This window comes from Amaranthus tricolor, chromosome 2 (assembly GCF_026212465.1).
Source record: "Amaranthus tricolor cultivar Red isolate AtriRed21 chromosome 2, ASM2621246v1, whole genome shotgun sequence".
NCBI lineage: Eukaryota > Viridiplantae > Streptophyta > Magnoliopsida > Caryophyllales > Amaranthaceae > Amaranthus > Amaranthus tricolor.
In genome coordinates, this window is record NC_080048.1 from 35,900,466 (window position 1) to 36,044,644 (window position 144,179).

General features: G+C 29.8%; 9 protein-coding genes, 1 long non-coding RNA gene and 2 other non-coding genes across 13 annotated transcripts; 6 read left to right on the forward strand and 6 right to left on the reverse strand.

Moving 5' to 3' along the window:
* Positions 1–28,162: 28,162 nt before the first annotated feature.
* Positions 28,163–30,676, reverse strand: LOC130806212 (protein MAIN-LIKE 1-like). The gene is made up of 3 exons (XM_057671208.1): positions 29,144–30,676; positions 28,644–29,066; positions 28,163–28,563 (listed from the first exon to the last, which is right to left on the reverse strand). The coding sequence occupies exons 1-2, from the start codon at positions 30,491–30,493 to the stop codon at positions 28,695–28,697; spliced, it is 1,722 nt and encodes a 573-aa protein (XP_057527191.1). The 5' UTR covers positions 30,494–30,676; the 3' UTR covers positions 28,163–28,563; positions 28,644–28,694.
* Positions 30,677–32,499: 1,823 nt separating this feature from the next.
* Positions 32,500–37,957, forward strand: LOC130806245 (auxin-responsive protein IAA2-like). 2 transcript variants are annotated; one of them, XM_057671252.1, is made up of 7 exons: positions 32,500–33,054; positions 33,236–33,281; positions 33,448–33,932; positions 35,203–35,477; positions 36,249–36,396; positions 37,519–37,583; positions 37,679–37,957. In XM_057671252.1, exons 3-7 carry the CDS (start codon positions 33,472–33,474, stop codon positions 37,702–37,704), a joined length of 975 nt encoding a protein of 324 aa, XP_057527235.1. In that variant the 5' UTR covers positions 32,500–33,054; positions 33,236–33,281; positions 33,448–33,471; the 3' UTR covers positions 37,705–37,957. The 2 variants fall into 2 exon arrangements, with proteins under 2 accessions (XP_057527235.1, XP_057527236.1); XM_057671253.1 differs by having other exon boundaries at positions 32,515–32,781.
* Positions 37,958–45,304: 7,347 nt separating this feature from the next.
* Positions 45,305–50,685, forward strand: LOC130806246 (probable 2-oxoglutarate-dependent dioxygenase AOP1). Its single transcript, XM_057671254.1, has 4 exons — positions 45,305–45,406; positions 47,269–47,684; positions 49,243–49,564; positions 50,261–50,685. Exons 2-4 carry the CDS (start codon positions 47,311–47,313, stop codon positions 50,501–50,503), a joined length of 939 nt encoding a protein of 312 aa, XP_057527237.1. The 5' UTR covers positions 45,305–45,406; positions 47,269–47,310; the 3' UTR covers positions 50,504–50,685.
* Positions 50,686–65,725: 15,040 nt separating this feature from the next.
* Positions 65,726–71,305, forward strand: LOC130805964 (protein IQ-domain 26-like). The gene is made up of 3 exons (XM_057670827.1): positions 65,726–66,595; positions 70,227–70,433; positions 70,526–71,305. Exons 1-3 carry the CDS (start codon positions 66,194–66,196, stop codon positions 71,111–71,113), a joined length of 1,197 nt encoding a protein of 398 aa, XP_057526810.1. The 5' UTR covers positions 65,726–66,193; the 3' UTR covers positions 71,114–71,305.
* A 2,763-nt stretch (positions 71,306–74,068) lies between these two features.
* On the reverse strand, positions 74,069–77,889 carry LOC130806597 (uncharacterized). The gene is made up of 3 exons (XR_009040333.1): positions 77,038–77,889; positions 74,758–75,675; positions 74,069–74,675 (listed from the first exon to the last, which is right to left on the reverse strand). It is a non-coding gene; the product is annotated as an uncharacterized LOC130806597 (long non-coding RNA).
* A 2,682-nt stretch (positions 77,890–80,571) lies between these two features.
* On the reverse strand, positions 80,572–82,723 carry LOC130806599 (protein OXIDATIVE STRESS 3-like). Its single transcript, XM_057671736.1, has 2 exons — positions 82,249–82,723; positions 80,572–80,910 (listed from the first exon to the last, which is right to left on the reverse strand). The coding sequence occupies exons 1-2, from the start codon at positions 82,512–82,514 to the stop codon at positions 80,622–80,624; spliced, it is 555 nt and encodes a 184-aa protein (XP_057527719.1). The 5' UTR covers positions 82,515–82,723; the 3' UTR covers positions 80,572–80,621.
* Positions 82,724–90,233: 7,510 nt separating this feature from the next.
* LOC130807105 (small nucleolar RNA Z103) lies at positions 90,234–90,327 on the reverse strand. The gene has a single exon (XR_009040477.1). It is a non-coding gene; the product is annotated as a small nucleolar RNA Z103 (small nucleolar RNA).
* A 130-nt stretch (positions 90,328–90,457) lies between these two features.
* Positions 90,458–90,601, reverse strand: LOC130807136 (small nucleolar RNA snoR135). The gene has a single exon (XR_009040506.1). It is a non-coding gene; the product is annotated as a small nucleolar RNA snoR135 (small nucleolar RNA).
* A 6,256-nt stretch (positions 90,602–96,857) lies between these two features.
* LOC130805958 (uncharacterized) lies at positions 96,858–98,821 on the forward strand. Its single transcript, XM_057670820.1, has one exon. It carries the CDS (start codon positions 96,993–96,995, stop codon positions 97,566–97,568), a length of 576 nt encoding a protein of 191 aa, XP_057526803.1. The 5' UTR covers positions 96,858–96,992; the 3' UTR covers positions 97,569–98,821.
* A 2,755-nt stretch (positions 98,822–101,576) lies between these two features.
* Positions 101,577–105,542, forward strand: LOC130805768 (uncharacterized). Its single transcript, XM_057670554.1, has 3 exons — positions 101,577–102,023; positions 103,834–104,070; positions 105,459–105,542. Exons 1-3 carry the CDS (start codon positions 101,577–101,579, stop codon positions 105,540–105,542), a joined length of 768 nt encoding a protein of 255 aa, XP_057526537.1.
* A 993-nt stretch (positions 105,543–106,535) lies between these two features.
* Positions 106,536–119,897, reverse strand: LOC130805841 (homeobox-leucine zipper protein ATHB-15-like). Its single transcript, XM_057670632.1, has 18 exons — positions 118,790–119,897; positions 118,083–118,242; positions 117,174–117,274; positions 116,961–117,051; positions 116,700–116,795; positions 116,506–116,619; positions 116,324–116,407; positions 116,057–116,212; positions 115,885–115,959; positions 115,636–115,742; positions 115,367–115,559; positions 113,350–113,535; positions 113,152–113,232; positions 111,204–111,338; positions 110,769–111,091; positions 109,032–109,137; positions 108,657–108,806; positions 106,536–107,519 (listed from the first exon to the last, which is right to left on the reverse strand). The coding sequence occupies exons 1-18, from the start codon at positions 118,996–118,998 to the stop codon at positions 107,373–107,375; spliced, it is 2,514 nt and encodes an 837-aa protein (XP_057526615.1). The 5' UTR covers positions 118,999–119,897; the 3' UTR covers positions 106,536–107,372.
* An 18,069-nt stretch (positions 119,898–137,966) lies between these two features.
* Positions 137,967–140,117, forward strand: LOC130806868 (GATA transcription factor 12-like). Its single transcript, XM_057672095.1, has 2 exons — positions 137,967–138,307; positions 138,905–140,117. The coding sequence occupies exons 1-2, from the start codon at positions 138,104–138,106 to the stop codon at positions 139,586–139,588; spliced, it is 888 nt and encodes a 295-aa protein (XP_057528078.1). The 5' UTR covers positions 137,967–138,103; the 3' UTR covers positions 139,589–140,117.
* The last annotated feature ends 4,062 nt before the right edge of the window (positions 140,118–144,179 follow it).

The window sequence follows — 144,179 nt, forward strand, 5'->3', positions numbered from 1 at the left end:
CATAAGAGCCATTAACTTCATCATTCCCACCCTTCGGAATGGCTATGTCTGCAAATGTTGTTCCTTGTGTTCTATGTTCCTGATTCTTCAATAATATGTTCACATTGTTTCTTCTGCATTCAAAATTCCTAGACACAACAACATCTGGATAACCTGCTTCTGCATCCACATATCCACACCTTCTGTTTTCCTCCCAACAGTTCATATTGTTCTGCTCCTTGAATATGTAATCACTGCACTCCATCAGCTTACTTAATGGCTCATGTATCATATCAGTCTGTAAAATGTCGAGAGCATTCAGGCCATCTGATTTTTTCCTGGTAATCTCAATATCTTCCACCCCAAAGCTATTCTTCAGCAATCTGTTCATCTTCGTATTCAAAAGCCCATCGTCAACCCGCTGATTGTTTAACTTTTCAGTGAGCAAACCAGACTGAAGGGCATCAGTTTCTACACCATCCGTAATTGTTATTTCAGCATCCGCGGACCCTGACGCTCTGTTTTGTTCCCCAAAAGGCATACAATTTTGCTCATCATTCACAACAATCCAGCGAAATGCTCAAAGGAACATTCATCCTATGAGTCTGTGAAATTTTGAGACCATCCAGCCCATCAGATTTTCTTTTGTCAATCTCAGAACCAACAGCCCCAGAGACCAAATTCATTTGCCCAGGCAGATCATCAAGATTACGGACCTGTTCATTGAGCATACCAGCCATAGGGGGTTGAAGGACATTTATGCTATGAGGTTTGCTTATGTTGTGGTCACTCCCAGTGATCTCCACAGCTTCAGCCTCTCCAGCCTCAGACTCACAAGAGTTTTTCTTCTTTTCTAGATTAACTTCAGGTGTCACACAATCCCTAATGTCTAGATCAGCCTCCACAGGCCCAGGCGTTATGTTTAGCTCCCCCCCCAAGCATACAGTTCTGCTCTTCATTCATATAACCACTGCAATTTAACATATCATTCAACGATTCATATATTCTATCAGACTGTGAGACTTTGAGATCATCCAGCCCATCAGGTTTCCTACTGTCTCTCTTAAAAACCTCAAAACCAGAACCATATCTCAATCTGTTATTCCCAAGAGGATCATCAGATACTAAGACCTGCAGAGAGCCATCAACTACATCCAAGGAATGACTCATCCTGTTTTGCACACTGAATCTCTGGGTTTTTTTTACAACAGCAAGGATCTTCCTTCACCCATACATCACAACTTCCATTTTCAAAGAGGATCCTAATACGGCCATCTATCTTGTTCTGGGCTTTTGTCCTAATAAGCATACGGGCGAAGGTGAGGCTATACAGGTTATTAACTCTGTTTTCAATGTACAAAATTGGTCCCCATTTTTCCCCAATCTTCCTAACATTGTCTGTTGACCAGCATTTAGGGTGAATGCCATAGCAATCAATCCAGACTAACCTATCATCAAACACTTCCCCTTCGAACCACATTCTAATGTCATCAAACACATCCCACAAATAACTTTCCTCAGACACAGCAATTGATGCCTCAATCTTGCAATCAAACACAATCAAGATTTTTGTAGGGGACAGATAATACATACCTTTGATGTTCTTCGCAAAGGCAGCAACTTTCTGTTCTGCCACAGAGATGTTTATGACGTCCGTATTCTCAGCTATGATAGCTTGATCCAGCCACTTCACAATCTCCTTGTTTTCAGCAGCTTCAATTGTAAAAAAGACAGGGATGGTCTTCTCCACATTCACATTTGAAGACAACTTCTGCTTGCCCATAACAACTTCAGCATACTTCCTCTAATCTCTGAAAGAAGGTTTTGTGATTTTTCTGAAAGCAGCAACCTTTCCTTCATTAGGAGAGATCACTTCTTTGAAAGGTCCTCCTCCCTTGTTGAATTTTGCCCAAGATACACTCAGCTTCATACCTTTGAAATCAAAACCATTTAGATTAAGGATTGCGTTCCTGGCATCCTAGCGAGAGAAGAATTTGACGAATCCGAATGCTTCCCTTCGAAATTTTCTTGCTTTTCTTGATATAAATACATCACTTACCCTCCCTTCCATTTCAAAGATCTTTTTAAGGGCGTTGTTTATAGTATCGAGAGGAATGTAATCCACAAACAGAGAGAATGACCGCTTTTCAGCATCAATGGATTGGTGGGGCTCCCGTGGTCCGCACCCCTACTGGGGGTGGGATTCTCCACGATTACCACCAGCACAATCAAATTGATGCCTGAGGGGATTCGAATTGCTCGGAGGAACGGCATTGAGTGAAGTGGCTCTTGGTCTTCGAAGGTTCTATATATATATATATATATATATATATATATATATATATATATATATATATATATATATGTATATATATATATATATGTATATATATATATATATATGTATATATATATATATATATATATATATATATATATATATATATATATATGTATATATGTATATATATATATATATATATATATATATATATATGTATATATATATATATATATATATATATATATATATACATATATATATATATATATATATGTATATATATATATATATATATATATATATATATATATATATATATATATATATATATATACACACATATATATATATACACACATATATATATATATATATACATATATATATATATATATACATATATATATATATACATATATATATATATATACATATATATATATATATATATATATATATATATATATATATATATATATATATATATATATATATATACTCCACAATAAAAAATTCAATGGAAAATATTATTTAAATAATATTTGTTGTCTCAAACCCTGCTTCTAAGCGGGCCATTGGGTATGATGATAATGATGAATAATATTTATTGTCTTTCATCCCTCTCAAAATATTGATTATTTATAATATCTATGGTGATATACTAGCTATGGCAATGAAGATTATCGTTGTAAAAGAAGCAACAAAATGCTACCAATATGGAGGTATATTTTGTGTTGATACTCGCCAGTTATTCTTAGGAATTAGATCTGATTTCTTTCACTTTTTTACTTGAAGTTATCTAATTTCTTTCACTTTAGTATAAAGATATTGAATAAAGTTTAGTAAAACCGTTATACTTCTATTAATTTGAATAGGTATGTAATACATACTAATATAATAAAGATATGATTTTTTCACACATACATTTGATGCATAGGTTTAGACAATAAAATTTGTAACTATTTAAAATTTCATTTATAATCTTTTTTTAAGATATTATTTCATTTACTTATTTTAAAAGATATTTTCTATTAAATTCAAACATTAGAAAAAATTGTAAAGATAAGTTTTATTTAGTTAAATAGACTGAATATAATTTTAGCAAAGATAAGATCACAATACACAAGACAACTAAGTGATTCTCAAATTGAGCAATCACTAATTTGACATTAACATCCTTCTCGTCTTCAAGGATTAGTCGACCAACATAAAAGCCAAAGAGATGAACACAAATTGAAACCACAAGTGATATATCTTGTCAATTATTTTATAATATTCTTGATGGATAATGATTCGAGTGATAATAATATAGAAGATTCCATTAAAAGTAATTATTAATAAGAATAAATAATGATAATTATCGCTTGAAATCATAAATAAAGGTCGATAAGTTCAATAAAAAGAGAACATAGTTATACTGCGGAAAATAAATATGTTAGTCAAATGAAATTAATTTTTATTTAGAAATATCTTAAACTAAAAAGATTTATAATAAAAAAATTAATTTTTTTAATAGAAAAAACAAATAAAAAGAGATAAGTCGGAGGAGTAATAAAAACAAAACATGAACAATGAAAATCCTATTGAAAAGAGGAGCCACATTTTTGGCTTAGTGGAGGGGTCTCTTGAATGGCAAACAATCATTACAACTCTTGAAACAAATATTTTTAGCAATGTCCAATTGTGGAATTCCAATTGTACAACCTCCATTCTATACTTGATATACAAGTATTTTTTTTTATTGTTTATTATTCAATTTTATTTTATATATTACATTTTAATATATAAGAAAAAATATGGTAAAATAAAATTTTATTTGAATTGTGTAATCGCGTATTTTCATAATATTAAGTTTTTTTTATAATTATAATCAATAATTATGCATAACTCAATATATAAATGATTAAAATTAACTCATTGTATAAATGATTAAATTACGCATGGAATTGCATAACAAAGTAAAATGTAGAAGTATAATGAAACAAGAAAGTATCTTACTTAAAGTAAGATTAAAATGTACTTCTTTGTCTCTTATAATTTTGCATGGTTTACGATGGGGTTCTTTTTAGAGACATGTGAAATTCGGTAATAGTATAATAGACGAAGAGAAAGATCAAATTGTGTGCTTGATATTACAAGATAATTGATATGAATGAAATTAGTAGATAATGATATGAATAATAATTTTAAATAAAAAAATGAATTTTTTATCCTAAGAGTTATGTATAATGTAATTAAAATAAAACTAACTAATGTAATCTATAAATGTTTAATTATTGGGATTCCATAAATTGAACATCTTATATTATTTTATATTATTTCATTTTCGAATTTGTGTATGTTGTTGACTATGAGATATGTTGTTCAATAAAAAAATTTATAAATACATTTTATTATCTAACTCCATTTAAATCCTGTTTTGAAGCAAAATAATAGATTGATGGCATGAAAGTAGATAATACTAAGCTACTTGCCACTTTCTTTTCAATGTCTAGATGAATTGAACATGAGTTTATAAAAGATGACCAAAAATATGCTCCTAAAGAGTCCATCAAATCCATTATATCTTACCAACAAACCCACTCCATGCGGATCAATCTTCTAAAATTATTGAAGGTAACACTTTCTTGGAGTTTATCTACAATTTTCATCTTTAACTAAATATGCTATTAGAAATTTTATTGATATTAAATGAGGTGAATTAATATGAATATTATTTTGGAAAAAATAGATGAATATGAATGTAAAAGTTTTATTTGCTATGGCATAACCAACCCATACCCATTTAATCGCCCTTAACCACCGTAAGTGCTTGGTTGTATCTTGAAAACGATGCTAAATTAGAGTTCGAACAATGTGTTTCAAACTCCAATATTGCCAAGATCGAATGTATGGAATTTAGTGACAAACAAATTACGCTATCAATGATATCGATGTTTGTAGGAGAAAGTAAAGCAATAAAACGACACAAAAAATTTAACGAAGCTCACCCAACTTAGGCTACATCCTCCGGTGTGTAGTATCTCTTATATTATCAAAGGAGTTCAAAGAACTCTTATATTATCAAAGGAGTTCAAAGAACTCTCAAATATGGAGAATTACAATAGAGAAGAGATATAGGCTAGTGTTTGGCTTGGGGTGTATTTTGTGGATGTCAATACAATGTGAATGAGAGCTCTCTATTTATAGGAGAGATCACACTAAGTAACATTAAGTACATTAAAGCTATGAATAAATGATAATGAAACATCCCCAAGAACTTGAAGAGTCAAAACAGCATCCTAGGAGCATCAGAGACATCGCTCGACCAAAGCAGAGGCTCGCTCGGTCGAGCGGCCTGGTCGAGCTGGCTACAGGAAGTTTCTGGTTGCATTCTGTCTGCTCGCTCGACCCATTCTGAAGCTCGCCCGGTCGAGCGACACTTCAGAGGGCTTCCGACAATATTGCTCGACTTACATAGTAGAGCATCTTAAACCTTTGAACTTCTTCATTAGGTCCCATAACTCCCATGAATAACTCATACTTCATTACCTCATTAATCCATACTTTAATCATCATCATAAACCACAATCATCAAGACTCATTTTAATACACCCATTCATGACATACTTATGGGATTCCATCCCAAGAGTCACCACATGAATGCACACACCAAATGTGCACTCAAGTCACACTATTCATAACATATTTCTATATGCAAAATGTATTAATCTTTATAAATAAATCATTGTGAAAATTCTAAAAATTCAAACGATTTATATTGGTATGACATTTATTCAAGTAAATATTATCAAACTTTTTTCTATATGAAAATTTTAAAACGATTTGCCTAAGTATTGTTGAAAAAGAAAAGAAATACTTAATTTGGAATTCACCAAAATTTATTTCTCAAATTCGTGTTCATTTAGAAAAATAAATAAATATCTATTTGATTGTGGTTTGAAAGTTCCAAACCTTTTAAATCTCTCTAAAACAAAATTAGACCAAAATTAAATTAGAATTCAATAAGTAATTTAATTATACAGTGCAAAAATATACCATCCCTATGGGCTATGGCTAGTGCTAGAGGAGGCTATCTGATGACTATTCAAATATTTGCTGATTTGGCAATTAATCCTTATATGTTGCCGACTTGCCGTATTGCCCGTATACTATTCGATTCCTGATTTCGCAATATAGTCGAGAATTTGTTTCACAAACCTGTATCTCCATTAATTTGAAGCTAATTTTTATTTGGAATTATTCTACTTATTTTTGCACTATTTTCTATTCTTTACAATTTTCTTGTAATTCCACTCACAATTTTATTTTATTTTTTAAGTTTTTTTTCTTAATTAATAATCTTATTTGATAAAGATAAAAAAAGACTCTTGGTCATAATTAGAGTTGTGTAATGGAACGGGGCTTGCTAAGAGCATGTGTCATAACTATTTATAATGGGTTAAGCTCATTAATCTTTTCAAAGGGTTGAGTTATTATTATGTTGACCAGTAAGGAAAAATACCATGTTGGATTGGACATTTAACATGTTGATCTTTATGATTTTTTCTGTCAATATGTATGTCTTTGTCTTAAAATATTGACTTATAATATATCTTGAACACAAATTAGGAGTGAAATGTGAATAGCTTCTAAAAAGCAAATAATATATTAATTCTAAATTGGAAAGATTTAATTTTGGAGGTAAAATTAAAAAAATATTAGTTTTTGTGATAAAATAAGGTAAATATCTGAATATATATCTTGATCTTGAGAAACATTTCCATTGATTAAAATTTGCTAAATTTATCAATGACTAAACCCAACTTATGTACTGCATCTCACTAATACGATAACCTAGTCCCTAAACAAAGTAACTAAATAGAAGCATCAATAAATACAATTAACTCCTAAACAATGGCAATTAAGCCCCTAATCAATCTTATACACGAAGAATTGTTTCATGTTAATAAATTATTTGGACTTGGAGGCTGCATGCTAGAGAAGGTAGCTAGCTTTTTTTGGACATTTTGACTAATTAAGAACATTAGGACTAAGGATGTAGTATCTAATTAAGAGCTCTCTAGGAGGAGTCATAATCATATTAAAAAGTAAAAAGATTTCTAATCAAAGTTATTAGATCATCATTCAAGAACATATAAATATGAATACAAGGAGATGCTTCCTCAGTAATTTCAAATTTGTACAATATGACTCAAAAAACTCTTACATATTTGATTTATATGGTGTAAATAATTTACAAGAACGCAAAGAGTAGCCTATTACTTCTTCTGTTTTGAAATACTTGTTACATTATGATTATTAGCACTATTTATTGCTCAAACAGTCAAACTTAGTTTATATATTGCGGCTAATGAGTAAGAAAAATAGAGTCAAGTGAGATTTTTTTTGAATTGTCTAATAACATACTTTCATAATATTAACTTTTTATAACTTTTAGATGTACATAGTTCAATATATAAATGGTTAAAATAACATATTGGATTTCGTAAAAAGTCAAATATAGCTAGTATAATAAAACGAAGAAAGTATTAATTAGTTCAAAAAGAAAAGAAAGTTTTTTTTTATTACAAGGTAGATTGAGGGATGAAAAAAGAATAGAAGAGCATCAAATTGGAGACAAAAAAAAAAAAAGAAAAGTGTTTACTTCAACCGAAACAATATCCAATTTCAATAGGAAAAGAAAGTTTGTCTCCTTATATTTAGTTGAATGGTTGGTAAGATTAATGTGAATTAATATATTATAATGAAGATGCTCAAAAGGTCTTTGTTACCATAATCTTTACTCCACTTGGTCGATCACAGACAACCCATGCTTCTAATTATGGCACATTCGCACTCATGCACTTTCTTGACCATTATCTTTAAGCTCGTTTATTTAGTGAAGATAATTACATAATAAAGACTAGTTTATTATTTACTTTGTTCCTAAATGGATTTATTGAGTGGTTTCATTTAATCATTTTGCACCGCATCATGGTCACTTCCGTCGCTAGATCGTCAAAATAACAACGATTTAGCATGATTTTTAGGTTATCGTTATTTCACCCTTTTTTTTCGTTGTTATTTCGTCACTACTTACTAGTTTGTTGTTAATTTGTGGCTAGAAAAACTAGATGACTTGGCGAAAACTTAGATTATCGTCATTTCGATCTTTATATTTGCTTAGAATTTTTTATTGCGTCGTCTTTATTTATTGACAATCTGGCCTGTTGAACACCTATATTTCTAATCAAATTAGATTGATATTGAGCATCACAACATCACATGTAAATAGATCTCAAAATTTGTTGATTTGAAGTCATACCTAATTAAAAATGTACGTTTCTCATTTGATGGTGACAAAAGCTTATTTTCCTCGGACAAAATATGTGTTTAGTGCGTTTATGATACAATATACTTCACAATATATTTCTATATAAGAACCAATGGATAAGGTAGATAGTAGTCAGTAGAAAAAAAAACTAATATATATAATTTGTATTATATTTCTTACATTCATTAAAAAAAGTTTGTCTTTGTCATTTTATGGTGTTTATTTGTTGTTTCCATAAAAAATCTTTTTATTTATATCATAAATTTTGGACAAAAATAACTTTATTTATCCTTCTAGTTGCAGGCTTCTCTCTTTTTGAAGACCTTTCTCGAGCCGAGAGACTCTTTGACCGCACTCTCCTCTATAGGTATGAGCTGCCATCTTTCTTTCCTTCCCAGATCCTGACCACAGTTTTCTATGAACGGGATACACTGGGTATGATGATGATGATAATGATGATGATGATCCTTAGTTTAATTTTTGTTAATAATGCTTGTGATCCTCACATATCTTTCGTTAACTTCATTTTAATATTTTTATATTTTTTCTAGTCCCCCTTTCCCACTAGCTTAATAAAATCATTTTAATTAATAAAAACATTTTAATTAATTTATTAGTTTTGATCTCTATATTTTTCCACTAAATTTCTTTTATTTTTTTTAATGCTTATGTTCTCCACTTTTCTTCCATCAAATTCATTATTTAATAAAATGATATATCCATTATTTTAAAAAATCTATTTTTTTTAATTCTCGTGAATATACCTTGTAGGAATTTTATTAAGCGAAGGAGTAATTAGTAAAAAAAATCTCAACGGTACACCCATACATGAGTACAAAAGTGAAAATTTTCAAGGCCAATACTTTTTGAAATTTTTTTTAATTATTGTCATTACTATTATTATTAGAAGAGAATTAGTAGGTAATGAGTACTTGCTCTAATAAGATAAATTTTATTTTTTTTAATAATTACTTTTAGATTCTTAAGATAGTCCAAAATGAAGGTCGGCACTCGGCAGCCCCAATTTGTACAGCAGTATAGTTGTACAAGTTGCCCTTTGGCTTTAGCTTATGACCAAACGATATCCAATTCTAAGTGTTGATACTTTTCAATCTTTTGATCTTGCAATAAAAAATTTAATTTGTTACCTTTTAATTTCTTCTATAGAGCTACAAAAATAAGTGAGTTAAAAGAAAAATGTAAACAGGATAAAAACAATTTATAAATGAGATCAACAGAAAATAAATATATCTTTCAAAAATAATTATATATCCAAATCAAAGAAAGAGGTATTTCACATTTACAAATTCTTGTGAGAGACGGTCTCTTTGAGAGTTCATCTTTAATTGGGCAGACCCATTATATATTTTTTAAAATATTGTAAGTAGACATTAAGAATGATGTAATTAGACATTTAAGATATTGAAAGTAGATATTAAAGATACGGTAAGTAAGCATTAAGGATAATATAATTAGGTATTAAGAATATAATTTGTAGATATTAATCTTTAATGGATTGAGTTTGAGAGACGGTCTCTTAAGACACTAGTTGTTGATTATGGTGTATGTGTCATTTTTTTGGTGCTTATTTATGTTTTGCGTTCTGGATTTAGTATTTATTATCCACTTAAACCACAAATTGGTGATTGATTCTTATCATAAAAAACTTTTGCATTGCAAAGCAAAATATTTTGGTAGGTAAAAAGTTCAAAAGTGTGTAATTTTGGAGTTGTTTTTTTTAAGAAGTTCTATAAAAAAATAATTAAAAAAAAAAAAACTCTTCTCAATTTTGTTAGGTAAATAGTCCTACTTAATTAGGAATAGTTATGCGTCCAAGATTCTACTAAATTTGTTTCAAACTATACCTTATTTTAAACTTTTTTGTCAATTTATTTTAAAGTTCAAATTAAAGTATATTTCAGATCCAAAAAGTATAAATTAGCTTAGGTCTTAGTTCAAGATTTTTCAAATTTAGACATGCTCTAAACCCACCATAGATCAATACTCTCCTAAGACCTAACCTAGACCGCCATAGACCCAATCTATAACTCAAGTTAATATCAAATTGACTTTTATATGTGAAAGAGAATGACTCGGATTCAACAATGGTAGAAAACGATGTAGAAGATGAGTGAAAAACAGAGGATAAACAAGTGAACAATCAAACAAACAACACAATGTGTTCATGAGGTATCTAATGATACCTCCCGCTCAAAAAGGTATCTTTTCATTAATATAATCACAATTACACTAATGACTCAACTTTCAATAGGCAAGAGCTCACTTTTAACCCATAAAGGTTTCACCTTTGATGGTGAAACTCCACAAATGGCACTAATACAAAGAAGACACTTTAATGGCCAATGCCCTAGTTTCTCTAGTGTATTTGCCTCTCCTCTTGCTTCTTGTAATGTTCTAAGGCTCCCTTATATAGCCCGGCACATATTAGAAGCCCTAGGACCAAACCCTTGAAGCGCAAGAAAATCCCGCAACAAAATAGAACACGCGATATTTGGGCCTCTGATAAGCCGCTCGACCACCCGAGCAAACTTCCAGACCCTTTTGATGAGTTGCAGCAACTTGGCTCGACCGAGCTAGCCTTGCTCGATTGGTCGAGCGCCCTTTTGTGGTCTCTGGCTGCTGCTGCCTTGCTCAAGTGACCATCATCACCTCTAGCCTTGTCTTGACCAATGCATCTCTTAGGCACCGTACTCGTGTTTTTCGTTGCACCATCATCATGGCACCCCGAAGACCCTCCACATGAAGGTGATTTGGTGATTGCTCTAACAATATGACTAATAGACTCCTTTTAGACCTAATAAGACCTTATAAATGTAAAATGTAAGAGTATGAACAATTATCTGAAAACCTAGTAGGAACCATTAGGTGATCTAAAACCATAAAAATTCAACGGGTCATGGTATAAGCTTAAAATTATTAGACCTTGTAATTTAAGTTTGGATTTGAATTCACACAAAATTAATGATTCTAAATGTGTGGATATATTTGGACCTAATAAAACCTCGATCTATAACGATTTCTATCATTTGACTATTTTCTAATTATTTACATTTTTCGAGTGTATCTATTTTAAAAGTTACAAAGTTGGTATGTTACAAATGAATAATTAAACTAAGTGAAAGTAGACGATGGAAGAGAAAGAGACCAACTAACTTTTCAAATTGTATTAGTAGAATAGTGATGTAGTATCGCAGAAGGGTATTGTATGCGCTTTTCTTTTCCTTTTTATTCATTGTCAAGAATAGAAGGAGTGGCCACAACTTCCTCCCCAATGACCATCAAATCAACATAGGACTATCATGAGAATCACTCTCTATCATATTACTAATAACCCCATTATTCACAACATTGGCAGGACTAGGACACTCTACACTCACTCGTTCTTCCTAATTTAGTTAAGTTATTTTTCAATATTAAAAACTAGTTTTAATTTCGATATAATATGATCAATTATAATTAAATCCAATTATATTTTTTCAAAAAAATCCAATTGAATTTAGTTTAATTAAATTAAATAAACACGTAAAACTTTGATAATATTTGTTGAATTGTATAACTTTTGGGTCAGTTTGGCACAAGATAGTTGTGCAGTTGGTTATTAATTGTCTAAGTAGTTGTAGTTGTAGTTGTAGTTGTAGTTGTTGGTAACTGTAATTGTACAATCGTAGCTATTAGACATTCAGCAGTTTAATATACTGTGTAAAATTAGTAGTGCTTAATAAAAGTAACAATTATATTAGTAATTGAAATATAATTTCTTAGAGACAATCTTAAACTGCTACTTTATAGTTTTTCAAACATTACAAGTTGATACTTGTTGAAAACAACTTCATTCACCACTAAAAATTAAAGTACTTAAAACTGTTATTTTTTTGAATAGTAACATTTTCTTAAAACACTTTAACCTTATTAAATTACTAATAATTACATCTCAAACAATTACTTAAGTGCTACGTTGAACACGCCATCTATCGAAAACACTAAGGCCACAAATTCATCTTTAATAAAAAAAACTAAAATAACAATCTTACTTCTACTCCTTATGTCGCTCTCATTTTGCATCAATTTTCATTTTTATTTATTTCATTGATTTTAAACCCTTTATTTTTCAATGCTCTCACGTCCTTTTAATTTCATTTACGAATTTATACTCGCTTTATTATAACTACTACTTATTTTTATCCTCTAATTATATTTTAACACATTCTTTAACTCAATTTTCTTATTAACCGAAATCGACCTGTTTACAATAAATGCAAAATAAGGAGATAAAGAGTAATGTGTTAATGCGATCCAACACTACAACCAATGTTTACGCTATTTTAGTGAGTGTATGATTTAGATGTGATTGAAATGAATGAAATGATATGATGGAAAGTTGGGCATCATATCCATATTCATATTCATATTCCATTTGAACACTATTGCCCGGCTTGTACCATCAAAATTCTATCAAAACTAGGTTATGTTCAACAGAGTTATGAGTTATGACTCGTTTTTATATGTTCTAAACACGTATTTGATCCCATTCATCCAATCTACTTACTATGCTTTTTCTTGATGACTACACTCTCCATTTTCATGTTATCTAATATTAAATATAAGAATAATATGTATTAAGATTGATTATTTTAACGTTAAAATCGAAGACTTAAAATAATTAATCTATTTAAGAATATAAATTTAAATAATTAATCTATTTAAGGATATAAATTTATAAGTAGAAATTGATCATTACAATGTTAAAATTGATCACTTTTAAATAAAAATTGAAATTTTTTTATTGATTTCTTTTAAAAGTTATACTCATCATGTAATTGATCACTTTATATTTAATTGATCACTTTAAGGTCTATTTTTCACTTTAATATTAAAATTAAAGACTTTAAATAATTAATCTATTTAAGGTTATAACTTGTAAGTAGAAATTGATCACTTTAATGTCAAAATTGATCACTTTTAGGTCAAAATTAAAATTTTGTAATTTGATTGATCTATTTAAATCTACTTTAATTTGAAACTGATCACTTTAATGTTAGAATTGATACTTTTAGGTGAACTAAAATTTTATTTTTAAAATTTTGAACTTTAAGCTATTTTTATTTTTTACTTTATGGCTTTTGTGTCGGTCTATAAACAGTCACATATAATGAGGCCGTATCTTGCAATTTTTTGAGTTGAGATAAAATGATAAAATATATTGTGAATGTGTGGTTATAGGAGTGGGCCTATAGTCACGAGTAGGTCCATGACCATGATGAAAATGATGCGCCGACTTACACATAAACAGAGGAAGGCGTGTTGAGTAGACGGAGAGCAGACTCAAAATGTCGCAAGGATTCCACGGACCACGCGCAAGAAAGTTGATGATAGAATGCCGAAGCTAAGCCCATGTAAGGCCCACCATAACTAAATACTTCAGCCTTATAAATACATAAATATAAATTACACAAATATAAATTGTTGCGAGAGATTCGAGAGACAGGTTATGAGTTAAATAGATCAATTAATACAAATTAAAGAGAAAATAAAAATATAGACTTCTTATTTTGAGATGTCTTTTTGAAAAACGGTCTCGAAATCGTCTCTTTAAAAGACTGTCTTTCACAAGAGTAGCCGTTAAAAATAAGAAACCGCACCACAATAATTAAAAAAATATTTATATAATCTAACTCAAAATTTATCCACCCAATCGTTTTGACAACTTTACCTGCTGATCACCTTAAAATAAAAGGTTTGAATGAATTAATGTATAATTGAACTAAATGTAATAGGTAAGATTTTAGGTTTGATATTTTACTATATAAAAGATGCTTCAAGTAATTTAAAAAATAAAAAAATATTATTTCGTTTTCTTTTGCTCTTTTTATTTCCTTTTTTTATAGATTTAATGAAAATTTAAATGTTAAATAATTTTAATTGTGAATTCTCTTACAAATAAAAAAATTAATATTTAGAAAATATATATTTAAACAATTTTATTAAGATTATCACTATCATATGAATTGTCATATAAATCAATGAGAATTTGTAGTTAAAACTTGATTATATATTGGGAAAAATTAAAGAAAGTAAGTATGGTAAAGTGATAAACGTAAAACTATTACATTGATTTTTTTTCTGATTTTTTTTATATTAAAGAAAGTAAGTATGGATTTAAATAGAGATGCAATAACTAAATTTCTTAAAATTAAGCCACTTACTTGGTGTTAAATGTAAAAAGTTAAATAACCCACTAATTCACTATTATTAATAATTCACTAAAATAATTAACTTTTAAATAATAACTATTTTAATTTTAAATCATACCTCAACCTTATAAAATTTAAAATTTTTAAAGGGAAAAAAAAAATACTCCTAAAACATTGCAACTATGGGATGGTAAAGCATATAAAGTCAACTCTATATATGCAACTGTCAAAAGGTGCAAGCTAACTAGATAGTGAAAGTAGTATACTAGCAGCAATTAAAAAATGTGTTAAATTGGTGAATTTTTTTATTTTTTTAATTAATTGTTTTTGTTTTGTTGAAATGTTAAGTGAAGGGAAGAGGAAGTACTCTTGTTCCTTTCTTATATTTAATTTGTACCTAATTTTAGTTGACTCTTTTAGTTTTTATTATTTCTTTTTAATAATGGTTTTTACAATTTATTTTTAATTTTATATACAATTTCACTCTCTTTTAAATTCACCTATGTACTTTTTTAATTTTTCAGTTATAAGTATTTTAGAATGAGAGAAATATAAAGTTGAAATAAAATAAGAATTAACAAGACAACTTATAAGTTATCTTATAATTTATACAATAATGTAACTAGAATTGTGAAATAGATTAGAAAAGAAATGCATAGCAAGTACTTCATACGTTCCAAAATACTTGCACCTTTTGACTTTTCACGCAGTACAATGTACTAATTCAATCCTTATTATCTATAATTATGTATAGTAATAAATATAAAAATTTGATATTAATAATCTCTGCATTTAGAAAAATCAAATAAGATCTAACTTCCTTATATGTTTTAACTTATAAATTAAAAACTAATTACAAATTAAGAGTGATAAATGAATAGTGTTCGATCTTGTAATGTACTCCCTCCATTGTTAATGAAGTTACCATAAAGAATGTTCACGTGAATTAAGAAAAATAGAATCTTTTAGATAGTGGAGATATTATTTTATTGAATAATAAATTTGATAGAGTAAAACTGTAAAAGTGGAGACCATGTATATATTAAAAAAGTGTTAAAAGAAAGTTAGTAGAAAAAATATGAGGACCACAATTAATAAAAAAATATTTTTATTGTTGTACATGTGACTTTAATTTTATTAATCAAATATATAAAATAAAGTTGCATAAACTTAGTAGGTTACAAAACATATGACAAGTTTAACTTTTGCTTTACATACACCAAATGTGAACTTCATCATCGGGAACACCATATATTGAACATAGTAACAAGAAGATTTTGTATGTGAACTTGATATTAATTGTAAAAACCCTATTTTTAAACCTATTTTAATCTTAGCTTAAATAGCCATGAGTATGGATTAGTGCCAGTAGCTTTTCTAGTTATTTATCCTTAAGTGCCAAACATAATGAGAGTTTAATTATTACAACTTTTAAGTTTAAATAAACTAAGTCTTGTTTTGTTAAATATTATTATATTTAAAGTAAAGATTTCAATGTAATTAATTTTATCAAAGTTAATTTGATTTACTATAATAACATAAATTTCCTTCTAAACTTGGTTGATTTGATAAATATATTAATTTGGTTTATTATTATTATAAAACTTTATATTATTTGCAAATGTCTTCACAAACTATGTTGACAAAAGCTTATTTTAAGTTCTTTAATAAAAGTACTTATATTTGAATATAAAGAAAATATATTCATCTAAATAGAAAAGATTATGAAAAAGCTTTTATAATGATACTATAGTCTTTTTGGTATTTAAAAATAAGTTTTGATTATGGTTTTATATTAGTTTTAAAGAGAATATATCATTTCCTTAAAAACAAGGATTTCAGAATTTTGCTTAAAACTATTGGGTGACTTCTAAAATTATTTTTTAATAGTAAATGAGTATATTTTGACCTCATCTTTTACCATATCATCCATATGCATGTTATTAAAGATACCAAACCATTAGATTGAGGTAGCTTGTGGTATAACTAAAGAAAAGAGTGTAAATTTGTACAAAGATCAGGTTCAGTGACAATTTTGCAGGGTCTGAAAGATACCCTAATTTAACTAAGCTATACCCTATATAATTGAGTGATACCACTCGAAAACTTTTCTTAACACTCTAAGCTTTCTATAGGTACCTTACACGACCTTATATCCCTCCAAAAATGAGATATTCATCCCCATCTTTCTACCCCTTCACCTTAACAGTTTTTGGGAGCTTATATACCTTCAACAAATCATCCTTTTTCTCCCAAGTTCTCTCAATAAGTGTCTCATATTTTTATACTATAATAAAATAGACATCCTAAGCTTTCCATTGATACCCCCCCCCCCCCCCCCCCCACGCACATATATAAGCTCTATAAGTCCCTTATTCTCAAGAAAACATTCACAATTTGTTGTTCCTTTTTGGTCAGTTGTATACATGAACACAATTTGAAGTGTTTACCCCTCTTTCTCTTCATGCATGTATAAATAAACCTTATAGTGATCTTATACACAAAATTCCTCACATTTTCGACCCAAAAATTGCATCAATTAGAGCATGAAAGATTATGTTTTGCCCTCAAATATTTTGGACAACTAAGAGTAAGCCAATTTCGAACACCTTCTATTTTGTGGATTTTCGACTATCCTCTACTCATTTTAACACTATAGTTTGTTCTTAAGAAATATGGCTCTTGGAGTTGTGAGCAATTAGACATTTGAATCATTGAATTTGGAGTTCGGAGCTAGAGGTTATGTGCATTTTAGTAAGACATGCCGAAAAGGGACTTATGATGTTGAGAGATTTGGACTTTAAGTTGAATGTGAAATTTATAATTGGGGTTAGAGATAAAGATGGAAAATAATTTTATCATTTTCTAAGCCAAAATCATCAACTTTTGTAAGGTTCAATATTATTATTTTGGGAGCTTGGATTATTATTCTTGAAACCTTGAAGATTATTGTTGGAGCTTATTTTCTCTTATTTTGGAGTTCTTATTTCTTATTATTTCTCTTGCATCCTTTGTAGCTCATGGTACACACGTCTTAACCTTCACTATGTGACATTTATATTATATTTACTTGAGTATGTGAAAGATTTGACAATATGTTAGATTAATTTAATTCTATCTTGCATGTTGGCTTAAAGTAAGAATAACACATTTTTGTATCAAAAGTAAAAGTAAAGTGTTTATTATATCTTTATAAGTTTAAGTATATGCATGTTATAAATTGAAAATTTATGATATTTTATATATATTAATGTTAGAAATGTTATTCATATGTTACATTATAAATTTACAAGTATTGTGATTATTACCCGAAATCGGTATTAAATTAAAGTCACAAAAGAAAAATATATAAATCTGAAATTTTCTCATTTATATGATATTAATGATGGATATATGTTTATTATGTGTATTTTTACTTTAGTGTTCACGCATGTAAATTTTATGAATTTCTATTATGTAAAAATGCGTAAAAATGGTGTTTTGAGGTGTTTTTGTGAGTTATTGTTGTGAATGAATTTTGTGTGAGCATAGTAACTTTAGGAATGTATTTTATATGAAATCCACAATAGATAAATGTAAGAAAATTATTTAGGTTTATTTCATTAAAGTTATTTCACTAAAATTGTTATTAATGGAATTTTAACTAATAAAATATTTTCTAATACATTAAAGGGGGTTAAATATTTTAACTAATAAAATCATATTATTACTATTATTTTTCCTACAAGTTTGGACCGGAATATAAACTTTTGGTATTTTTTTTATGAATTTTTACTGAAGGTTTTATTACTTATCGATAAAACATAAAATGCTAAAATATAAAATAATTACTAAATGAAGTTATTTCGAGCTATAATTTTTATGAGACTCTTATATGGGCTGTAGGTTTATAATTTGATTATTGGATAAATTTATATGACCATCTATGAACCCTTGTGAATTTTAAATAAAACGATAAATCCGAAAATGATAATATATGAAATAAATACTAAATGGACTATTTTTGACTTGAAATTTTTACGAGACACTCTGATATACAGTAGGGTCATAGAAGAACTCTTGGAAAAAATTTTCGTGGCGTTTGAGGACATTAATAATTTTATGTCGGTTTATCGGTAAATTGGTCAAATAATTTATTTAAATCCATAGGCTTGTTTTTCTTGAACATTCTGGTCTAAAACTCACTTCATATAGCTTCTGAACCTCTAATATATTTTTATAATATTTGTATTGGTTATTATGAATTTTTAATTAATTTACATGTTTAATCGATGGAAACTCCTTATTAAATATTACGAAAAATTTCCTTATGCTTTATAAGTTTATATGGTCTTGTAAAGAACTTATATAGCCCCCATAATTTTGTCATGCTTTTTGGAATTGTATCTATTGAGAATCTGTAATTATTGAATTATCAAATATGTTGGCTTTTCCTTATGAGAATGTTGATTTGGAGTTTGACTAAATTAGGGTTGACCTATAACTATGTGAAATAGATAACAAGGAGTCTTGTTTGAACTTATGTGTACTTGGATGAATGAATCTGATAGTAAGGAAATGTCGTACCACGGATCGACGTGTAATCCGGCGCTCATGTTTCCCGGCACGTAGAAATGCGGGGTTAGACAGGGGGACCGAGAGAGTCCTATCCTGTAGAAGCGTGAGCATAAAAATTGGTGGAGCGACGGCTCCCATCACAGTTAGAGTTTGAAATATGTTCCTCCTCTAGCCAGACCCTTACATATATCAGAAAGTCATTATTTTATGTGTTGTGCAAATGTGATTTTGGATCTAATTAAGTAGATCTATTGGATGAACCTTATAGTTACCAAGTGTGGATGATTGTAGCAAAGATATTTATTTACATTCATGTTATGAATGTGAAAAATTGTTGAAAGTATTCGAAAACTGAAAATGAGACACGAGAATCGAAGAACTTAAAATCAAGTTTTGAAATGTACTTTGCATATCTTGTGAATATATTATGATTGTCATAGTATTACATTGTTGAGGAGTTTGTACTTGGCGTTAGGCGATGATTCCAATTCAAACGATTGTCATCCGTATCATGGATGACAGTATTTTGCATGAAGGTTTAGCTTCAAGTTACGATGTAGGCCACAACATTTATTTTCTTTATCAAGGATTTAGCTGCATTTTATTTTACTTATTAGTGACTTTGATGATCATGGTGTATTTATGCCTTTATTATGGTTTGGGAAAACAATATGTGTGATTCTCTCAATTTTAATATTTTTTAATTTTTGTTTTTAAACGATTTTAAATTTTAATAGATTTTAGCAGTTTGGAATTTAAGATTTTATTGTAAACATAATTATTAGTGTGCTTTATATTGAAAACAATATGCGATTTCCTCCCTACTATGATACTTGAGAATATAAACCGAAAATATATTCTGAGATACAAAGAATTACATTAAATTCCTAACACAAGGAAATTAGAACGACATGAGGAAAATGGAAATTTACAATCAAGGATTGCAAGTTCTCTATGTAAAGTGCTAGAGAGGATAAAATTTTCAGAAATCATATGTATATTCCATGTACATCTCATGTAAGAAATAACTTACAAATGCCTTCTATATTTATAAAAAAGCATACAATCATTCATGAAGTAATATGTCACTTCATGAACCGCAACATCGATTCACGAATTAATGTCGATATCAAATCAATTCATCCCAATTATTCAATTAATATAACCATGTTAACCGTTGGTAGTTATTGCATAACTAACAAAACCGAATAAAACGAACATTGCAAAAACCAGGGTGAAAGTCGCGGGCCGCAACAAAAATTGCGAGCCGCGACCTGTGCTTATACCAAAACAGAAACTTTTTACAATCTTGGGATATTTCCAATCAATTATTAATTTAATTAATTAATTTGATTTAATTAATTTATTATTTTCGATAACCATTATACGCTCTAAATGACAACATTTATAAAATTAGTGGGAAACATGTGGAGTCCATAAGGAATATAAAAATATTAAAACGAAGTTAATGGAAAATACGTGGAATCATAAACATTATCAAAATATTAAAATGAGGATGAACAAAGTTAACTTTATTTAAAATTTATAATATAAATGGAAAAATTCATTATGAGAACACTAAATAAAATACCAAAAATAAAAAGTGAAAACTTGTTAAAGTAACGGAGGAAGTGATAATTAATATGGAACGAAGTATTTTTGAAACGCTATAAAGAAAATAAAAGTCAGTCAAGAAGATGTCATATAATGAAAACTTGGCCTGCTTCCTGGAGACAATCATCATTAAAAATTTAAAATCTCTGCATAGAGTTTAGTTTTTGCACAGTCTGCATTACCACCAAACACCAGACACCAGCCTGCTGGGGTCTTCAAATCTTGTTCTTACCTCTACAGACTACAGTTCCATCAAATTATCATATTCTTTCCCTTTTTTTTCAGCAAAATAAAATACACAAACTAAAATATACCTCTAGTAATAAAGGCTTAGTTTTAAGAGGTTTGAGTCACATCGAAATGTAAAAGGTCTTTTTTTATAAAGCGTAAGACACAAATTAAAGATATCAGCTTTTTGTATGCAAGACGCATAGTTTTGCCAAAAGACTTTGAAATCAATTTTAAAACATATTTATACCATACCTATTATTACAACATACAAGTTAGATTAACAGTTCTTTAGCACATAAAGTCATAAGATAATATAGTTCTGAGTTGACTATATTCACGTGCAACAACCAAAAGGTATGAACATCCAGTAAAAATTAATAAAATTATTGTTCAAGCTATAAATCATTATACATTGATGTAAAGAAAAACACAAACAAAATTAAATGATAGTAGAAACAAAAAAACTAAATGCCAAGACTTGATTAGTACGATCACTATAACATAATGGACAGAAAAATTAAATAAGTAATTAAAATAATTATACATCAAATGCACTATATTTTTATATTCTTTTGACTATTTTAAAAACAAAATAAGGATTAAATGAATCATTGTGATAAAGGATAGGAGTAGAAGTATAGAAAAGAAAAAAAATGTAAAATATGAAAAAAGAAAAAAGAAATCTAAGCATCATAAAATAAAATAAGAAGAAATGAGAAAAAAATATACAAAAAGAGAGAAGTGATTAAAATTAGAAAGAAAAAAGAATAATACGGAGAAAATAGAACGAAAAAGAAAAGGGAAGAAGAAAAATACATAGTCAAAAATAGCGGCACACTTGTGAAAGAGAAGAGCAATGCTCTTGTTACTGTTCATCTACTTTGGCTAGGGCAAAAATGAGTTTTTATCTCTTTTAAATTCAATAAACAACTATTTCTTTAAGTGTAATCCAATGAATCAAGCAAAGGTAAGTATTTTAGTACTTGAAACTTAAAAAAACAAAGAAGGTAATATACAGGAGGCTCATGAGGCGCCCTCGCCTTTTGTATTGTGCAGCACCTTGAGTTTCTAAGGCGTGTTTATGATCGCCTTAGTGTGCCTCACGCCTAGGCGCGCCTCAAACGCGCTTTTTAAAACCAAGGGTGCGGAAGTTGAGAACTACACTTTTTTTCGTGGTGAGAGATGCTCTTAGCAATCTTAACTTCCTGTTTAGGTACTTGGAGAAGCTCCCTCTTGTGGTTCTAGTTTGGCTATTCCTGGCTCTTTAGAGTTCATGAGACCCCTAATATGTCATGTTTAATTCTGTTAGTTTTTCTGAGGACTATGTTCTTGCCTAATGTTTCACAACTATAACATAATTTTGACTTGTTTATGGTACAACCTCGCCTCTAAGAGATTGCAATATCCACTAAGAGCATGACTATTAAGAAAGTAGTAGTGACTACTGAATTGAACGAATATGAGTAAAGAAAATAGTGAAAACGCGTACCAATATAAAAATATTGTAAAATTAAAGAGACATACTAAAATAAAAATTGACTATTTTATATGAACATAGGAAGTATTCTATTGATTTATTTTTCTTTTTCATCCTTCTATATTATAAAGATTATTTTTTTATAATATGCTACCACACACAACAAAACAAATCTCTACTTTTTCACATTTTTCATATGAACATAGAAGTAATTTAGTAATATAAGGTAGTTAATTGATTCGTTTTTCTTTAAGTAAATGGTTGTAGTTTGTGCATTTAACACTTCGATTAAATTAAATTAGAAATTAACGAACTATTAGTATATATCTGAAGAAAAACCAAATACAATTCAATTATTGGTTTGCTTTATTAAGCATGAGAATGATATAGTGTTTCATTCGTATTTCAAGCTATTTTATGGTGTTAATTTATTGAGAAACTTCCTAACAAAGTGGTCAGTTACTCTCAAATTTAACTCATTTTCTATATTATGATGTCTCACTTATTTGCCTTGTTTTCTTATTTTAAAATGGATCATACAACTTTCAAATATCTTCCACATATTTTGGAATGTTTAGTAAATAGTTGTTGATTGTTGGTTTTTTAGTTAACTTGTTTGATTAGTTGGCAGTTTTGACTATTTTTGTTAGCTTTTAAACTAGTTGATTAAGCCAGCAGTTTAAAGAGTTGTTTGGTAAAATTAGATTTTAATTGTTGGCTGTTTATTAGAAGAACAATAAACCAACAAGAGAAAATAATTACGAATACTAACAAATTTAACATTTTATTTTGACTTAAACATCAACTTTTGATCTGATAGACTAGCCATTTATTAAATATCTTTTTAGCCTTTTAATCAACTTACAGGCCAAAATTCAGAAGTGAACCCAAAGACATTTACCAAACAACTCCTTCATCTCTCTTTGTTATCATTAACACAATTTGTTAATACTCAATTTCCTCAAAATTATAACTTTCCAAGTCTGAACTTTCTAAGAATAGTATTAGGAGAGAACTTTCTTTGACGAAGGAAAAACTTTCCTTGCCAATCTCTCTTTACTCTTTCTCTCTCATCCACACTATTTTTTTGGGTGAAAATTGTTGACATTGAAAATTTAATCCATCAATGAGAAAGCAAATAGTTTTCTCACAACTCCTTAAATATTAATTTATGTAAAAAATAAATTTGTTTAACTATGTTAAAATAGCAAAAGAATGTGTAATTATAAAGCATAGAATTTCGTAACCATATATATATATATATATATATATATATATATATATATATATATATATATATATATATATATATATATATATATATATATATATATATATATATATATATATATATATAAATTAAAAAAAAAACCTATTTAAAAAATAAGGAAAGTTATTAGGGCAGGTGTCAAATTTCTATTTGTTTTGAACGGTGGAGCCCACTGGCAACTGCACACTTCCTCCAAAGTTGAGATTTTTTAGAAATAGTTGCAATTTTTTTAATTTTTTTTACCTTACTTTCTAGTGGAATGCAAAAAAACCCACAATAAATGAGTGTTGCTATTTTTCGCCACCCCTTTTCATTTTTTCGCCACCCCCTAAAATTACTTAATTGCCCCTGGATTTAAAAAAATTACAAAAATGCCATTGGAGTTAAAACATAATTAATAAATGTAAATCACGCTTAATAACACTATTAAGAATTTAATGCGGATGATTTGTCTATATATATCGAATTCTGAGATGCGTTTGAAGTACGAATTCAAACACGGTACTATCTCTCTAAAAAGTGTTAAAGAAGTTGTAAGGCGTAATTGGTTGAATATGGCTAACGAAAACGACTATGAGTCGGATGCAGTACGTAAAATTGTCGTTCGAAAAAAAAAAAAACAAGTCGCACAAATCTAGGCGACTGAACCATGGTTCAGTCGCACAAATCTGGGCGACTAATCCATGGTCCAGTCGCACAAATCTGGGCGACTAATCCATGGTCCAGTCGCCCAATTTTGTGCGACTGGACCATGGGTTAGTCGCCCAGATTTGTGCGACTGGTTTATTAATTTTTTTTTTATTTTTTTTATTTACGTATTAATGTTTTTTTAAATTATTATTATAATTATTGTTAGTACTATTATTATTATTATTATTATTGTTGTTGTCATTATTATAATTTTTATTGTTGATATTTTTATTTTTTAAATTTTTTAATATTTTAATTTACGTAATTTATTTATTTATTTAATTATTTATTTATTTATTATTGTTATAATTATTATTATTATTGTTGTATTTATTGTCATTATTATTATTATTATTATTATTGTTATTATTTGTCTTGTCATTATTTATTTATTTTAAATGTTTTTAAATTTTTTTATTAACGTAATGTTTTTATTATTATTAAAATTGTTATTGTTATTGTCATTATTAGTTTGATTTATCGTTATCTATTTATTTATTATTATTATTATTATTATTATTATTATTATTATTATTATTATTATTATTATTATTATTATTCTTATAATTATTATTATTATTATTATTATTATTATTATTGTTGTTGTTGTTGTTGTTGTTGTTGTTGTTGTTGTTGTTGTTGTTATTATTAATCCAATTATTATTATTGTAGTCATTAATGTACTTAATTTATATCATTTCAAATGTGCAGGAGTTTGAAAACTTTGGAGACAACGTAGACTACTCCGGTCACTTTGTTACGGATAGGGAATTTATCTCCATAGATGAGTTACATAGTTGGGCCGATGCGATAGCAATAACAATTGGTTAGCAATTTACACGTGCTTCTTATAAAAAGAAAGAAGGACGTTCCAGAGTTAGTTGTTATTTAAGATGTCACCGCTATGGTAAACTTAGGGGTGATGTAGATAATGTAGATAATGCTGCCCGACCTGGTTCTAAAAGTAGGAGTTGTGGGTGTAAATTTATGATTGTAGGAAGTAGTCGTAAACCAGGAGAAAGACCTTGGACGGTAAGGGTGTGTCCTGGTGAAAAGGGAAAACATAACCACCCGTTCTTGGTGTACAGAGATGGTCATGTAAGGGCGAGGATTAATGTAGATATTCGGGAGCACATACGACAGCTTAGTGCAACCGGAATGCAACCGACCTTTATTATGAATTTTATTAGAGATAAATTTCCTGGTTTTTATGCTAGTATGAATCAGATATATAATATTAGGCAATCAATAAGGAGAGATGAAATGGAGGGCAGGACTCCCCTTCAACACTGTCTTCATATGGCCACAGAACATAATTATGTGGTCTGGATAGAGTTGGATAATGACGGGAACTTAAGCAGACTTTTAATTGCAAATCCTACTTCAATCCAAATGATACGTACGTGGCCGTATGTTGTGCTGATAGATACAACGTACAAAACGAACAAACCAAAGTGGCCACTATGTGAAGTGATCGGAATGACGCCAACAAATCACAACTTCTTGGTTGCGTTTTGTTTGATGCGAGATGAGGCGGCTGTGTCGTACTCGTGGGTGCTGCAGGGATTGAGAGATATTTTCGGCACTGCTCAGACTCCTAGCGTCATTGTAATCGATCGTGACGAAGGTTTATCTGCAGCTATTCGTGACGTCTTCCCAGGTAAAAACGCTTTGTGAGTTCATTATTGTGGTTATATCTATTGGTAATGTCTTAATTACGTTCACTGTTTTGTTTAATGTAGATGTACGTCATTTGTTATGCACCTGGCATATTGGCAACGATGTTGAGAACATGGTGGACAAGTTGTGCGGCGGCAAGAAAAATCAACAAGGGCAGTTATTCAGGAAAAGTAGATGGAACCCCTTGGTTGAAAGTGCTACAATCCGGGAATATGAAAAGAGATGGGAAGGGATCGTCAGTACGTGGTCGGTTAGGAACCGAAGGGTCGTTCGGTATTTGACTGGAACATGGATTCCACTTAGAGAGAAATTTGTGCGTGCGTGGACGAATGATTGTTTACACTTGGGTAACCATACTACCAGCAGAGTGGAAAGCCAACACTCGTCTTTTAAGTATTACCTTGGTAGCGGTAATAGCTCATTCGATACCCTTTTCAAAAGGGCGCACGCACAGATTACAAATCAACAAGCTAAAATCCGACAATCGCTACAGGAATCCATGACTTCTGTACCAAGAACGCTACGACAGTATTTCTTTAGACCTCTATACCGCCACGTGTCTCTCTATGCCTTGGAGCAGATCCAGAATGAGTTTAACCGCATGTTAGAACTGGGTGATTTTGCATTGAACAAATGCGGTTGTGTACTTCAAAAAACCCATGGATTGTCGTGTGCATGTTATTTACAAATGACCATTGGATCACATGGTGCTTTGTATTTGGATGACATTCATGAATTCTGGAGTACTTTGAGGTACACAGAGGTAGGAGACGAACCCAATGAAGAAGTACGAAACACGAACGCCAATGACAAAGAGTACTTTGAATCTCTAGTCGATGAAGTCCTTAAATCTGATCCCGCTTTTGTTCGCCGAATGGCTGAGGTACTTGATTATGAATTACACCCAAATGGTGCGGATATACCTGAGCCTTACGCTAGTCCACCGAGAAAGGGAAGACCAAGCACTAGTAAAACCATGAGAAGGAGAAAAAGTTCATTTGAATATAGCCGATCATCTTCTCGTGGTCGAGGGTCTAGATCTTCTTCCCGCGGGAGATCAAGTGGACGAGAGACGCAATCTTCAGTAGGAATTAAGTTCAGTTTCAACTTATCCGGTAATTGACTTAATTTTTAGTTTTTTTCATTAATTATTTGTTATTTACGCATATTAACTTAATTTACATTTATTGTAGATGATCCAGGAGGTCGTGATTTCTCACTGTTTCCATGGCCTGATTACATCCCATTCATGCTTCCTCCTTATTTGTTCGACTGGATTGATGTGTTAGGGGATGGTAACTGTGGATTTAGAGCAATTGCCGTCACAGAGCTGGGAGGCGAGGAAGCATGGCCTCTTTTAAGACGTGCTATGAGTATGGAAATGCAAATGAACAGAGCGCAATACCTAACTTTGTATCTATCTCAGGAGTCACTAGACGAGTCAATATTCAGAGTAGGTTCACACACCGATGGACCTGCTCCTTTTATGCACTGCACCGATGGCTTTCTACTCTGCAGCAACGTTTCTTAACATTGCCATTGCTTATTATGGTGCTGCTGACGGGAATCCGCAATACAACTGTTTGATTCTTCCGTTAAGAAAAGCACAGGCCGCGAGAAGTGTAAACAAACTAATACATATACTTTGGGTTAATCGAAATCATTTTGTTCAACTTTTTATGAACGACGATTCATCCCCTCTGCCATCGATCCACCCACGTTGGAAACAAGCAGCTGACAATTTCGCGAAAGATCTTGACACAAATTTCACTACGAGGATTATGCTGTGGAATAATCTACGCGGGTCACACCCACCAACAAATAACACCGTTGACGATGCTGTAAATTTAGATACTCCATAGAATTTATACACGACATTCATTAAAAGTTGTATATAATCCATAATTATACTACATTGTGTGGTGTTAACAATTTATTTATTTCTTTGATTAATAGGAGGAATTTATAATGTTGGTAGACAAATATACATGTATATGTGTGATGTGGGTTAGTGTGTATATTTATGTAAAATAAATGCAATCATTGACGAAAATAAATGCAATAAATAATGTAAAATAGTTTCAGTACAGACTATTCAGGGCCTTGCCCTTGATCAATTTGCCATTCATCAAATAAATCTCTACAATCATTAAGGTATATTTCTAAAGCATGTCGTTGACGGGAGTTCAAATCCGCAATCCGCGTAGGTAGTCTTGCCACTGGAGCGAATCGACTGGCCCATTCTTTCGCGAACTGAAAACACAAAAAGACAATGTGCGTTATTAATTCATTAAAAAAAAGAACCTGGAAAAAAAATTGATAATAAAACTCACGTAATCAGATCTGCTCTGACCAGGACCAGGACCGGAAGCCAGCAATTCGTCTCAGGATATGTATGGGTGCGAGCACACTCTAAACCATTCAACGTAATTAGGTTCAGTCTCTGAAGGAACAGTAGCCCGTCGAAGTCCCTGCTCTACAAGGCGGGCACTGTAGGGGAACCTACTCCACGCCTCCACAAATGCAGCAGCAGAAGAAGGAAAGGTCACGGAGTAGGTTCCGTGTGCCGGTCGAAGAGCCTTGGCTGGTCTAATAGGAGCTGGAGGAATAGACTGCACGAACCCAATCTGTCGCAATGCTCGCTCCGGCAAATACACCTCCACAACATCAAAGCAGGTGATACCCCCGATGACTGTGGTGCGTGGGTGCTCATTCAGCAACGCAGCAGCAGAAAAATTGTAGGGAGTCCATTCAACCTGCATACAGGCCAAGTTAAAAAAAAATTTCCTACAAATAAAAAACAACATGCATGACAAAATGTAATGTAAAATACCTGAGTCTCTGTCATTGAGTCCAGAACCTTGCGGAACTCCATCAACCTGTCCAGCTCACGACCTACTTTCTTCGGCGTCCACATCTCCGCCCTAGTCATGTTTGGCACATCATCTCGGCGAGGATGAGGGCGGAAAGCGGGGAAGTACTCATAGATCCATGTCTGGAGCAATGTGAGGCATCCAGCAATGGTCTTGCAACCAGCCCTAGATGCCATTCCGAGCTGCCTGTAAAAGAACTCCAAGGTCACCGCACCCCAGGCCACGTCCTGTTCATCGTCGTTGACGACAACTATCGGGTGAGGTCGCATGCCAGTCCTGGTCTTATCCGCCAACAAGGTAGAGCCGATGACAGCCATGTTGTACGCTGTGGTCTGGGTATCCAAGGCCTGCGACCTATGACACAGTCGCATCAGTTCAGCAACGCTTATGCATCCGCTGGTGAATGAACCTTTACGTCGAAGCTCAGACAGAGGCTCGCCGACCAGATTGGTGATACCAACCTCCCACTCCGCCTCCGAAGGCTCAGCCGGCAGAGAACCATCAATAGAAATGCCCAATATGCGTTGCACGTCGTGCAACATAATCGTCATCTCTCCCCAGGGCATGTGAAAGGTGTTCGTATCCGGCTGCCACCTCTCGACGAACGCCGATATCAAAGCAGAGTCGATGTGCTGGTGCATAATGACCGGTAGTCGACCGAGGGAAGTGGAAGGTAGAAAATCGACTAGCTCATCGGACATATCCCTCAGTCCGATGATGGACTCCACCGGTCTCTTCCTAATACGGCACTCCAGAATCGGAGGCGTACGCTCGGAGCCGTCATAAATAAGTTTAGCTATGTGCCCGCCGTAGCTAGGGATCAGTCGCGTATCTGTCGGCCCCCCGGGCTGGGGTGATGTCACTAACCAGTCCGTGTTAGTGGACTGTGAGGGCCTGCCCCGTGGCGGCTCATTATCGACAAAACTTCCTCCTGCACGCTCAGATGCGGTGGAAGAACTCGGGCCGCCACGGGCAAATCTACCGTCGGGGCCACGAACTATAGTCCAGTCCAATGGGGCAGGCTCAGGAGCTTGGAACTGAACATCATCAGCATCATTATCATCATCACTATAAACCCCCCAACTACTCTGGAGGCTATCAGCCTGGTCATCAAAATGAGTACGCACTTGGTTCAGCGTACTCGACCTTTGGGCCTCACTGTGTCTGGCCGCCTCTTCCTGCCTAGCCCTCCTAGCAGAACCCGTGACCCCCCTCTCATGTGGGTCCCCTCTGAGTAAGGTAGGCCTAGAACTATTACCTCTCAACAATTGCCTAAAAAAACCCTTTCCTTTTCCTTGATTACCAGCCATTTTCTACAATTTTTTACGGTTTCATTCAATATTATAAATAATAATATTTCTAAAAACATAATAATCATAAATAAAATATGGAAAAAAATAACATAAAAAACAAAATAATTAATTAATAATACAAACATAAACAATTATATAACAACAAAAAATTAAATTATTATTAACTATCACAATAACAGTAATAACATAAAAAAAATTTATATTTATAATAATAATCACCTTTTTTTAAAAAAAAAACAAAAAAATTATTAATAATAATCACCTTTTTTTTTTTTCCAAAATTAAGTACAATATTAACATTTTATTAAAAAAATATATAAAATAATTAATAATAATCATGTTTTTTTTTATATTTCAAAATTTAAAATTATTATTCCTAAATAAACGAAAAAAAAAACAAATTTAAAATAAATAAATAAATAAATTATTTACAATATTAACATTTTATTAAAAAAAATATATAAATTTATTAATAAAAATCAGGTTTTTTTTAAAATTTCAAACTTTAAATATATTTTTCCTAAATATAAGGAATATATATATATATATATATATATATATATATATATATATATATATATATATATATATATATATATATATATATATATATATATATATAATAATCAGTTTTTTTTTTTTAAATTTCAATTTTTAAATTTATTACTCCAAAATATACAAAAAATTAAAATAAAAAAAAACAAAAAAAAAAAAAAGAAAATGAGTCGCCCAGATCCGGGCGGCTGGTTCAGTCGCCTAAAATTAGGCGACTGAACCGGGGTTCAGCCGCCCGGATCTGGGCGACTCATTTTCTTTTTTTTTTTTTTTTTTCCGTAAAATATAAATAACATATATATATATACACTTACTAAAAAAAATAAATAAACATTACAACATACAAATTTAAACTAATAATTTATAAAACAAAACATAAACATATATTTAATAATAAATAAAAATAACAATAACAATAATAATAATAAAATTAATGATAACAACATTAACATATATTTAATAATACAAAATTAATAATCACAATAATAATAATAAAATTAATAATAATAACATTAACATATATCTAATATTAACAAAAATAACAATACAATAATAATAATAATTAAATTAATAATAATAAAATTAACAAAATACATATGGAAAAAATAAAAAAAATAAAAAAAAAAAATTGGAGTCGCCCAGATTTGGGCGACTCCTATTTTTTTTTTTTTGATGATTAAATTTAATTAAAAATAACTTACCTCGATTGATAAATTCCGGATTGAACTTAATTTTTGCTCCCAAATTTGCTTTTGTATGTTGGTTTTTAGTTGTAGTGAGAGAATTTTTAGTGTGAGTGTGGTTTATATAGAAAATTTTAGCTTTAATGGCATAATTGTAATTTTTTCAAAAACCAAGGGCAATATGATAATTTATTAGGGGTGGCGAAAAAATGAAAAAGGTGGCGAATTATAAGAATTGGGCAATAAATTTTCCGCGAATTTTAAATTTCCATACTAATTGGAGTGATATGATTTGAAACTTTTGAAAACGAATTATCTAGTTGGAAGGTTTTTTTTTATATATTTTTTTAATTTTTTACTATACTCACTAGTGGTATGATGTATAATGTTTGTCCACCTGGATATACATTCAAACCATTCCACTAGCTATGTCAACCGAGTATACCTATTATGATATACTACCCACCTTATACCTGCCTCACATTCACTCCGTTATATACTTAATAAATCCGTACAAATTAAAATGTACATTTAATTTTGGTTAAACCATACAATATAATAAAATAAAACTAACATCCTTAATTGTTTGTCAATAGTTTTTAATAAAACTACAAAATTGATATAATTAGTACATTATAGATTTAAGGTGGGTCGCTAAGGGGCTAAGCGGGTGGTTATGAGCCGGGTAAGACTTTCATACCCACCACATGACAGGCAGAAATTTTTTATATATAATACACACTCACTGCCCACCAAAATTATACCAATATTCATTCCAACTAAAACGAATATATTGTAAAATCCGCATAATTTTACACACGTTCCATTTCTAGATAACAGTAAATGATAGAAATGACTCCAGTATTCCAACTTGTGAGAATCTTCCCTCTTTTTCTTCATTACAATTTACAAACATGCTACGCATTTTATATACCTCCCCACTTTTCCTTATTTTACCCACATTAACTTCCATTCACAAACATAGAAAATACAAGAAGAAATATTTTAAGGTGTTGTGCTCCTTAATACCAGTAACAACTAACAAAGGTCAGCACTACACACTTTGCTTACCCAACAAAACCTCATTCCATTTTTGAAGGGGGGTTCCTCTTCTTTAGTGCAATTCCTTCAAATTCTTACAATTTTTTTCTAGTTTTCTTTGCTTTTGCTTAAATTCAGACTAAGAATAATTTTTTTCTATCCCTTAATCAAATCATAATCCCATGAAAGCAGAAAAGAAGGAGACCCACTAAGCATGCTCATATAAAGAACCTCCATAAATTTATTTCTTTAATTTTCCCACTTACAGATAATAAAAAGGTAATAATTAGAGTTTCTCTCAAATGGGTTTATTCCTTTTTGTGGAGTTTCACTTCTGCTATTAATTATATGTTAGTTGTTGTTGGTCCTCTTTTTCTATTGATCATAATTTTTTTGTTCTGGGTTTTGAAATTTTCCTGTTTTTGGTTCTAAACATTGGTTGATTTTACATGTTTTTCAGGATGTCTGTCTTTATTTGCTACTAATTTCTGGTTAAAACAATTTAGGTATGTGTATCTATCAATCTCTTTAATCACATTATATTTCAATCCATTATTTTACATAACTTCCTCCATTAAAGTGCTTGATTTTAAGGGTATTGTCTGACCTGATCGTAGCTTCTTCGAGCAGGATTCACGGTGTTTTTCTCATCGTTTGTGTCTTTTTCTCCAGGAGTTTGACATTCTGTGTTAAAAAATGGCTGAAAATTGCCCAAAATTGTTGAATTTGATACCAAAAGAGAAAGAGAAGATGGGTATGGAGGAATTAAGATATGGGTGTTCTTCATCTGATGATAAAAAGCTTGAACTTACACTTGGTTTACCGGGTGATAGAAATTCATCAGTTAAAGAGAATGAAAAATCACTTTTCTCTCTGGGTTGTTTTTCTTCCAAGAACAACAATGGTGGTGTTATTGGGTGTGGGCAGGAACAGAATCATAACCCATGGTCATCTATCTCCCAACAAAATAATTCTCCATTTCTGCAAAATCATCATAAGTACCAAACATGTCCTAAACATCATCAAGGCTTGCCTGTCATGGTAAAGGAATCATCACAGCCTAGTAGCACTAGAATATCAGAGTTGCAGACTGCAGAAGAGAAGGCATTTTCACCACCTTCTGTAAATACAGCTGTGCTCAACAGTTCTCAGAAAAGGTATACTTACTTTTCCCTTTTGAATTTCTGCTTTTGAAAATTAAAGTTAAATTAATAAATGTTGATGTTTATATAAAGGGGATATTCATCACTGTTGTAAGTCACATTTGCTAAGATGTTTGTGAAGGCGGTCCATAGATCATCATTTCTTGTCTTGTTATTGGGGTCTTTTATTGCAATCTTGTACTCCTAGATGTGATTATAGGTGGGCTACTGTGACCCGAGTGACCCGACCCTTGATAAATTTATTATTGGGCTTACACAACAAGCCCATGAAACACACAAACCCGATGTGGTTCAATTCTAAAATCAATTGGTAATTGGAGGAGTAGCCCATCAAGTTTATATATTAGTCAAACGTGTCTCTAACGTTTTCATTTGAGATCACATTTGTGTTATTTTTCCAACACTAACTATTTTAGAGTTCATTTGACATGAATATAAAGCCCAAAACTAAACCGGATCAATATATTTACACGCAAATCCAAAATTAACTTGATCCGAAGTAGAAGTACCTAGTATGAACAACTCGATGATCGAAATTGCCCACCTCTAGATGATAGTATAGTATTGTTAACTTATTATATTAAGCATAGGCGGAGTTGAAACTCAATAAATTTTGTAGTCGTATTTGTTTTACATTTATATTGTAAATCTGGGTCCTAAAATTGAGTAATTAAATTAAAGATAAAACAATATAAGCTAACGTAAACTAGTGTTTGAGGACCCTAAACTCTAAGAGCCCTGTACTGTTGGACACCTTGCATTTTTCTAATATTTATTTGTATTTTGTTTATTCTATTTCGAAGTTTATGTTGTTTAATGAGGTATTTTTAATCTTGTAGTAGTGTTTTTGAGTATTGATATGCCTTGCTCTTTGCTTGCTGATTGGCCCTGTCCTGCAAGTCTGCAACCTTTGTAATATCTATATTATGAATCATATTTTGTAATAAGGTCTGCCTTCTCGTGATAAGGGTATTAGTCTGCCTTTTTTCCACCCTCCCCAGACCCTGCTTTTAGTGGGACTCTTTGGGATGATGATGATTATGATGATTTTGTAAAAAGGAACATAATTTTGGTGTTTGGGACATTTTGTTGGTTTCTCCTTTACATCCTATTAAGTTTTCCTCTTGGTAGCATATGTGATTGTATTTGCATTTCTTCTAAGCATCCTAGTCTAATTGCATACTCAACAATGTAGATAATTGGAAGTGCAATCAATTGACTTATCCATCTGTTTTATACTTTCATAAAAATGTCAAAAATCTAGAGCTGCTCCTCCAGTTGTGGGTTGGCCACCAATTCGATCGTTCCGAAAGAACCTTGCTAGCAGCTCAGGGAAGGGGGTTTCTGAACCCCAGAGCGAGATCCCAAGTAAGCCAGAAAGTCAAAAGTCGACCAAAGAGAATAACACTCACAAGGGTCAGTTTGTGAAAATCAACATGGATGGTGTTCCTATTGGAAGGAAAGTTGATCTTAGTGCATATACTAACTACAGCAGCCTCTCTTCTTCAGTTGACAAGCTATTTAGAGGGCTACTTGCAGGTAAAAAAAGACTTTGTTCCACTGTGATGAAATGTCAACTGCCTTTTGGTAATGTGTAGTCTTATTCTAGGTTAGATCTTTCGGGTCGGTTCAAAATCGGGTGTTGTAACCATATTGTTTCTTTTACATATTTTTATTTCATTTCGATGTCTTGTCAAGTCGAATTCGATTACAAGATCGAGTAAATATCGGGTCGTCTGATCTGTTTTGAACACCTCTAATTGTAGTGATAATCACTTCACATTTGAAAATTGCCTTAATTAGTCCACATAGCTCTCAATCTACAATATAAAAGATTGAAAATATTGACTGATTTTTGTAGTCAAGTTGTTTAGGTAGGCATATTTCCATGGGGCTGACATGTTATTGGAGTATTCTGGTTTGATCATAATTTTTTGGATGGGAAGTTAAGAAGTTAGGGAGGTTTATTTGCCATAATTTTGTTGACTTGATGTTTTCACAACATGTTTGGTTATTGGTATACATGGGCCAGAGCAAAGAGTATAGAGGTCCTATTTACTTTTTAATGTTTAGTTAATGAGACCCTTCATCAGCCATTAATGTAAAATAAGGACTAAAATTTTGCAAAAATTTAATGTTGGTAGGCTTGGAACCCTAACCAACAATATCACCCGAAGTGACTTAAGAAATATAAGAAATTGTTAATAGCAATAATCAAACAGAGCGTTCATATCTTCATCCAATTTACATTAATTAAAAAGATGATTAATTGTAATTCAATGTTGTTTGTCTTGTGGTTTTACTGATTAGCGCAAAGGGATTCTTGTCCTGGTGCAATAGACAACAAACAAGAAGAGCAGAAACCAATTACAGATGTGCTGGATGGAAGTGGGGAATATACTTTGGTTTATGAGGATAATGAGGGAGACAGAATGCTTGTTGGTGATGTCCCATGGCGGTAAGCATCTTCATAATGCTTCATCTTAGTCATTACTTTCTTCGATTTTATCTTAATGGACTAAATTATGCACATTTAAAAATTTATTTATATGAAGTTGTAAATAATGTTTTCTATTAATTGCCAATTGAAAACGACCACTATGTTATTCGAATCCTTCTTAATCTTATCTAAATGAGATTCACTTAATAACATCGAGCGTCTGAAGTTTGTCTTATGTGGCCTTCACATATAACATGTTGCATCCTTCTTATTGGTTGACAATGATATGTATTTTTTTGTTGGGTAATGAACCAAGTTTTTTCTGCAGTCCAAAGGTAAAATGGAATATGGTATTCAACCTAATATTTTCACGTAAAGTTAGTATTCGGAGAGTAGGATAAAATACCATATCTACACCCCTTTTAAAGAGAGGGCAAAGAAGAATGCGCGCACTAAAGTACCCCAAATAAATAGCGCCCTACAAAAATACAGACGAATGAAAGCAAAACCGCATGAAAAAAGCTAACAAAATAATTTTTGGTAAAAGAATCTATGATGGCTCTCCTTCATAAAATTAATTTTTTGCACTCCATTAATTCAAAATCTTTGACAAATTGCGTAAAAAAGTTGTTCCTTTGTGTTGAAGGTATATTCTAATCAGTTGTATAGCATGGACTTGGTTGCATATGGTATTTTAAACTCTACTAATCTAAACCTAACAAATTGATCCGTAAGCAGAATTTGACATGCATTTATGTCATTAATTAATATATAGTGGCGGATTTATGAATTTCTTTGAAGTGGGGTCAAATTTATATTGCAAACTTTTAGTGAAGTTAAGTAGTTAGATTTCATACAAATATGTTAGAAATTTTTAAATATTTAAGGGATAAATTTAAAAATATATAAATTTAACCAGGTTAATTGATTTCACAATCCACTATAAGGCTCTGATTAATTAGGTTAAATTTATTGTGAATGTTAGCATAGTAACGGTAAATATAAGGTGCATATACTTCATAAGTAAAGGAGCCAAAACCATATGACAATGAGAAGGACTCTAATAACTTGTAAAATGTGCACACCATCTTTAATTTGACAGTCTTCCTAATAAAGTGTAATATGTTGTTTTTCTTGCAGCATGTTTGTGGCGACTGTCAAGAGGTTACGTGTGTTGAAGAGTTCTGACCTTTCTACATTTAATCGTGAGTTTTTGTTCACCCTAAATGTTTAAGCGAATTAGTTTTTGAGAAGTTGAAATTAAATAAAATGTTTTGATTTTTTTTTTTTTGATTTACAGAGGTTATGGTAAAAAAAGCAAGATAATCTTTAAGAGTTGATGGAAGTAAAAGAGAAGCATAACGTTAATTGATGCATATTCAATTTGAGGAGTTGTGTATTTGGTCAATTTATTATCCTCTTTGATTATTGTGTACAAAAACAAGGAGACTGGTGGTTTTTGTTTTGGAAATGTTGTCTTCTATGTAGATTGGTAAATTATATCTTTGAGATTGTCTCTTTTTGCTTGTGTGCTTATTATGTTTTGTGATTTTTTGAATTGAAAATCTTATGTGTTAAACTCTTTCTATTTTTTACTTGCATTCAAATCAATTTTTATATTGATCATTCTATAATATTTTACTTATTATGGCTACTATATAAAAAAAAACAATCATGTAAGATTTTGTTTTAATCATTTTATAGTATATTTTTATAATTTTAAATTTTTATACACGAGGTTTGATGGGTTGTTTTACAATTTCTTGCTTTGTTTTGTTAATTTATGTTCATGAATGGTTGTTATTCATCTTGGATAGTTAATAGACATAGCTAGTCTCCTGAGAAACTGTTTCTACGAGAGACGTTTCTCATATTCAACCCATTAAAGATTAATGTCCGCTCTTACTTTACAATTTCTTATGGGCTGATCCAAATAGAGATGGTCTCCCAAAGAGACCGTCTCATAAGAATTTGTGTTAATTCACTAATTCTTATTGAAACCGTCTCTGCATTAGACGACTTCAATTTTGGTCAGCCAAACTATTTTTTAAAAAGTGCTTTCGATAAGTGAATTTATGTTTCATAGTTTTTTTTTAATGTATTTTAACTAATGGGCTGCTTATATAAGTCTATCTTACGGTGAGGCGGCCTCATACAAAACTGTAGAATATTAGTTTGGGCTATTTAGATAAAAATATGGGCCATTTAGGTAAAAATTTTCGTTTAGGCCATTTACGTAAAATATTTGTTTGGGTCATTTAGGTTGATGGATAGCAAGGCTCTCATTGAATTCCAGTTTTTTTATTTAAAAAAAAGTTGAATTAATAATGGTAAACTAATTCTTGATATTTTTTAGTTAATTAATATAACTTTAACTGAAAAAAAAAAAGATTTTCCAATATTCATTTGCACTCTTTTTTTTCTATCCTTAGACATTACTAATTATCTTTTGTTAATACATCTAATTCCTTTTTACCTTTCATGTGATATTAAGGGCCTCCAAGTTTCTAACAAAAATTTTGCATACACTTTTGAATTTTTATTAATCTATTTGCACTCTAATTCAGGGTTGTCTAATTTATTTTTGGGCCCCATAGCAAATGATAAAAAGGGCCCTTAAAAACTTAAGGCGTAACAAATAATATTATACATTTTTTTTATTGTTGAAATTTAAACTACTTCCTCCGTTCTTTTTTGATCTTCCACATTATTATAACGGGTAGTTTCAAAAGTTCTTCAACTTTAGAATACTTTCTATTTTTAGAAAGTTTTTATCCCACTTTTACCCCTTGAAACCCCCCCTTTTCTTTTAATGTACCCCTTTTCTTTTATTTATAATTATTTTCTATCTCATACTTTCAATACAATCATTACTTCACACTATTATTTAATTCAAATAATACCCACTACAACCTCATACTTCCAATACAATCATTACTTCACACTACTATTTAATTAAAATAATACCCACTACAACCCAAAGATTCCATGTGTGAAAAACCCAAAGTGGAAGATAAAAAAAGAACGGAGGGAGTACATTTTTAAAAAAATACTAAAAACCTCAGTATTTAACAAAAAAATATAAGTTATATCTAAATTTAATTAAAATTAATATTACTTATATACATAAGAATAATTTTTTGGGACTTAAAAAATTCGAGGCTATTGGCAGTTGCCCACTTTGCTCTAGCTAATTGACGGCCATGCTCTGACTGTGATCCCATATTATATAATTCTATCAAAACAATAATAATTTTTGGTTTCAAAATTCAAAAGTCTAACATTTATGATTTTATAAATAAAATAGGGATTCAAAGTTAATTTTAATTCTTCAAAGTCAACCTTGTGCCAGTTTTACATAAGTCAACGCCCTTTTTCTTGAAAGGTTGTGTCTGAATCTGTGGGTATAGTTGTATTTAGGAGGAAATCAGCCGTCCACGCTACTACAAATCTTTAGGATCATTTTTCATTTACTCCTTAAAACGTTTCCTTGAATAAGTCCTACATCTTAAATTTTGTTATGTTATGCCATTATGCTATTCATTCCATTTCAAATTTATCATTGGACATGACACATGTATACAATAATATCTATAAAAGAGGAGAATTAACAAATACCAACTTAAATAATACCCGTCCTTATATTGGTTTGCATTATTTTCTTTTTAATTTATTTTATGAATTTTGTTATATTCTTTCCTTAATTTTTGATCACATATTTAATTTTTCTTAAAGCACACTTAAAACATTTTTCAACTTTCACACAAAATATATATTTTTATTTTATTTCTCTTTTTTTATTTACACAATAATTATAAATGAAACATTTGTATTTTCACATAAATTAGTTTCTCATATTTACTATGCGAATAATTACTAAAAATGCCTAGTTAGTAGTCGAGCAATAAATAAATAAATAAATCAACTAATCCACTCATATCACTTTTGATAAGTGTCAACACGTTTGTATAATATCTGTTGATATATGTGTGACTCGAACTGAGTCTTGTATATGGGGATGAAGGTGACGATGATAGCCTCTTTCAGTAACTTCAGCCGAGTCGTCATAGAGGAAAGAAGAAACAATGCCGAGTCCGCGAATAGTGCTGATTTGCGTCGTTTCTTTCCAGAGGTTGAAGCCGAGTCAGTGGCCGTAGAGGTTGAGCCATAGCCGACTCGACGATTGATGCTGGCTGTGTTGGGTTTTTCTCCAGTGTACTAAGCCGAGTCGGCGGTTGTGGGCTTGTGAAAGTAAGCCAACTCGGCGGCAGTTACTATGTTAGTGCAGGGCAGTTTTTTCGTGGGTCAATTATTGAAAGTTAATGTGCAGTTATTCCATAAAATTGGCCGGTTACTTTTGTTATGTTTGCCCCAATATCTTTTTATTGTGAGACATAATATATAAAGTTCTAATTAGGGTATCCAATGAAAAACACTAAGTGATAAACTAAGATAGAAAAGTTTGGAGAGTCATTGTTGTGGTGTCTTGTGTTCATCGTGTAATCTTTCAGTTTGTAGTGAAAGTTTATTCTCGGTGTTGATGGATGTAGCTATCACATTGATAGTGAACCACGTTAAATTTCTCGATGTGACTTTTTTTATTGTTTGTTTGAATCTTTATTGCTTTCTTTTATTGTTTTCGATCTTTGTTTCTGCTGTCGCACAACAATATCCAATTATATTATAGATGCAATTAAATATCTATAATAATTAACTCATAACACAAATTACGATCATTTTAATTTAAATAGAAAAAGAACTAATTTACGCAAATTCTTCTTAAAACGAACATATTAATATTAAGTTAACTTAAGAAAGCATTAATAGGATATTTCAAAATAATTTGCAAAATATAATTGTTCAACAATTAATTAAATTAATAGCTTCATTTACTTTAATAGTTTTGCTTTCATTGACGTTAAGCCCAACTAATTTAATACATTCACCTCAAATATTTAATTGAATAATAATTAAGTTAATGCATCATTATTATCAATGCCTAACAGCTTTTGAACAATCATATTATCCAGCATCATCATCATATCCAGTGTATTCCGCCTATAGAAAACAATGAGTAGAGTTTAGGAAGGAAAAAACGGCGGTAATTCATACTCATAAGAAGAGCGCGATCAAAAAGTCTCTCAACTCAAGGGAAATCAAACAACCCAACTCTCTAAAACAGCTAAATTTCTTAAACTTCACTCTTCTATCCCAAATTTTATTTGTAAAAGGCAAAACAGGTTATAGTTCAAAGCCTTAAATTTTTTAGGGTTGAATAATCTTATTTTCATATATAAGTTTGATTTTAACTGAAATTAAATTTCAACATAATTTACATTTTTTGATAAGTAGCATGAGTTATTAATTTTTTTTTGTAAAGTACCTAAAATATCATCAATAAAAAATAAAAAAATATTATATTATTTAACTGAAATTAAATCTCCAAGTTTTTAAGAAGTGTTGTTATGTTTTGCACTAGGGCCTAAAAGATGAGTGAAATGCTTTGAATATTAGATATTTTAATGGGATAATGTAGAAAGGGTCATGTCAATTTAATTGGTAATTGTAGTTAAAATAAATTGTAACTTTTAATGAGTTGTATTTTAAGTGGGGGACATATCCAAATGTTAAAACAGGTTATTAAACTCAATGCGACCAACTAAAGTAGTTTGATTGAAGAGAGCTAGGAAGTAGGAAGTACATGATCGATAGCCATTAAATAATGTCACACCTGATAAGGGAAAGAAAATGTACTTTTTCCATTTTATAATACCCGCTATATTTTTTATTTTTGGCAATTTTATATTATTTGCTACATTTTCATTTTTAGTAATAAAACAATCATTTAAAGTTCTACCCCTATTTTTATCCTACTCTATACTTTATACTCTATAATAAAATACTATACTATACTCTATAAAGTAACCTAAGAACTTATTTTTCCTTTTCCTTTTTCTTTTTCAATTAACAATTATAAAATACTATACTCTATAGAGTAAACAATCAGCTACAGTGTAGATCAATCACTTTTCTTAATATGTGTGCCAATGCATTTGTAGCAAGAAATACAGAACGGAGGAAGGTTGACAAGGGGCAGACTCATGACCGCATAGACACAAGTTGAAATCCCAACTAACAACACCAAATACTATTTGATGAATCGCGTATAGATGTTCATTCGGGTAATTGGTTAGTTTCAGATCATATATTTTTGATCGGTTTAAAATCAGATTTTGTGTTCACAATGATTTTTACATAATTGTAAATTCATTTTTAGGTCGGGTCAAATCGGAGTCGGTTACAAAATCGGTTGAACATCGAATCATCGGGTTTGTTTTGAATACCTCTAGATGGAGCACAAATTAAAATGATATGAAGTATGTAGGTAACATGTACTTCATCCGTCTCACTATACTTAGTACGTTTGACTTTTTATATAAATCAATATGTTATTTTGATATTTTATATATTAAATTATACACATCTAAAAATTATAGACTTAAAATGTAAAAGTATATGCGATTAGACGATTTAAATAAGATCTCACTTGACTATATTTTTTCTTACACAATATATAAAATGAGCTTAAATGATAAATAATATTAATAAACATAATGTATCTGAGTGTTTTAGAAAGTATCAAGTTGCTTTTAATTGAGTTCATATTAGTTGAGTTCATTTTCTATACATCACTTTTTAATTATCACAATTCACAACTCACGATACAAAATGAATTTAATTAGTTTCGTGTCATTATAATATGTCCACTTATAATATGATCAAGAAAACCTTATATATGTAATGTTTACAAAGTCAACTATTGGAATACTTAATTATGTCTAGAACTAATGATTAAAGTCTAAAATTAAATTGAGGAAAAATAATGAGAAGCCCTAATTCAAGAATACAACATTCTCTTACTATGGTGAATTTGGATAACTCAAGTACATAAATCAATTTACGTACATGTAATCAAGCTTTTAATACGAGATATACAAAAACAAATAAAACTAACTCCAACTTCATTTCAACACTCAAACTCGAGTTGACTTTTTTTTTGTCACAAAGCCAAAACTTGATTTTTAACTTTTCTTCTAATCCATATTTCCAGTCTTAGGAAACATGTTTATACACACTACACACCATGATTCAGGGTTCATCATAGAATAAAATTTCTTCATAAGATCCGACCTATCTTTATAGACACTTTTTAATTTCGTTATTTTTTGAAATACTTAATACTAAAGATTTCACTTTTAGGTGGTCACGTTAATGTATATAACATATCATAGAGCTTCAATCATCAATTTAAATTTTTAGTTGAGTTGGTTTTTTGACATAGTACCAAAAGTCAATGTGACAAAAGATCGCATGTTCGAATTTTATTGACTTCTCATTTTAAAGTGGAATATGCAGTGCCAAATATTAAGAGGAGCCTGTGATTCATCTACACTTTTTATAGTCCAAATAACTCTCATATGACAGGATATATTAGAGTATAGCCTCAACTTTTCAGCTTAAAATTTTAGACCACATAACATATGCTGACCTCCAAAAGCTTAAATAGAATCTTTAAAAATATAAATGAAATACAAAATCTTTAAAAAATAATCACGTAAAGATTGAAATTTCAAAAAAAAAATTTCATGTTCCACCCAATTAAATGCACCCTACAATCCATCCCAAAAACTTACTTTTGACATCTTATGATACTTATATTGTTTTGATCAATTTCATAATTTTTGCTATAACTTTATAGTAGCTCTGATTTTTATTAGTTGCTATAGATAATTGTATTTCTCCTTACAAAATGTCACTATCTGTAGCTACTAATAAAATCAGGAGGAAGAATATTATGTCATAAAATAATATATAAATTGTCCTTTTTAATTCTACTTTATTTCTACTTTTGACTCTTACACTTTTATCATTATTTAAAAATAACGATGATACACTGCTATTAATTCGTACCTTAATACTTGTGTCAATCCAAAATGATCCAGATACTTCCTCCGTTTCATATTACTCGCACCAAATCAATTTTTACACTATTCATCATTCTATGGTAATTTACATATTTCGATTTTATACGAAAAAAACATAGTCATGTAGGTACTTGTTTTTTTCGTGTCGTCGCATATTTTTATAGTATCAAAATTTTATAATTTTTAATAATAGATAACTCTAGATATAAACGATCCGATAAATATATTGGATTGCGTAAAAATGTGTGTGGTGCAAGTATTTTGGAACTGTGAAAGATTAAACCTAGATAGTATGAACTTCCTCCATTCTATTATACTTGCTATATTTCACTTTTTACGCATTCCAATGTGTAATTTTCTCTATTTATATCTTGAATTATACAAATTTAAAAATTATAAAAAAGTTAATATTATAAAAGCATGTGATTAGACGATTCAAATAAAATCTCACTTGACTATATTATTAATTACACATTAGTCGCAATATATAAAATAAACTTGAACGATAAATAGTGCACATAATCAAAATGTAGCGAGTATGTTAGCCATTAGTATAACCAAAAGTCAGAGGGGCTCTATGAATAAAATAGACCCAAGAAAGATACGATTATGGCATGGATGACGTAACAAAGATTTGGTCCGCCGCAGAATCCAAGTATCGAACTGAAAATACCGCCCCTTCCATCATCTCAACTGCGCCCTCTTAAAATCTACTCGTATGTTTTAATACATAGGACAACCAACCTTTATTGATACAACTAATTACGGTCACAACCCCATTTATTATGGAACCGACCTTTTCTAATGGGTTTACTCTCTAATCTCACTAATTATCTCTTATTTATCTTAGGATAATTACAATTTGTATTTTATTTCTGATTTTTCTAATCTTATTTTTTAAGTGGTCGGTTGTTTAATTATTTTCTCCTCTATAAATTATATGTATAGAACTCTATATAATCCCAAGTTGCTCTCACTTAGTAATTCATCAACTTACAACTTACAACCAAGCACTTAATTTCATTTTAGACTCTTCATAAATTGTAAGCTTTCTTCTTAATTCCTAAATTATTAATTTCTCTTTAATTTATGAAGTATTTTATGTGGAGTATTATTGTACCATATTATTGTTCATTATTAATATTTGGAATGTTTGTTTTAGTATCATCATTAATTATATTTTGATCTATGAATGTCCCTTATTTTGATAAGGCTAAATACATAGTTTTTAGGTTTCTGATTATAATAGATTATAGTAAAATCACTCATTAAATTATGTGTATTTTTTATTTATATAAAAATATATTATATGATGTTAGGTACTAACGGTCAATCAAATATAACTTCTTTACTACTGTTATTAATAATTAATATTAGTACATAAAGTTGCTTATCTCTAACTCTCAAACCATACCCTTCACTTAATGGAATTGGGGTGGAATGGATCAACGTCTTCATTAGAGTTAAAATATGTTACTTGTTTGATTATAACCTTTTTTATTCTTTATTATTTTAAGTGATGTAATTTGAATTTCTTTCAATTCATCTCGATGAGCATGCAATGCTTTATTCATCTAAAATAATTACATTTTTAAATTTGTGTACTTAATGAAATTGAATATATAATAACTTTAAAAACTAATTACTATATTAAAATTTTCAAATTTTAGAATTAGTCTATATCAAGAAAAAATGAAACACTATAGCTAGAGATGTTGATTTAGATTATTTACTTGATTTCAGATCAAATATTTTGGATTAGATTAAAATCGATTTTTAAAATTCACATTATTTTAGACATTATTATAAATACATTTTTAATCATGTTTGTTTGGTTATATAAGATTAAATAAATGTGGAATTAAGTCTATTTTTAACTTAATCCAAACTAAAGTCAATTTTAAAAGCAACGTAACCACCATGAAGTTGCTTACATACTCTAATTATCATAAATACATATATACTACATTAGTATAATACTATAAATTAAGAATTCTCGAGGGATTAGACTAGTATATAAAATTAACACGTATAATTGTAGAAAATTATAGCATTTGATGGATATAAGGATCAGCCATGACGACTTATCAGCGTGACTTAGCATGCTGATTAGTGATTGATATTTGATTTAGCTCTAATTAACTTAATTTTTATCTCCTTTTCATTTTTGACATATACTTTCTCCATCCCTATTAGATTACAACACTTACTAAAAATTAATAAAAACCAATAAACTATATGAATAGATTAGAAACGAGAGAAAATAAAAAATGTAAAATAAAAATTATACTAAAAAATGTAATGAAAATACTATAAAATAAAAATATTATAAAGCTAAAGCGACAAATTAAAATAAAAATGTTTAAACACTAGGGAATGGGTAAAATCTAACAAATAGAAACATATAGTATCAAAAACTATTATTTCTATTTATATAGTTTTAATTTGGCCAATTGATCTCATTTATAATTTGACATTAACATGCTTATAGTGATATAGACCTAGCTAGTAGTATTATATATTCAGAGGATTTAGTAAATCTTGATGTATTACTCTTTATTAATACTAATTAATAAACAATTAGAAAGTTATGAGTTGGTCTAGTGGTTTGGGACTTTTTATTCGTTTTTTCCCTTAATATGTATATACAGATTCTCTAGCCTGCGCCCAATCTAAAAAAGTGAATAAAAATCTAGTCATATGTACATCAATCTTGTGTTGTGTGGAATAATTCAAGATTAGATTAATTAGTCATACTAATTAAGTTTTATTTTATTAATTATTTGATAATGTAATATTTTGTTTGATCCCCATTTCATAATCTTGATGATCCTCTAGAAAAGTCATCATGTATTTTAATACATATACATTATGGTATATATTTATAAACTTGTCTTTTTGTCAGAGAAATTCATCACTAACCCAAGATAATCATAAGAAACTAACCATGGTTACCAAGACTGGTCAAAAGCTTCCTACAATCAACCTGAATAGCACAAACTTAAACCCAGGAACAAGTTCATGGGTATCAACAAGCAACAAGATCAGGAAAGCACTAGAAGAATATGGATGTTTTGTAGCTATGTATGATAAGTTTTCAGTAGATCTTCATAATAAGGCTGTTGATGTTATAAAGCCTATGTTTGATCTTCCTAATGAAGTAAAAGCAAGAAATTGTTCTGATCTTCCTTACCATGGTTACTATAAGCCAGGAAAAGTCATGCCTTTACTTGAAAGTCTAGGAATTGGGAATGCACCCATCATTGATGAGGTTCATAACTTTGCTAATCTCTTGTGGCCTAATGGGAATCCACTCTTTTGGTATGTTTTCAATCACACCTTAACTTATCATACCATCTTTTTTTCTAAAATATGTTTTGGGTTAGAAAGTGTGGATGCAATATATGTTCTTATTGTATATAACGTTGAATATTTTACTTTAAGTGAAGGGTGGTTGAGATTCAAACTCGTGATTTTTTGTCACGGTGGCTTCTCATTTTATATTATGAAACCAACTTAATCAATAATTTGAGTTGATGGTTAAAGTCCCAATATATGTTATATATTCAAGTTTCTAACAATAGCATTAGATTTATACTAGATGTTAAACCATTTGTTTCGAACATATTTAATATAAATTGATTGTTTATTGTTGGCTCTCTATTTAAAAAAAAATAGATTAAAAAATCAAAAGTTAATAAACTCATAGCCAAAGTCATAGTAGAGTTTTGATTTTAGTTTAAAAGAGTTTTTTCAAATGGCCGATTCAATTACCAAATATTTCCTCGATTTTTATTTAATTGCAATCAAAGATAATTTGACAATATTCATCAATTATCAAATACTTTCTCTATTTTTATTTACTTATTTTATTATTTGACTAATAAAAAGTAAAGAGTAAGTGAACAGACAAATACCTCCACAATTTTTTTGGTTGCTAATTTGACTGAGTTTGGGTAATTTAAAATTATTTTCGATCTATGTCAACATGGATTTATCCAATTATATTAAGATATATTTACTAATTTGGTTATAGTTGAAACTTGAGTACTACTCAATAGAAAAAAGGTTCATGATTATGAGCATTATTACAATCATGGGATAAGAAGTGCTATTGTTGATTTTTATTTCAGAATAAGGGACTAATTTAATATAACCTCTTATAGTTTTCTTTAAATTATGTTGATTTTTTCACTATTTATCCATAATTTTCAAGTCAACTGATTATTAATGGATAAAAAAAAAACATATTGATGAGATTTACTGAATTCTTCTAAATCTGCTAGTTCTATAATATGAATTATTTTTTATTTTACTGTTAAATAATGTAGATATTTATGATATAAATTAAAAAGAAAGAAAAATCAATCTTTTATATAAATGGTAAAAGTGAAAAGACAAGTAATTAACCAGATTAAACCATATAATTAAAAAGTAATGTAGCTATTAATATGATGTAGTAGCACTATAACACTCATATATTTCCTTTATCTCTCTAGAAAGAAAAACATTATTTAACTTGAATATATGAGAATATTTTAAGTTAAATGCTTTCTCAGGGCCAACAGAAAATATATATATATATATATATATATATATATATATATAATACTCCATACATATGCTTGACTACCTTCATCATTAATTAAATATGTCTAAAACCTCTGCTATTATATTAATTAAAGCTCGTTTTGTATGAAATCGTTTTAAGATCCATATAATTAGCTTATTTTTGTAATTGATCCTTTAAAAATGATCACTTTAAGACAATAAATATATATTGAATCAGCTTAATAAAAATAGTCTCACTGTATATAAAGATCGTCTTATTTAAGAATTTGGGTATTAACTATTAAAAATCATTGTGGTTTGGGCGCAGTGAAACGATCCATGAATACGCAACAAAAGTAGCAGAGCTAGAACAAGGGGTAATAAGGATGGTGTTCGAGAGTTATGGAGTAGAGAAGTACTATAAGGATCATTTGGACTCCAAAACGTACCTTCTTCGGATAGCAAAATATAGGGTACCCCTTAAACACGAGGACAATATTGGTGCACTTGGTCATACTGACAAAAATTTTATTACTATACTTCATGAGAATGATGTGAATGGCTTAGAGGTTCAAACTAAGGATGGTCATTGGCTTAGTTTTGACTCCTCGCCTCAGTCTTTTGTTGTTATGGCCGGTGAACCTTTCTTGGTATGTCTTCAATACTTCTTCCACTTCTTTGTGTTCATTTCTAAATTTTAATCTTTGTTTTCATGTCTCACAATTAATTAATAAATATCTATCAGCTAATCTTATGAGAAACAACATCAAAATAAAGAGTCCTTACGTCCTTACATATATTCCTACTTTGTATTAGTTTTGGCTCATATATTAACAAACTCTTTAAAGTTCGATGTCAGTCAAACATAGATCAGTTGGTTACGTGTCTTTTTGTGATATTGTTGGTTAGGGATTCAAAACCTACAGATATTAAGTTTTTGCAAAATTGTTGATGAAATATTATTGTTTAGGGTTTTGAAACCTACAACTGCTAAATTTTTGCGAAAATTATTGATGAAATACCTCACATTTCTAAACATCAAAAGGTATATAACATAAATTAATTTTATAACTGTTAGAGTATAATATATAGTTGTATATCTTGAAATTAAGTAAATCTTTATCGTGCACTTTTGATTAAGATTTGTCCTTAATATGGTATCAGAACAAAGTTAAAGTTAATCTACGTCTTTATTTAAGTTGAATATTTAGCACTAGGCCTTCGGACAAAACTCTCGCGTACAAGGGTTGTGATAGATCAGTCGTCGCTTAAACTTTTAGTTAACATGATTGTACACTTAATTCCATGATGACATGAATATTGATATGGGTAATAATTACGTATAGGCATGGAGCAACAACAGAATACATGCACCTTTACATCGTGTGATAATGAAAGGAGAGAAGCCAAGATATTCATTTGCATTGTTCTCAACAACCAAAGACACAATTGAAACACCAAAAGAATTGGTAGATGATGAGCACCCTTTACAATTTAAGCCTTTTGATTACATGGGATTGCTACGTTTTTACACCGAAGATGTTACTCGAATGGCTGTATGCACCATCAAAGACTATTGTGGACTTTAATTCTATCACTTTCTTTACTTGTTTTTATTTATGTTATTTTTTTTCAATTTTGATTTTAATATTAATTATTGTATGTTATTAATTACATAAGCACTAATTGATTTAAATCCAATGAATTATGAAATGTATTCTTAAAGAATTGTTAAAATCGAATTGATATATACTAAAAATATAAAGAAAAACCGTGATTTTTTATTAGCTTTTTAGCACTTTATTAAATCAAATGATACATGAAGAATATTTTTTTAAAAGTTTAAATTGATATTATTAATTTCAAAATATTGAATGTATCTTATTAATTACCTCCTTTATTTTTTAATATTTATACTTGATTAACAATGGAGTATTATTCAACAATTAATTATTTTACAATTATTATTAAATGTATAAAGAAAAATATAGTCGCATGATATTTTGTTTGATTTGTCTTGATACATATTTTTATTGTATCAACTTTTTATGATTTTTTTTGTTATGCACATATAAATATAAAGGTATTAAATGTTATAATTGTGTATCAATAACGTGAAAGCTGAAGCTTTATTATTAAAAAAATAGAGTATAATATCAATTATATATTATGAAAATAGTTTGATTATGAAAATGAAACTTTTTTTAGAAATTTTACAGTAAGATTTCACAAATTTGATAAATAAACGAATATTTAAAATCTAACTCTATAAGCTCGATGGGCTTTCACTATAAAATTAGTTTCTTATACAAATGATGATCCTTGGAAAATTTTCTATCTTTACCTCCAAAAGATTTTCTTAAAGTATTGTTCGAAAATTTCAATGTTTTTTGAAATTAGGTGTTTTAATTTCTTTTAAATTATAAGGTTGGCTGAGGGAAGGAGTGAGGTATGTGAGAGCCAAACCTAAAAACTTACATGAGTAAGATGATAGCTGCTCAAACTAAGGTAAGACGGGATAACTCAAAGCAACCCAATCCTTGCCGCATTCAACACCAATAGTCATTACTTTTACGGTCCGTTTGATTAGTGATACTAAATGATGGCATTGAGAATGATTTATGGTGTAAAACTTCATCAAAAGTTCCATGTCATTCCCATGGTGATGAAACTTGGATCACAAAAAAGTTTTTGTTTATAAATTTCCATTACCACCCAATACCACTTCTCTCAATAGTAATGTATTGGAATGAATTTTATGAAGAAAAAGAGATGATTGAAATTGACCAAACATGACAATTAAGATAGGCAGAAGATTTTTTCAACCAAAATTACACTAATTTTTATTTTCATTACAAAAATTTATAACCAACTACTAAACTAGTTGTTAATGAATGTTAAAGAAAAGAAACGAGAACATACATTCCTCCATACATGGCTATATAAAAAAAAGAATAGATGAATGCAAGGAAACAAAGTAGAAACTATAGAAAGTACACAAATAATAACAAATTTCATTAAATCTGTAATATAATATTCAAAACAAATAGAGAAATCCTACCAATATATAAAACTAAATCTTTACTAAATCAAAACTTTTGTATTCCTATCCTAAACTAAATCTATACTGAATCAGAACCTTTGCATTCTAACCTAAACTAATTTCCCTTTTCCCACCCAAATCCACCAAAAAGGAAGAACAATAAGAAACCCCCAGATAACACACGAGTGTGAGCTCCTGCCAGATGCTTCTCGAACCAAAAATGTTGACACCAAAGTAACAAGGCCGTTCCTAAGGGTAATTTTGAGGTGCAACTGTCTAGGGCTCAATTCATAAAAGGGCTCAAATTGAGTTAATCCTTATAATTAAATTAGTATTTGCATAAGTAGTTTCTAACATGAATCGAACTTACAGCATTAGGTTTTTTAATTAAGCACATGACTATTAAACTACATAGTTGGAGAAAAATAACTGAAATTATACTTATATAAGGACCTTTTTTTTACTTTTCGCATTAGGCTTAAAAATTATCAGAAACGGCATTACAAAGCGAGATGCTTCTCGAGCCAAAAATGTGACACCAATCATGGAGCTAGCAGGCTAAAGCCGAGAGCATTCACACCTTGATGCAAAGACCAAGGAGTATTGCACAAGCAAAAACCCGAGTTAGTTTAATGAATCAAAGCCAGCAGCTAATATTCCACTTACTAGAGAGAAACTGGCTTTCACTCCCCCACGCACGTGTGCCAGCTTTGTTGTGTGGTTGGGGTTTTATGAATTTCCTGTTCCCACTACACGACTCTACTTGACGCGGTTGTCCCAGGACTAAGCGCCTGCACGACGATCACAGAAAACACGCCAAAAGGAACGCAAAATAAAATTGAACATGATAATCGAATTCTGAAAATGTACAAGTCAAGCAGGATCATGTATTGTTCTAAAGTTTGCTCCAATGCTTGATTTTAGCGTTACACCGTCAATTGTATTTTCCTTCAGAACAAAAACACAAAAGTTACAAGTAACTTAGACACACTACATAATAATTCTATATTCTATATTTGTAAGATAAAGTAAAGAAGTCAGCTTTTGCACACTTAAATAACTAATGAGATCAATCTCCAACAAAGGTTAGCTTTTGTGCAAGGAGCAGAAAAGGCAATGTTGAGTTACTGGGGTGTTTGGTTCTTAGCTTTTTTATTGGCTTTCTTTTCACGAGACTGTTGTTTCAGCACGACGACTATGAGACTGTTGTTTCACGAGTTGTCCATTAACATCTTCTGGTAAACGCTTTCTTTTCAAAGACCTGCCACAATTAACTTGTGGATTACTGGAGCTTCGTACTTGGACATCACTTGAGGCATTGATTGTTGAGAACGTTTGGGGAAAACAAAAGCAGGAAGTGAATTTCTTAAAACATGGGACACACGCATATCCATCCCTGGTTTCCGGTAAGAGTACATATTTGTCGAGTTCCTGAACTCATCAACCGTAGCACGCACATCGAACTTCTGAGCAGCTTCTCCTTGCTTTCTTCGCAAGCCCATAAAAAACACGCAATGAGCACATTGCCTGGATGGATCAATCAGATTATGCGGATATGGATGGCATTGCAGTTTACCTAGAGTATCACGTTCTATCTGAAGACAAACACCAGATACAAAAGTCTATTCAGAGATTGTAAAGAGTTGAAAACGCCATTAATTATATTAAGACCATCAGGTCACGGCCACCATTCAATGTAAGTAGAGGTGTTCAACGGGGCAGATCGACCCAACGGGTCAAGAATCGGTCCCATTTTAACGGGTTATTAGCAGGGCAGGTCATTAACGGGCCTTGGTGCAAAGGGTCAGACCGGGCCGGGTTGGATAATTATAAGAATTAATTGTGAAAAAAATTTGGCATTTTTTATATTTTAAATGATATTATTATATACATAAAGTGGGTTGTTCTAATAGACTATAAATTATAATAAAAAAAAACTATTTTATGGACTTTTAAAAATCGAGTCAAAGTGGGTCGTATTTAAACGGATTTTGACCCGTCCCAACCCGTTAAACACCTCTGAATGTAAGGCAAGATTATCCATTGATGCAAATTAACCATAACTTACCTTTAGTGTGAGCTGTCTAAGCCGAGATTCTACCCATCCTTTCCAAGCACGCAAATCATCAGCATCAGCTGCAATTATATCAATCTGCAGATAGTTTCTATATTTTCCAAAGAACACATAAGGCTCAAAGAGAGAACTCCAATGTTCCTTGTTGAGCTCAATATCCTGACATATTCAAATAAAATGAATTAGATGTTACTGCCTTGTTCCTCTTGCACCTTTTTTTCATTTTAGTTTGTTCCACTCATTTTGCACCCTTTGCTTTTTTGGTAATGTAAAAAATACAAGGTGCACACACTTTACTAGTCAAGAAAATATATACTATCCCAAAACCATATGGTAATGGAAAGAAGGGTTTTAATAACTTATAAAATGCGCACACCATCTTTAATTTATCAATGTACTATCCCAAAACCATATGGTATTGGGAAGAAGGATTTTAATAACTTATAAAATGCATACACCATCTTTAATTTATCAATGTGAGATTAATCATAATTATTCCAAGAGAGAGACAATAATTCTTATGTTTACTTGAATGACTATTGAGTAACTAATTTAGTTTGGGGTTGGGTGTAAAATTTAGAGTCAACCAAAAGCATATATGTTATTGTTGGTCTCATATGAGACCGTCTTACCATAAGATGGATCTATATAATAACTTATTTCTTCAATTGATAACTTTATGATTATAGGTAATCGTTTTAAGATTAGAAGTAATCACTTTAAGACTATAAAAAGTTATTATATTAAATTTATAAGTGATTACTTTAATGTTATAAGTGATCACTTTAAAACAAGAAATGTATATTAGACCAGCCCAATAGAAATGGTCTCACCGCGAGACCGTCTCATTTAAGAATTAGTGTATATGTTATTAGGCCTAATAAAGAAAACTTTGATTGATTTTAATCCAAATTTGTGACTTATTGAGACTTTGTATCTTTTGATTAACTAAATTTTTAAGGAGTTGTTTGGCATGAAAGGCGGTAACGGAGTGTTAAGAAAAGCTTTGGAGGCAATAAAACGATATGATAAGCTTTAAGATAATAACTTATTTGGTATGAGTAGTGTAACAAAATGAATAAATATTAATCATAAAAATCTTCATAGGAGGGAAGAAAGAGATACAAAGAAAAATTGGAAAATGAGTTGAATGCAAAAGGGAAGTATCGTACTTCTTCGTCATACAATGTATTATGTCCCTCCATATTTGAGGGTAATGTATTTGTTAACGCAAAAAAAAAAAAAAAAAAAGAGTAACAAAATAGGGTAATTTGGTATCGTAAAGTTACGTAAACAGCTTCACCAAGGTAACAGTAAGTCTTATTTGTTCCGTTACCAAACCATTAAAAACACATACCAAAGATTGCTTGGATTATTTGAAATAGACAAATGGGTGAAAAATCCCAATTGTGAGTGCCTATACTTCTCCAAGAGGGTGATTGAAATATTGAATCTTTGTTGAACCCTTTTGATAGAGTATATAACATATCCTGGGGCCTCAACCATCAGCTTAAGCTTTTGGTTGAGTTGGTTTCTTGACACCTTTTACCATTGAAAAATGCTTTAATCATTTTTGAGTCAAGAATTACTTCAGTCATCAACTCATCAACCCAATCATCAACCTAGTAATATTCCATTCGTTAAACTACTTTTTTAGTTTATGAATATAGACTCACATCCTCCTAATTTTGTCCCTAAACTCAATATTTATTTTCAAATAATCAATTTATATATTTTTTTCATCTACTTTTTTTTTTGTTGTTATTCACTCCAACAACAGATTGAAAGTAAAACAAACCGATCAACAATACAACAAATTTAGGTAAACATAACATCTTAATATCAACATTTTTGGAACAACAATTTGATATTCAGATTAATTTGGTTAGAGTTGTTTATTTGAATCAAGTATTTTAGGTCGGTTTAAAATCGGGTCTTGTGTCCATATTGATTTTTATATAATTTTAAATTCATTTTGAAGTCGGGTCAAGTCGAATTCAATTACAAAATCAGATAATTATCGAATCATTAAGTTTTGTTTTAAACCTCTCTACTTAGAGTCTACTTGAGGTGAATTCTATACATAGCCTTACTCACAATAATATAATAACAATAATGATGATAAAAAAAATAACAAACATATATTTGAGAACAAATCTTTATGAACATAATCATATTGATAAGCACACTTGAATGCTAAATGGTCTAACTAAATGGGTTTGTTCTCTTGGCTTTCCCTCTCTATTAATTCAAATTAATTAATTAATTAAGGATTCGTCCATGATAAATTTTGTGAGTAGTAATAAGTATATAAGGCATGACCGCATGAGGCATGGATGGAATGTTAATGAAGCCCATCATGACCTGCAGTTTTCAACTTATTATGTACGGGAGACGGGACTTCTAAATTCTCATCATTATTCTTTTCTCATAATTCTGCCCATTTTTGTTTGCTTAACTCCTTAACCTATTTCTTAAACAACATTCGAATTCAAAACTTAAATCCATGTCATCCATTTTGTCCCATTATTTTGTACTTTCTTCGTTATACTATATCTGCTATATTTCACTTTTTATGTCATCCAATTATTTTCATCATTTATATTTCTTTCGTTTCTTGTTGTTCTTTCCGTTTATTTTTTACACAGTTTTCAAAGCAAATTTTAAACCTTAATATATCTAAATATGAATAATAAAAGATTATAAAAAATATATAATAAAAAAGAATACATCAAAACGAATTTAACGAGATGTCACATAAATATATGTTTTCTTCTAAACATGTGTCAAAAACATCAATTAAATTTTTCTCTCCTTAAGAAGGAATATTCCAAATATGAATAACATTTGAGAACGGAGGGAGTATATTAAACTATACACATGATCTAAGAATTATAAAAAGTTAACATTATGAAAGTATGCGATTAGACTATTTAAACATGATTCCACTTGAGTATATTTTTTTTATACATTAGTCGCAATGTATAAAATAAGCTTGAACGATGAGTAGTGTCAAAAATCGCTATATAGCAAGTATTTGAGAACAAAAGAAGTATCATTTATAAGAAAAAAATTGCAGCGATGAGTAATTTCATAGTGATCACACTTTTACAATATTTGGATGGAGGGAATTGGAAAGAAGACAAATAGAGGGATTAGGAATGGGTCGGATAACGATCGGATCGGGTCGGACTTAAGTAAATATGAAGCGAGTTGGATAAGGACCCTGTAAATTTAATATGGGCTTTAAATGGGCTGGACTTTTAAAACCCAGGCATAGCCTAAACTGGACCATTTTTATTACTAAAGTTATTTTAATCCCCATTTATCAATATACAACAATTAAATTATCATTTATAATAATTAAATTGAAAAAAAATTAATAATTTTTATTGACATTGTCATTTATAATATTTAAAGTATTTATTAATTATGCTATTTACAAAGACATGTTTCCAACCCTTATTAAGCCCTTATATATAGTCTGCTTCATTTTAATTATAGTAGAGCTTGTTTCGGCCTAGCCCTTACAAAGCTCTTATAAAAACGGGTAGGATAAGAGCTCAAAATAAAGACCCGACGACCCATTAAACACCCCTAATTAGAAGGAAAATGCTTTTCTTTGCTTGAATAATAATTTTGAAAAGGGGGGATTTATAAGGAAGCAAATTGGAGGGACTAATGTCTCTATTTTTATTAAAATTCAAATCTTTCTAAAGATGGACAAAATTTTATGAAAAATAATTATCCACTCGTACCTTTTTGTTTGTTTACTAAATTTTTTGTACATTTTTCAAAGTATATTTTAAGTTTCAGTATCTCTATATATGCATCATAAAAAGTGTATAATCAAAAACTATAAATAAAAATAAATCTAATAAAATTACTTCATGTGAAAATATTTTATATATCTAAAAAGGGTCTTAATCAAATAGCTCTCTCTTAATATGAAATATTCTAATATCGATGAGCAAAGGGGAACAAAGAGATTACTTCTTTTCCTCTCGTCTCGTTTCCTTTCTTCCTCAACAAGGGATATGTCCCTTACCCGTAATATTATCTCCCCTTTCTTTTCATTTTCTTCTCTTCTTTACCTCATAAATTCTTAAGCCAACCATTATTATAATTTGATAAAATAAAAATTTTATACATTTTTAAGGTCATTAGCCATTGTAAATATTTTATTTTCTTTTTAATCAATTTTTACTCACTTGGTTCTCATATAAATTGTTTAGGTACAATAAGAAAAGTAAAATATTTTGGATGAAAATAAAAAAATAGATAATGAAGTTTATAAGTATTAAAAGATATTAGAATTAAGATGATCAGAACTAAATTATTTTTTCAAAAAAACATTAAATTTACAACAAATATAACATAAATAAAAATATTTTTCATAGGAATGCATATTGAAACCACTCGTAAATGGTAAATGATAATATGAAAAAGAAACAAGGAAGTACGTAATAAGAAAAACTAATGTGCCCCAAAAGGATGATCGCGACACTTGTTTTTATGAAAAAAGGGTAATGATAACATAAATTTAACAAAAATCTTAATTTTTTGTTAACCAAGTGAAAAAGTCAAAAACTTAGATCATGCGAAATTAAAAAAACGCTTGTCTACTATGTGAAATAGCAACAAAATTCAGGGTTATTACATGGAATTTCTCTATTTAATATTCGAATTATTATATATTATATTAAAATAATTCATTCAATCGAAAATATGTTTGTGTTTATATTAAGTACTCCCTTTACTCTTTTTTGTTTGTTCACTTAGTTTTTTCAACGATTTTCAAAGCAAATTTTAAAACTTGATATCTCTTAATATGCTATTATGCATCATAAAAAATTATAAGAAGTTTATAATAAATATTTTTACAGTAAGACAATCTAATCAGATCTCATATAAATAAACTTTACATTTTTAATGTATTCATCAAACCTTATAAAATATCCTCTCTCCAAAAATTCTAAACTAGATAAATAAAAATGAAAAGTGGTATTTAATTTATTGATTAATAATATTTGTTACAAAAGATCAACCGAGAACATCTTTATATTAAACCTCTAAAATTGATGTGTGGAAGACATTTAATGACTAATGCATGCTGTAATCACCAAATGACATTATTACGCACCTTCTTTGAGCCTGATCAAATCCCCCACCATATTCAAATCACAAAAGCCAAGAATTTGGAATTAGAAAAGACATTGATAAACCCTGGAACTTTTGCCTCTTAATTATCTTGATAGTAACATTCTAACAAAATTATACCATATTAATCAGTTCAGATTCAGCTAAATAATTATTACACCTTTAACATCCTTGGAAGTCTGAAAAGACTATCCAACTTTCTCTATTTTATTAATTATTAATATTATTCTTTTCGTTCTTTAAAATACCCGATTCTTATTTGTCGCCACCCTTTTCATTTTATCGCCACCCCCCTCCTAATGAAATTACGAATTTGCCCCTAATCTTTAAAAATTTACAAATTTGCCATTGAGTTAATAACTTTTCATTTTCATTTTTTTTTAATTTTTTTAATTATTCTTATTTATATTATTATTGTTATTATTATTATTATAACGGTTATTATTATTACGGTTATTAATAATAATAATAATAATAATAATAATAATAATAATAAAATTAATAATAATAAAAAAAAAAAAAAAAAAATACCAGTCGCACAAAACGTGCGACTGACAGTCGCACAAAACAGTCGCACGTTTTGTGCGACTTGTAATTTTTTTAAAATTTTTTATTATTATTATTATTATTATTATTAATATTGTGGTTGTTATTATTATTATTATTATTAAATTATTATTTTTGTTTTAATTATTATTGTTATAATTGATGTAAGAAAGAAAGCGTAAAATTTTATTATTAGAGGAAACCCAAAATACAAATATTGGCTAGATTATAGAAATTAGGAGTTTATAAATTACTCCAATATAAAAAACCTTAACCAAAACAAATGTTTTTGGGATGATGCAAAACTAATGCCCAAGACTTCTTTTATAAGGAGAAGAATAACAAGCCTTTGTTATTCTTCCGATGTGGGATAATGATAAACATTAATCTTCCAATGTGGGATAATGAAAAACATTAATATTTCAATGTGGGATAATGACAAACATCAATCTTCCAATGTGGGATTCAAGACATAACCTTACATTGGAAGATTGATGTTTGTCATTATCCCACATTGGAAGATTAATGTTTTTCATTATCCCACATTGGAAGATTAATGTTTATCATTATCCCACATCGGAAGAATAACAAAGGCTTGTTATTCTTCTCCTTATAAAAGGAGTCTTGGGCATTAGTTTTGCATCATCCCAAAAAAATCTGTTTTGGCTAAGGTTTTATGTATTGGAGTAATTTATAAACTCTTATTTTCTATAATCTAGTCAATATTTGTATTTTGGGTTTCTTCTAGTAATAAAATTTTTCTCTCCTCTGCATGTGGACTTAGTCGACAAATTGTCGGTGAACCACGTAAATTCTGTGTGTTTTGTGTTTGTCAATTTTTATGCTTTCTTTCTTACATCAGTTATAACAATAATAATTAAAACAAAAATAATAATTTAATAATAATAATAACAACAACAATATTAATAATAATAATAATAATAATAAAATTAATAATAATAACCGTAATAATAATAATAATAATAATAATAAAATTAATAATAAAAAAAAAAAAAAATACCAGTCGCACAAAACGCGATTGCTTTGTGCGACTGATATTTTTTTTTAATTTTTTTTTTTATTATTATTTTTATTATTAATGTTATTATTATTATTATTATTAGTATTATTATTATTATTATTATTATTAATAACTGTAATAATAATAACCGTTATAATAATAATAATAACCGTAATAATAATAATAATAATAATAACCGTAATAATAATAATAATAATAATAATAATAATAATAATAATAATAATAATAATAATAATAACTATGATAATAATAATAACAATAATAATATAAATAAAAATAATTTTAAAAAATTAAAAAAAAATGAAAATGAAAATTTATTAACTCAATGGCAAATTTGTAAATTTTTAAAAATCAGGGGCAAATTCGTAATTTCATTAGGAGAGGGGGTGGCGATAAAATGAAAAGGGTGGCGACAAATAATAATGGCCTTTATTCTTTCCATTTAAAATATTTCACTTTAAGCAGATAAAAATTTAATTAATATTTTTGATACATATTTTAGAAGATAAAATATATTCATGTGAGATCTTGTTAGATTCGTCTTAATATATATTTTTTTATCATGTATTTTTAATAATTTTTTATTATATATGTATTTAGAAATATTAAGGCTTAAAATTTACTTTGAAAATTGTGAAAAAATAAACGGGAATAACAAAAAAAATAAAGGAAGTAATTTCTTGTATAGATTAGTAACGAAATCACAATTAAACTTAAAACTTAATCTGAAAAATAATATTTATTCCAACTGAATTATTATGGGGGCATTAAGTTCTTGTTTTCTTGACCATAATAGAAGTTCTAACACGTGTCAACAAAATTTATAGTTCCTTTAGAAAATGAATGATATTAGAGGTCTTATAGATTGTATATAAAAAATAACAAATTCTCTTTGTTATCGATAATTTTAATTTTTTAATTTCAAGAGAATCTAATTGTTTATTTCAACCTCGCAAAAAAGAATAAATTGTAAACTAATAATGTAAAATTAAATCCTTGTGTTTCCAAAACAAAAATAATACTTCTAAAATATATAAATAAAATACAAGATTCTTTCTAATATACAAATATACAACCCTTAGGGTTGTATATATTAATTTTCTTTTTTTAATAGTTGAATGGAAAACACTTCACTAATGGTATGTTTAATTCACCTGATTTTTAGTGATTGTAATTGATTTTTAATGATAAATCTAGAAGTAATTTTTACTACTATAGTTGATTTTTACTAATTGGAACTATTTTAAACTGATTTTTAGTTTTAACTATAATTGAGTTTTTTTTTTTATTACAATTGATTATAACTGATTATAACTGATATCTTCTTATTATAACTTATTTTTCTTGATTTAAACTAATTTTTATTGATTAATATTTACTCCCTTCATTTCAATGACTTTGGTCCATTTCATTTGAATACGTTTGCCAAGATACATGTTACAGTCTTAATATCTCTGATTGTGCATAACTAAAAATTATAAAAATTAATATTAATAATCTCTGCATTGAGACGAATCAAACAAAATCTCAGTTGACTATATTTTAACTTATAGATGAAGAATAAAATTAAGAGTAAACTGTGAATAGTATCAAAAAGCTAAATGGGATAAATATCACTGAAATGGAGGGTGTTATTTAGTCTAGTAATTTGGAAAAACTAATACCCCAACTAAATTACAGTCTAGTTATTTTAAGTTATAAATCATCACTTTATGACTATAAAATTTATCACAAGTTATTATAATATGATAATTTAAGATAGTAAATAATTAGGTATAATTGGTTACTTTAAGATTGTAAGTAATTACTTAATTGTTATAATTCATTATTTTAAGATTGTAAGTGATCATTGATCAATCGCTTTAAGGTTATAACTTATGAGAAATAATCAATTTACGACTTAAAGATATTGAAACAACCCAATATAATTAGTTTCACCATCAAACCGTCTCATTTGATAATTTGTGAAAGTTTTTACATTAACAATTGAAATGTAGTTCCTACGTTTTCTAATGTTCTTTCCATTTAGAATATTCTATTTTGGAAAGAGAAATTTGATTAAGATTTTTAAGACATATATAGATGATAAAATATATCCATGTGAGATCTTGTTAGATTTGTCTTAAAGTATACTTTTTATTATATATTTTTTATAATTTTTTATAATTCGTATTTAGAGATATTAAGACTCAAAAATTTACTTTGAAAATTGTGAAAAAGTAAATTGAAAAGAAGGAGTAATCTTTATGAGATAGAAAAATAGTAAATAATTATTTAATTGGTCCAAAAGCAAGAAAAAGGAAGCCAAAATTTAGCCGCATAATATGATAGGTGGGTGGTTCAACAAAGAAATTTTATTTGAATTTGAAAAAATAAAGGTAAAGGTTTTTATTCGTTTAATTTTGTGTTTGTCCCAACTTTTTCAGGGATTTAATGGTAGCCAAATTAGCTTTTTCTCTATTTATTTAACCTATTTTATCTTTCATTACCTTGATTTACTAGATCTTTACCTTTTAATCTGAGCATTCTTTTTGTCATTTTATACACTCTTTTGCAAAGCATTTGTCAGATATCAGAAATCAAATATGAAAAACAAAGAAAAAAAAAAACTGTTCAATTTTTATTGTCAGAAAAATTATTTGAAAGGACCCAAAGCAAAAAAAAAGGGAAAATTGAGTTGGCTGGTGGCTGTTTATATTTGTTCTTCTATTAGTACATGATAGGTCAAGGAAACGCGTTCTCGATGAGAAATCAAAACTATAATTTTAACTCAGAAAAAAGTGATATTTGTTTTAATTAGGATAAAATCCGATTTTCAATATTCGTCTTTCATCCTCTAAATCTAGTGTTCGCTCCCGGCCCTTTAATTAATCCAACTCTTTGTTTCCCCTTGACTTTGTTTGGATGATAAATAAATTCAATACCAAAGCATAGCGATTTAAACAATTTTTATTACAATATATATTTGGTTGTAACCTTGTCGATATCAAATGAAGGGAAAGATAATAATCTAAGTTTTTCAAACTAGATTGTATTAGCCTCATCACAAACTATTTTAAATCTAATTTAGGGTCTATATATAGTCCCCAAATATTTAGAATGTCTTGTCCATTAGAAAAACTTTCCCACGAAGTATCGAATGTAACAGAAACTCGAGTATGTGAGCACGCAAAATGATTGCTCGTATGAGCATTTGTTGGATTCATGCATATTACTGACTTCTACTGTGTTGTGTTACGTTCAAGGCATGGGTCTTGCACCCCTTACCTTATTTAAGGGAACTCTCTTGCACCTCTATCCTTGCTTCACCCATGACCCAAACTTCAATAGAACACACTCTAATGCACACTCATTACTCTCTTCTAATGTGTGTGACATCGTGTTTGCAATTAGATGATTGAATTTGTGTCCAAATCATGAGATTTGAAACTTGACACAACATTAAACGAAGAAGAAAGCTAACCACTTGGGGCTATAAGTCATTTGGAAGATCCTAAACCCACATGTTTAGTAACACGGTTTTTACATCGATTTCAAAGTTTTAATTTATTTTTATTCTCTACATCAAGACAAGAATAAAACTTAAAATGGCCTATTTTGATAATGAACTAAAATTAAACTAGTATATCTTAATCAATTCAGTTCCTATTCAATTAGACGTGAATCGAACTGAACTATGTCTCATATTTAACTTATAAAAAACTTTTGTATAAAATCAAATATTATAATACAAAAAAGTTCAATTTGCGGCACAAATGTACATTGTATAGTGACTTGCCACATGAAAATTGAGAACAACCAATTACATAAGTTTACTTCAACAATAACCACCGTACATTTAGGAGGAAGAAAAACAAAGCCTTAAAAAGGGAGAGGATATGGACTAATATCTATTTTTAAAGATTTTTTTTGTTTTTGAATATTTTACTTTGTAAAATTTAATAGAGATATACATTTCCTTTATTTTACTATTTTTGCTATATTTAATTTGATATTTAATGCAAATTAATGTGTTATTTTGATGATTTATATAATAAATTATGCATGATAAAAAACTATATAAAGTTAATATTATAAAAGTATGCGATTAGACGATTCAAACAAAATCTCACCCAACTATATTTTTTTCATACACATTAACCGCAATATATAAAATACGTTTGAATGATGAATAATGTCAATAACGGGAACATTGCTAGTACATCAAAACAGAGGATATGTAAGATAAAACATACATGATCTTGTTAGATTCGTATTACTTTATGGTTTTTTATTATGTATTTTTATAATTTTTTATAATATTTATTTAGAGATATTTAAACTTAGAATATGCATTAAAAACTCTAAAAAGTAAATGAGGATAACAAAAATGAAAGAAGGGACCATAATTCTACCTAATTTACTCTATAGATATTTAAAAATGCGAATTATAGTAAAATAAAAATAAATTAAATTAAATGGGACAAATTTAAAAAGAAAGTGAAATAAATTTTACTTCCTTCATTTCATATTACTTGCAACATCACAAGATAATACGGTATCATTCACCATCCTTAATTTGCGATTACTTTTTTATCTATATGTTAAAACATAGTTAAATGAAATCTTGTTTAATTCGTCTTAATTCAAAGATTATTAATATCAAATGTTTATAAATTTTTAATATACATAATTAAAAATATTAAAAATTAAATTAATGCAACTTCGTAAAAAATTAAATAGTGCAAGTATTTTAAAACGGAACGAAAATATAAAATAGATCTAGATGTAGTAGAATAGGATTGTCTTTGAAAATATAGAATGGAAATAAAGATGAAATGAAAAACTATTTTTGACTTTTGACTCATAAGCACTATAAATAAAAGAATAATTAATTAATATTCCCAATAAAACAATCTCAATTTCCAATTCAAAAAGAGCAAACATTTTGCATTTAAAAATCCATTACATCTATAAATACAATTTCAGAATTTCACTTTGCAAAAGGGAAAATAAGATACTCTCTGTTTCATTAACCTTTTCTTTCTCACTTCCACTTAAATCTCATTTAAACCCACACCTTTCCCACTTCAATGCTTACAACATGTTAAAACTCTCTGACCCATCAATCAGATCAAACTCACACCCATCTTTTTCCTAAAATTAAATAAATATTCTCTTGCTCTCATTTAATCTGGACTCAATTTCCGATCGAGAAATAAAACCCATCTCGATTTATTATTTCTTTTAATCCCATTTGTTTAAAAAAGACGATACATTTTTCGTTTTGAAATGCTTGTGTCGGATTACAACATGTTGTGTCCGAAAATGTCACTATCAACAACGGAATTAGTATTTAAACTTTAAACCCATCTTTCTTCAAAAAAAAAACTTTTTCTATTTTTTTCGCCTGTTTTTTCCTTAATAAATCAGAAATGGGCAGAGCAAGTAGATGGTTAAAATCAATTTTAGGCCTTAAAAATCAAAATGACAAAGAAAAAATGACTAAATCTATGAAAAATGAAGATGTAAAGAGAGAAAAAAGGGGTAAAATTGAAGGAAGATGGAGTTTTACAAAGGCAACAAAAGAGAATGTTAGAGAAAAGGAAAAAGATCGGTACAGAAATCATACATGTGATTCAGAAAAAGAGCAAACTAAGCATGCTATTGCTTTAGCTGCTGCAACCGCTGCTGCCGCTGATGCGGCGGTGGCTGCGGCTCAAGCAGCGGTTGCTGTTGTTAGATTGACTAGTCATGGAAGGGGAGCTCTGTTTTCTAATGGTGGAAAATATGTATGGGCTGCTGTTCGGATTCAAACCCATTTCAGGGGATATTTGGTATGTTCATTTTTTCTTATCCCATTTTCTGTTTTTTTAGTTCTTCACTTTTTTTTTTCTTTTGTGGGTTTTTGATTTTGTTATATGTTATTATATGTTAGCATTTGATTTTATTGATTTTTAGATTTGGGTTTTTAAATTTTTAACCACGATTTAATTAAGGATGTTTGGTAAGTCAGTTTGATTTTAATTTTTATGTTGATTTGTTTGATCAGTTTAATTTGTTAGTTGCATATGCGGCCTTTTTAAGCTTGTTGTTTAGACACATGTTTAGTATAATTAGCTTTTAATCTATAAGTTAAAATATAGTCAAGTGAGATTTTATTTAATTTGTTTCAATGTAAATACTATATAGTTCCCATGCGATGCACGCCTTTATTAAATTTTCTGATATATTTGTATAAATTAAGAGATTAAAATTTAAGAAATAAATTATACATTATAGTTATATTTTGTTTCACTCTAAACAATTGTATACATTACGTACATTATATCTTATTTTGCATTGTGCGCAATATAATCACATTTATACTTTTATTTTTTTAATTTTGAATTTGAATAAAAGAGTAAATGATTCGTACTCTGAATACAATACGAAATTATAAGTTTTTTTAATAAAAAATAACATACCAATTTTTGCGAACAAATACATTAATTTGTAGAAGTATTAAATATTATTACTATTAATAATGCACTTTAAAATCAAATATAAATACATAGAGATATGTAAAATTATTTTATTAGTTTAAACGACAAAAATATTTTTTTTTTCTCATAAAAAATATAAGTGACTTATATAAAGATAGTCACAACCTAAATCATATTAGGATTAAGCATTCCATTTATATAACCAAGAGCATAAATAACAAAAACAAATCCTAATATAAGTATATTATATATAGTTTTCTAATATTCATTCAATAAATACAATTGAAATATCCAATACACTAAATAATATTCATTTTATAAATAAAATTGAAAACATTTTATAAATAATTAAAGTAAATGAAACATGATATTTAGTTTTTTAATACATTAAATCCGATTGGACCTAAAAATTAAAAAAATAATTAATAAGAATGACAAAATTATTCAAAATAAGAAAGTAGTAAGTCAAAGATAATAATAATAACAATGACATCATTAAATTTTAGAGGAAAATTTTTTAATGAGGAAGCAACACGTAAGCAATTTAAAAGGTGATGATGTAAATCGTGTTTTAATAAATAACATTGAAAAAAAATAAATTACATGATTTTTGGTATGACCTAAAAGTAAAAAATCAATTAATATGGATAATACTATAGTCATAATTATAAAATAGTAAAATCAAAGATATAAATATTAATCATCATAACAATGACATCATTATTCACTTTTAGAGGAAAAATTTTGGTTGAAGTTATAATATGTAATTAATTTTAAACAATGATGATATGATCTGTATTTTGTTTTTTAATTTTGGATTAAAAGTTGATTGAGAAGGCTATCTAACAGTTTATAGGAAAAACCAATGCAAAGGCCAACTAACAAATACCTCCCGCATCAATGGTGTCTTGGGGCGGACCTTAGTTAATGCCAAATTAGACTCGAACCTTTTAGTTTATAGCTCATTATTTAAAAGCAAAATATTACGTTGCCATTGAAAAAAAATACTCTATTGGTTATTTTTTTATCTTCCTATTTGAAATATGAAAAAAATAAAAATAAACAATAATTATACAATAGATATTACGAGAGATGAGTAAAATAATATAAAAAATAAAGATTATATTGATTAAAGAGTAAGTGTAATAATGTCATTAAATTTCATTGAGTGTATATAAAGTAATACATTGAGATTAAAATGAAAATTAATTTCTATAGATTAAAGTGTAAGTGTAATAATTTTTTTTAATTCTATTGGTTATCAAAATAAAATGATCATAAATGAAAAGAACATTTTAAAATTTTCAAATGGAAAATGTGAGAAGAATAAAAGAGAAAAAAAAATATATTTAAAAGGTTTGCAATTCAAATCTTGGCCTCCAAATTTTGTTGTTTAAATAATAATGACTAGAGCCCACTTTAAAATATAGGCCAAAATTTGCAAAAAAAAACTTGTTTTAAAAGTATTATATGTCTAAAAATGAGTTCCATTTGATTTTGTAATTTAATTTAATTGAATTAGATTTGTATAGTACAGGGTTGAAATTGCATATATTTTTCAACTCTGTGAGTGTAGTCCACTGTCAAATAGCATTCAAAAAGGGATGAGTGTATCTATTTGTTGGTTGGGACTTGAAGAGTACATGATTTTCTTACTTTCTAGAGGTACTAAAAGTTGCTCTGCTATATCAAAAGATAGTTTTCAACTTACTATTTTTAGTTGGATTTGGTCAATTTTATAATACTTTATATGTCACACCATATTTGTTCACACATTTAGTTGTAAATCAAAAAAGGACAAAATAAAGAGAATTACATATAATATGTAGATAATGAGAAAAATTTGTAAATACGATTAAAATAAGTTAAATTTTTATATGAGAATCACATACAGAAGGTGGGTTATTGTAAAAAATAAAAAGACAAATTTAACATAACAAATAAAAAACTAGAGTAGATTTTGTGAGATCGAGGATTCTTAATTACTTATATATATTGCAACAAAGGAATTTTACACAAAGACTAAGAAATAATGTGACTCTGGAGGAGTTTGACATATGGCTGATAGCTGATAGTTGATTACAGTGAAAACAACTACTTATTCATAACAATTAGTTGTTTCAACCATTTAATTTATAAAACACCAGCATTTGTTGGTTTTACCAGTTAACCCACTAATTGTATCAAGACAAGATAAAATTATCTAATAAACTATTTTGCGAAACAGCCGCTATGTAAATTATATTGATGATCACATGAGATTCAAAATATGTTCATAAAAATAAAAGAAAGTTACGAAAAGATACTAGTAATCCTAGTGTCTTTGGTTTGTTTCTCTCCTTTTCCGTTGAGGCTTTGACCTAATCATTATGTTATGCTACTTTTGAATTTGAAACATCACAATGAGTGAGTGACTCTGAGACTGACAATTGGTTTATGCACATTTCCTCTGCTCACCTAATCATATTAAAATATTTTAAGAGGTATATATAAAAAAATTCTCTAACAAAATGAATTTAAATATTACCCCTATTAAGAATAAGATTACGATTGATCATTTGAGCTCTAAGATCCTAATTCCTATATGCTTCCTTGCTCCTAGGAGTAGTTAATGTTCAAAATCTAATTTGGAACTAATGTTTTTCGCTTTTTTAAAAGTTACACTTTTCCGTTTTACTGTAATATCTTTTGGAGAAAAATATAGCTATCATATACTGGAATTTTAAAATCTTATAAGATTCTCGAAATGGTTTAAAAACAGACTAAAATCAACCATAATTTGCTAGTTAATTTGCTTTTTAAATTCGCAATTTGCTCAAAATGATCAAAAAGTAGATTAAATCGACCATGATATTCTTTTTTAATTAGCAATTCACAAAGCGATTAGCGAATCATGTGACACTAGTCATACTCCTATGTCATTATGTGTTTGTTTGTTTGCTTGCTTTCGAAATCAAAATCTAATGTCATTGAACTATTATAGGCCCGGAGAGCACTTAGAGCCTTAAAAGGCTTAGTAAAATTACAAGCTCTAGTTAGAGGCTATCTTGTTAGAAAGCGAGCTGCAGCAACTCTTCAAAGTATGCAAGCTCTCATCCGAGCTCAAACGGCTGCGCGTTCTCAAAGGATTAATCAAGTCCTTGGTCGAACGAACAAGTTTCAATCGGATTTTCGAGCACGAAACTCCATGGTAAGACATTCCAAAAAGTTCAATTTTTGCAATCTTTTTTTTGCTTGGTAGTTGCTAATGTAATGTTTTCTTGTATGTGCGTGTGTTTTTAGGAAAGGTTTGATGAAGCAAGAAATGATCAATTCCATAGCAAGAGACTATCAACATCATATGAGCCTTACAACAATAACCCATTTGAAGGGAGTCCAAAAATTGTTGAAATTGACACATATAACAAGCCAAAATCTAGGTCTAGGAGGATCAACCCATCATTATATGATTTTAGTAGTGAAGATATGCTACAATGTCCTAACCCTAGTCGGGTCTCCATACCCAATTGTCAAAACACCCATCGAGACTATGATTGGAGCTTTCTTGGCGATGAATGCCAGATCTCAACATCCCAATGTAAATCTCGATTTACAAATTCAACCCGCTCAAATGCTCCCCTTACCCCCACAAAAAGTGTATGTGGGGATAGTTTCTTTAGGCCTTACTCCAATTTCCCAAGCTACATGGCGGACACACAATCGTTTCGAGCTAAACTAAGGTCCCAAAGTGCCCCGAAACAAAGGCCTGAATCGCGGCCCAAGAGTAGGCTATCATTGAATGACATAATGGGTGCTAGATATAGCATTAGTGGTGTTAGAATGCAAAGATCTAGTTCAATAGTTCAAGACTATCCCTTGAACTTGTTATGAAATGTTTAAACTAAGATATTGACACTCTCTCTTAGTATCAAATCTCTATTATGTTGTTTAGTAGGTCAGTATTACCCTATGCAACTGAATACAGGGTGCTTGTGTATATTCTAGAGAAAACTTATTTTTAATAGTTAATGAAAATGAGAATTTTTTGTCTTTTTTAATCTCAAATTATTGTACCTTATTCTATTATTGTACTCCTTTTATTTCTAAAAGTTTGTCTATATTACATTATTGCTGTAACAGGTAGTTTTATATTATTTGTCCTTAATAGAACCGTTTTTATTTTTAAAAGTCTTGTATTTTAATAATTTGTATTTTGAACAGTAATTATGACTACATTTGTTTTTTTTTCAATACATTATAACTTTTTATATATTTTTTAATAAAAAATAACTATATTTATGACTGATTTTTTTTCCAATATAATTTTTATTTTTGGTCACGACTCACATTTTTTTTTATTTTTATCTACTCCTTTAACTTATTTTTCATCTCATCTACACATTTTTTTCCCACTATCCCTTTAGTTTCACCATTAATTGTCATTGAAGCAAGTTTGGTAGAACAAGAGTATGTTCTAAAAGAAACATTGCAAATTTTTAAGTTAAAGATGATGTTCATATGATGTAATTTCCTAAAATTTACAAAAGCAAGTTCAAGTTTTAAGTTAATGGATAAATACTAGGGGTGAGTATAATTGAATATTTGATCCAAAATATATAGTCACATCAGAAATTTAAATCTCAAAAATTTGATTTTCAAATCTGTATCTGATGACTGATATTCGAATTTTCAAATTAAATATCTAATTCCAATTATAATTTTAGATGTGAAATCAAATCATTCAAAATTTCAAATCATCAAATAGAAATATCATTGAGATTTTCACATTAGAGATGTGCCAAGCCAACCATGGCACCAACCCAAGATAGTGTTCCTTGTACATGCCAAGCATCTCATCATCGTCCACTTAGAGTACTACAATACAAATAAATGAGAATTCAAAACACTTAATCATTTATAACTTATTTTAAATTCTCCTCCACTTAAAAAGTTTTGTGAACATCATAACTTTCTAGTGATGTTGATGCTAATATGTAATAACCATTTGTGGTACAAGACATAGTTTTCTTTAAGTTTAAAATTTTTTTAATATTTTAATAAATTAGCGAGAATGCTAGTATTTTAAATATCATTAAAAGTATTTTACTATCAATTAAATATATTTAAAAGTATTTTAACAAAAAGTTTTGTGAACATTATTTATAACTTATTTTAAATTCTCCACCACTTAAAAAGTATTTTACTATCAACTAAATATCTTTAAAATATTTATGTCAATCTAAAATAGTGCAAATATTATGAAAGAAAATGCAAGTAATCTAAAATGGGCTTCTTGATGTTCCCATGGAGGGAAAATGCTGTATTCAAAAAGTACATAGAATATAGTTAATTCTTTATATTATTTATTCAAAAACTTCAAACAAAGGCTCTCGAAAATAGCCAAGATTTGGTGAAATATTTGAAAATCCATACTTTGTAGCATATAGCCTAACATTAGCCTTTGATTATAGAGTTTTTATTTCTCAATAATGTAGCCATCCATGCATGTTCTAGTATAAAATTTGGCTTCTTTTTGCTATTATTTGTGATATCCTTGTATAAAGAAAGATGGCACATTTTTCAAATACTAGAAGCACCTTTCTTTTTGGATTATTTAAGCCAAATGGTTTAATTAATTAAAATAATAAAATATTTTTAAAAGGTAAATCATCTTATTGCTCAATGATAATACTCAATATATTCCTCCTAAACTAATAGCCAATAGGATTGGTTAGAGATCAACCACATTTAAAATTTCAAATATAGAGTTGTTGTCTTAAGAAAAAATGAAATCATGCTTAATGTTAATGACATTTACCAAGGGTTTGTGGCAAGTTATGTTTTTGAATTGAGTTTACAAATAAATCAAATTAGGGCTAATAAGTTTGGTTATTTATTGATTGTTGGTATTAAAAGGTAGTATGAAATAACTTGTCTAAATTTTCATGAAATTTTATGTCATTCATTTATTCCCATTGTAATAAAACTTTGATCATAATAAAATTTTTTGTTTAAAATATTTTATTATTACCTCTTACGGATTTTATGAACAAAGTGAGATTATGATGGAGAACAAGTATAATAATTAATCCTTATTTCTCTTTCATTACCCCTGTTTATACTCATTAATAACTTTAATCCTTTAGTCCTTGTCTTATCCCCTCAAAAACACGTCAACATAAAAACTGCATTTTATTTTTCTTTCCTACACTCAATATTAATAATTTTACTCATTGAACAAGTATATATTCATCTTTTTGAATCACATATTTTAATTTATTTTTCTTTTTGATTTGTTTTATGATTATTACAGTATTTTCTTTTTGGCTATAATTTAAATTTTTTCTTTAATTTTTATCTACATATTTAACTTTTTATTATTTTTTCTTATTTTATTGTCGTTTCGTATTGTTCACAAATTATACTTCATCCATTACGAATCACTTGCAACATTAGGAATATTGTACTATTCATTCATCATTCTTAGTTTGTGACTTGTGTTTATTTATAAGTAAAAACATAGTTAAGTGGGATCTCGTTTGATTCGTAACACAAAGATTATTAATGTGCAATTTTTATAATTTTTATTATATATAATTTGAAATATTGAGGATTGATTTAAAGAGCAAAGTTTGCGTAAAAGCAAACACAAGTAAATTGGAATGGAGACAGTAGTACGTGCAACAAATGTTTAAAACAATCCTTAAACATCGCCACCTTTTTCATTTTATCGCCAATACCCCAATAAAATTACGAATTTGCCCCTGGAACTTTAAAAAATTACGACTTTGCCACTGAACTTAAAATTTCTTATTTATACTCCAACATCACTAAATAACTCCTCTATCACACTTAAAAAACAAAATTACAACATCAAATTTTTGGAGCAAAAACTAAGAAATTCAATCCGCAAATAAATAATCGAGCTAATTTTTATTCGAATCGTATTAATAATAATTTTTTTAAAAAAAAAGAAAATAAAATAAAAATAAAATAACCCAGTCGCATGAAATCTGCGAGCCAACCCTAGTTCAGTCGCACGACATCCACGACTCGACCGCGGTTCAGTCGCACGTTTTGTGTTGGCTTTCAAATGAGCTATTACCGCTACCAAGATAATACTTGAAAGACGAGCGTTGGCTTTCAACTCTGCTGGTAGTCTGGTTACCCATGTGTAAACATTCATTCGTCCACGCACGCACAAATTTCTCTCTAAGTGGAATACATGTTCCAGCCAAATACCGAACGACCTTTTTGTTCCTAACCGACTAGTTAGTCACGATCGATTGCCATCTCTGTTCAAATTCGTCGATTGTAGAACTTTCAACCAAGAGGTTCCGTCTAATTTTCCTGAATACCTGCCCTTGTTGATTTCTATTCCCGTCACACAACTTGTCCACCATGTTCTCAATGTCGTTTGCAATATGCCAAATGCATAACAAATGCCGCATATCTACATTAAACACAACATTGAATGTAATTAAGACATATTCAATAAATAAAACGACAATAATTAATCAACAAAACCTTTTTACCTGGGAAGACGTTACGAATAGCTGCAAATAAACCTTTGTCTCAATCGGTTACAATGACGCTAGGAGTCTGAGCTGTGCCAAAAATATCTCTCAATCCCTGCAACACCCACGAATATGACACAGCCGCCTCATCTCGCATCAAACAGAACGCAACCAAGAAGTTGTGATTGGTTAGCGTCATTCCGATCACTTCACACAGTGGCCACTTTTGTTTATTTCTTTTGTATGTTGTATCTATCAACACAACATACGACCACTTACGTATCATTTGGATAGAGGTAGGATTTGCAACTAATAATCTGATCAATCCCCCTTCATTATCCAAGTCTGTCCAGACCACGTAATTAAGTTCTGTGGCCATATAAAGACAGTGTTGAAGGGGAGTCCTACCCTCCATCTCTTCCCTCCTTATTGATAGCCTAGCATTATAAATCTGATTCATACTAGTAAAAAAACCAGGAAAATTTTCTCTAATAGAAGTCATGATAAAGGCCGGTTGCATGCCGGTTGCACTAAGCTGTCGTATGTGCTCCCGAATATCTACATTGATCCTATTTGCCCTTACATAACCATCTTTGTACAGTAACAACGGGTGGTTATGTCTTTCTTTTTCACAAGTACACATCCTTACCGTCCAATGTCTTTCTCCTGGTTTACGACTACTTGCTACAATCAAAAATTTACACACACAACTCCTACTTTTAGAACCAGGTCGGGCAGCATTATCTAGATTATGTAAAAATACACACTAACTCTAGAACATCCTTCTTTTTGTTTACAAGAAGCATGTGTAAATTGAAAATCAATTATTATTGCTATCGCATCGGCCCAACTATGTAATTCATCTAAGGAAACAGATTCCCTATCCGTAACAAATCTACTGGAGTAATCTACGTTGTCTCCTAAGTTTTCAAAGTCCTACAAATTTGAAATATGAAACAATCCATACATTAGGTCATTAAAAAATTATACATACAAACATTAATAATAAAAACATTCAATAATAAATAAAAATTATAAATTATTTTAATAATTAATATTAAAATATTAGTAATACAAATTAATATTAATTAAAAATTATAATTTACTTAAATAACTAATATTAAAATAATAACAATACAAAAAATATAATAAAATAATTGTAATAATAATAAAACAAGTTAATATTAAAAAATAAGAAAATAATAATAATAACATATAATTATAAATTATTTAAATAAATAATAACAAAATAATAGTAATGTTAATAATATAAATTACTTACATTAATAATAATAATAATAATAATAATAATAATAATAATAACAAAAATCAATAATAATAATAATAATAATAATAATAATAATAATAATAATAATAATAATAATAATAATAATAATAAAAGTAGAAATATTATTATTAATAATAATATTAATAATAATATAATAGTAATATTAATAATAATAATTTACTAAGACGTATAATAATTTAAATAATAATGTAAATAAGAAAAAAACCAGTCGCACAAAACGTGCGACTGAACTGTGGTCTACTCGCCCAGTTTTTGCGACTTCATTTTTTTTAAAAAAAAATACACCGATTCAATTTGATTAAAGTACGTACCGGATCCGATTCATAGTCGCTTTCGTTAGCCATAGTAAATCGATTCCAACTAACAACTTGTTTAAAATCGAAGAACGTTTTTAGAGTGATAATATTGTGTTTGAATTCGTATGTCCTACAAGGATGCCTCTGAAAATTCAATATATATAGAGTCGCGATAAAAATGTTCGGGATTACATTCAAACTTTAAATTTAATGTTTTTAAAGTGATAATAGTATTATTAAGTGCGATTTATATTTATTAAACAAGTTTTAAGTTCAGAGGCAAATTCGTAATTTCATTAGGGGATAGCGATAAAATGAAAAAGATTACGATATATAATAATCGCCGATGTTTAATCATTACTTGAAATTTTTTGGAGAAGATTTGATTGATAAGCAACAGAATATTTAGGTAGCAAAAGTAGAATAAAATGCTCATGGGATGACATCATCAATTTTAGAGTATCCGGTAAAAAATGATAAAGCGGTAGAAACTATAAAGTGAGGAGTGAGGACTCAGGATTAGGTTCTTTTTATATAATATAGAGAAAATTTTATGAAACTACCTATTCTATACATGAATTTGCAAAAAATTACCTTATCTAATTTTTTTTGCAAAAAACTACCTTATGTAATACTTTTGTTTGCAAAAGACTACCTTCTAACGGATTTGAGAGTTTGACCGTCAAAACTAACCTTTGACTATCACGTGTGACGCACGTGACCCTTTAATAAGCAAACCTTCCTTCTTCATTTCAGAACTGTTCTTCATTGCTGCTCTTCAAACAACTATATCTGATTGATGGAGCAAATTGCGCCTGAAAATGCAAGAAAAATCACTAGCATGCTGCTTGAGATGGATCAAACAGAAGTACTACATCTGATTGAGTTTCCAGATTCTCTCAAAATGAAAGTTGACGAGGCCCTGAAAGTTCTTCGTTCAGCTACCTTAAATCCTGAAGTTTGTGATCAGAGTAGCTCGCTCTCGCACACGGAATAATAAAGCTTATTCATGATGCAGTGTCAAATAATACTGTTTGATGCACAGTCAAATTACTTGTCCTAAAATGCTGATTTAATCTGTATCTCATATAATTGATGATCTGATTTTAGAGTACTAGAGATATCATATTTAGAATCAATTGACTTTCAATTTTCAAATGCAATTCAAAGGCCCTTTATTGAAACTAATAACCAAAGTATGAATCAGAGTATAGCAATTTATCAAAATCTCTGAAAATGGGAAGAAATTTTCACCGATATATCGATTTTGCACTTAGGAACTACAAGAAATCTGGGTGGATATCTTCCTCAACAGGTTGATCAATACCTTCCTTTTCAAGTTTATAACCACGCATCAATCTGAAATCATCAGCAAAAGCAGGTCTCAACCCTTTGTCAATATTATCAACATCTTCATGTTCTGTCATGTACTTAATCCATTTGGAGGCACCTGGTTTCTTCACTTCCTTGCACATATTCGTGTGCTGTAGCTGCTGCTGCCGCCACTGCTCTAAATGTCTAGCAGCAATGAAGAACAGTTCTGAAATGAAGAAGGAAGGTTTGCTTATTAAAGGGTCACGTGCGTCACACGTGATAGTCAAAGGTTAGTTTTGACGGTCAAACTCTCAAATCCGTTAGAAGGTAGTCTTTTGCAAACAAAAATATTACATAAGGTAGTTTTTTGCAAAAAAAATTAGATAAGGTAGTTTTTTTGCAAATTCAGGTATAGAATAGGTAGTTTCATAGAATTTTCTCTATAATTTATATTATTTTTAATTTTGAACAATAACCCATTACTTTTTTCTAATCCCATTTATATATTTTATTTTTTTTTTAATTTAATCCACATAATTCATTTTTTCTTTATTTATTATCATTTTTTTTTATAAATTATCATGTTTCTGTTTGATGTAAATCAAAGAAGACATATGAGTATTTTTTTCACGAATGTTAATGCAAATTTAAAAGTCAAAAAATTTAATTGTGGGTTTTTAAAAATTCTAAAAAGTTGATATGTAGAAAGTTTACATTGAGACGAAATTATAAGATCTAACAAGAATAAGTTTTTTCATATAGATCGATAGTAAATTGCTGGTTAAAAATTTTATTGTAGATTGAATAAACAGTTTGTTTTATATGAGACTGTTTCACCATGAGACAACTAACCTATTTCTCTAAGTGCTCAGTTTAATATTTTAAATAATCATTTTAGGGCTATAAGTAATGACTCCTATAAAAATTAATACTTTATAATTATAATAATTATTTTAAAATTACAAGTGATAACTTTAAAATTATAAATTTATATCGAGTTAGTTCAATAAAAATAATCTTATTATAAAACTATTTGATTTGAAAATTTGTGTTAAATATTTAATTTGCATTTTTCCTAGTATTCCGGTTACTATCAAGAAAAAAGTGCCATGTTTGATGTTTATGTAGAGATTAGGATACAATCGTGCCACATTGTGTTAGAGTTGTGGTGCTTGACTATGAGTAGTTGCTAAAGAGTAAAGATGTCCGATCCATTTAAATGTTACAGGATACATTTTAAATATAATATTTTAATTTGGGTTAATTTTAGTTATTGTGTATTTATAAATAATATTAATATGATTTTTTATAATATATATTTATTTTGGACTAACTGGATTACACCCGATTTTAATTAATCGGATAAATGTTAAACATATTTTTACCCATTAAATATCGATGCAATTTAAAAATGATCTGTAATCATCTTATCTTACACTTTCTCCGTTTCATTATACTTCTTATATTTGACTTTTTATGTAATTCAATGTATTGTTTTGATCATTATATATTGAACTATTCACATCTAAAAATATAAAAGTTGATATTATGAAAGAATGCGATTAGACGATTTAAACAAGATCGTCTCATTTGACTATATTTTTTCCTACACATTACTTGTAATATGAAAATAAGCCTAAATGATGAATAATGTTATTAACTATAATAGCAAATATTTCGGAACGAAAGTGGATAAAGGCGACTCCTTTAAGTTTTGATTGATTATATGGTGGTATTTAAATCAATTCATGTGCTATGCGAGTGAGCAAATTAAATTCGTTTTAATATGTATGTGGATGTGGGGTAATACATAGTAAGTCTTAAATTTGATTTTATGAAGCTGTAAAACAAATTCTTAATCCATCTTTTGATTAAATTAGTTTAAATTTTAATAAAAATTATTAAATAATTAATTTATAAAAATATTTCAACAATAATATATTATTTATTTTCAAAAATGAAAATAACTAAATGTGTAATAAGGATTACTATAACTAAATTTTGAACAATGATATTTCTCAAAATTATATAAAACCTCATACTATTATAAGACCATTATAATATAGTATTATATTCTCCTAAATCCTAATAGCATTATGCGGGGTATATTAATAATAATATTTCATTATAGATGAATTAAAGAAAAATTTCATATGATGACTCCGAGTTTTTGATTTTTTTTATTTTGTAAGCGATTTTTTTTAATTTATGTGGTGACCTCGAGCATTCAACTTTTTAATGATGTGGTAGACAAGTTCTTTGTTAATTTAATTACTCATTTCGATTAGATTTTCAAAAAAGTGTTCCTTATTAAGGGTCATCGTTTGTTCTTAAGTAAAAAAGTCATTATGATGCATAATAATAACATCAATTTAACAAAAAATTTAGCCATTTGTCTACCAAGTGAAAAAGTTAAAAGCTTAAGGTCATCACGTAGATTAAAAAATTGTTTGTCCACCACTTGAAAAAGCAAAAATTTAGGTTCACTCCATGAAATTTCTCTTAATTAAATTAGCCCCTCTAGTATGAAATCGTCTTAACGGGTTTACGCAAAAGGTCCATAAAAAAAATAAAAAAAAAAAAGAAATTTAAAGGGTTCGACTGATAATCTGACTTTTTTTCACGGTGAGACGATCTCAATAAAAAATTAGGATAATTAAATATAAAATTCATAATTTTTTAATGAAAGGATCTTATAATGGATTAAATCTATTTAACTGAAGTATATACATTTTATTTTTTTTGTTTTATAAATAACAACCAAAAATTAATTAACATCAAATAATGTTATTTGTTAATATAGTATATTAGCATAATATCAAGATGGCGCAAGCTTTAATCTATAAAAATATTAATATATTTTTTTCATCAAACCATTAAAAAAATTTCAATTATCCTACAAACAACTTAAAAAAAATGAAATATTTCCATATGTATTTTAGTAAAAACAAAAAGTATCCAAATCAAAAGCTAGTTTGTACAGGATTTAGAGGAGGTCTACAAGTAGTTATAAAATTCCCTTTTCTACTTAAACAAGATAAAGAACTCTTTGAAACTTTCTTTGATATTCTTGCTTTTGGTGAACAATTATTATAAGATCTAAAATTATTTAAACAACCACCATAACTTCTACAAGCTTTTAACCTTCTTTGGTATGGACTTTCTTTCTTTGCAAGATCTTCTAAACTTGTAACCTTTGTTAGTGTTGTGAATGATTCAGACTTTCCTTTGTAATACTTAGACAATCCTTTCCTACAAAAATCATGCACAAATTCCATAAGAAAAATAAATTACCATATATTGATTGTATAAAGACCTAAAAAATTGAGATTTATTATAGTTTTAATATCTAAATGATTGATAATATATTAAAATCAGGGGCGAAATAAAAATTGACAAATTTTATGAAGACGTTGATGCAATTTTTAAAATTATGATATTTTTCTAATAATTTTGTATCTTTAAACACCTACATATGCTAAGTAATTTAGTTGCGAGGCCCTAAATTTTTCGGGATCCTGTGCGATCGAACACGTTGAACATACTCGAAACCTTCTATGATTAACATGCATTAGGACAAAAAGAATTGTAGAAGATTTTAATATAAAAAGATAAAAGGTTTTAAATATTAAAAGTATACATATACATAATTATAAAAGATGTTGTGAATCATCATCATCCTACCCAGTATATTCCGCGCATAGAAGACTAAGGCCAGGGTCTGGGGAAGAAAAGACGGCGGCAACTCATACCCATAAAGGAGAGCGCGGTCAAAGGAATCCCCCGGCTCGAGGAAGATAAAGAGAAGTGATTACATGTGCAAGATAACTTAAAGGCCTAAAAAGGGGAGCTACTACAGAGAAAAACACAGAACTAAAAGAAAGGAAACGATAAGACATAAGAGCATGAGGTTATGGGCACTAAAAGGAAAACTAAGCGGACATCAAAAGTCTGGGACATGGATATGTCGTCTCCAACTGCTTCTATCCCTAGTCAAGTCCGCAGAGAGGTTTTCAAGTCCGCAGAGAGGTTTAACTCATACAAGTCTAACTCTTATTATAAAACAATATATAAAGAAAATTAGAATATATTATAAAATTTGAATAATACTAAATTAATTATATTACCTAATTATATGACATAAACTTAAAATTTATCATCATATAACACATCAAAATATATTATTACATTTTTAATTTTATATTATTTTCTAATTTACACTTTTTAATATATTATCTAATTTTTTAACGAACACCTCATGACTTTCTTTAGCTTTGACCATTTTAAAATTCTTCAATTAAATTAAATTACTTTAATTGATAAATTTGGACTTTATTCTTATATACGATAGTTTTGTCTTTTGAGTATTTCATCTATATGTTTTACTAAGTCTATTTAACTGTTTATCTTTTTCTTTTTTTCCATTTCTATAACTATAATTTAATTATGCATTCTATTTTAATGAAATTGTTATGTATTTCTTGATTAGAGGAAAAATTTTAAGAAAAAAATATGATAATTTTATTGAACGAAGAATCAAATTTTATTTACTCCCTAGGGCAATTGTGAAGGCATTAAAAATGGACTTACTTGATAGGAAGTTGATCCATGAGTTCGGATAATTCAAAAAGGGGTCCATTTGATGGTCTTGGTGATGATGATGATGCATCATCATCCAAATCCGATGAGGATGATTCCTTGGAATTGCTAGAATCTTCAAAGGAGGATGATAAACTTGATTCACTTATGTCTTCATAAACATCATCTTCATGATCTCCACCCATCATACTTTGCAACTTATGATGATGATGATCATTTGTTCCTTGTCCATGACACATGCCCATGCCCATGCCCATTATATGTGTTGATAATCTAGATGATAAGTAGTGATAATGAAAAGCAATGGTATGATATAACAAGGTTTAATTTATACTCTTTTATGGTCTTATATAAACATAACAGAAAAATATAAGATTGAATCTATCCTGGGGAGCATATATATAATAATATATAATATAAATATAATATATCCACATAATTTAAGCCACATGGCTTAAGATGGTTGTTGTCTCAACCACACTTGGGATATGATCAGATACAACTAAGTACCATGGTAAGATTTTACAACCTAACATGATGATGCCACGTGTAAGACTTTGTTTTGCCAATATATTATATTTTTCGTTATATTACACTTATATTATACTCCCTCCTATTCAGCTTATGTGTCCCATTTCCTTTTATGGTCAAGTCACCTTAATTATCACATTTCTATTTTTGATATGGGTTTTTGACTTTTATGCTCCTAGTAACTTTATCCTATTTTCAATTATACTCTCCATTACCCATACTAATTTTCCTCCCTTACATTAAAAAATTCATAATACCACTCTCTTTCCTACCCTTAGGGTCCACTTTTGACTCTCCTTAAAATCCATGAAAAGTCAAATGAGACTCATAAGGTGAATAGGAAGGAGTACTTAATACACTTCACTTTAATACGCAATTCAATGTATTGATTTGATCGTTTATATTTTGAGTTATGCATAATAAAATGAAAACAATTTTAATATCATAAAACTGCATGATTAGACAATTTTAAAAAATTTAAATAATAAATAAATCTAAAAATAATATGTAGCAACTATTTTAAGCCGGAGGTAGTATATGGAGTCAAGACAAACATAGATAAGACTAGCAAACATTGGTACAACCGCATGTAGAGAATATTAAAGGATTTGTATGAAATAAAGAAAAAATAAAAATCTTATCTTAGAGATTCGATATCATCCTATCCTATGTGGGGTTTGTGGGTTGTGTGGGTTACTTATTTAATTGTACTATATTAGGATAAGCTTTATCGCCCATATCCAAGTCACCTTTGCTCCTTCTCCTACCATTTATGTTATGTGTAATTTAGTACGAACCTAAAAGGATATTTATTTATTTAATAGGAATATAAGAAATATTTTTGGCATATACTTTGTATCATCTACATTTTGAAATAATTCTTTTATAGCACTTTTTTTGCCAATATCATAATTTTTTTAAAAGTTTATAGAAAAGAAAATTTGAGGTCGAGAGTACAATTTGATGAATTATTTTTTCAATCTAGCTAATGGCAAAGAAATTGATAACTTTGTCACACAACTTAAATATGGCTCATTATGTTCAATTTTGAAATTTACAAGAAAATAAATAATAAAGCATTTGATCTCCGACTCTAAGATCATTAATTAAATATAGCGGACTCTGTTGGGACATACTGAACAAAAAGTACGTTGCTCCCAAAACACATTGATCATTAATTAAATATTATCTAAATAATCCTCTCTCAATTGTAAACCTAAACCCGTCTCTAGCTTTGAACACTTAGTATATTCTTCAACTCTAGGATATTCTTCATTGTAGACTTGCATTGAAGTACTTCAAGAACCTAATTTTTTATCAATTAATAAATACATTAGGCCTAGAAAGGACATAATTTATATTCGATGAACCTTGATGACCTCTTGATGTTGTTGATTGCATTAATTTTACATAAAATTCACTTAAATTTCTAATTAGTGATCAAGTTGTATTCCCAAAGATGAAGGGTTATGCCGTTGATTTTGAGCATTTAAAATTGTTGTTACACTTAAATCTATCTTTCAAACACAAGTGGTATCAAAGAAAGTGGTTGTAAGTGGTTATTTTGTGAGTTCTTTATTGATTTGGGGTAAAGAAGCATGGCTAAACATTGAGTGATTTGATAAGAATCAAAATCTTGTTTATAATAAGTTAAAATAAGGCCATATTCATTTAACATAGTGTTTAAAAGACAATAGATGAAATTTTTAAGAAGTCGGTGAACATGTCTTTTACAAGAAGAAAGGAAATTAATTTAAATCCATAGAGCATTGTGTTGAAGTTGATTGTGCCTCTGTAATGAATTTTGACTACCAAAATATCAAGGCTATTTTAGACTAATTGGAGTCACTGTACAAGGTTGCAAGTGTTACCTATCGATTGCTTTTCAAGTGTAGATTAAATGATCACATGTTAAATTTCACGTTGATGATTTTTGCACAATTGCGATGCATTTACACATTATTGATGTGGAATTTAATGATGAGGTTTTCACCATATATTTGTTCTGTTATTTACCATTCTCTTACAAAATCTTTTGTGTAAAGAAAATCTAACCATATAAAAATTATTGTTACACAAATAAATTTGACTCATAGCAGAAAAAAATAGTTGTTTGTTAGATGTCGGTAGAACAAATAATACTAATACCCGCTTCAAGTGACCCATTGCGGATTTTGCTTTAATCATCATGTATTTTATTCTTAATTTAGAAACTAAAATATAGTCAAATAAGATTTTATTTAATTTATCTCAACTCACAATATAAATTATGATATTTTTAATAATTGAATTAGTATATTCTTAGGGGTATAAAAGTAAACAACACACTTAATGTGAATAGGAAGAAGATGGATAGTAATTATAATAATGGCGGTAAGAGTAGAAGGAAGTCAAAATATATGAGTTCTATACATCAAATCTAGAACTTGTAATTATCGAAACATTGTCTCAGTTATTTTGCATTTTTTTTCTGTAATTTCTTTTTACTTTTTATATATCATAAATTCGTTGTCTTACTTTCTCCTATTGAACCTTAGTGTTTAATTTTCTTATTGGGTCAAGACGTCACGTTATCTAAATGTCTTATTTTTATTTTGAATATGTTAATTTTATCAATTTATCTTTTTTAAACTTAAATTTTTCACACTTATACTTACTAATTCCACTTTATCTTTTTTTTACAAATAAATATATATATATATATATATATATATACCAAAAGTATGATTTATAAAAAACTTTGACTTGGAATGACCCCAAGCAAAGCACACCCCTTAAGCCCAACAAAGCTACACCATGGTAAGCCCACCACCAAACAAAACCCGCTCACCTAAGCAATAACTCTTCTATTTTCAGAAACTGTACCCGCTGTTCTAAAAATAATATTTTTTTACAATGTTTTGAATCATAGGAGTTTTCGAGTCAAAAATAACTTGGTTACGCCAAATGTCGTAGATCATTTTTGTTCAGCATGTCACAATCAGCTTTGCCTTGTCTGTTTTCTTCCGATTTAGCTTGTGCATGCACTTAAGCTCTTCCTCAAAAGAGTCCACTACCCAGGGTCTTTCCAAAAACCTAAACACACCAGCTCTAATTTCTCGGGTATTAAGGCACTCAACCATTATGTGGTTCAGAGTCTCGTTACCCCCTTCACACAGGACACAAGATGTACCACGATCTTCCATCCATTTACTGATGCGATCTTTCATAGCCAACAGATTTTGAGCAGCAAGCCAAGAGATGAACTTAGCACTCAGGGTACTTTATGATGAAACCATCTCTATTGGGCTTGTCTATATACATATAGTGAATTATAAGTAGTCCGCTTATAATTTTAAAGCGATAACTATTTATATGAGTTTGTCTCATGATAAAAATGATATCGTGAAAGACGAGTTGAACTAAAAAATATATTATTTGGGAAAAATAACACATTGTATGTGCGGATAATTTTATTCACTTGCCCCTTATTTAATAACAACTATTCTTGTGAGAGACCCTCTCGGTAACAGACTCGAAATTTCCCTTTAATCATCCGATTAATTTTTTTCCGATAAATTCTTAATTCATAATCCCTAAACTCCAATTTAATTTAGTCATCATATATACTTTTATTCCTCGAGATGTAATTCTTATATCCAATTTTATATTCCCTTAAAATTTCAATACGTGTCCGAGTTCTTTAAATTATTTCCAACTTGAAATTTTATATTTCTAAAATATTCTTTTTGAGCCCAAAAGTTTTAATTACTAATTTATATACTTCGAAAATTTCAAAATTATTTAATTAACTTACGGTGTACTAAAGTTTTATGTTTTAGATGCTTAATTTCTAATTAATTCCGTTAACAATTATTTTAACGACTTTAACACTTTCACTTAAACTATTTTAAAACTAGTAATTATAATACTAAAATTAATTACACTTTTAAGCTTGTTTTTACACCTAAACTATTCCTAACTACCTAAAACTAATTAGTCAAAACCTACCTATATTCTTTTTATTACTTATTTACTTACATAAGTAAAGTAAGTTTGAAAAGAAATCAAACTTCATCCTTACCATCATGTTGGATGGTTATGCATAAGATATGGAGCCATGATTTTTTTTTTTTATCCAAATATTATAAGATCTTGTCCCATAAATATCTTCTTTATATACTAGCTATTTTCCTAACATTCAACCTTGCAAACTTAAAACAAAACTCACCTAAAATATATCATTCCAGTTATGTAATATTAAGGAATTAAGTCATCTACTTTTCTTCCATTTGCTCCTAATTTCGCTTTATTATATCATATACTAATTTCCTAAAATTAATTAGTTGAAGAAAATCAAGAAAAAGAAGCATTGTTGGATATAACTTTGGGTACTTGAAGATCATCATTTTGGGGTTTTGGGTTTGGAGCGTTGGAGCTTGGAGGATCACGCTATTCATTTCCTATTTAGTACTTAGTATTAATCCTTGGTAGTAGTATAGTATAATTTCTTACCCCTACTTTTTATGTGGAAATTTTACATTATATTTACTTTATACTATGTAAAATATGAAATATATGGGGCATGACTAATTAGGAAAATTGGTTGATGAATTTATAATTATGTTTATACTAAGTATGTCATGCTAAAAATATTGTTAGTATGTTGTTTAATAAATTTTTAACATGTTAGAAAGTTGGGTGGATTATTATGCTCTAATTAAAATTAAGTTTCACTTATGAATAAATTTGTGTTAATATGTTTATGGGTTATGTGTTATATTAGGAATGTTATTATAATTAAGTATTTATGCTAGAATTTATTTTTAATATGTTTATGTTAGTTTTAAATAATTTTAATAAGTTGTGAGTAGTTTTTATGAACATGTTATTAAAATTTATTTGATATTTATGTTATCGAATTTTCAAGTTATTGTGTTGAAGTTTTTATTTTTTTAGTGATTATGTCAATTATTTGAACTGAGGATATACTACAATAAAATAAATTAAGTTGTTTAAGTGGAAAATACTCCAAAAGTAACCTAGGCCATTTGACCATATTAGTTTATATATAATAAAAAAAATAATTAAATAATATAAGTTACTAAGTATCCATAATAAGATTAAGATATATTTGTAAATAACTTTTTATAAGCAATTAAAGTGTTTCCTTGAATATATGAGAAACTATAATAAAGATAACTTTTATGATATTAAATAAACTAGTCGTACAAAATAATTCTTTTTACTTTACTATTTGAGCAAAAATTTATGTACAAAGATATAAAAGTATTTTTAGAAATTTGTCTCTTAAATAATGAGTAAAATATTGATTTTTATGAAAATGTAAAAAATAAAGTTTTACCCGTTTTATATCTAAAACATTGATTTTCGTGAAAATTATAAAGTTTACTTGAAATAATGATTGTTGTGAAGTTTTAAAGTTTTACTTGCTTTACAACTAAAAATATTGAATTTTCGTAAAATTACAAAGTTTACTTGAAATAATGATTTTTGTGAAAAATTTGTAAGTGTCACTCTGTTTTTATAATTAGAGATATTAATTATTGAGAAAATTCTTATCTTTTTGTAAATTTAATAAAGTTACTTGTTTCCCTAAAACTTCAAACGTTGATTTTTGTGAAATTGTTGGATTTGAAAAACTTATCCTGAGATTACAATTTAACTTGGAGTTATAAATAAAATAATTAATTATCCGAAAAGAATAAGTTGTATTGATTCTAAGTTAGATAATATTGATTTTAGGAGTTTAATTCAAGAAAAATAAATTTTATTAGCTACTAATAGAAAATATTAAAGTGGAGACTATTAATAAAATAAGTAAAATTTTAAGTTATAAATGAGGAAACTATTAAATATAGAGTGATAGATAAAATATAATGAGTAAAGATTAATTTATGAACTACAAGGGCCTAAAGATAAAATTTAAGTCTATAGTAGTAACTATATTAAATAAAAGAAGTTATCACCTCAGTTGAATAAAGTCAAAATTAGCATGTAATAATGAAAATGTGATGAACTTATGTGAAATTATCTGATTAGTGGTTGAAGACCCTCATAGTAAGGTAATGTCGAACCATGGACCGGCAGGTAAAATCCCGGCGCCCCTGTTAGCCGGCACGTATAAATGCGGTGTTAGACAGGGGGTTAGCTACCTATCCTGTAGAAGCTCGAGCATAAAAATTGTTGGGGTGACGACCCCCACCAGCCACCACAGTTAGATATAGGGCTTTGGCCCTAATCTAGCCAGACCCTTACATATATCAGGTGTCATATTGTTGCGCTTGTTTGTTGATCAGTGATAAACTTGATTAGTGTTGATGCAATGATGCATGGTACGGTTATGAGTATTAATCAAATAAACTTACTTAAGTATTAAGATTACTGATAGTATAAGTGGCAATAACGTACTTCTGTAAGAATCGAGAATGGTATCTTAATAAATTAAAAGTATAGAACAGAAAAAAAATATGGTAAAAGTATACGGTGGTGTCAATTAATTATAAGTTCGTACTTAAATTATTATTTTGTAAATGTAGCGTATTATTGCCGTATTTTGTTGTCTAGATTTATTACTCTTAGTAGAATCTTACTTGATTTATCTCAATGTAAATTTTATAAATATTTATAATTTTTAATTATATTTTGAATTAGAACATTAAATAATGTGTCAAAACTAAATGGGAAACTTAAAAGAATTAGAGGAAATATAATCTAATCTTAATTCATTTAGTACTTTCCTATTTAATCCAAAAATAAGATGTTTTCAATACTAAAAACCCTAAAATCAAGTCACGTAATTTATTACAAAATAAGATTAGAATTGTTATCTTCAACCCAATTAATGGTTTAGATTTAGATCAAAAGGTTTCTAACCCGATTATATACTTCCTTCGTTCTGAAATAGACGCTAAATTACACTTAGTGTAATATTTATCTTTCAAAGCTTATTATATATTACGGCTAATAAGTAGGAAAAAATAGTCAAGTTAGAAATCTTGTTTGAATCGTTTAATCGGATACTTTCAGAATATCAAATTTTTATAATTTATATAATTTTTAGTTAAGCATAATTTAAGATAAATGCTCAATATTACATACTTCTCTGTTCTAAAATATTATTCATTGTTCAAGCTTATTTATATATTACAACGAATGTGTAGGTAAAAATATAATCAAGTGAGATCTTATTTAAATAATTTAATCGCGTACTTTCATAATATTAACTTTTTATAATTTTTAGATTTGTATAATTCAACATATAAATAAATAATATTAAATTACGTAAAAAGTAAAATATAAAAATATGATGAAACGGAGGAAGTATGTAGAGTCCTCCGATACAGATACAAATACTTGTACAGTATACCCCTTCAAATTTAATCAAACCAACCATGGGTAAATGTTTTAAAAGTTTTTAAAATCTAAAATGTGAAGCGTAAAAGATGGATCAGAGGACTGGCTTGGATTCTCAAAGAGAATAAAAATAGCTCAGTTTAATCAGCGTCGATCATCTGGGGAAATCATCATCACCTCCATCTCACACACTATTAAGTATTAACCCTAATTCGTCTGAAAACCGGATCTTGTATCAATCTGTGGTTTCGATTTTCAATTCAATTCTTTAGAAAAAATCATTTATAATCTTAAATTAGGGTTTGAAACAAAGAAATTTAGGGAAGATGATTGTTGAAAAAATCAATAGAGGATGAAACACAACTGCCCATCTTCCCCTAAAATTAATTTTGCAGAGAACTCTTTCGATAAATTGATGCATAAAACGCATCATATCGATACACACAATCCCTGCTTCATTCTTATACTTCTAAATGAATTGATTGAATTAACAAACGCTGTTGAAAAATAACTGCACAAAAAATAAAAAGATTGGGAAAAAGAAAATGCAGGGTGAGGAGTACTGAATAGGCGACCTGCAAATTGCACTTACAAATGTGGAAGAAAATGCAGGCGATTTTGTATTTAAAGAGGATAAGAAACTAGGGTTTCTTTACTGATTCCTGGATTCTAATACAAAACTTGGGCCGTCATGTAGTGAGTAATGGTCCATTGTTATATACTTACATAGGCCCATTGTTTTTCCTTTTTAACAAATTCTTGTATAAGATAGTCTTACCGTGATACGGTCTCATACAAAGGCTAAATAGCCCATTACTACAAACTATTAGTATATAAACATCTTGTTTTGAGGTTGCCTCATTGAGAGACTGTCTCTCACAAGAGTGTCTTTTTTTCCTAACTACTCTCTTCGTTTCCATTTAATCTTCTCATTTTTTTTCATTTTAGGTAGCTTCATTTGTTAGTAATCTAACAACTGTCTTGGACGAGACCATTTGAATATGAGACGGATAGTCCAATCAGCCCAATTGTAATTTTTATCAATATGTGCTTAGTACTTGATTTACTTAAGATTATAATTGATACATTTAAGGTTAAAATTGAAGTTTTTTATAAGTTATAACTGATCATAATTAATCACTTTAAGGTCTGAATTGATCATTCTTAGATCAAAATTGACATTTTTTATAACAAAGAAGCCTCGAACTCTTGGTCATTTCTAAGAGCATTTATTGAATCAATTGGCAAACATAATTCGAAATCGAAACTTCCTCTACCTTCATATCCAGGGTAAGTGATGTGCAAATTTTATTTAACAGCAAGTGCACGGTGTACGTGTAGTAGCAGGTTGAACACAAGAAAGTTAGGACAAGAAACTTGCTAATTTCTACTAATTATATTGCTCAAGGAGAAAAAATGTTTGATTGGTTTTTGACTAATAGACTAATAATGCAATGAAAATGTGGGTTTAAACTATATGATGAAAAGATTTAGGGTGTGGGGAATCCCCTAAATTCTTGAATGATCAAACTCTTATTAGTGTCTATGAAATGTCGGATTAATTATGTGACTAAATATAATCTTGTTAATCTAAAAGTCTCGCTCTGTTGATTAACTATTAGATTTAGACCCTGTTAATTCAATTCTCACACACTAGTTTTATTGAATGAATTAATAAGAATTTAACTGAAATTTACACTAAAGCAAAGTTACTCCTAATCTCACACGCTAGTTCTATTGACTAGTCCAACAAAGCATATTTAATTTAGGGTTAATGGCACAATTCAATCACATTAATCCTAATTTCATTGACACATTTAATAATCAAATCATAATTGATTTATAGGTTCAAACCCTAACCCTAGAAAATGGATTTACTTACTATTCATGGTGGAAGCGATGAATACAAGTCCTAAGATGATACTAAATATGAATGAAAATGATAATATTGAAATTTGCAAGGAAAAACAATAACTAAACTATGAGACACACAATTAAAAATCCAAGAGAAAAAATAAAAAGAACGATTTATTAAATAATAATTACTAAGAAAACAATTAAAGTATGACAAGGAAACATTAAACTAATACAAATTTGATAAAGAAAGATTAAACTAATGAGAAAGAAAATCAAAGAAAGAAATTAAAAGCTTACAAGAATTAAAATGGTGTTCAAATGGAGAGGAAGATGAAGGAGGAAGAAGGAGAAGAGGTTTTTAGTCTCCGTCCTTGTGCTCCTCTAAATGAGGTTTTTAGTCATTTCTTGCTCGATTATCGAAATTGGACATATAATATACCGTTGGAAAGCTCTTAAAGTCTAGTTTCCAATACCATAAACATTGCATTAATGCAATCTTCCTATCAAAAGTTATGGTCAAAAGAGTAGACATGTATCATATTTCACCTCAAAACTTTTACATTATAAACACTCTTCTACTCTTTTCCTCATTTTCTATGTGGAACATCTTTACCCGAGCCAAAATATTTCTTAGTGAACTCCGTCATCATTAAAACCATAAGAATTATGCTTAAAACAATCAAAACCACTCAAAATCAACATGAATAACCAAAACGAATAAAGTAGCATAAATATTCAAAATAATCACTGAATTACTAACAACGACCATCATTAAGGAGTATAAAATGATATAAATAAGTGCAAATAATTGCACGTACTTATCAGTAAGCAAACATTACACCTACAACTTTATTTCCAAGTCCATTATGAACAGAAACTATTGAGGAAAAAACAATATCACTATTATTGATCGATGATTAAAGAGTATAAGTACTCTTATTTTCCATTAAAAACGTCATGTATGTATCAAATAAGAGTGTTTATATTGTGCAATATTTTAATACTATTATTGATAGTTTTATTGACCATTCATTTGTTGTTTGAAATTCATCCATAGAATGATAGAATAATACCATTTTATTAAACTTCGTTCTGAAATTATGAAAACAGAACCATATTTAGGCAGAAACTGATCAATTTAACGTCAAAATTGATCACTTATAGGTCCAAATTGATGTTTTTTATTTTAATTGATCTGTTTAAGTTTTGCTTTACATTGACATTTATACCTTTAAGGTCAAAATTGATAAATGTCCAGAAAATGGAAAAAATGAGGGAAAGCGTGTGATGCTGTTACACGCGCAAAATGGGTCAACCCAATTGACGGTCTCATAATAAGACCGTCTCGTCCAAGTTTTTGTGTTAATCTAAAGAGCTTATGATACTTTTGGATATAATTAGCCTTAGTCACCCAAAATTTAATATTTTTTTCATGTATATGGTTGTTACATGTTTTTCACTAATTTTATTTTAACATTTCTAATGTTTTGTGCTCATATTTTTTCACTAACTTTATTTTTTTATATTTTTATGATGTTTATAATTCTCTCTTTTTCTCTTTTATCTTTATCAGTAAGTCTTATATGAGATCGTCTCACAGTGAGACGAGCACATATAATTAGTTTATTTATCTAATTGATCACTTTAAGTTGATATGCAATCACTTAAAAATTATAAGTGAAAACTCTAAAACTATAAAAAATGAGTACTTTAAAATTACAAGTAATTACTTTAAGTTTTAAATGATCACTTTAAGACATTACGTGTATATAGAATCAATCTAATAGTTAAGGTTTAACCGTAAGATCGTCTCATTTAAAAATTTATGTAGCGTTATTATACAATAACATATATTTCCACCATCTAAAAGGTTTAAGTTTTCTGAATTCAAGTGAATATGTCTTAAGCCAACATCAAATATGAAAGAAAGGAGTATCATTTTATCACCAACATGTTGAATACTTCTAAGCACTTCAGGTACTTTTTAAAAATTTGTTTAAATAATCTCAACTATAATCAATACGCTCAAAATATTATTCACTCAGTTGCATATATTTTGAGTTATTCAACAGTGAATTTTATTTTGAGCTAATTGTCAATAATTAAGATTAATTTTAATAATTTATCTTCGTTTTGTGAAGTGTAGGTTGAAGCCTTAGGGGTGAGAAGGGGTAGTAAGGGGCAACAAGATTCAAACTCACGCTTCTACTAAGCCAAAAGGTACATGCTCTAGTTTAGACAAAATTCGATTTTCAAGCATTTTGGTTATTATATACCAAAACAAAATTAGTTAGATAGAAAATTAATATAATTTGATTGTTAGAGGGGTGAAAAAATTGGTTGAAAAGTTACGAAAAAGCGATAAAATGCAATTCATTTGCTCATTTTGGTGTATAAATTTATCCTAGGGGAGGGTGGGAAAATGCTTTTCCTCCAAATGAGGGAAATTATCATCTTTTTATTATTTTTTTAGTTTACTCCCATTCTACTTTCTTAACAATTATTTCAATTACTCAATTTGAATATCTACTTACCTTTATTTCACTAATTTGATTTTTTTTACCCCTTAAATATTTAAGCACAATCCAAACAGGTCCTAAAAAGTAACAGAGGAGGAGTAACATTTTCTTGGTTGATATCAAATGAAAAATTAATCAAATGCCTACCACCAAAGATATAGATTTAATTCTTTTTCAGATTAAATGCTTCATGAATTATAATTGATTTGTACCGATAATAGTTATGAAATGTTATGCAAAGGAATATATTATTGGTAGCAGCCATAAGTGTAGCTTTCTTCATTAACTATTTAGACCACATTCCAAGTTGGCTAAAGCTATTATGTCAACAGTTTCTTTCTGATTAATTGCAAAGAAAACTAATATGCATGGCAATTTGCTAACCATGCAGAGTATCATACATAAAGTGAGGTGCAAATTGGCTTTGGTTTTTCTTTTATTTTCATTGGTTAATGTTATTTTATTTGCGCTAGTCTTGTGAAAGACCATCTCTCGGTGAGCATCAGGAACGGATTCAAGATAAAATTAGATGATCTCGATGCATTAAGTATTGTTTTAAGAAAATGTTGATAGTAAGGCTTGAACCTAGAACAATGTTGTCACACACTAATATTTTAATTAACTTAACTAATTTACTTATTAGCATATTTAGAAATATAATTTGTTAAATGCTGCATTCAATTGGGTTGGATCTATGAGATGATTTCAAAACAAAAAGCTTATATACTCATACTTTGCATTAGTTGGACTATTTAATCCATATTTGAGATATGTCTCACAAAAAGACCGTCTCATATAACAATTTGTAATTTTTTTTATTTTATTTATTGGGATGATTAATTACTTTAGATATAGGCTGTAATCCCATTCCCATACTTATTTGTGCTATTTTCTGAACTGCAAATGAAATTTTCCTAGCCATTGAATTAGAGCTTATTGCAGTAACTTTTAAAAATTTATCCCTCCATCATTGAATGTTGTTTTCATTTAAAATATCCGATAATCAGATTTTGTTTTAATTGGAGCAAATACCGCCTTCCTCAAGTAAAACCCTATAGGTTTGATCTATTAATTTCCACCATTTAATCTTACATTCTTTTTTGAATTTCTTTACCTTTGATCGTGCTTGAGGGCGAACATCTAAAATAAGGAGTTTGTTTTGGGTGGTGGCTACACACTCTCCTAGGATAACCTTACAGTTTAGGCAACTAACTCTATCTATCATCCTTGTGAACAAGTAGCTAGTCAATTTGGGTTGCATAGCTAGTTTTAAAATTCGTCATGTGCTATCTCTCTTCTTAAACCATGTGTTACCAACCAAAAACTCGTATGAAAGGAAAATTTTCAAAATGGAATCTCCTTCTGTATTTCAAGTTCCAATAGCAAAAAGTACTCAAGAACATTTTTGTAGCCACTGCAACTAAGTGCTCCTTCAAATCACCTTCGATATAGAGCTTCACATTTATTGGTATGTTTTGCACCATGTCAGCAAGATCCTCCCAAATTTTCCTTTTAACTGATTCTTTTATCTCCTCTTACAATGCGTAGGCACTTTTGGCGTTTAAAATCTCTTTACCATGCATGTACAATATTCACTTTTATAATTCTATCGTTCATCATGCATACCTCTACTACATCCTTAGATGTTTGTTTATCTATTATAACACCAACTCCATTGTCTCGAGCACCACAATTTATATTCTTTCCGTCACCTATTATTATTTTGGCCCTATCTCTTACTCATATTGTCTCTTATAGACATAAAATGTTAGTTTTAATTTTCATGATATCACATGCTCTAAAAACCTACTAGTTAAGCTACCAATGTTCCAAGACGTCATTATTAACCTATAAAATCCTTGGTTTTCCATAAACTTCTATGCTTAAATCCTAAGTGTTCTTGCTCATTTTACACCATACTCGAGCCATGTGTGTCGTTTTTTTGGACAACGTCCTGTATAAATAACTTGTCCTTGCGCATTTGACACCTTTCACAAAAAACCATAAACGAACAAATCAGTTGAGACGAGATCGACTCGGCCCAAATAATTAAAAGGCGTCATTTCCAACCGTAAAATTTCCCCAGCATTAAGTTTAGTTTTCAGTTTCATGGCACTAATTATAATCCTCTTAGCTAAGTACTTAAAATTATAATTACTAATACTATTATCTTGAACAAGAACATGCATTCATGAGACTACTTTATTCTCATACGTAGCCTGAAAAAGACGTTCAACTACATGCTATTTTGGTCACGTAACAACTACATAGTCCACATGATCTCCATACGTATCTTAAGCCTCTTCATATAAATAAAACCCTTATATCATTCAAAATATTCATTATTAAAAGAATTCTCAAATTAAACAAATTATTATTATTATTCAACCTAGCTAATACGTTCCAATAATCTCCCTTACACTCTTAAACATAAAAATCTCATTCCATTACAAGCCAACTTAAATATAAGTGATGGCCCCACCACAAGGAGAGGCCATTCTTACATCCTTGTCTATGCCAAATAAAACCTTAACCAGACCATCAAGACTCTCTAATTCCAATTTTAAGAGGGTGGTCTCTGAAAATGATTTATTCAAGTTGAATAATGAGATTGATAGAGAGATTGAAGAAACAACAGAACTTCCATCCATTTCGGAAGTAGAAAATGCAAAGTGCGAGTGTTGTGGGATGTGTGAGGAGTACACACCGGAGTACATAAAGCGTGTTCGAGATAAATTTCTCGGGAAATGGATATGTGGGTTGTGTGGTGATGCGGTAAAGGAAGAAATGGAGAAAAATGAAGGGAATTGCATTAAGGAAGCCCTAGAGGTTCATATGAGCCATTGTGTGAGGTTCAATAAATTTGGTAGGTATTATCCTGTGTTATGCCAAGCACAAGCTATGAGGGAGTTATTAAAAAGGAGCTCTAGGGTTAGGGGTAAGTCTATGAGCCCTAGAGATCACCTTAGAGGTCTAAAAAAAGATGGCATGACTAGGAGCTCTAGTTGCATGTCTTTAACCAATAACAATCCTAATAATGAGGATTGATAGAAATTTTTTGGGTTTTGTGTTTTTTTTTTTTTTTTTTTTGGGATTAGCATTATTTTTGAATGCTAATGATCATATTTTGATGAATCTACTCCTTTTAATATTTTTTGAATTGGTTTTTACAAACATATATCAAATGGGTTGATAAGAATCATTGTTGGATTTGCTAGCAACGTGTCTATGTAATTAATAAGACTTTGTTAGAAAATCAAGTCTTCTTTTTGTTGAAATACGTATTACTTTCTCCGGGTAAAGATATTGTGTTCGACCTTTCTCGTCTCGTTTCCTAATGCCCTTTTCTTCCCTCAATTGATCTTAGCGTGTAATAAAAAGACTTTGTTGGAGCTATATTTAATGGATCATATATCCTTGATAGAGTATATAACATATTATGGTATTTAAACATTTATGATTAAAGTCTGATAATATAATATATACTCTATTAATCCTTTTGTTCTAATTATCAAGTTTTTGATTGCATTTTAATATGTATATTGTGAAATAAGTAATTGAATTTTGTACTTATTAGTCATACCAAGTCAACTCAGTGACATTTAAGTCATACCAAGTCAAGAATATACATTCAGTGGAAACAATGGGACATAATTATGTAAATTTAATTGTACTATTAAAAGTGATTTTTCATGATGAATCAAGGATTTCAAAGGAAGGCCAAATAGCCAATAAACTAATAACAATATTGTTGTGACAAGCCACAAATCTCATATAGTTGGTGATGGCTTGATCACTCAAACAATTGCACAAAATGTTGTGAGTCTTGATAAATACAAGAGAGTACACCAAGAAAGCCTTGGAATGTGCCTTGCCTCGCCTTGAACGAGGCAAGGCTCAAAGGGGGGACTTGCTCGAGCGAGGCAACAACTAAAAACGAAGAACAGAAGCATTGGAAGACCCGTTCGACTGGTCAAGCGGGGTACAGGGCCCTTTTTTCGCGTGTGTTCTGTTTTGTGGGCTATTTTACTTGGGCATTTAGGATTTTGTCCTATGGCTTCTAATATGTTGAGGGACTATATAAAAAGGGTCTAAGAACATCATTAGAAGCAAGAGGTGAGGCAAATACATTAGAGAAGTTAGGGCATTGGCCATTAGAGTGTTTTCTTTGTATTAGTATCATTTGTGGAGTTTCACAATTAAAGGTGAAACATTTATGGGTTAAGAGTGAGCTCTTGACTATTGTAACTTGAGTCATTAGTGTAATTGAGATTATATTAATGATAAGATATTTTATTTGATGGGAGGTATCCATGGATACCTCATAAACACATTGTGTTGCTTGTTTATTATTCTCTTGTTTATTCTCTGTTTTTCATTCATCTTCTACATCTTATTCTACCATTATTGGATCCAAGCTATTCTTTTTCAATATAAAAACACACTTAAACTGTAGGTATTTGTATTTAAATGGAAAAATTGTATATTTAAGAAGAAAAAAATCCAATTTAAAAAGAACTAACAAATTTCAAAATTTTTAACTTGTATAAAGAGTCGACACAAATATTAAAATTCATTCTGCTATATTAACCACTAAACGTTACTTAATTTGTCATATTTTATCATATGCAACATTTTATGATTAACAACGAGCCTCCCTCGGCCTCTAGTTTCTTAAAAGAGTTCTCAGTTATTATTTTAAGGTGTTTCATTTGTTGTTCCTATAAAAAATCTTTTTATCTATATTACAAATTTTTGACAAAATTAACTCTGTTTATCCACATTTAAATATTTTATTAATGTTTATGGTCCGACATGTTTTCCACTAACTTTATTTTAAGATTTTTATACTTCTTAAGATCTCCACATGTTTTTCTCTAACTTTATAAAAATAATTTTTTATTAGTTGTAGTCTTCATATTTTTTCCACTAACTTTCTTTTAATAACTTTTTAATGTTTGCAGTTCACACAATCCCTCCTTTAAATTTACTATTTAAAAAAATAATATATCTACTGTCTAAAAAATTTTATTTTTCTTAATTCACGTGAAAATTTCATGTGTGAATTTCATTAAGGAACGAAGAAAATATATTTTTCCACTTGACAAGTATAATCATGTACAATTATTGAAGATATTTGTTATTTTTAATTTAGTACAAATTAATATATCATACACTAAGTTCATACAACACTTAATTTGGCTTTTGACATATTGAGAAGGAAGTGAAAGCTTGAGGTTAAAGGGTGAAGTGGACTTGTGGGAATGATTTATTATTTCTTTTTTATGAAAAAAAGTTCTCTCTTTTTTTTTGGGTGGGACAATGAAAAGGGGTGAATAAGAGGTATATTTAAAGAAATTTTTTAGTGGACACAACAAAAGACAAGAATTTTTAGGATCAAAGCTTTCCAAATTGATTGGAGCTAACTGGTTTTTTTTTTATTCTTTCTCTCTTTACTTTACTTTTTTTTTTTTTTTTAATCTTTTTCTTTCTAGTTTTGTTAATTTTGGAAATTAGTGGGTTTAAAAAGGTGAATAGATTTTTATGGCTATTGATTACTTTGGCACGATGATGCTAGTTTTTACACCAAAAAAAAGGTCATATGGATTATGCATGCTCTTAAGTTGAACATGAGTATATGCAATTACGCATGCTTCTAAGTGTGATTTACAAGCTCCCTTCTTTTGTCTACTATGCCTTAATAAAACAGAAATGCAGCTTTTGTACGTCTTCCACGTTACAAAGCACAAATTATAGTAATTTTTCAACTTATTATTAATTTAGTTGAGAATTGTTGTTGGATAAGTTTTGTTCTTTTCTGGGTCAATCAATTTCAGAGAAAAAAATATAGGGTTTCATTTCAATTTTGTATGTTTTTATCTATTTGTTTATTTTGTGTTGATCTCTGTTAGTGGTCTGATTGTAACCTTTTATCCTAGTCCGTAGTAACTGAATATAGAGTTAGGAAACAATTATGATCACCTGAGGTTAGGTCCAAGGAGAGGGGGTCAGGGGGACAACGTAAGCAAGATCTAGAACTAAGAGTAGGGACTTGGAACATAGGTACCCTAGAAGCCAAGTTGTTGGAGTTGGCCAATGAGCTTTCTAAATACAGGATTCATGTAGCATGTGTTTAAGAGATTAGGTAGAAGGGGAAAAAGCAAAAGGTATAAAGGGATATAAGTTGTTGAATGCCGGTTTGGACGGCAGACGTAACGGGGTCGGCATCCTAGTGTCTAATGATATCCTAAAGCAATTGGTTAAAGTAAGGAGGTGTAATGACAGGATTATGCTAGTTAGGATAGTAGTGGGGGAAGAGATCATATCCATTGTCAGTGCATACGGGCCCCAAGTTGGGCTCGATGAGCAAGTGAAATGCGAGTTCTGGGATAATCTAGGAGACCTCATGAGAACTATCCAGGAAGATGAGAAAGTTTTCTTAGGAGAAGACTTTAACAGACATATAGGCAGACATGCAGACAACTAGAACTCTGTACATGGAGGGTTTGGTTTGGGGGTAAGGAATGAGAGTGGGGAGAATTTGCTGGAGTTTGCGCTAGCAAAAGAATTGGTTATAGCAAATTCGATCTTTAGAAAGAAAGATGAGTATTTAACCACATATAAGAGCGGCGAGCACGCAACCCAAGCTGACTATTTCTTAGTGCGCAAAGGAGATCGGGCCTCATGCTTGGATTGTAAGGTGTTGTTGGGTACAGAGATGCCCACCCAACACAGGCTTTTAGTACTGGTTTTTAGGATGAGGAAGAAAATCGTAGAGAAGAAGGTCGAGTCCAAGTGAAAGATTATGTGGGGGAGACTCAAAGGGGATATGGTCACAACCCTGTCAAGCCAGATAAGTTTTTTGGGCTTCTCAAGTCAATCAAAGGATGCGAATGAAATGTGAGTGAACATGGCAAAAACCATTAGAAAAGTGGCAAAAGTGACCTTGGGGGTGTCATCGAGTAAACCAAAAGTGTTCAAAGAGTCGTGGTGATGGAACGATAAGGTGGAAAAGAAGATAAAGGATAAAAACAAGAGATTTAAGGAACTTATGGCATGCACGAAAAGGAGGATAGGATAGAAAAGAGAGTGAGCTATAAAGAAGCAAAGCGGGCGGCAAAAAAAGCGGTAACGGAGGCAAAAAATCGTGGTTATGAGGACTTGTATCGGAAGCTTGATACTAAAGAGGAGGAGAAGAAGATTTTTAAGTTGGCAAGGACTAGGTCCAGGCAGCGGCAAGACTTGGAGACAGTGAAATACATCAAGGATGAGGGAGGACGAGTTTTTCTGAGACAAGAGGACATGAAAACCAGACGGCTCCCCTATTTCTCTCAGCTACTCAATGAGTCTGGGGGGCCAAAGGAGGCGGATAATCAAATTTTTGACGTCCAAAGATCATTGGAATACGGGTCAACAAGTGATATTACCACAGAAGAAGTAGGAGAAGCTCTCAAAAAGATGGGGAGAACAAAGGCAGTGGGGCCAAATAACATCTCGATCAAGGTGTGGAGGAGTTTAGAAGAAAAGGACATTCGTTGGCTGACTAACCTCTTTAATATTATTTTGAGGACACATAAGATGCCAGAAGAATGGAGGAATAGCACACTAATACCTCTGTTTAAAAAAAAGGCCATGTGCAGGTATGCGGGAACTATAGAGGTATCAAACTTCTATGCCACACAATGAAATTGCGGGAAAGAGTGATAGAGAGGAGAATTAGACAAGAAACGATAATTAGAGAGACTAATTCGGTTTTATGCCAGGAACGTCAACCATTGAGGCAATTCATGTTTTGAGGAGACTGATGGAGAGATATAGGGAGCGAATGAAGGATCTGCATATGGTGTTCATTGACTTGGAGAAAGCGTATGATAGCATACCACGATGTGTCATCTAGGATAGCCTCAAGGCTAGAGATATCTCTTCAGTGTACATTGAGGCTATACGGGATATGTATGATGGAGTTTCGACTAACATTCAGACACCAGTGGGGATAACAGAGCCTTTTCCGGTTAAAGTTAGACTACATCAGGGCTCGGCTATAAGCCCTTTCATTTTTACTGTCATTATGGAAGAGATTTCTAAGTCTATTTGGGAGACGGTACCGTGGTGCATGCTATTCGTCGACGACATAGTACTGGTAGCAGAAACTAGAGAGGAGGTTAGTAATAAATTGGATGAGTGGAGGGAAGCTTTCAAAGTAAAGGATTACGAAGACCGAGTATTTGCACTGTGACTTTAGTGGGACATCACCGGTAGGTGAACCAGAGGTGTCAATTGATGAAGTAGTTGTTAAAAGTAGACCAAGTACAAGTATTTGGGATCAATTATTCAAAGGGATGGAATATTGACGGAGATGTAAATCATCGTATACAGGCGGGTTGGCTCAAGTGGCGAGCAACCACTGCAGTGCTATGTGATAGGAAATTTCCAAGCAAGCTAAAAAGAAAATTCTATCTGGCAGCAATCAGACCTACTCTGCTATATGGGGACCGAATGTTGGCCTGTAAAGAAGATTTTTGAACATAAGATGGAAGTTATAGAAATGCGTATGCTGAGGTGGATGTGTGGGCACACATTGATGGATCGAATTATGAACCAAGATGTAGACTGTTTTAGAGATGGGAACGGCAACAAGAGGGGGGGTGAATTGTTGTTTTAATAAGTTTAAGTATTTTTGCCACGTTTTTGCGGAATTAGATAAAAGAAATAAAACTTAAACTTAGAGCGAAATAATGAAAGAGACAACACAATTTTACGTGGAAACCTTCTAGGCCTAAATAGAAGGAAAAACCACGACCCCACGGGATTTCAAAACTCTCCACTATGTTTTAGGCAACTCGTTACAATTATATATAAAACACCTCGCTTCACTCGAAGCTTCTCTTACTAGGCCAACGTCTCCTTTCAATTGCTTCACTCAAAGCAATTCACTTAGCTTTACTCCAAGCTAATCACTTCTCTAGCTTCACTAGAAGCTTTCTAATTCTCCCCTAGATTCACCCAAGTCTATTTACAACAATTCACTCAAAAACCATTTTATAAAGATAAAAATTCTCTAAAGATAAAATCAAAGATTTGCACAAGAAAATATTATAAGCAAATTGACAATTTTTGAACAAAATATTTCTTGTTGATTTTCCAAAATAACGTATGAAATTAATAGCTCATACGAATACATTATTTGAGGAACAACCGAATTCTCTATTTATAGAGTTAAGATCCCTAATAAAAAGGAAGTAACTACCCACTATTCCCTTATCCCAAATAATAAGGAGAATAATATGGATCTCAATTAGTGAAATACATCAAGGATGAGGGAGGACGAGTTTTTCTGAGACAAGAGGACATGAAAACCAGACGGCTCCCATATTTCTCTCAGCTACTCAATGAGTCTGGGGGGCCAAAGAAGGCGGATAATCAAATTTTTGACGTCCAAAGATCACTGGAATACGGGTCAACGAGTGATATTACCACAGAAGAAGTAGGAGAATCTCTCAAAAAGATGGGGAGAACAAAGGCAGTCGGGCTAGATAACATCTCGATCAAGGTGTGGAGGAGTTTAGAAGAAAAGGGCATTCAATTAGTAAGGTCAAAACCTACGGTTATTGCCTTAACAAAAGGTAAAATAGGTGTACATTTGATTAAATCAAAGCCACAGTTTCCTTAACAATAGCTACCGTTCCCTTTTACTAACAATAGGCAAATTAGCTATAGTTTCCCTATACTAATAATAGCTTACGGTTCCCTTTAACTAAAATTAGCTATGGTTCCCTTTTCCAATAATAGGTGCGGTTACCTTTAACTAATAATAAGTGCGGTTCCTCTTTACTAATATTAGGGACGGTTACCTTTAACTAATAATAGCTAAGGATCCCTTTACTAATATTAGCAGCTGTTCCCTTCACTATATTTAGCCAACTTAGTTATTCACTAAATATAGATCCTAATAAAAAGCCTAATAAAAAGGATTTAGAAAATCATACGTTAGGTGGTTATAAAAATATTTTGCCAATTAACTTTAATAATTAAATAATGCAACTAATTAACTTTAACCAATACATCAACTAAAAATCAGAAAATATATTAATCAGAATTTCCAGTAGACGTATTCTCTTCAGACTCCAGTTTGCGAACACTGCACTGTTTCCAAATTCCAGTTTTGTTAGATCATCAAACTTGGGAACAGTAGACCTCATGTCTACATTTGACATCATAAGTGATATACCTTTTCTAACTTCTTTGGATTCCTTAGACGAGTACATGTTTATAGACTAAGTCATAGGTACCATCAACGATCTTAGTCACGACCGGATATTGACTTGCACACAATCTCTAAAAATACATTTGTTTATATGAAGTGTAGTCACCATCAAAACCTAAGAGAGTCAACACAAGAGTTTAGGGACAAACTAGGGGTAGCCCCTATTTCTGGAAAAATGCGCGAAAATAGATTGAGGTGGTTTGGACATGTGCAGAGAAAGAGTTTCGACGCCCTTGTAAGGAGGGTAGAAAGCATTATAGTAGAGGGTAAGAGTAGTCGAGGAAGACCCAGGAGAACTTGGGATGAGCAAATAAGAGTTGACTTGCATGAGTTAAACCTCTCTGAGAGCCTGACTAGGGATAGGAGTAGTTGAAGGCGTCATATCCATGTTTTGGACTAGTGATGTCCTCTTAGTTTACCTTTTGGTATTCTTGCCCTCTTACTTATCTCGTTTTCGTTATTATTAGTTTTTGTTTTCTTTTTTTGTAGTTGGTTCTACTTATTTCTTTATTTACATGCATTTAAGTTATCTTTCCCGTGTAGTTACGTCTCTTTATCATCTCGAGTCGTGGGACTCCTTTGGTCACGCTCTCCTTTATGGGTATGAGTTGCCGCCGTCTTTCCTTTCCCAGACACTGTCCATAATTTTTCTATGAGCGGGATACTCTGAATAGGATAATGGTGATGATGAGGATGATGTACCAGGGAGACCAACACAAGTCCTTTTCATGATTGGTATTAGGAAAAAAACAAGATAAGTTTTCTTATACCTTGATAAATTACTAGAAGTGACACGTACTCAAACTTCCCTTTATTGGCAAATTGAAAGAATACGACTACTTAGACATCAAATTCCAATATTATATCTTGAAATTCCAATTCGATTTTATCACGTATTTCAAATTCCAATATGATCATACTCCCTTGTCCCTATGAAAACGCAATTAAAATTTTTTGGGTAAAATTTTAATGAAATGGAGAATTCAACTGGAAAATAAGATAAAATAACAAATTAATGATCGAAAGAGTCGTTAAGATGGAGAGAGATAATATTATTATTTAAAGAAAAGCGTACAAAATAAATGAAACAAACTAATATAGAAAATGGTGTAAATTAAAAAATAAAAAAATATTAGTTATGTCCAAAATATGTTGCCTCCAAAGAGACTTCGTGATAAGCCGACTTCATTACTTATTTAAATCCTTTGAATTCCTGCATGTTTTAAGGAACATACAATTCTGTATTTGAGCAGTGTTTCGGTAATAAAAGGAGGAAGTGCAAAAGATACCTAAAATACCTGAAAATAAAGTGTAGTCGGACACAACTGTCAGTATGCTGAAAGCGCTTCCGCCGATGAGACCTCAAATCCTACAATACAGCCTTGCCTGGGGTGATTTCTCGAAAAACCCCTCTGACGCTCAAGTCAAATCGAAAAACAGAAATCAATGATTGTATGATATTAAATGAATACAAGATTAATGGATTGTAGGAAGAGCTCAGATCAATTGAAGATTATTGGTTAAGTATACATTGTAAGTAGGAGGGCAGTTTATGATGGGACAAAAAATGGTGATTACCATTACTAACAAACAGGATCGATTATGTTGAATTAGAAGAACAAACCAAAAAAAACAAAACTAAAGAATACCTAATTCCATAGCACGGTAGATAATCTTGAAGATTAGAGCATTTAGATCTTCAAGATTAACACGTATTCCCTAAAGTAACAACCCTTAACGTTATCACTCTTAATTCTCTTTGATAATGGGATGACAGGAGAAAAGGAATATGTCTAACCTAGGGACCATAACTTCTATATATATAATAACTTGTGACTGGTATCCGGCCCATTATAGAACTCAGTCATAAAACGAGTCTCTATACATTTAAGGCCCACAACCTATTGATATATTTAAGTCTAAACCCTTTAACTTTAATTAGATCACTTTAATCAGAGCATAAAGACATTTTTAATTAATTATAATGACATATAAATATTTACATATAAGCCCAACGTTGGACTTTGGTCCAACAGTTTATTTGAGCGAAGTAACGATAGGAATATAAAAGATTTAAATGTAAAAGAGATATGCAACAAGTATTTATAATAGGGGAATGAAAATTGGTTATTGAATTAATGGATATCATGGGTATGATGGTAGTGAGTAGGTGGGTAGTTATTTTAGAAAGTTAGTGGACCAATGTGGATGGTTTAGGATTGACTAAATAAATTGTATTTGACCCCATAACAAGCAGAAACAATAGGATATATTCACCTGAAAAGGTAAAAAAATGTAGCAAATTATCATACCTGTTCCAACCATGGTTATCTAATGAGCAACGTCAAAATTAATAAAATGTCAAACGCCAGCAACCTACTGCGAATTTGAACTACAGACGATGTAGACAGATACGATTATACGAATATAGTATAAACAGAAAGCAGTTCGAGGTCTATGCCTTAGCTGCAACTTCCATAGATAATCAGTTTACGATGGTTTCAAAGAACCAGGACAACAAATGAAACATAAATAACCCTGTTTTAAGTATTTCGACTAGGGAGTACTAGACTACGGCTGCCAGCTTATTAGACAAACGTCCAGTTCATGAACATAAAGCAAATGCAGTGCGCGTTCTCTTCTTCATTCAGCACCTTCCACGCCACTGCCCTCTCGTAAGACACTGGACGGCCCATGCTTGAAAGACAGATACCGCCTTGAAGGCATGCAAAACCCTACACGGAAAAGAATATAGAACTATAGCATCAGCACAAAAATAAGTTTGTGCCGCTGTTAAAAGAAGAATTTATGGGTTTCAAATTATAACGGACTATCTTAAGATGGCTCATCAAATAATGGGCACTTTTTATTTATGAAAAACTGATTTTAGAAATTCAACACGCTTCGTGCCTCCAACTCGTTCAAGAACACACCCTGGACATTGCTTTGTGCCTCCCCCTACGTGAACCACCAACAAAGGAAGTAATGGATTCTATAGCACCCCCTTAACAAACTCCTCTATCCTAGGCAACACCCACCGACCAAAACTCAACCTGTTGTTACTGAAACCCATGAAACTTCTTAACCTTTTTGGTCGGTAGGTGTGTCTGGGTTAGGTGGGGTGGTCTGAAGGTGTTGTGGTAGTGGTGTGGTCGTATGGAATCCTTTGCTAGTTGATTACTTCCTTAGTGGTTCACGAAGAGGGCAGGCATGGAGCAATGGTGAGGACGTGTTGGGAAGCGGGTCAAAGGATGGTGGTTGAACGGTGGGGAGGGGGCTACAGGTGGTGCGTGGGGGAGACTGGAGAGGGTTGCTGGTAACCCTGTTTTTCTTATTTTTGAAGATATTTTCTTTTTTATCTCCTTTACCGGTTCAACCAGTCTGAAAAGGTCAAGGCCTTCAAAAAACAATGACCCTCAAAGTTCGGATTTTTGATAATATCAAGTAGGAATTTCTATAAAGTTGATTTTAAAAACAATTTATGCTCTGTTATCTTAAATAATACTCCCTCTAATTCCCATTTGCTTTTTGGACATTATTCATCTCTTACTTTAATTTGTATTTTATTATTAATCTATAAGTTAAAACATAGTCAAATGGGATCTTGTTTAATTCGTCTCAATGCAAGGATTATTCATATCAACTTTCCATTATTTTTAGTTATGCACAATTAGAGATATTAATGATTGAATAAGTGCATTAGATAGAGTGCATAAAGCAAATGGGACATTAGTAGTGAATTGGAGAGAATATTTTCTACCAAAGATCAACGTAAACACCCACTATCCAACACCCCATACTCAATGGCACTGGTTCAATGAAATGTTTTTTCGATCAAGCAAGGATTTTGAACGTAAAGTAATTCTAAAAACCTGTTGAAGAATCTGGGGAAATTCTGAGACGAGAGTCTTCCGTCCGTGATCATCCAAGATCTTCTCCAATGTGATGTCTTGCAGGGCAACCAAGGTTGTTTCAAGCATGTCAAGACCTGCCTGATTTGCAAAGGTGAAAACTGGCAGAGCCTGCAGAAGTAAATGAAACCAAATCAGTAATGCAAAATACAGATTTGGAAACCTTTGTACTTGTATGAGTTGTATCTAATTTAAACACATGAATTATTTCTAATATCAGCATTAGTATTGTACCTTTACCTAATTATGAAATTATTTTAATAAATTAAGACATTTTTTAAAAGCCTGAAAAACAAGGAAAAAATTTCATGAAATGCGGAAAACAAAGTTGATCACCTTTAAAGAGCAGCACATGATTGCATCAGAGTGATGCCAGAGGCTCTTCAAGATAGCATCGCTACCTTCACCGGTCGATTTAAGAAGCTCCACTCCCAAAAAGCATCTGTACAGGAAGACAAACCCACTAAGCTACACCGGAAAATCGAAATCAATCTTGTATTCTGAACATTCAGACATCTGAAGAAACACAATATTTAAGGCAGCCTGTGCGCACATACGTATTAAGAGAACAAAGTGTTTCAAGTTTCCTTGTTTAGAACTTCGGATTATTTTTAAACATGCTGAATTGCAATTAACTCAGACTTTACAATAAACATGCTGAATTGCAATTAACTCAGACTTTATTGGGGAAAGAAATCTTGTCTAGCATGTTTTCACCGATAAATTAATTATAATAAAATGAAAAGCTTTTTCTTGGAAATCAGCATCGTCCCCATCATCTTCTCCTCGTTTTGAATTTCCAAAACCCCTAATCTTGAGCCCCTATACTTCCTACTTTTCGTTCAATTCATCAGTCACTCTAATAGCTAATTCTTCTACTTATGCCATTGGTTCAAAAACAAGTTCAAATTTCTCATTCCACCAATAGAGTTTGAAGCTATCCATCATTGTTACTCTCATATTTGCGAACCATTAACCACCATTTATATCCCAATATCTTCCCTTTAAATAAAACTCAGTCTCATACTAAATCCCATTTTTTGACTGATTAAACCTATATAGTACCCAAAACTCTTCTTCAAACAAAAACTCGATAAAACAAATTTTCCACTACCAGATATGGTATTAAAACAAGTTTCGTACTGATGGTTACTCTTACTATTTGTTCCTCATCTTCCTTGCCCTCTTTTTTTAATACCAATCATTAAAAAAAAATCTTGCCCACTGACCAGTAGTAACCCCAAATAAAGTAAAGAAATCGAATTTACTTTACGACCCGGGAAATTATAAATTGGTTACACATCCATCAAATTCTCAATTGGTTTCATTGCATTATTCTCAACAAACCCAAAAAAATCATCAAAAGTTGAGTGAAAATTGATTTTAATCAATTTCATCGAGACTTTCAGATTTTTTAATTGTTGGAAGTATGTTATCATTTCATTTGATTCCTTAATCTTTTTACTTGAGTCTAATCCCAGTAATCATCACAGCATTTTCAAAATAATTTACTCGACTTAGCATGCAATGATGATAGTGCGCCAATAATAAAGCATTTGCTGAACCATAAAACCTTCGTCGAAAGTTTATGAAGGGATGAGAAGCAAATGCTGGTGTTTTTAAGGAAAATGGTGAAAAAGAAGGGATTTTATTAGGGAAGAGGAAGATAAAATGATTGAAAAGAAGATTAATAAGATGAAGTGACAAGAAAATGGGTTACAGGTTTGGGTTCCGGAAGATAAAAAAGGAAGATGACAATGCTGGTTTTTGAGGGGAAAAGCTTGTTCTTTTTTATCAACCTCATAGTGAATTAACAATTATTTTCCATTTAGGTCACGTAGCATAACAAACTAATATTTGCTACTTTATGAATTTTCCGAATACTTTGGCTACCAGCTTAGAGCTATCAAAATGAATTTCCCACAATCATACCAAAATGAGTATGATGGAAACCACATAGCACCATACACTTCAACTTCATGTTACCTTTCGTTTTCATTTGTCAAACCATGACAACAAAGTTGGTTCTTAAACTTGATAGAAGCATCAAGCCTCAAAGGTCAAGAGACACACCTATAACTTTGGACAATCCATCGAGCCAAAGTGTGAGCTTCAGGATTTCCAAGCGGAGACCTAAGTCCCGCTTGAGAGCCCAAATGAGGAGAAAGAGCCAAGGCCACCCTCTGAACTGAAGATATGATGCTGCGAACATATTGTCGAGCCATAGATGCCACATTTTCTTGCAAATGGCTCTCGAAAGCAAATTGAAATGCGATTGTCATCACCGATCTCATATTATTTCCAGAGGCAGAATTATCAGACGAAGATCTATTTGCAGATGGACCAACTTCCAAAGCAGATGCAAGATCCAAAGTGCGGTTTGGACTCGAGTTTTCCTAATTAAACAACATTTTCACAAAATATTACAAAAGCATGAGAAACATACAAACATCAGGGTTCTAAAATTGATGAAAATCAAACAATTAAAAAGAGTGAGAGAAAGGCAACCTTCACAGAGTCCAGAGGAATAATGCGAAATCCAGAAGGCAGAAGGGGAGCATCGTCAGCAAACGAAGCATCTATAGGAGCAAATATGAGTTCAGAACATGTGCCGACAGCATTCTCATCCATTCCACTACATAGCTGCAAAGGAATTTTTTAAAATGTCAGACAAGAACATAACAAACAAATTCCATCAACAAGCAAAATTGATGTTAGTGTTAAATGGTGACTTGAATTCACCAAATAAATTCTATGCATTATGTGAGCATAGAGATGGAATCCCATGCGTGGATTAATGTGTGTTAAAGTGTGTGCATTGAGTATGCACATTAACAGGGAAGTTTATTGTGGAGTTTAAGTGCGTGTTCAATGCATGAAGTTATGAGGCATTTAACAAGAGACTTAAACATGGGTGTAATAACGATGAATTATGGCATGATGAATAATAGCAAATGAGAAGACTAAAGCGTGAAGATTCTTGTACGAGGCATCCAAGTTATGAAGCATTGCCTTGATCGAGCATTGGATTAGATTTTTGACTCTTGACGTTCCTTAAAGTTGTTTATTGTGCATTAATCCTTAGCCTTAACAATATAATATTTATTAATGTACAAACCCCTATAAATAAAGGTTTCATATGCCATTGTAACACATCCACAAAATCTCTAAGCCTAAACACAAGCCTAATCTTTTCTCTATTGTAATTCTCCATTTGAGAGTTCTTTGAACTCCTTTGTGATAATATAAGAGATACTACACACCAGAGAACGTAGCGTTAATTGGGTGAACCTCATTAAATCTTTGTGTCATTTTTATTGCATTATTATCTCCTACAAACATTGTTCTCATTGAAAGTGTAATTTGTTCATCACAAAACCTCATACCCTCAATCTTGGTAATATTAGAGTTTGATACGCGTTGTTTGAACTCTAATATAACATCATTTTCAATTGACATGAGGCTTTATTCTTTAAGATACTGAACTTCCATGTGAAATTTCAAACTTCTGGAGAATGTATTTAAGAAGTCCTCAAGGAATGTAATGAGGCACTATATTCAGGTATTCTATTGAAGTATAACAATGCAACCAACTCTGGCAGCATGATGCCTCCATGATCACTAATGGAGATCATATTAGTAAACAAAACTGCACATAGATGAGTAACAATATTTTAAAGTCCTAACATCAGCTTGGTTCAAAACACTACTTACAGTCAGGATATTCATTTAACTAATGCATTTGTTGTATTTTGCACTGTTGTCTCTGGTTTTTCTCTTTCCACATTTACATTTTTTAAAACAAGCATGCAGAAACCATTAACCAAAATTCTAAGATTCAGGTAACAAAGGTCTCCATCAAGCACCTTAAATAAACTATCGTATACACATCTAGCGATAATTTTTTTAAAAAAAAAAAAGTACCCTATTTACCTCATTCAAACTGGAATCTGATTAAAACTATGTACCATAAGCCACAGATTAGGTTAAATGAATGTCCAAAGACTTCACCATCAACCATCCCCACAAAAAAACACATGATTTTCCCACTCTGATGTAGCTTAACTTTTCATAATTTTAAAAATAGTTGCTTAAATACCATGTGAAATATCACTATTTCATCTGATGGATGACATAAAAGAAACAATAGAAACACTTAACTGCAATCCTGTGCACAAATGCACCTTCTTCAAACAATTAGCAGAATAGAAGAAAAGTGCAAACGAAATTTCAAAATTTTGATTATCATGTAGGAGTTATTCGTCAAACCAGAAAGTGCAATGATCAAGAAAGAAAGATAATAAAACGTGAAACTAGAAAAGAATATACAAGAATATCTAAGATGTAAATTCTTTGAAGAAAATCAAGGGATCCAAATTATTATTTTGTGGTTGATAATAGATAAATGTCAAACTTTTAGGACTAACAGCTAAGGAAAGTGATGCTCAGAACTTACTTGCAAAAGAAACATGTCTCTTGGCATCATAGCATCTTCAGGACAACTAACAACACCTTCAAGTTTGATGACTTCCAACAACTAACAATATAAAATGCAAAAATTTATTAAAAGTAACACGAACCACACTATGAAGTCTGAGTTCAAGTGTGATAAACATTCATACAAAATATATTACATTCAACGAAAATCACATACCTCCTCATGCTCAATGGTATGCGCCAATGGGAGAATAACTTGATTACCAAAACCCCCCATTCGTGATCCAGGCAAGCTACATGGACTAATTTTGGCAGCGACGGCCAAGTAAGCATCAATGTTGTTATCAGCCCATTCTGATCTATGCTCCCTAAGGAACCTAAGAAGAACTGCAGGGGGTACATTCTGTGAAGATAAAAATATTAGCAAGCCAGCAATGGATTAAACATTATTTTGCAAGGTCCGGAGCAACAATAATTTGGCAATGTTGTATCAGCCCATTCTGATCTACTTCAGAAAACCTAATCATCGACCATAGTTAAGACTTCAGCTATTGTTCTCCCTTTTGCCCCTATTCTTTCTCTCCCTTACTCTCAGGCCTGTATTGTCCATCTTAATGAGATTGAGTTAAATGGAATTGAAATAAAACCTGGGAAACGTGAGAGTGAAAGTGATGGATGGAAGTGAACAGAACTGATATAAAAGTAAGTTAGGAGAACAGAGATTGATTGTCTCTATCTATTTTGGGTCGGGGGAGTGGAAAGAAAGGGAAATTTATGGCTAGAGTCTAGAGATATCAAAGGTTGTAGTCTCAAAACTTAACTACTTCATGTATTCATCTCTCTCTCGCTCGTGAGCATCTTTGAGTCTCGAAAACTAAGTTTCTTGAATCATGGGAGGAGAGAAGGAAGAACAGAAGTACTTCATGAACTTTATGGAACACAAAGAAATCTATACAAATACGTGCATATCAATTCATCGACTGCAAGATAAAATAAATAAAACATTACTCCCTTCATACAGAAACTAAAGCTAACAGAACTTATTCATCATTATCGACAAACTAATTCTGCACAGGAATCCGATACAAATTGTGGATCACCAACAAATCAAATAAAAGTTGAGAGCAGAATCGAAATTTTGTCAAAATTTACAATTTTGATACATTTTTAGTTTCAATAGGGATTAAAAGGAATTATCCTTGTAGCAGGTAAAAGGGATTAAACCGTTCTAGTATGAGTCAACCACATTCCATCTCAAGGAGCATGGAATACAGAGCCGAATCAAAAAGGAAAAACACGGTGAGGTAATTTTCAGAAAATGTATATTGTCTATTGGTTTGACTTGTGACCTTCACAACCTAAACAAGAAAACAAATTAAAAAACTTGCTCTCTCAAGCACAAGGTAGCCACTAACACAAAAAGAAAAACACTAAGTCAAGCCCCACGGAATTAGTTAATTCAACTCAAAATATACAGCACTCCACATAAAAAGTGACTTTCAGTTAAGCATAGGTGAATTTTGATCAAATAAAATCAAGCTTCTTCCATACAGTTTAGGTATTTCACAACTCACTAATCAGGATATACGTGTAAGCATGTGAAGGGTTAAAGAAACCTCAATTGAGAAACTTTACCTAGAATAATGAAGGCAAGTGATAAGTTACAAACTTATAATGCAATGCCAACTCAAAAAAACATTCAAGATGAAGACGGTGCAAATTGAAAAAGTCCAAAGTCTTAGGTCATCTACATTTTTTGTCCACTGCCGAAATGACGAACGCATCAAGAATGTCTTATTTTGCACATGTACACAGCAAAGAACCAAAACACCATTAAAGGCATATCAACTTTTTTTGATAACAACAGTCTCCAACAGTGGTCACAAAATGACAGGAGACACCCAACCCTGCTGCATCCTCTCCCATTCCTCTCTTTTACTAACAAATTCAAAAGGCTTTGGTGGACGTAAAAGAATGTAGCTAAATATTTGACCTCAATCCTTGCATCTACTGACAATATCAGAAGGCAATTTAGAATCACATGAGAAATGGAAATCATTGCTGAATTTCTCTTTAAAGCACCCTTGATCCTTACAGCAAAAGGAAGAACAAAAGGAGAAAGGATTCAACAGAATTATGCAATGTTTTTCAATTGGCCTACATAACTGAAATGAAAACATTTCGGAAAAAATTGTCCTTGATGGTGAAATCCTGCAACATGAACTAGAACGAACCTGTAAAAGCATTGATGCTCTCGCACATAAAACAGTATTGCTCACAGATGAAAACCCATTAGTATATGCTAGATTTAAAGCCATCAGTTTGTCAGGTGACGAGTTAACAAGAATAGTGACATCATCTACGCCATCATTCCCACTCATTGACCACCCTTCATCAGTAAACCCATTTAGGGCTTCATTAAAACCCCTGTAAATTGAAAATCATCATTTTCTGATAGAAAATGTTTTAATAAAAAAATTGAGACATGTCACAAGTAAACCACCTGCTCAACTTCTGGCTAAGAGCTCGCAGAGCTGCAGGTCGCCTGCCCCAGTTAGAGACATTAGGTTGGGAAACTTCCTGAGCAATCTGCCTTAGTTGACGCAGTGCCTGCAGCCAAATAACAAATTGTAAGAGGTGATACAAACACAACCTGTCTTCTTAATATGGCTGACTTAAGTTAAAATGGTTCACTAATTAAGCAATTTAATAAACCATAATCAAAATGTAGGGGCCAAAAATGTTATATTACCGCCATCGTTGTTTTCTGGGCTACAACTGTTGGTGATTCATACAAAGGGCGCAATACTTCAGGCACACTCCATGGCTTTACAGAGTAGGGAAAATTTGATAATTAGTTAAAATAACATCACGACGAATCAGAACTAAGCATTGTACTGTGCAAAAGCTTCAGAATACTATACCTCAAGGTCCATATGGTCAACAATATGTATTATAGAGCCACCTCCCTCACAAGGTCTTATCAGATACCCACTAGGCAGCATCTCTGCTCTTACAAAGTTCTGAACAGAAGGCATGCTCGGACCATTCTGAGTATTGTTAATTGACCTTTCACAAACCTGGATTCGAAAATACGTTGGTAATGAAACATGAAACCAGCAGCAGTATTAGAGCCTAGTAGGTTACAACCTAGTCAATTACTAGAGTACAAATATAAAAAGAATACCTACCACCAGACTACCATCCTCCATAATAGAAGTATAGCGAAGCAACCAGAAATCGCGGGCAGGCGCCAGCGTAGTAGGAGCGTAGAGCTGAAAGCAGAAAAAAAGTTGTGAAGAACACTGTGAGCAACAAAAATTACATATCTCAGCACCAAGGAAAAACACACTCATCGATGTAGCCATCTAACCTGCATGTACAGCAGCTCAATGGTTCCACCATTGGCAGTAGGCAGCACGTTAAGCACATCCACAGCTCGGCAATCGCGAAACCACGATGGCCTATCCTTGAGGATTTCTGCTACCTGTAAGTTCAAATAAAAGGTCACTAAAAGAAGCACCCACTAGTGATTCTCATCATCAATTAAAAGCAAAATCCACTTACCCTGGTAGGTTCAAGACCAACCAGGCCGCAGGCTCGTGCTGCCACTCCAGTGCAACCATGAGAAATAGCAATGATTCCAATGGAATCCGGACCAGGCTACAAAGTAACCCACTGATTAGCAAAACTTGCATCCAATGTTTTGAAATGTTATTTGATTCCAAAAGTGGACAAGACATGACTAATGTATTAGCATTACATGGAAATTGATTAAAAAATTAATGCTAGTATTTAAGGATTTTATATATAATAAAGAAAAGGTACCTTCATTCCAGGCATTTGGACCCACTCAACAGCAGTTCCAGTAGCCTTTGAAAGAAACTCTGCTAAAGTTTCTTCTGCAATGGACAAAAGTCTGGGAAAAATTGAAAAAAATAAAGCACAAAGTCATAAGCCACACAGCAACAAAAAAAGTTCACAGTGCACTTTTTTGTTTATAAGAAAATGACACAACAACCAAATTATTCCCCACTTTACCCTGCAGGACTAGCATCTCTTGGCGGATGCTGTGGCGTCAAATGGTGTTGACCACTCGTCACCACTGATTCACAACTTGTATCTTTACTAGCAATACCAGACTGCAACCACCAAATAAAGAAACTTATATATTTTGTTGATAATAAACCCACTTTAATGCAAATGTACAATGATACTCTCGCGTCCAGTTTGGTTGTTGGTATTAAATAGTGCAAACCACAATGAAAATTTAGTACTTCCGCTGTTTCTTTTCAAATGTCCCATTTGATTTGAACACGTTTGCCAATGCACTAATACTAGCCTTAATACCTCCCATTGTGCATAATTAAAAATTATAAAAACTAGATATTAATAAACCTTTTGTTGGAACGAATCAAACAAGATTTCATTTGACTATGTTTTAACTAAATTAAAAATAAAGATTAAAAATAAAATACAAATTAAGAGTGAATAATGAATAGTATCCAAAAAACAAATGGGACGTTTGAAAAGAAACGGAGTGAGTATTATTTAAATAAAAACGTTTTTGATCATGCTTTTTCTGTCCAAACAAGGCGAATCTAAAATACAATATATAGGATGGATCGAACACCATCGCTGCATGTGAACAGTTAGAACTTAGTTGTTGTGCTACACAACTCACTATTAATTGGCTTTTTATTCAAATGACCCGGGTCATGGCTTAAGCCGCCCACGTCTAGATTCTTTCCGATTTACCGAAAGGAGATTCATTGCCATTAAAATTTATGACATAGCACATTCCCTGGAAATTAATAATAAAACTCATTCATTAATTTACATTTAACCCCATCAACCAAACAAGACTTCATTAAAGAGTCAAACTAATGAACCAATATTAAAAGTAAACATTTTAATCATTCAAAAAACTTGACCATTTTTTAAGCTTACTTTCTGTGTTTGCTGGCGAAAATAGCCATTCTCATAAACCAGATGAGAAACCTGTTTTTGCAACCTATCATTCTCTTCCATTAACAGCTTATTCATTGCAGTCAGCTTCCTATTCACTGCTTGCAGCCTTGATGCCTCTTTCCTTTGCTTCTCTCTACATCTGTTCCACATTTAACCACATACACAAATTACAATCACAAAGAAAACTATTGTATTAATTGACAAAAAGAATTATAATTTCCAAACCACCAAATTGAATTACTAATACTTAAGATTACACAAAACATGGACATTCTATGATTAATGAATATGAACATTATTTTGATAGATACTACTACAAAACATATCCTTATCATCATCATCATCATCACTTCCTCCGTTCCAAATTAGTTGCAACACTAGGAAAATGCCACTATTCATTATCACCCTCACTTTGTGATTAATTTTTTATTTATAAGTTAAAAAGTAGATACATCTCATTGCAAAGATTAATAATATCAACTTTTTATAATTTTTTATTTTACATAATTAAAAATTTTAAGAAATAAATTAGTGCATTGAACCCGCCAAAAAAGCAAACATTACAAGTATTTTGGAACGGAGTTACTTACTAGTACAAAATATACATTGTCACAAAATCTGAATTATGACACTAAATTACTATCATATCTTTATTCCAAAAGATACCATAAACTAGTAGAATTTACCTTCTATTTTGAAACCAGACTTTGATCTGCTTAGGCTCAATATTAGAGAGAATAGGACACTCACGGATGAGCTGCTGGCGGCGAAGAGAGCTGGGTTTAGGGCATTCATGATAGAGCCTCTCAAGGGCTTCAACCTGCTCAGGTGTATACCTCACATACTTACCATTATCCATCCCTCCCTTACCATCCTTGCAGGACATTGACATCATTTATACAGCTCTTCTTAACAAATTACCTTTTTCCTTTTAGTTTTCAACAACCCAGAATTTAATACACACCCTTCCCTTTTTTTCCTCTCTCTGACGCAAACACTCAAAACAGTTGGTGTGCAAGAGTTCAAACTAACCAGAACTAGATAAATAAGGTATAATTACACTAACCCACCAAAATTACCAGATATATTTTAAATAATTTAACTTTTTCCCCCTTTTTTCTAATATTAGCAGATAACTACACCATTCTAAAAATAATACAAGGAAATGTATTCCAAATTCTCAAGATCAGAGTTTATGAAATTACCACCAACCAAACAGTACCTCTAAAAGATCACTATTTTTGATCTAAACAAAGAAAATTCTTAACTTCATAACCATAAATGATAAAACCCATAATTTTCAATATAAAGAGGAGGGAAATATCTAAATTTCAAATAAAAGTTGGGCAATCAAGATCTATCAGTTAACTAAAGAACCCTTGTATGAATTTGACAGCGGTTGCTGTTACTTCTGTCAAATCAACTGCTTTCTGAAAATGAACTTAAAAAGGAAGAACTATCTTCATCTTCTAGAGTAGTAGTAACAGTAGTAGTAGCCAGCATCTTCTTAATTAACAATAACTAGTAACTGATACTCTGATTAACATTAACCCATATTGAATATTGAATAGACAGAACAAAGAAATTTGGGTCTGAAACACTGCATTGCTGGAAAGAAAAGAGGGAAAAAGGTATGGAGGGATGGGAATGGTGTAGAAAAGACTTTTTGAAAATAGAAGAAGGGAGAGAAGTGAGGTGAGGTAAGGTAAGGAAGAGAGTAGTTTGCGTGGGAGACGGAGGACAGAATGATGAGTTCTATTGCATGCGTCTCGACTCTCGATTTTATTTTTTTAATTTTTTTTTATGGATTAATAAGGTATATTGATTGAAGGAAGAGGGCTATAGTCACTTTATTTGGTCATCTGATCGATATCGAATCAAGTTATCTCGATCGATTTAAAATTAAATTTTATATCAATATTGATTTTATACTTCTTCCGTTCTGAAATGGTCGCTACATAAAAATTATTGAATTCATCTTTTAAGCTTATTTTATATATTGCAGCTAATGTCTTAGAAAAAAACATATTCAAGTGAGATCTTATTTGAATGGTCTAAGCGAATACTTTCATATTATCAAATTTTTATAATTTTTAGTCAAACATAATTTAAAAAATGTAGCAAGTATAATGAACAGAGGAAGTATATTTTAAATATTATTTTAAAGTCAGATTCGATTACAAAGTTAGATGCGTGTATGCGATACACTAATAGGGTATATTAATTGAGCTACAGCCTATAGTCAATAATTTGGTTAACTGATCAATTTCAGATCAAATTTTTCGGTCGATCTAAAATCAAATCTTAAATTTACATTGATTTTTAAATTTCTACGTTCTACTATACTTGCTACATTTGACTTTTTACGCAATCTGATGTAATATTTTGATCATTTATATATTAAAATCTACACATCTAAAAATTCAAAAATTAATATTATGAAAGTACGCGATTAGACGATTCAAACAAGATTCCACTTACCTATATTTTTTCTTAAACATCAACCGCAATATATAATATAAGCTTGAATGAGAAATAGTTCAAAAAAGCGTAATGTAACAAGTATTTTAGAACGGATAAACTATATTTTAAATACTATTTAAAGTCAAATTTAATTACAAAATTAGATAATACACTATTTATTTCAATTAAGGCAAGACTCAATGCTCAATCCTCTATTACTCCCTTAGCTTCTCTCAATATTTTATACTATCCCCTCTCAGGCTCTCACCTATTATAAGTGTCTGCGGGGCTCTTTTTGTAGTCCATACTGTCCCTTATAATTTTGCATGAATTACTAGTTCAGACTTGATACTTGGCTTATGTACATTCTCTTAGTCTTACTTCCTTTTGACACGGTCTGACTCATTTTCCAAATTAGACCGTGTCATCAAAAGCTTTCTGGAGTTCTCAAAAAGTTTTTAGAACTCTCTTATACACATTAGAATAATATAGAGTATTGTAAATACTTATAGAATTATCTATAACCTAGTAGAAAGACCTAGGATAGGAGATGTCCTAGAATTCTTGAGAGACAACCATGTAGGGTAGCTTATAAAAATCTCTAGGATTCTTTTAGGGCTTGCTATCACAATAAATACTCCAAGCTCCCTTATTCACAACTCACTCAAGTTGTATATAAAGCATTCAAGCAATACAAAGCCTTTCCACAAAAACACTCTTTTTTAAGTATTTTCTTTAGCATCTTCAAATTAAAGTCTTTAAGTTCTTCATATTTAGGCACATTTTCAAGGCTGAGCTAGTGCAATCTTTAACCATTGACACCAGTGCCACACCATTTTCACTAAGTCAATAAGTGAGCCCGTGACATTTTGTTCCATAATACTTCCTCCATTTCATTTTAATTTTTGATCATTTATATGCAACATCTAAAAATTATAAAAACTTAATATTGTGAAAGTATGTGAATAGACGATTCAAACAAAGATCCCACTTAACTATATTTTTTCTTACACATAAGCCATAATATATAAAATAGGCTTAAACGATAAATAGTGTAAAAAAAATTTTATATAGTGAGTATTTCATAATAGAACTTTTAAATTATCCTGATTACTCAAAACACAATTTTGATGCTTTTGGACTTGTCAAACATAATCTATGTTTGTTTAGACCTTGGGCTAAACAGATTAAGATTGTCTTTTGGCCGAGGCTTAATGCATAATTGATTCACTTAGAATCTTTAATTTATTCAAACAATTATTCTTATAAAAGACTGTCTAATAATGAGACGACTTCTTAACAAAGAGTTTATATTCTCATTAAATCTTATTAATTGAGCTTTAACCTATATATAAAATATGTCTCACAATAAAATCACCAACAACAATTTATGTTGTTCAAATGCATTAAAGTTTGATTCATTTTCTTAAAATAAGGAGGCTTTTGTATAGTTTGAGATTAGATTATATTATTGATTTAATATAAAAATTTGTATATTTGAATCTTGATTATTATTTAACATGATGGTTATTTATATGATTTAATGTAATTTAGTACTCATATATCTTTGTATTTATGCTAATATTTTATGAGTTAATATGATTAGTATGATTTTATATATATGTTTTATTAGTATGATTTTATATGTATGTTTTAATGCGATTAATACATGGAGTATATAATTTATCATATTTATTAATTTTAATCTCTGAAAAAGTAATTACTGTTTTGGTATATTAATTTTGTTAAAAGGAGTATAAGAGGTGAACCCACCAAAGAGGTATATGGGTGTCTAAACATCACCTCATCATCATTAAATGGGTACGTCTCATGCTCGTACTACTCATATAAGTGATGATCAAGGTTTAAAAAGGGCAAAAAGACAATATATTATACCATTATCAAAGAAGATAAGAAGATTATGATTAGTGAAACTTTCACCTTCGGAGAAACTTACAAATGAAAATAGAAGACGTAGAACACATCATAAGCTAGGTTTTAGCAAATGAAAACAAAAGGCCATAATATGCCATAAATCCGTTTAGATTTTAGGTTAAAAATATCAAGATTGTGTTTGGAGAAAGGGCAAAGGCATAATATAAAGACAAAAATACCTTTAATTTGATCATTAAAGCTCTAATTGTAGCACTTGAGATATTTATTAATTTATTTATTTAATTTTACTACACAATAAAAAAACATTACTTTAATTTACGCAATAGAGCAAAATGAATTGAAGACCTTGTTAACTTTTGATTAATAGTCATAGGTGATAGGATGAAAGGAGCAGGAAAAACAAAGTCAAAATGGTGAATTCAGTTAATTTAAGGCAGACGAAATGAAAGAACAAAGAGGTAATTAAGAGGGTCTGTCAATAATTTAGGGTAAAAAGAGCAACGTCATTAACAGACCTGTGGTAGCTGCTAGCCTGCTACTGCTGGTACTGTTGTCTCATGTCTGCTAGGAGCCTAGGACTATCCGTATCTTTCAGCTCTGACCAATTAAATTTGGTTCTCTTGAAAAAAAATACCCACTTTATAAATGTCGTCAATTTTTTAAAGGAAAAATTAAGTATTCAATCTATTTATGATTTTTTAATAATAATTTTATCTATTTATTAACTAGGAATAATCTCTATTTTAAGGGATATTTTTCTAGAGTGATTTTAAATAATCGGATGATTTGCTATATTAAGTTTTATTTTTTTAAAAAAAATAAATTAAAATAAATGTAAAAAAAATGTTTAAAAAAAATTTCTGATTTTTTTTATTATTTAAAATTTTCAAAAGTTTTCTCTAATTTTAAATTAATTTTTAGTTTACTATTTTAGTGAATTATCTAATATAGCACGTCATCAAGTTATCCAAGTTTACTCTAAACAAATACCCCTAATATTGGGATTATTCATGGTTAATCAATAGGTGAAATTATTATAGGAAAATCATGAAAAGGTTGGATTATTCTAGGTAATTTTTCCTTTTTTAAATTGAATTGCCACATTTAAACAAAATTATGAAAATGTTTTTAAACTTAACTTTATTTATAAAACAAAAATTTATTAATATTAAACTAAAATTAAACATACAAAAAAACTAAAATTTTTAATACAATTTGAATTTTAAAAATGAATATTAATAAAAAGAATTTCAAATATTGAAAAATAGATCCAATCGCACTTTTTGTACGACTCGACCTAAGCCAAGTCGCACAATTTGTGCAACTGGGTTTTATATATATATATATATATATATATATATATATATATATATATATATATATATATATATATATATAAAATCTTTAGTTTTACATCGATTGAAGAATAGTGATAATGAAAAAAGTTTTGTGCTAAAATTTAATACATCTTCATCATATCTAGTGTATCCCGCTCATAAAAAAAGCATGAGCAGGATTTGGGGAGGGAAGAACAGCGACAACTCATACCCTTAAAGAAGAGCGCGGCCAGAGAGTCCCTCAACTCGAGGAAAAATCAAGAAAAGTTCCCGCAACGTAAAGAACTGGGTGAGCCCTCATTCTTAGATTTTTAGATATAACTTTTGATAAGAAAATCTCATTAATACAATGTTTACAGCATTAAAAACTAGACTTTAAGTGCTTTCAAACGATATATTATGTGTTCGAATTCGACAATCGAGCGAAAAATAAGAACCGTTTAAAGTTTAGTTAGATTTTTAGTACATGGGTACCAGTCGCACAATACGTGCGACTGAACCACGGAAAAATCCATGTAATATGTACTACTTTCATCATTGGATTAAATATCAAATTTTAAAATAAAATTCAAATTAAAAGTAATTAATTAATGATTTCAATAAAACTGTAACATTTGGGTAAAATATGTAATAGGAGTATTTTTAGAATACAAAATCAAAAAATAAATATTAAGAATGAGGATTATTTTGAGTCTGGATTTAAATTGAGTTGATAAATTATTTGTGGACTTAAATAATACAGAGACAAATTTGGGCCTAAGTGTTAAAGGGGCATAAAATAATTGATCGTCATTGTTCTTTTTCTTTATTATTTATATTTATATTTATAAATAGTTTGTGGACTAAAATAATTGATCATCCCATAGAATGCAAATCTTAGAGACCTAAGTGACAAAACAAAATAGTTCACAAAAATTTAAAGTTCACGAAATCCAAAGAGTACTAAGTCCAGCTACCCAACTTTTTGAACTAAAGAGATAAACTAAAAAAACATCAAAAACTAAATATTGAGGTAGGATAAATTTATATACTGTATAGATCAATGTTTGAAGTAACCTATAAAAACTCTTAATCTAAGGAGGTGTTTGATATGACATTTTTGAACTTTGGTAGCAGATCGAATTCGTTATTTATTATTTGGTGTAACAATTAGTTAAACAAATCCGTTTGATTCAGATAAGCCAATTCATTACATTGATTCAGTTCATACAGATGAGGTAACAAAATCATTTATTGACTATTTTATTTTTCCTTTTTTTCTCACTCACCTCTTAGATCTGAACTCCATTATCATACTCCTTCTTTCTCTTCCTTCATCTTTAAAATTATAGATTTTACATCTTCTATTAATATCTATAATTTCTTCAGTTTTCTCTTATCTCTTGAATAATTGAATTTCAAGGGAAATAACGTCTATACCGTTATCAACTTTGGCATCGATGTGAGCATTTATGTGAAAAATAAGAATCAATCTGATGATTTTTCTAAGGTTTTCATATGGTTTGCAGATTGTGTCATTACTTACAATTGTTTTACTGTATTGTAATTTTATATGATTTTTTCTTGTCTTTTTAAGTATTGCAATGCTATTACTAAATTATGACACTAGATTTGTTGAAAATTTTCATGACTTGTATCAAAATGAGTTTTTTTTAATAAGATTTTGATGGTTAAAAGTGAAAACTTGGTTTATGATGGTTGTGGTGACGGCTGTTTGTACTGTGGTGGTAGTGGTGGTGATAGAGATCTGTGAGTGGATTGTGTTGAGTTTCATGGATTTGTATAGTAATTGCCAAAGAAGAGGTAAATTATAATTAACTTTTGTTAAGAGAGTGTTTCCTTCACATTTTTTATACCAAACAACTAGATGGGTTAACACTTATCGTTATCTTTACCTTTCCGTTTCTATTTCCAATATTATACCAAACGCCCCCTAAGAATGATAAAAGTAGCGTTAGGTTACAAAATTAGGATGTAAGAAAATGAAATCTTAAATATGATTTTTGACATTGTGAAGAATAGCTTGCATGTGTGAGAAAAAGTCTTCAATAACAGTATTTTTTATAAAGTAACAAATGATCTGATTTTATTTTCAATTGACATTCTCCACGAAAATACAAAGCTGAAATTAAAAATTATTCTTCATACATTTTTATATTTAGGAAGATGTTTGGGAGCAAACCCTATCCCTCCCTATGTTTTGCCACTACTTAAGGGTGTTGTTAAATATGATGATACTCCAAGTTCTATTAATGCCATTTGTCCTTACATTGTTACACAATATGTTTATGTGTCTTCTCTTTTATATGTCATCTGTCCTTAGTTAGTTATAACAACTTGTCAAGGTTGTTGTGACATCTGGTATTAGTTTTCCATATATAGGCTTTCTTTGTACATTATCAAACATGCAATTATTCAATCAATAAGATTTTTGTTTAGAAAGTTCATTGTCTATCTTCTCTCATACTTTCATCATGGTATCAGAGTAAGGGGCTTTAAACCAAATTTCATGAAGAACAACCACCTGGGTTGCTGCATGCAGAAGTTCTTATCTATTGCTGCACATAGACGTGCCTTACTTGTTTCATCATTCTGTTCTTTGTTTTTTTTCTCCCCATAATCAAGTTCTTTACTTTCCTTCCTTCTTTCCTTTGTGATATGCGCATGAGCACATCTATTATGATCACTAACAACAAGAATAAAAAGAAACTCGAACTCACCGCGAACACCTCAAGCCCATATTACCTACACCCTACAGACATTGGTTTTAAACTTGTACCTAATGTGCTCACTGGCATGAGTTTTAAGGGATGGAAAAGGGTCGTCTCTATTGCCTTATCTAGTCAACAATGCTAATTTTTACTCTTACAATAACTTTGGATCGAGTCTAGTGGCAAGACTAACGTTGAGTGACCAAAACAATGAGTCTTTCACATGATAATTAAAAACTCATTGTAAGAGTCTAACAGCAAGTCTTGTATGACACCGTGTCATTATGTGATAAGCTTATACAATTAGTCGATTTCTCTAATTGATCACTTTAAGATTGTAAATAATCAATTTAAAGTTATAACTTATAAGAAATCACTTTAAACTTATAACTCATAAGTGGTCACTTTAAAACTGTAGTTGATCATTATATGGCATCATCGTCGTCATCATCTTACTTAGTGTATCCCACTCATCGGAAGATTATTATCGGGGTCTGGGGAGGGAAAGTGGACGACAACTAATACCGATAAAGAAGACTGCGGTCAAGGAGTGCCTCGACTCAAGAAAGATTTTCAAAGATCGTGCAATCTGCAACTACCTGGAAAGACACTCAATGACCATTAACAATAATTAAAAAGTATAAAAATAAAATAAATATAAATAAAATAAAAAAAATGAGGTACAAAGTCAGAAATTTAAAACGTGAATAAGACGCCGCCAACTACCCCTATCCTTGGTCAGGTCCTTAGAGAGGTGTAGGTTATGAAAGTCAATTTAATTTGCTCCTCCCATGTTCTCTTAGGTCTTCATCGACTTCTCTTACCCTCCACTATGATGCTTTCTGTAACACCTCGTAATTTGTCGGGTCTAAAAAGATAATATAATAAAATAAAATAAATATGTATTACTAAATTATATTATTTTACATAGATAATTATAAGAAATAAAGTAAGTTAAATTTTAACGGTAACGAGTTTTATCGCGTATGATGTTATCGCGTGGAGTTTCTTTTCTGTTTTAACAATATCATGATTAATTAATTAATTAATTGAAAAAAAATTAGGGGATATGAGGGGGGTGGCCGGTTGTGGAGCATGGGAGGAGTCTTGTAACTCCTTTCATAATTGTGTATTATGGCACAATTATGATCATTGTCTTAAGTTGCCTATTAATCCTAAAGCTTCCTTTGATTTCATCACCATTTTAAAACTTCAAGTAAACACAAAAAAAAAATTCAGAAATTTTTCACCCTTTTTGCTCTTTGGTTTCGGCACATTCAAAAGAAAAAAAAAATTCTTGTTGTTCCCTCCAATCTTTTGATCAAAGGGTAAGTTTAATTGAATTGTTAATTATAGATTTTATATACAAGATTTCAAAAATGAATTATATTTTATGTATGATTATATCCTATGACTTATAGGAGGATTGAGTAATTCTCTTTTATATATGAAAATTTTCTCTAATAATCCTTTAATAAACTTTAATTTGTTAAAAGGATTAAGAAAAGAACTTCTTGATTAATATTCTTTAACAAAATTTAATTTTGTTATAAGAATTAAGAATTTAAAGTTATATTGATATTTAAATAAATTTCTTATAATTAACTTTTCTCTAACAATATTTCAATTTGTTAGATGAAATTTAAATGGTATAGACCAAGTAATGTAGTTATCCAAGAGTTTATAAATTCTTTAGCAAAATTTGATTTGTTTGAAGGATTGTGTATATATATATATATATATATATATATATATATATATATATATATATATATATATATATATATATATATATATATATATATATATATATATATATATATATATATATATATATATATATATATATATATATATATATATATATATATATATATATATATATATATATATATATATGTCTTGATTTAAAAGGGTGAATTGGTTTTGTGATTCTCTATAAAATTTTAATTTGTTAAGAGAATTAAGTATTTAATTTAGTTATCATAATTTATGAAATTGTAAGTCTCTTGAAGGATTTTGTGGATGGACATGTTTTTTTTTTACTTGATGACTTATTTTCTTTCACGCTGGTACTGTTTTCTGTTTTAGTTATATTTCTTTATCGACGGAACGTTGACGATCCTAGAGAAGATTTTTCTCTAGAGTCCAAAGAGTGAACCGGATTTTATATTTTCACATGGATTTCCGGGTCACTTAAACCGGACCGTTACACTTTCGATCATTCTCATTGGGGCGTCATAGGTTTTTCTCTGCACATGCTTAAACCATCTCAACCTGTTCTCATGCATCTTTACTGAGAGATGTGCAACCCCTAAATTCTCCCTAAACACCTGGTTCTAATTCTATCTATCATTGTGTGCCCACACATCCACCTCAACATACTCATTTTTATAACTTCCATCATCTGTTCGAAAACCTTCTTTACGGGCCAATATTTTGTCCGATACAGCAAAATGGATCTAATCGCAACGCGTTAAAATTTACCTTTTAATCTATTAGAAAACTTTTTATTACAAAGCACTCAGGTTGCTGCTCGCTACTTAAGTCAACCTGCTTGTATACATTGAGTAACATCTCCTTCAATCACCCTATTACTTTGAATAGATCAGTCTAATAAAAATAGTTCTATTGTAAGATTGTCTAATTTAAGAATTCGTGAATTTCTAAATAGATCACAAGACTCTTGAGAAATAAAACAAATCAAAGTCGATCAAATCCAAGTTTTGATAAATTCAATCCATCCAGGCGTTTTAGTGGGCTGGTTTATGCCTTTATGGTATATTGGAAACTTGGGCTTGTCTTATATGGAGCTTGTATTAGTTTGGGCTTTCATGTTGGGCTTTTATGTTAGGCTTATGCAATTCAATAATGCATTATCAGTGAAGTATCACACCCTCAATCAAAGCCACATATGAAGCTCAAGGTCAAACTTGTATTTGTCACCTTATCAATCAACGCCATAGTTGAAGGTCAAGCTCACACTTACATCACGTGCATGACTTTCAATCCACGTGACCACTCTACACGTGCTTGCACGTTGATTATGCAACTAGGCGCACGTGTGAGAACCCACAAAGAAATGATACAGTGGTATAGTGGGAGTTTGATACCAACAATTGAGGCCAGAGGCACGCAAAAGATACTTCTGAGTTTGAATTATAAGACTTAAAAAAATCTCAAATATTGTTCTATGGAGTTGAGGGAGTATACTATTATTATTTAGATTACTCCTTTTACCGTTGAATTTATTATATTTGTATTAATATGAGAGTTTTTTTATAGTATATATATAACAAATTTGATCGATGAAAGAAATTTGTCTATTTTATATTTTTTGAAAATTTAAAAAATGAAAATAATTAATTTAAATAAGATAAAAATAATATAAACTAATGTAAATATTAGCGATTAAAATATTAAATTAAATTATGAAATAACCGACATTAATATTGCATTTAAATAGAAACAAGAACAAGTATTTTAAACTCTTTATTTAGGAGACATAGGAGGTGTTTGGTAAATTAGCTTATTGAGTAATTTTAGCTTATTTTGATAAAAATAAAGGGTTGGGTGGTCAAACTAGCTAATGCTAATGTTTGGTAAATTAACTAATTGAAACAGCTTATTGATATGAATAAGCTGTTTATAAACAAGCTGCTTATAGCAACAAGTTTAAAATCAACTGGTCAAATCAACCACTATAATCAGCTATCAATCATTTAACCAACACCCTCATAAAGGTTGGAGCATATGTATAAAACATAATTGAAACCACCTTTGGATGATCAATTGATCACCATTCACCGCTATAGCTTCCTTAGCTTGGTGCATGGAAACTTGTTTGACACAAAAATGAAATTAAAAAGGAGGAAAAATTAATAAAGAGACAAATTACTCTTATATAAAATTAATTTTAAAAAAATGCCCATAAAAGAAGTCACATGATGGCTGACACCCACCTCTTCCTTTGTCGCGTGCTTGGACCCCTATAGTCTCTCCTTAATAATAAAAAAAAGAATAAGAAAATAAGGAACCTACCTTTCTATCTTTGACAAAGAAGATAGGAGAGGATACCCACTCATAGTAATGTAATATTGCCTCATTTATTTAAAGTTGTTCTTTTTTTTTTATTATTTTGAATTGTTTTGTTTGTTTTTCGCTTAAAAATTTTTCCTTTTACTTTAAATATTTTGAATATAAGTAATTTTATTCATTCTAATTTTGATTAAAACTAATAAAAGGGGAATAGAATATAATTGGAGAATACATCAAAAAATAACTGGATGATAAAAACGAATGGTTAAAATGGAGAGAGATTAAGTTTATGAATGTAATTAGAGAAGAAAAGTGTGATTTTCTCCAAAAAAATATAAAATTAGTGAAACAAATTAAAATAAAAAATAGTGTTAATTAAGTGACACAAAAAAGTTATAAAATAACATAATTCTCTATAATCGGGATGATTGAAATATTTTAAAGGTAAAAAAAAAATCATATAACTACAATAAAACACATGTCTTGAGTGAAAGGGTAAATAAACAAATATAAAAAACCTTATCCACTTTTTACCATTAGACAAACACTAAAAACCACTATTCTAACTAATATTCCTTTGTTAACCTCTTTGTTAAGGTTAATGTGAGCATGCCATTAATTAAATTTTGACTTTAGGCTTTTTACTTTTACTTTTTCTCTTATATTGGAAATCCCTTGTACTTTTATGCATTACTCACTAAAACACCATTTCAAATTACAAATTACAAATTACATATGACTAAAAAATTAAATAAAATTATAGTTTTCTATAAGCGAAATACACTAAATATGATAATAATAATGATATAACTAATAAAAATTACATTATATAAAAATAAAAACTTATTTCAATTAAATTAAGTACCCTATAATTTATATATAAAAAACAATAATATATATATATATATATATATATATATATATATATATATATATATATATATATATATATAATAGATTGATAAAGGAATTAATACTTTAATTTCTTCTCATTTTTAATTTGATTCAATTCAATTCAGTTGAGTTATATTTATTAATTAATATTATATTTCATTTTCTTTTTGAATATAACATTTTTTTTTTTATGTATTAGAGTATTTTGACTAGAAAGTCTTAGATTGATTGTAAGATATACGTATAGCTCATTTATACTACTATTTAGTAAATCTATACCATTCATGTACTCAAAATTAGTGGTTTCATGATAGAAAGAAAGGAAAAGCACCAATTTCTTGAATATTGAACAAAGTCGGGAATGTATAACCAACAGATATCACACGCTTGCTAATAATCCCAAGTCCTATTATTATGGAGTATCGTTGAAAACACTACTAGGTACTCCTACTAGCTAAGCTTTAGCCTTTTTGAATAACTCTTAATTTGGAGTACAAAATAAATAATGAAAAAAATTTGATATTTATGAAGTATTCTTTTTATTACAAGATTAAGGGTATTGATGAGGGAGAAACTAGATGTGAATTGAGTTTTCCATATTTTCTCAAAAATTGTACTTACTATTCAATTAAAATAATTGATTTTACTTAAAATAACTAAATAAAAGTAATTGCTTTCAAAAAAATTATAGATAAGTTATTAAAGTTTCAAAATAATGTTTGGAAGAAAAAATTAAAAGAGGATTGAGTCATTGAAATAAAAGTCTATTAAATTGTACTGTGTAACACATAATACAAAAATATATTAATATAGTTAGTTAAGTGCACATGTATAGATAATTGTTCAGTTCACCTTATATTAGTATTCTAAATCCGCCCTTAATTATAGGTATATTTGTATGTTTGATAACAAATTTATCATCCTTAGCTAGTCAGCCTCTAATCGTCGATGAAAATTAGACTAGTTAACTTAATTGAGATCAGATTTATGACCTTTAAAAAATAGCATGAAAGTGAGGGAAATGAATGGAAAAAGCAAGAAAATTAAGTGCAAAAATCAAGTTGGTCTAAGTGCAAAGCAAATGGACTGAATTTGCTACTCACCAAACAAAAATGAAAAAAATGACAACTTATAATTTATAAAACCGTGTTAAAACAAAGGATAATGAAGAAATTTAATGCCGTGTTTGGGATGAGACAACCAATCAAAAAACATGGTTCAACAATTAATATTCCTACGTGGCATTTTATGGTCAAAGTTAAAAGTAAAAGTAAAATGTAAAAAGGCAGTAAGAAATGGACACATGGGATGAGGATAATTAGCGTCGTTTTTATGGTGCTGAGCTGTACCACTCGTGCATTAACGTGGGATATTACGCTAATTCGTTATTCAACAACAATTTTGAAATAAAATTACCTCACGATAAAAATCAAATTCTATTTTTCTTTTTTATAATTTTAATTTTTTTAAAAAAAATTCTATTTTCCAAGATAAATTAATAAATTTAATTTTTATTTGATTTCTTTTTTAGTGTATCCTGTAATCACAAAATATGAAGTACATGATAATACAATTATGTTTTCCAAAATTTATAAGTCAACATTTTATGGGGTCTAATTTGTATCATAAGTTGAGTTGTTCAAGTATTAGTTTTGACTTTTGACACTAATTACTCTAACGGCTAGTATCTTGATAGACGTATCTCAAGCTTAGTCTATTAAAGATTAATGTTTACTTACCATATTCTTAATGTTTAGCTACTTATAGTATCCTTAATGCTTATTTACGGTATCCTTAATGCCTACTTTCATTATCTTAAATGTCTACTTACATAATTGTTAATGTCTACTTATATTATTTTAAAAATATATAAGAAGCCGGTCCATTTAGAGATGATCTCTCAAAGAGACCGTTTCTCACAAAAATTTGTGTTACTCTAATGCTTTTCTTCAGCTCTAATTTTGCCAACACTTCTTTTTTATTGATAAATTTTTAATTTAACTAAAATAAAGTAATCTAATTTTAAAAAATAATTAAAGATATTTAATGATGCATACATCTTTTTTCTTGAGTAACTTTAATTTGCAGGGTAAGAAAGAAATAAAAATGCTATTTCAAAAAAATAAAAAATAAAAAAAAAATGCACAAAGAGGCAAGAAATTCACAACTCCCAAGGAATGGAAATAATGAAAATGAACGCAGAAGAATCCGGTTGGAAACTTGGACATATCCTGCAAAGATGCATTCTTTAGGAGTTGAATTTCAGCTAATAATAATGTGCTCTTAATTACACTCATTGATTGCCCTCAGTTTTAGTTTTACGGCTTCATAATACTATGTAGGATAATTTTCTTTGCATTTACCTATGTGTCTTAAATAAATACCTTTCATTTTAAAATCGAATATATATTATTTCGGATAAAAAATATGTATTACTTTTTAAAAAAATCTTAAATTTTTAGAGTCTACCATGTTATTAAAAAATACCTTTTTCTTTTTAGAAATTTCAATTATTTGAAAGAATGTTAAAAATTTTGAGTATATTTATTTGTTGGTTGCTTTTTGTTTTGCCTGATAGCAAAACTTGAGTTACAAATCAACGGTATTAAACTTGGGTAAAATAAGGAGACAAATACGTATTTAAACTCTTAATCTATTAATTCTTAACATATATATTAACGTTATAACTAAACCAACCATACTCTTATTAACTAACAAATATAAATAATGTTTACTTATTAAAGTCAATTTATACCATAATAAACTTAAATATTTAAAACAATTAACAAATTCATAATCTTATAAAAAAATCTCTCATTAAGAAAGTAAATTAACGAATTATTGTTAAGTTGTAAAGCCCAAGTGAAAAATAAAACTATCACATATAGAGGCAAATATTTGGATAACCAAGTACAAAATTTTATGGTCTTTTTGTGAAAAAAATTATGATTTTTTAAAAAGATACTAATAAAATTTTAAAAAATCAAGATTTGGGATTAAATAAGTGATAAATAACAAAGGAGTGTTTTAAATTTAATGAGTAAAATTTATGTGTCAATCATCAAGAACGAAATATACTTCATTTTTTTATGAATATATAAAATAAAAAAATAATTAATAGTCACATAAGATATTTATGTTCCAATAATTTAATATACACATAAACAACATTTGTAAAATTATTTCATCCTTATATGATTAGCCCAAATTTTACATTACAACCGTTGTATTTTAGCCAAATGGTATGCCACATATTTGGCCTTTTCTTTTCATTGCTCTTAATTGTTGTAGCACTTTTTAGTTTAAACATTTACTTTTTATATTTATTTTTTAATTTTTATAGGTTTTTTACAAGACAATTATAATTTTTTATTTTTTTTATTCAAGGTTGGCTAGAGAATATAAGTAAGAGGACAAACCAATAAAATTATGTAGTTTAAGTATCTATAATTTTATTATTTGAAATAACTTTTGATATCAATATAAATGTAACACTTCGTTTGGTATCAATGTAGTTCTCAGCATTTTTGTTTTTTATTTCTGTAGTTATATATGTCTAATAATATAAAATAAAAAACTGTCAAATTTATTGAAAATATAATAATTTTGAAAACTAGAAACTAAAAAGTAAAAATCACTTAATATGGTCTATTTTTAGTTTTTAATTTTTAAAAAGTTGAAAACAAAAAACATTAATGAATGAACCTTAAAATTTCAACTTAAAAAATTAGTTTGCTAGTGTATTGAATCAAACTTTATTTTTGCGTAGATTTAAACCAAGTAAAATTAACTCAAAATCTCAGAAAATAACAAAATTATTAAACTTTTAATTGAGTGAAATATCAAACATCATATATACAATTTAATAACTATTCATTCATGTAGATTTTTTTGCAATCTCAATCCTTATTGTTGATATTTGTTTAATAACATTGGGATCAAATATACAAAATTTAATTTCTATGAGGTGTTTTACTAATTCATACGAGGTGTTATTTATATGTTCACCTAGTTATTTTTATTTTATTTATATATTTTATGTAGTCTAATTTTATGTTTAAGGGCCAAGCTTGAGTGGTTAGATATAGGCCTGAGGATTCACTTTCACTCAGTCCTTTTTATTGCAGTCTGAGGGTTTTCTTAGGATCTTTCTCGAGCCAAAGACCTCTTTGGCCGCATCCTCTTTTTTTTTATGGATATGGATGATTTTCTTAGGATTCACCTTTCATCCCCATACCCTGATCATAGTTTATATGAACAAGATACATTGGGAATGATGATGATGATGATACAGGGGCAGATCTAAAGTTTAGAGTCCTAAGTCCACCAACAAATGGATAAAATTTTAAGAGATTTTGCGACAATTTCGACAAAGTTTCGTTCGTAAAATAAACAATAATTTTTTTCATCCCAGTAAATGACATGTAGAAACACAATAATCTTAAGTTAAAGCCACAATAATATTAAAGCGATCAACTAACATCATTCTCGTGTTAAATGGTTGCAACCAAAAAGATTAATGAAGTTTAATTAACGTCATTCTCACATAATGAAAACAAATTCTAACAAACACATTCTCTACCCTCATTATTTTGAATATTTCTATATCAAGAACATTAACAGACACATTAAAAGATAAAAACAAAAACATTCAAAAAGATGACACTCTAAACAAGTTCAAAGAACATTTTAACAAACATAACACTTTAAAAACATTAATCAATTAATGTCTAATAATGACAAAGATTAAAGAAGAAATATAAGCAAAAAATTTAAAATTTTAAATCATAATGTCTAGCAAGATTGAAGAACATTAACAATTACTTCCTTTGCCCCTCTCATTTTACTTTACACCTAGCGTAAAATAAGTAAAAATAAGTGGAAAGAAAATTAAGTTGGAGAATATGATAAAAAATAAACAGAGGATATAAATTAGAGATTAAGATAGAAAGATATTTTGTTGAAATTTGTGGACGAGATTAAAAATATATGAATGAGACCATTGTCCAAAACGAAAATGGAGCAAAAACTTGTTTTCTTTTTGAATTTGCATGGGGCACGTGCCATCGGAGGCTCCCATGTAGATCCGCCTATGTGATGATATGAAGTGTTTTTTTGATTAGAACTATTATTAACCATCTCCTTGAACATTATTTTGGAAAATGTCAATTAAATTTGCAAACTTTTTTCAAAATAGGATTAAAGCTAGTTTTAGAAAACATTTTTGGTCAATAAATGAGAAAAATTAAAATAAGTGAACTTATATTGTATAATATTTAGAATATATAGTAAAATGAAATAAATAAACACCATACAATACAAGAAGAAAAAGTGGAAGCCTAAAGTAGCAAGTCAAGCATTTTGCATTGAAAGTAAAAAAAGAGGAATAGCATTGCGACGTTTTTGCAGAATTGATTGTTACAAGCAAACTAACTAAATTTAATTAATCATCACAACCTTAAGTTAAGTAATTAAAAGCAAAAATTAAAAATAAAATCACAAACATAATGGTAATAAGTATTAATTAAATTAATCCCAAGGTTCCCCAGACAAAGAAATTGAACATGAACGTACAACTGTAGCCAGTTTTAGTTTAATTAATTTAACACTCCAGCTAGTATTACCTCTTTTCATTATTCACTTGAATTCACTGCTGATAATGATAATAAATTAATAATAATAATATTAATATTATATCTTTTTAGTAAAATTTACGCTATTCATCAATCATTCTATATTTGTATTAGCATATCTCTACCTTATAAGCTAAAACACATTGCTAGAAAATCTTCTTTTATGTAGTCCGAATGAAACACTTGTTATAAGGGTGAAATGGAAAATACTCGATCAATGGCCTGAATTGCAGAGAATATCATAAAGAGAAAAATTTCAGTTGTTTCAGTGATTTTGTTTCATTTGGCTTGGGCATTTTTGTGAAGACAATTATTGCACTCTTAACTTCAATTACAAAAAGTTGATATTAATAATAATCCTTACATTGAGACAAATCAAACAAGAGTCACTACAACAAATTAAACTTTTTGCGATGTTGAATTTAGTGGCATTAAAAAATGTCACTGATTTATATTTTTAGTGTAATAATTATTGTTTTTATTTTAACTTCTACTATAAAGTGATTTAGCGACACTTTATTTGGTCTTTAGTGACATATATAATTGTTACTATAATCTATAGTGATTTTTTTATTATACTGCTAAAGGGTCTAATAAATGTCACTAAATCCTCTATATATGGCGTATTAGAAACTTAAAGTAGCGATATTTAAATTAAATGTCGCTAAATATATCTCACTAAAAGCAAATTATGTTGCAGAGAATGAACTGTTAGTACTTAGTAGTGTTAAAAAATCAAATGAAACAAACATTGCAAAAGAGAGTTTAATAATATATAAATAATTTATTAAAAAAATCAAATAAATAATAATATAATTTAGTAGTGTTACAATAATAGATAAATAAAAAATAAAAATTGGACCCCCTTTATAACACCCTTAAAATCTCCGACACTCATCTCCCTCACCATTCACAACTCACAACCTCTCTTCATTCTTCCCCCACTTTCCCCTCACTCACTCTTTACTTATACAACAAACAAGACTTTCTCCATTAATTCTAAAATTGAAAACAAGAAAAACATTAAAATGGAAGGCTCTGATTTCTTTGTTGAGGATTTGCTTGATTTATCCAACGGAGGAGATGAAATGATGACCGACACTTTCATTGATTCATTCACTGGTCATTCTACCGATTCTTCTTCTCTTACACCTGTTTCCGATACCTGCAATTCTTCTGTTTCTCCTTCTTTTCCCGAAGCTTATTTTTCCGGCACCGACATTTGTGTTCCGGTATGTGTATCATCGTCTCCGCTTTTCGTATTTAATATCGTGATCAGCTCATTAAACCATAATAATTTATGCTCAAACTTTTTACCACCTTTTTAAGACTTATATAACTCTTGAGCATATTTATGTTAATTAATATTTGAGGCAATATAACACTCAGTTCGATTCTATTAATTTCTGTTACTTCAAAGAGGGAAATAAGTTTAATAAGAGTGCAAAAAAAAAATGAAACAAATTAAACCCATTAATATTATTATTATTATTATTATTATTATTATTATTATTATTATTATTATTATTATTATTATATAATATCAACTTTTTTATCACCTTTTTATATTTTCAAAATAAATTTTATAAGTTTATAGTGACATACTTTTAAAGCTAAACGCCACAATTTGTATAGAAATGAATGTTATTAATTTTATTCTTAATTTGAAAAATTAAGAAATTTTTATTTAATACTCAATTATAATTTTTAATTTAAAGTTCAAAAATCTACAATTAATTAAATTTATAGTGTAAAGGATTATTAATTGCTATTACTCCAATAATTGTGGAAAGTTTAATTGATTGATTGGTTTGTTTATGTATGGGCAGTATGATGATATGGCTGAGTTGGAATGGCTCTCAAATTTCGTAGAAGAATCCGATTTGCACAAATTACAATTCATTCCTACTAATGTGTCTAACCAGCCCGGCCCATTACAATCCGGGCCGAACCCACCGACAAATGTCCCCGCTAAGGCCCGAAGCAAGCGGTCCCGCATTGCCCCATGTGATTTTTCAACAAGGTTACTCATTGTTTCATCACCTTCCCCTGCCACATCCTCCTCCGAGACCGGGCTGAATCCAAGCCCAGGCCCAAAAAAGCAATCATCGAAGCGTAGAGAAAATGGTGCTGGGCCCGAGTGTGGGCCCGGGGAAGTGCGAAGGTGTCTACATTGTGCGGCCGAGAAGACGCCCCAATGGAGGACCGGGCCCATGGGTCCGAAAACATTGTGCAATGCGTGTGGGGTTCGATACAAGTCGGGCCGGTTAGTACCAGAGTACCGGCCCGCAGCGAGTCCCACATTTATATCCACAAAGCATTCGAATTCGCATCGAAAAGTAATGGAGCTCCGAAGACAAAAGGAGGTCCATAGACATCACCATCAACATCATCATCAACAACAACAACAGTTTATTGGTAATGGTGGAAATCATATTATGATGGCTGGTGGAGAAGATTATTTCAATTATCATCATTATGTGGGAGGAACTGATTACCGGCAAATGATATGATACTTCAACAATTTTCACTCTAATTTGGGTTTTAATTTTTAATTAGTGTTACTAATTTTGATTTTAGATTGGACTTTTCTAAAATTATTTTTGTTATTATTTTTCACCTCTTTTTGACAATTTTAGATAATTGAGAAAATTTTTAATAGGGTTTATTAAATTATTTTTTTTGCAATAGTATATTAAAATGTCCCTTTTCCTTTATTTCATTTTCAATATGGGAAAATAAGTAAAGTAGAGTGAATTAGAAGCAAGACAATACAAGTGATGGAAATTGTCATTAGAGACCTTAGTACTCATGTAATTGGAGATTAGCTTAATTTCTCTATTTTTTATCATAAATTCAAAGTTTTAGAATTTTGTAACTTTTCTTCTTAATTGATGACAAATTAAGAGTCTAATAGAAGCTAAGGCACGAACCTTCGCTCTTTCTCATAAATTTAATTATTAAATTAAAATATGTATAAAATTACCCTTTCTGTATTATGGGGCATGTAATTAGAGGTTATAAAAAAACATTAAGAGTATATTTTTATATTATGTGTGCAAGTAAATTTACTACACTTCTAATTTAAGATTAAGATGTGAGAAAAAATAGTAAAAAGTTATTTATTTCACACATGGTTCTCAATACATGATAAAAAAAACCCAAGTATAAGATAATACGTAAATTATTCAAGAGTAATACTAGAGCTAAAATAATTATGTATTGACTTAACTATTAAATATTTTTTATTTCACCTTTGTAAAAATACTTCAATTTACATTAATAAGAATATTAATTTCTCTTTTTTTTAGAGGATTTTCTAACTTTCCTCAAAATGGACTAATCTAGAGATCATAATTGGATGGTAGCTTTAGATAGCAAGTACTCGAAACAATTAAAGTATATCACTTTTTGATATTGATCGTTAGTGTTATAATTTTATAAGGATGTTGAACAAATTTATAGATAATAATTAAAGATGAATGTGGAACAATATATTTATCGATCATCATCGTATTCAGTGTATCTCACTCATAAAAATCATGCTCAATAGAATGTAGGTGAACATGATTAAAAATAGCAATATAACAAATTTTCTAAAGCACATAAAAAAGGAAAAATGTAGTAAAACCCGAAAAACAATAAAAACTAATATAATAATAAGATTGGTGTTCCCATGAATGAAAAGTAAGAAGTATAACTTGAATTGTAAGTATGAAAATGGAGTAAATAGGAGGCATTAAAAAGGTTCCTTAGGGAGGGGAAGTAGACGAGGAGGAGGTACTCGGAAGCCTTTAAATCACATGCGGCTGTCCCAGTTTTGACTTTTTATCTATCAAAGCATATTGCAGACTGCACACTACCGTACAGACTACAGATATTAATTTAAGTGTTTATTTTTTCAAAAATAATTAAAAGAATCTATAATGCATAAATAGTACTTCCTTCGTTGGCTTCTGATGTTTTTCCGATGAATGATTATTTTACGATATGAAAATATGGAGCTTATATATTAATAATTCTATTAGTTGTGCTATTAATCTCTTTATGAGACCGTCTCACACAAATATTTGTGTTTCACGATAAATATTCTATTTGAGAATTGAAAAACTTGTATATTAATTTTATTGGATATTGTATAGAATTTTATTTATTTATTTATTTATAATTTTTTATGAAATGTATTCATAGGCATTGAAAATTGAACACAAACATACTTTAATTGGTTTCAATTTAGGTTTGTGGGATATGTATGGGTCGAGTTCAGGTTACAATCTATGCGTTGTCGATCTGAGCTTGGGTCATGATGTGTGGGATGGAATTTGATCATTCTGACCTTGTTTGAATTGTTCAAGCTCGATTTAAGTTATTAGAGCATGGTTTGAGCTAATTAATTTAGGTTTGATGTTATTTGTTTACTCGATTTGAGCTGTTTAAGTTTGATTAGACTTATTTGGGCCGAACACAAAAGATTTGGATTATTTGGACCAAAAGCCCATTTGGGTAAAGATTGAGCCATGGCTCGACCATGGGCCCATTTTAGGCTATGGCCCCTTAAGCCTATGAGTTTCATATTGTGAAACCTCTTAATGATTTTAATAATAAGAGTTTGTCTTATATGGATTTAGTGTACACTACGCGTGAACCTAGTTACCAACCTTAAAATTAATGAGAGTGAGTTACAAATAGAGTGGAAAGTGAGGATTGTGACTTGTGAATGGAACATTACAAAAAGGTTCATAATAAAAATAGTATGGACTATTTTAGCTTCTATAAATCACAACTAAGTTAGTCTAAATAAAATAAATAATAGAATTAGGGAGGAGATACCATCAAAGAGTCTTTCAAGGCATTATCATGTACTTCTATATGTTTGAGTAGGGTCGAATAAAGTTTGTTTTAAACCACAAATTAAATCGGACTAAATCATACTCTAGTACTTGGTCTGGTCTACGGTCTTAACGGTCTGGTCTGATTTTTTTTAAAATAATTATAATTTACAGTCAGGTTTCAATTTTTTATTTTTCAAACTAAACCAGACCACAAGTTGTACTATAAGAACTATTACAAATAATTATATTTTGTGATAGTAGGTGAAAAATATTTTCATAAACACATACTTCCTCCGTTCCATATTAGTTGCAACATTGGCAAAAATGACACTGTTTATTCACCACTCTTAATTTGTGATTAGTTTTTAATCTATAAGTTAAAATATAGTCAAGTGAGATCTTGTTTGATTCGTCTCATTACAAAGATTATTAAATTTCAAATTTTTAGAATTTTTTATTATACATAATTAGAGATATTAAGGATTGAATTAGTTCATTAAACTGCGTGAAAAAGTAAATATTGCAAGTAAATTAAAACGGAGGAAATATTAATTTGAAAAAATATATAAAAAGACCGTTGACCAAAACAGACTAAAATGTCAACCCGGTCTGGAAGTATTCTAGACCAAAATTTTTTGTTTAGTTTAATTGTGGTATTGGAGCAGACTAAATCGAACCGTGTGCACACTTATACTTGAAAATTAGATATTATCTTAATTGGAGTAAGTATCACCTTTTCATGCAAATTCCACCATAATAAAAAGAAATCATCCTAATTAATTGTTAAGAATTTTAAAAGGTAAATTATTTAAATACACACTAAAACTAATAATTATTTCCCGTAAACATTTGCTCAAACAAAGGAGGGACGGTGAGCCTATGTTAAAAGTATAAATGCTCAATTAAAACTAACTATTAAAAAAAATTATTTATCCACCTGATAAACTACCCATTTAAAATAGTATTGTGAATATAAAAGTTATATGTATTTAATATTTACCAATTATCTAACCAAAGCAGGCTTAATTATTTATTAAATTAATTATTAATTGTCATCTTACACCGATAATTGATAAATTACCTAGTGAATAGATTACCCAGTAAATAGATATATTTATGTCCGATAGATTACTAAAGTGAATTACTCTGCACACACTAATTACTCAAAGGAAAAGTTCAACTCACTTAATTGAGTTAATCTTATTGGTCAATTATCTATTATTATTAATTTACTTTGGGATTATCAAGAGAAACAGATAAGTAACTCCTAGAATTCACACCCAATAGAAATGAAAGTTCAGAGTTTGTTTTTTGGAAAAAAAAATGAAAATACGCTTGGATTTCAGTGCCATTTTAGAGAGTTTTTGACGGAAACATCGTGGTGGTTACGAAGGGTTTTTCAATTTTTAATTAATTCAAAGTCTTGTATAAGATTGTTTTATAAAGGAATAATTATATTTAATTAATAATTTTTTTAATTGATTATTTTAAAATTATAAAAGATCACATTCAGATTATAAATGATCATTCTAAAATGAAAGTTAATAATCACTTTAAAATTATAAATAATCATTTTAAAACTATAAATAGTAGTCATTTTAAGGTTATTAAATAATCACTTTAAAATAGTAAGTATATATATTAAACGAAATCAATTAAAATAGTCTCAACTGTCTCATAGAGATTTTGTATTCCACAAAATAAGAGTAAATAAATGTCACTTTACTTTTCAGTAAATATCTAAATTCGTTCGATTTTTATTTAATTTTTTTTCTTCCTCCTATTCTATAATTTTAAAAAGTATGACAAAATATAAAAAATATATGAATAAAAACTAAAAAAAATAATAAAATATTATTTAGAATAAAAATATTTAAAAATTAAAATCAAATTGAAAATATCAACAAACTCATAGTAATAAAGTACTAATAAGAGCGTCGGGTGTTGGAAGCATTTGCTTCGTTTTGCAACATAGCACAATGTCGACATTATGCCCAAGTACAAGGGATATGTCATCCACTCTACAATTACTACACTACTTAATTTGTAATATTATAAGGTTATATCAAATCAGCAAGTGACACGTAATATAAGTCTGTTTCGTAAATTTGGTATAATATTTTTATGGCCGATAAAAATTGAATTTTTACTGAAAATATAGAAATCCTTCAATATATTATTAAACTAACTTATAATTCTCACTAAATTTTTTATTTAGGTTGTCCTAATACATAGTTTAGTTTTACCAAGAGGCTAAATTTCTCTATGTAAT

Excerpts from the sequence above, each read along its gene's own strand:
- LOC130806212 (XM_057671208.1), bottom strand. The coding sequence starts at position 30,493 with ATGGCTGGTAATCAAGGAAAAGGAAAGGGTTTTTTTAGGCAATTGTTG. Across the intron at positions 29,067-29,143 it reads ACTCAATGACAGAGACTCAG|GTTGAATGGACTCCCTACAA; the intron begins GTATTTTACATT and ends GCCTGTATGCAG.
- LOC130806245 (XM_057671252.1), top strand. The coding sequence starts at position 33,472 with ATGGCTGAAAATTGCCCAAAATTGTTGAATTTGATACCAAAAGAGAAA. Across the intron at positions 35,478-36,248 it reads ATTTAGAGGGCTACTTGCAG|CGCAAAGGGATTCTTGTCCT; the intron begins GTAAAAAAAGAC and ends TTTACTGATTAG. Across the intron at positions 37,584-37,678 it reads TGACCTTTCTACATTTAATC|AGGTTATGGTAAAAAAAGCA; the intron begins GTGAGTTTTTGT and ends TTTGATTTACAG.
- LOC130806246 (XM_057671254.1), top strand. The coding sequence starts at position 47,311 with ATGGTTACCAAGACTGGTCAAAAGCTTCCTACAATCAACCTGAATAGC. Across the intron at positions 47,685-49,242 it reads AATGGGAATCCACTCTTTTG|TGAAACGATCCATGAATACG; the intron begins GTATGTTTTCAA and ends GTTTGGGCGCAG. Across the intron at positions 49,565-50,260 it reads TGGCCGGTGAACCTTTCTTG|GCATGGAGCAACAACAGAAT; the intron begins GTATGTCTTCAA and ends AATTACGTATAG.
- LOC130805964 (XM_057670827.1), top strand. The coding sequence starts at position 66,194 with ATGGGCAGAGCAAGTAGATGGTTAAAATCAATTTTAGGCCTTAAAAAT. Across the intron at positions 66,596-70,226 it reads CCCATTTCAGGGGATATTTG|GCCCGGAGAGCACTTAGAGC; the intron begins GTATGTTCATTT and ends GAACTATTATAG. Across the intron at positions 70,434-70,525 it reads TTCGAGCACGAAACTCCATG|GAAAGGTTTGATGAAGCAAG; the intron begins GTAAGACATTCC and ends GTGTGTTTTTAG.
- LOC130806599 (XM_057671736.1), bottom strand. The coding sequence starts at position 82,514 with ATGGGCATGGGCATGGGCATGTGTCATGGACAAGGAACAAATGATCAT. Across the intron at positions 80,911-82,248 it reads ATGGATCAACTTCCTATCAA|GAAAGGATTGTCTAAGTATT; the intron begins GTAAGTCCATTT and ends TGATTTTTGTAG.
- LOC130805958 (XM_057670820.1), top strand. The coding sequence starts at position 96,993 with ATGGCCCCACCACAAGGAGAGGCCATTCTTACATCCTTGTCTATGCCA.
- LOC130805768 (XM_057670554.1), top strand. The coding sequence starts at position 101,577 with ATGCACGAAAAGGAGGATAGGATAGAAAAGAGAGTGAGCTATAAAGAA. Across the intron at positions 102,024-103,833 it reads CAAATAACATCTCGATCAAG|GATGAGGGAGGACGAGTTTT; the intron begins GTGTGGAGGAGT and ends AAATACATCAAG. Across the intron at positions 104,071-105,458 it reads TAGATAACATCTCGATCAAG|GATAATGGTGATGATGAGGA; the intron begins GTGTGGAGGAGT and ends TACTCTGAATAG.
- LOC130805841 (XM_057670632.1), bottom strand. The coding sequence starts at position 118,998 with ATGATGTCAATGTCCTGCAAGGATGGTAAGGGAGGGATGGATAATGGT. Across the intron at positions 117,052-117,173 it reads AGAGATGCTAGTCCTGCAGG|ACTTTTGTCCATTGCAGAAG; the intron begins GTAAAGTGGGGA and ends AATTTTTCCCAG. Across the intron at positions 115,743-115,884 it reads CCCAGAAAACAACGATGGCG|GCACTGCGTCAACTAAGGCA; the intron begins GTAATATAACAT and ends ATTTGGCTGCAG.
- LOC130806868 (XM_057672095.1), top strand. The coding sequence starts at position 138,104 with ATGGAAGGCTCTGATTTCTTTGTTGAGGATTTGCTTGATTTATCCAAC. Across the intron at positions 138,308-138,904 it reads GCACCGACATTTGTGTTCCG|TATGATGATATGGCTGAGTT; the intron begins GTATGTGTATCA and ends ATGTATGGGCAG.